Here is a 109,334-nt window from a genome sequence, read left to right as displayed (position 1 = left end):
TCAATTTATGCTCTGTGGTTTAGATTTGGTTCTTTCCCAAGGATCACTTTCACATTAAATCAACCACTCTACCTGGACTAAATGATTTCTGGGGTGGCTTGCTTATTTATTTATTTGTTTATTTATTTATCACTATATGGTACCTAACATCCTGCCAGACTGTAATTGGCAACGTTTACTTGCTCTGACAGGACAAAGGTCTCAATAGGAGTTTGTCAGAGCAAGCTTGATTGCATGTAATGTTAAGTGGAAATCTCTATCATTTCCATGTTTCAGGAGGTGGCTTAACAAAATGTGTTATGTTGCCATGATGGAACAGATTAATTATAGCAATTTCCCACAACTATTTCCAGAGGGTGGGGAAGTCATGCTTTACATTGGCTTATGAAACACAATTATATAAGCAGTTTTACTACTATGTTGTATTATTATTTTGTGTAAATGCTGCCTTATCCTGTATACTGGATATTTTGTGTACTCTTTTAACCTCTGAGGGTCAGCTCCCTATTTTGACTAATAATTTTTGAATGTACACTACAGTTTAGAAGTTTGGGGTCACTTAGAAATGTCCTTATTGTTGAAAGGAAAGCATTTTTTTGTGACTGAAGATAACATTAAATTAATCAAAAATACAGTCTAAACATTGTTAATGTGGTAAATTATTATTTTAGCTGGAAATGGCTGATTTTTAATGGAATATCTACATAGAGGTACAGAGGAACATTTCTAGCAACCATCACTCCTGTGTTCTAATGCTACATTGTGTTAGCTAATGGTGTTGAAAGGCTAACTGATGATTAGAAAACCCTTGTGCAATTATGTTAGCACATGAATAAAAATACGAGTTTTCATGGAAAACATGAAATTACCTGGGTGACCCCAAACTTTTCAATGATAGTATAACTGTAGTGTTTCTGTATATAAGTGCCTATCTGGTATACATAATAGTAGTGGATACTCTCTGTTTGATTCTACAACAGTTGAAAATATACATATGTTTTTGTAAAAGTAATTGCCACAGCATTCGCTATACATATTTGCTCCTTTTAGAGTGTTATATCAGGATGCAAATAAGGTTGTTATTCTTGGTAGTATTAGTGTTTTCTAAAAGTAGCACATAAAAATACTCATGTTCCTCATATCTGCCATTTAGTTTACAACACTGTATTTCAGAGGTAATTATTTGACTTTTCAAATGACAGGTTGACATATAAAACAAAGTGTGATCAAAGTATAACCTAATGTCAACAGGATTTTTAGATACCTCCAATTCCATCATTATTTTGATAAAAATGTTAAAGGACTCTGATCAAGAGACCTATCTAGTATAACACAAATGTTCATCAAGGCCTGCAATACAAAACTGTCCAGAAATATTATTTGAGTTATACAGGTACATAGTTGAATTAAGAGGCCACTCAACAAATTATGTAAAGGCAAAATGGGACAAAGAATTGGGGATTGTAATCGCCCCTGAAAAATGGACAAACATAATTAACACACAAATCACAACTACTGCTTCACATACATGGAGGGATTTCTCATGGAAGAACTGTATTAGATATTTTATAACTCCAAAACAAAAGTCCAAACAGACTGGGGCACAGCCTAAATGCTGGAGAGAACATGGCTATTGTGAAGCAGACCACACACACACATTCTGGGGATGCTCTCTCTTCTTGAACCCTTCTGGGACAGTGTTCAGAGAAGTCCTGTGTTACGATGCTGAATTCACTTGCATGTCATTTTATTTGGGGGATATGGACCCGAGCTTACCTAAAGGTCCCCGATATCTCATAAAAATCTTTATGGCAGCGAGTAAAAAGGCCTTAACAAGGCGATGGCTCTGTGGGGAACCTCCTACTATAGACCGATGGGCAGCAATAATCACAAATATCCACTGTATGGAACACATGACTCCAAAAGGATAAATACGATGCTCTCCGGGAAAAATTAACACGTACCTCACAACAAGAGGTGTGACAATATTATCTTACAGACTCCAGTACTGTGCTCAAATCCTCTCAACCGTTGCTGTTCTCAATACGGTTATACACTTGTTAATGTATTTGTATTTGTTTAGCTACTGCCTGTTAAAAAAAAAAAAAAAAAAAGTTATTTGAAAAAATGGAAAAATAAAGTTTTAAAAAAAATAAGTAGAACCTAATGTTACACATTCAACTGCCTAACAGTATACAAAGTAGTGGACACTGGCTCCAACTGCATTGGGTACACAATAAAAATGAGTAAAATGCTACTTATATGTTAGTGCAGCCAACAAAACAACACTTGATGTACTTTCTGTTCATAGAACCTAATGCACCTTCATCTGAGTAAAATTCCTCATTCCAAACTGTGGTATTGCTATTTACCAACTAATAAAATACTGAACTAAATGTAAATCTTTCACTGTGTTTTCCTGCTATATCACTGGTGCACCATCAAGTTTCAGCTTTTAGTTCAGGCACATCATCTAGTTCCTCCAACGATGGCCGCTATTGTCGGTTGGAGTGACACGACAACCTCCCGTGGACTCAAAATGTAATTTTATTACAGCAAATCCATTCGAATCTCCACAACTTTCAAATAGCAGGTTAAACATACAAAAGCTCACTTAACATGTTTGTTTTTTATTAAATATGTAAAAAGCAGGTCAAGTTATTCACAAATAAAATGCATACATGCAACACGTTTTTTGGGGAATGCATAATGAGTGGGACATGAAAAAAACATTTACCATTCATTAAGTATTGACAGTACATGTTTACATTCCTTTTCATTTACACAATATATGACTAAAGCATTGTGGTGCACTGCCCAGTTCAATATTAGTAAATGCAATATTAAGAAAGGGTATACGATGTACTTACTGGAATATAGTGTGGTAGATTGCTCAGTGAACTGACTCCCTAAGACCTGTGGTTTAAAAAAGAAAAAACTCTGAACAGACCACGAGTTCCAGCTGAGGTTTAAAACATAAAATGCTGCTTCATAATAAGACTAGTCCACAATAATGTTCGTTCCTTCCCTATGTTTATGGCATACCAAGTTAACCTCTACCACTAAACCACCTTGTATGGTGTCAATAACACATTGTTGAGCACACAGATTATCTGAAATTATGTAATTTGTGAGGACAGCTGTCAAACAGTCATGACTTGGCATTTTTCTACATTTTATTCACAATTCATTGACTGCAATGCAGATTCTTGCACTATTCCTAAGGCTTAATAATAAATACGGTAAGTGTCTATGGACAGATTGTCCAATACAGAGTCAAATGTCAGTGCAACGTATGGAAGGAGGTTAAATAAGAGCTACTACGAGCCCTTCCAGGGCTTTGCTTATTGCATTCTTGTGATTAATATTCTTGATATGCAAAATAAAAACAAAATAAAAAGGAAAAGAACAAAAGCTGGGAAGATAACACTTGCACTGACAGGTACTGGTTACCTGTCTAAACTTCAGCATTTGATCACATCTACTGTGAGATTTGAATTGATTTTCCACCCACACAGTCCTCGGAAACTTCTGTGATGGTCTGAGCTTGTCTGCTGGTGGAGGTCATCACCACAAACCTGCCACAGCAGTTCACCAAAAGTCACAAAAAACATCGAACAGTGAGCAGAGGGATACAAAAAATAAAAACTGTGATGGTGCTTCTATTCAGGAGGTTGCTTCATGTGCTCAGTCTTGGAGAGAACAAAAATAAACCATGAGGAAAAATCAAAATCCTTTAACAGTTCTCACATATTAAAAAGAGGGATGTAACCGCGTTGAGGGACGATGGCAGTCAGTATTCATCCTGTTCCTCCTGCTGATCATCTGGTGCCTCCTCATGGGCTTGCTGGTCCTCTTCTTGTCCGTCACCCTCAGCCAGCTCTGCTCGGTCCTACAAAGAAGAGACACTGACACTGAGTATAGTTTGAGGCAAGCTCATGTGATTACACACCAAGACTGAATTCTTATCTCTTTCAACCACACAATAACTTCCACATGATTTATCCCCTAGGAAAAATTACAACAGGAACAAGCAGAATCTGTCCTGAATCCTGTTGAGATCAATCCCACCGACTGACCTGTTCATCTGCAGCATAAAGGACCTCCATTAGTCGATCGACAAACAGGGCATTTTCTTCTCCCTGTTCCTGGCACAGCAGCTCCACCTCTCGCAGCTTGCTGAAGTAGTAGTCCCTCTCCTTCTCCACACCTTCCAGTGCCAACTTTAATGTGTTCACCTGCAACAAAATGTTCAGAGGACTGAAAGCCTCAGTATCAAATACACAAAACTATTTCAACTTTGACTGCAGTCACAAAGTGAATGCTGGAAGTCACAAGATCAACTAGACAACTGATAGAAAGCAATAGCTAAATAACGGACTTTAAGCAAATTGTTTTACTGATACAAACTGAAGCGTACAAATCAGATGTAACTCAACTGTTCTGTCATCATTATAATTATATTCTATTGATCAATTGAATCCACTTTTTTTTTAAAAAACTGCCCTTTTTTTTTGCCATTTCCTGTTTCACAATTGTTGTAATCATAAATTCACTTGCTGGCAGGCATTTTTTTCTGCTGTGTGGTCTCACTACATAAGCAAGCTCCAGCCTGCTTCATCTTAGTCTGTCCTTGGCTTGAATTTTAAGGGTACTCTACCAAACTAATGCAGCCAGCACGACTGGCCGCATTTGCAGAAATGTGTTGGATCTCAGAACTGAACAACTACATGATATTCAAATGGCTTCTAATTTAACTGGACTATGTGTATACATTATTAAATCTACCCAGGCGTGCAGTGTGCTTTTAAAACGTATCTGCCTGCTGTTGCATTTTTTGAATGTCTTTTTGTTTTTAACCAAGTTGAAATCACAGAGGATGTTTGACTGGAACATTTTACTTCAACAATGCATTGTTAAAGTAAAAGCAAATCTCTCCAAGCAAATGAACTGTAAATATAGAATACACAATAAATAACAACATTACGTGCCCCCATCAAGACACATTTGGAAAGAAGCTATGGACTAAAATCCTTGCAAATCTGCTCAAACAAAGGAGTCACAAAATCAGAACTGGATTGAGGTCGTGACTCTGATTTGGCCTAATTTTTTAAAAATCCATTAACAAGAAAATATCATGGAGCAAAGACATTGCCAGTGCACCCTTATTGAGGAGCAGACAGATATATTAAAAAGTACAAAAGTCACATAGACAGTTTAACAATTAGCTCAAACTTTTGGTGTGTTGTAGTGCTTTTAAAGTTGGAAGCAGTTCAGAAAGGTTGCCTAATCTAATTTAAAAAAAAATTTTTTTTTTAAAAATTGGATTATTTAGACGAAGATCAGACAATACATCATCATACCTGTGAGAAAAGTCAAGTTTGCTGTTACTTTTGAGACCAATTATCTCTGTATATGACGTGAAAAGCATGTGGTATAAGACTATACATGTAGTTACATTTCCTGTGCACTGAAAACCAGCTGTGTGAACTCAATTCTTAAATAAGGAGATGATGTGTCTACGAAGTCACATAGGCCTTTACTGTAGTAAAACAGTGACCACAAACAGTGCTCGGAGGAAACATGTGAGCCATGTGGAGAAAAATATTATAAAGACTAAAACTGATAGCTGAGACTTCTTTCTAAGTGACTATTACAATCAAGCTTTTAATACCTGCTCAGTAAGATGTGTGACCTGTGCTTCCAGTTCTTTTTCTCCCTTAGCAGGGGTTGCTGCAGTTGCAGGGGTCTTTTTGGCCGATGAGGGTCTGGATGTTGGTGTTGAAGACTTGGGAGTGACAGAACTTGACCTGGATGCTCCTACAGCAGATAACAAGGTTCAATATAATCTTGAAAAGTTAACAAAACTTACACCTAATAATCACAGGAGTTGATGATATGACTGTAAATGTTAACAATCTAACCACAGAGCCGTGTACATTAGTGAAAGAAGCCCATACTATGCACATCTACAGGTGTATTATTACATTTTTGGGGTGTACTAGAATATATTTACTAGCTTTAAGGTTGAAAAAAATATATATTATTTTTCTCAGACTGTGCATCGCTGCAGCAGCTCATCTCACCCTCTGTCTGAAACACTCTGTTTTATATTTTGCATCTTTAACCCTTAGATGTGTCAGCGGGTCAAAAATTATGAGGTGAGGTTGTTTTTTTGCAATATCTTTATAATGAAAAGTTATCATTTCATATTCCAAGTATTGCTCAAAAAACATGCTATTGATTGATTGATATCATTCCATTTAATTTTTTAAGCTACCTTTTATGCTTTTTAAGAAATTATAACATTTGTATTACTACCCCAGCTTCCATAAGTGGGTCAAAACTGACCCACACGCATTTCTCATAGAATTTCATGGAAACCTGTGATTTTTATCAATTGCAGCTGTCAGGAATATATCTGCTATGCACCACACACACTATGTCAGAAGTGTCATCGATCAGGAAGCTTATGATATACGGAGAGTAGCAACAGCTGGAGAAAAAGAGTGGAAAAATGTCAACAAAATGGATGTTGACATTGTTCTATTGCTGTTCTGTATAATATTCTTCTTTTTCAATCATCAAAATGTTCAAAATCTTTGATAAAGGGAAAAATAAACATATTTCAAACATGAAATCATTTCCTGTGGACAAAAATAAAATAAAAACAGTAATACAAATGATTATCCTTAACTAAAATGTTAAAAATGGCACAAAAACACTGATTCTTATACGGGTCATGTTTGACCCACTTATGTAAGAGTGTAGGGTCCAATCATTTGTGCATCTAAGGATTAATGACCCCCTCCCAAAAACCTCAGTCTGCTCAGTCTGGGTGAGCTGGTACAATGAAAGAAAGTTAACGATGGTTATTTACCATGACACCACAGGTACGTACCAATATCCAAACTACTATACTACATAGTATTCCAAAAAAAGATTTAATATGTCTCAGTACATAGAATTTCAAATGCAGTACGCCAAAAATACCCAGATATCCTATTACATCTGGTCCACTTTCACGGTATTTAAGCCAACACAGTTTTCTGACCCACAATCCTCTGCGCCGCTACGTCACCCATGTCACTTACGTCATGCGAGTACAAACAAGCTTTAGCCACAGTGAGCACACAGACAGCTGACAGCTCATTTCGCAGTATAGACTGTGACATTTAGGGTGACGTCCTAGTCGTGTGCCTACTGAATGAAACAGGACGTTTGCAAGGGCAGCTGTACTTGAATTGATTTAGAATGTAGCCCACATTACTGAGTATAGGTATGTAGCTCTGGCACAAGTTTCTCTAGTGAGGAAATAATGGCAAATTGTGACACAGCTGCTCATTCTTTATTTGATGTCAAACTAGCCATGAGGCAGGTGCTGTCCAAATGTGTTGCATGGTGACGTAAACAAGTACAAGAAGAGAAGCCTGAACTTCAAATGAGGCATTTCATGAAGGGAAGCAAAACTGTCTTCAGTGGAAGAATATAACTCCCTTTGGAGAGGTGTTTGCAGACCTTTCACATGTACAATAAAGTGATATAGCACATGAAAGGAAATGGGAAAAACCCATGACGCATTTACGGGCTCTCGAAAATATGTCAAAAGCCAATAAAAAAATAAATAAATCATCTAACTCAACATGCAACATTTGACATCTTAACTTTCTTTCATGAAAAGCAGAAGCTTACCTGCAGTAGGGGAGCTGGCTGCATGGTGAGACTTCTTTGGCAGGTTGAAGATTTGCTCACCAGGGTCAGGTGGAGGGATGGCATCCTGACCCTGTCTGGCTGCAACCGGATCGTACTCTTTACCATCGTAATTGGCATCAAAGAATTTCTTAAACCATTGGATAAAATCGAGATTGTCCTGAAATCTGCCTTTCACCAATTTCTCCACAGGAATAATCTGGAAGAAGGAGCAAAACAAAAAGAGCAACATAAGCAAGAAGCGAGCAGGAATTCAGATTAAAGAAGTGTTTAGAAAACCCACCTTGTCCACATTCATTCGTTTGAAGGATGCCTGCAACAATTTGAAATTGTGAATGTATTCGTGCTCCAATTTAGCTTGAAATTTGACCTTCTTAAGACTGATGCAGCCAGGGAAGAGGAGATCCATGAACTGACAATAGGCAGCTCCTAGAGAAGGAAATTGTAAAAAAGTTAGCCGAGTGCAACAAAAATACAGAAAACTGAGTCCAGATAGGATTTATCATGGCTGTCTCAGCACAGCACAAATCCCCAGAAATAACAAAAAGCCTCAGAGCCTTTCCATGTCCAGACCACCTGACCTTGTTTCCATAAAAAGAAAAAAACATTAATGAACATTCTTGGTAACATGGCTAATATTAACCGACGCCTAGTTAGATCTTTATCCATCTGAAATGAGGGCACCAGCTCAACCTAAGATAAATCTCACGTAAATCCAACTAGGGAGCATTTGAGAAGTAATCTAGATAAAACAAGTAGCCTACAGCATGAGAAGAGTGTACATGTGTGTGTTTGTGTGGGCAGAGAGTGATTGAAATTGGATTACTTGGTCACAGCAGGAGAACACGGCAGGCTACAAGTTTATTTATAGACAACTCTCTGCCAGGGAGAGGTGAGCATGTTTCCACAGGTTGTTTTAACTGCCAGCTTAAACAGAAAATGACTTGAACCCCTAACATGCTTTACAGGCAAAGATGTCATCTCTAAAACATGCTTCCCATCTCAAACAGCCACGGTGGGGCATTTGCAGTAGAACAGGAAGGAAGAAAGGCAGAGAGAGAGTGAATGCGGTTTTTTAAGGGTCAGTTTGTTCTCACCTGAGGAGAGCTGCTCCACTTTCGTATAGTTTAGGCAGAGAATATCGTTAACCCAGGCAGTAATGTCATGCCTGCTCATAGTCTCCTGGGTTATTGAGGTAGAATATACGTTGACCGCCATCCCCCAACTGCAAAAGAAGAAAAATAATTACGCTCAAAACAAAAGCAATGCACTGATAACATGGATTTCTCATGTTTCAAGTTAGTTTCTTTACCACAAAACTCATAAATTAACTATTGAAAATATATCAGCCATTCCTAGCACACAAAAGACACAAGGGAGTTGAAAAAACAAAAAACGTACATAGTATACGCACTTAAAGAGCCCATTAATAACAATTTTAAGCAGGCAACACAACTTCAGCACTTTAACTGCTTTACAGTGCTGATATTAAATCCAAACAATTCACAAATGAAATCATGTTAAATGTAGTAAGTTGCTTAAATAAAATGCTCAGTCTGAAAGCCACACGGGAAGACTGTATCACGATGAGATTTATGCACATGCCCAGACTGACCTACAAAGAGCCCAGAGGCAGAAATGTCCTCAGAGCTCCTAACAAACACCCGACCTCTTGCTGCTGCACGTGGCCAGTACTGGTCACTCTTGTATGCCACCAGTATATACACATTATACCTCATCCTATGGAGAGTACTGAGCGCTCCCTGTCATAGACTGTTCAGCAAATTATAACGCAAAGTAATCAAGGCACATTTTTATTCTATTAATATAAATTTGGCCTTGTAGACTGCAGTAATCTAAGCTGATCTAGGACAAATTACAGCAGTATACGGCATTATCTTTATTACAAGTTAGGTTATATTAAAATACACCCCAGCATTAACACATACTAGTAAACTAATGCATTAACGTAATAACCATGTAGTCCATGAGGGTGAAAATTTTGCAATTTGTGGGGCCAAATTCAGCTCCAGACTGAAAGCATACACAGATGTAATGAATGCACCTGCAGGAAGTCGTTTGGGAAACTGTCATATCTAATGATTAGTTTTGTTCATGGACAGAGTCTAACCATTATTGCGTTTGTGACCTTTGTATTTTAATATTGTGGTTGCAGCAGGGCCAGAAGGTTTCTGAAAATGTAGCCTGGGATTACATTTTTCCTGCACAGTGAATAGAGGTAGTTGCAAAGTATCATTAGGAAAAATGCTTCAGTTTCATTTGGTTGCAAAACTGGGGCTTTTGGTGCCTCGGATCCAGGCCTACATACTGACACACATACAATGTGCCACAAATATATCAAGAAACTTTGATCCTTAAGCTACAGATTAGGCAGTTACACAAATGTCCACAAAACACCAAATCAATGCTTGCAGTTTCACTTGTTAACTCTTAGTATCACGTACTAGTGTTCATATGTCAAACTTCAAATTTAATTAGTCATTCCAAGGGAAGTGAACTATTTTTCAGTTCTACAAACACAACATTTTACTTCCAGTGTGCCTGTCAACATGTGCGTGCCTTCATTTTAACAGAATAGAGGGGCAAGCAGTGTATTCATGGAAATCAGTCCTTTTAAGCCCCATCAACAATTCTTTACACAGTACGGGCTCTAATATTAGACATTAAAATGAAAATAGAAACAAGGCTTGCTTATATGGCATTCTTTGATGTTGTTGGGTTGTCATGTACATTTTTTGGGGTCGTGATCTTACTTTTTAATCTGGTCTCCATAATTATTATTACTGCAGAGTCTTAGCCTTTAAATTAGCTAGGTTACCTTCCATAATTAACAATACCATGGGGTCTTAGGCCTAATAATTATTACAGTCAGGTAAAGCTACATAATCTTTTGACAAGTTCTATTTCTATTTTTTGTAATTCTTCATGTAAACTCACTCCATAGATACCACAACATGAGCCTTATTTTAAGCCCCTCGTAGCATTGACTGTCTATATACACAACAGTAACTTCACTTGACTACATTAACATGTAAGATTGAATAGTGATCAGCAACATGCACGAGACACATTCACGAAGGGTGCAATTTTCCAAAATTCCTCTGCAAAAAGACCTGCAGTGTAACCACCACAGCTAACCTCAGTGATGGATACCAGCAGGACAGCTGCATTAAAACACCCCTCTGATCGCTTTACAGCAGCGACTAATATGGTATTAAATCATGCTAAATCATCATCATCATCCACCAGCAGAGACCAGGATAAGGCAGCATAATAATAACCCTGAAAGTTGGGCTATCACAGCTCTGCAGGAGCCCAGCCTCGCTTGACTGGTTCTCTGGGAAGGAAGGAAGGAAGGAAACTGGGCCAGCCCATCTCATGTCAACAAAGCGGATGTATGAGCTGCTGCTAGCATGCTTTGTTAGCCTGGCAGGGATAGCCGGCCGACTCCAGGGCTGGGCTGATGCCCGAATTCAGACAGGGGGAATCGGGCTTGCGCAGCAGGTCGTGTCGGGGGGGTTCACACGTGAAAACATCACCCAAACGCACAATCACAGTGACATCGGGGGGGATAATGGAGTAGCTGCGGAGTGTCATGTCATGATAGGAATATTGTAGCAGCAGCAGCAGGGACGGCTGTGACCCACTCCTCCTTCAACGATCCGGTGCCACTGCGCACCGAAACGCTTGACGACACTATTCCGGTGGCAGCGGTCGGTGATTTGCTACGAAGCAGCAGGAGAGGGTTTAAGCTAACTTAGCAGCGATTTACGCCATAGTCGGGCTCAGTCAGGGAGCTAACATGACAGGAGACTGTGAGACAACAGGGCACAACATAGCGGATGGGTGCAAAGCAAAAACGGATAGACGTCGAGGAGGAGGCCAGAATGCAGGTTTGTGTCTGCAGCAGTGTGTGTCTTTTTTGTGAGCTTTTTTTTTTTCCTTACATCAAATCAAATGCGGAATTACACTGGTTTACCTGTAGGCGCGCTCTCCCCGCACTGTATTTTTCCTGTAAGGAATGATGTTGGTTCCGTTGTCCGGGACGATGTCGTTGTTATTCTCTCCATTTGGGGACAGGGCTTGGGTGGGACCGGGCATTTGGGTCTCTATAATGTTGAACAGATACTCTGTTCTCTGTCTGGCCGGGAAAAAAAGACAAGAGGAACGATGCAAACGCTAAGAAAGTGCCGCACCTCCGGGGCTCTTTCCTTCTGTCTGCTTATTCCTCACAAATCTCTGCCCTAATGACGTTGCTGCACCCCGTACCACGTGACTGATGGGGCTGGCTGCCTGTTCCTTATGGTGGGCTATTTCAGTAGCACCAAATCACATTGATCACCAGTGTGCTAATAAAGCATCGTCACCGATCATACATCAGTGCGTGACGCCTTTAAAAATTTATTTATTTCACATGCAGATCAACTTTGTGACAGCGAGGCCATTTATCAAATCACACAGTAACCAATCGTGAAAAGTGTGGATTAGATCAGAAGGAAAATGCAGCCCACCCTGTTTCACCTTCAGATCATCACATAGCTGCTAGGCATTACAAGAGATGTGGCTAAAAATAATTATAAAAAAAGAGCAGATGGCAGATGAAAAGGTAGTTGATGATGATCATGACTACACATGGTGTGTAATAAAATACTGATTTGATTACTAACCATATGAATCAATAAAGTCAAATGTCATCATAAAAATAATTCCATTCATGGTAAACACCAATTCACAGTTTTAAGCTTTTTAATTGTAACAGATGACTGTATGACTGGGTTTTGGACTTTTTAAAATAAAAAAGAAACTGCAAACGTTTGATTGGAATTTGTCACTGTTTGTTGACATTTTATACACCTAACTGTTAATAAGTTAACCCAGAAAATAACCAGTAAAATAATGGACAATAACAATAAACTATTTTTCATTTTCAATTGATCTGCCATTTCTTTTTCAATCCCAAAATGTCAGGAATTAGTTTTAAAAATGGCCCTAACTGACAACTTCAAGCAACACAAACAGACTAAAGCCACGAGTAATCAATTATTAAATTAAACTAACTAAATTCTATTATTCCAGCTCACTAAATTAGAATATCTGCTGTTTTCTTACCTCTTCTATGACAATAAACTGAATATCTTTTGATTGTGGCCAAAACAGACGTGTTCTCTTGGTCTACAAGAAACACTGCTTGGCATTTTTCACCATTTTCTTACATGTTATCAATCAAGCAAGTAATTGATTTACTGAGAAAATAATCAACTGATCAATTACCAGAATTGTTAAGTCGCAGCCTTGATATTCACATATGTGAAAAGGAACCAGATATTTTTTAGGTTATTTAGCTTTAAAAAAAATAGATAAACGATCATCTAAATGTTTGCCAATAAATTTTTTGTTGACTAAAAAAACGTATTAATCGCCTAATCATTCAACTATAAAGCATCTAAAATGTATATGTTAGGGGCATAATAATATGCTGTCTGACATGGTGTTGTGTTCCAAATTCAAACGTTGCGCTTTGGTTGCTAAGCTATCGTCCGTTTGTGTTGCCACATCTGCTGTTTTTACGCTTCTTTTGTTTCATGTTGCTTTTGTCATTGCTGAGCAACCACTGTGAATGACACATAAAATCTTTTATCAAAGGTGAACATTATAATTTAAAACAGGCTTGTAAGGCGCATAACTCGACACATCTAATCTGGGCTGAAATTACTTTTAAAACTCAAATATAAAGATTAAAGATGTGTCCAAATGACCAAGGTGATAATATCTCTGCCAGTCCAACCCTGTATCCACATGGTAAGTAATCAAGAAACAGCATGCCCAAGGATTTAACAGGCATGATGGAAAACTGGTTTGATGTCACAGCTCTCTAACAGCAATGGGCTACACTACCTGCTAATACAACACAGCTATGATGATTAATGCAGGAATTTTATGCAAGAAGTATGTCAAGCCATTCAAATGGCCTCTACCACACGAATGTGACTTTAGGACAAAGGTACAACTTTTCCACTATTCTATTTCACTGCCTTGATTGGGTGATGCCTTTAAATGCAGCTACAGACCTGGGATCAATACAACAATCAATCTAGCACCACCGTCTATACAAAGATCAACTCACATTTTAGCCTGTAACATTTGGACCTTTTCACAAGTCAGCATGTTTGTTTCTGAGTTAAATGTGGGTCAAACAAGTAGCTTTGTTCACACCAGCTGTGTCACAAGGCAAAATTATCTGTTGTAGATACCTTTTCACCTTTCAGCTGAACAATCAAAGTTCTATCAGGCCGGAGAGGAAGCATTTCCTGGAAAGTTTAAGCAGGGCTTATCAAATCAACTTTGACTCTCAGGTCCACACTTCAAGACCCAGTTGCAATGCCAGCAATTTTTGTTCTTTGAAAATAAGCTATAATAATTGGAACTGTCTATTGATGCTTTGAAAATCAGCTAGAAGATGTCAAAAGTAACTCAACTCTTGGTTAGCAGTCTGTGTGCTCATTGAGAACTCCAACTAGAACTCTAGTGCCCCCATCAGGCCACAGCTGGGGTCACTTATTGGCCTACAAGTCACGAACATCAAGTCTATACACAGACCTTATACAACTAATGCCATCTAATGAGAAAGACAAATGATAAAGTTAACCTAAAACTAAAAATAAATATGACAAATTAGGTCAAATTTTACCCAATGTAATTGACTACAATTCTGACTTTTGTTTTCAAGAACAAGTTAATGGAATTTTCAGTGAAAGTGTAAGACAATGCCTTCTATTTGCTTTTTTTTCTTTGCCTATTATGGTTGTTCAGAAGGATTTTCACTCTCCATAAAAATGTCCACAGCTTCATGAAGTCAGCCTCTGTTGAATAATAAAGGATTTACAATGAGGTTTGCTTCAAAATTCTAGTGTTTTACTGTGAAAATGGCCATACTTAACATCATCAGTACTATTTAGTCAACTTTATCAAATACCGGAGATTTAAAAGTCATGGGTCAGCAAAGTGGATGCATGTGCTGCGGACTGCACCTTTGACCGAGGGTGAGATAATTCACCCTCATACTGGACAGTGCATTAAAGCTACTCTTTGAAGTTTTTCTTCATTTATTTAAGATAACAGTAATAAATCAAGGCAGTGCATGAGATGCGTAATATTCATCTCCAGGTTAGGAAGCTTGGTTATTCTGAGGGGACATATATTTTTCTGGTATTCCATCTTCCTCCCCAGGATCAAAAGTACTCTTTACACAAATTCCTGCAGAGCCAAACACAAGGCAAAACCAAGAACTAATCTCATTACATGACAGGCTGTGGGCACTAGAAATGTCTCCACTAAGAACCACAAGCATGCAGTGCTACGTTTCCACTAAAGTAATGCTTAAGGCCCTTTCAGACTGAAAAGCGACAGCCGTAGTGTATTGGTCACAACAAGCACAGAGGTCTGCATTGTATCTCGTGGCACAAAGCAAAATTAGGACATTGTCAAACTTCAGAGACAGCAGGAAAATGTGATTTTCTGTGCTGGTTCATGTGAGCAGCGACTGTATCCCCCATACTGTGTCATGCTTGGTGGGGGGCAACGTTATTATCAGGCTGTCATTGGACTGAACTGACCACTTCCCAATCTGAAGGGCCTGAAGTGTCACCACAGAGGTGCAGCATGCATGGCCTTTTGTAAAATGAATGATCAAACTGTGAGGCCTAAGAATGAAGTAACTACATATAAATGCAAGAATGACTGATGTCCTCTTAGCCTATTGCTGCTTACTTTTAACCGTAGAAGGACTGTCCTCCTTGGTGCACTTGACAAAAAGACAAGACTTGTATTCAAAAATGAAAAAAAAAGAAATTTTGTCAGTTATATTGAAACCAGAGCACTAAAAGTTTGAGTATCTTGTCACCAACATTTTGAAAAGGAATTGTTTAGATCGGAGGCAGACAGCCGGGAAGAGGGCTGATGACTGTCAGTGTGTTGACGTGATTTAAGACCAAACAGCACTGCATTGTTGGGAGCTCGTTGTTTCTAGAAGCAATAGATCCAATAATCTGATGGCTGGGTAGTTGCAAAACACTGCATAATGTCTTTTAAAAAACAGAGGAAGGATTTCATAACTGTGAAGAGTGAACTGTGAAATGCATATACCATTAAACTGGCCAAGGCGATGCAAGTTGACTCGGGTTTAACTGCTTTTTGTGTAATTTTTAATGTCGTACCAATATCTGTCTTAGTACAGCAGAACTTTTTTTTTAAGTTATTTTTTTGGCCTTTTGGCTTTATTAGATAGGTACAGTTGAGAGGCAGACAGGAAAGTAGGGAGAAGAGCGAGGGAAAGACATGCAGTAAAGGGCCCTGAGCGGGAATCGAATCGACGCAGCAGGCCTGGGAATCAAACCCAGAACCTTAGCATCAAGGCTGATGGTGACTACTGTTTTCAGTGTCAATTAATCTGTAGATTATTTTCACTATTAATTGATAATGAAAGAACAGAAAAGATTCAAGTTTGAGGAGCTGAATTCAGACCTTTTATGATTAAGAAATTACTTGAAAACATGAACTGATTATCAAAATACTAGTAACTCATTACTCTGTCAACAGATTTGAATTAAATTTTCAGGGAAGGTCAGAAATGACACAAGGACCAAGTGATTAGATTTTAGCAGTGATACGGCTTATACTCTGGATCCACAGATTTGTTAAAGATTTCTGTATCATTGCCAGATAGTGTCACTGTAACTATGAGTACAAGTGATCACTACATCAGCTGCCTGCTGACGATCACATGATTGCGATCCTACTACAAATCCACTGCTGCAGACTTATCAGGACTTATCCGTCAGAAATGATACAAGAACAGTTGATTAAATTGTGGGGGTGTTTCCGAGTCCCATCAATTCCTGCCGCCCGCTACATATTTACGTCACGCGATTCGGTATCTGTACATAACGTACACATGCATAACACACGCCTGTGCTCAGCGCAAGGTCATTTTATTTGTGGGTACATCTATGTTAAATGGCCACATTCTATAGTGCCGTGATTTTTGCCACAAATTTTTTTTCAAGATTTCAGCCGTCGGAAATGATACAACAACTGAGCAGACTTGGCAGAGCACTGTGCTCTCTGAGTGCTTTTCTTGTTTTACATTTTACAACTAATCAATTCATCATTGCAGCTCTAGTTAGCATTCAATAAATTAAGTCATAATAAAAGTCACTAACCAAATGACCAGTGGCATGAATAAGACACAAATCTATTTGTCACCCGTACAATATATCAGTTCTGAATGCCAACATCACTGCACATCTAACCTGTATTGCTTCTTGTCAATAAATGTTGGCACTGGTTGAAGAGCTCTTCTACTGGATGGGGGCCAGCTAACCTAGCAAAGAGCTGCACTGATTTTCTGTTAATGCTGTCTGCTATCAATTTTGTAAGGGTGGGGTAACATGTTGTTACTGCGCAGCTGGAGGATGATGCTTTTATTCTGTATGCTAGCACACAATGAATCCTCCTTGAGCTGTTGTGCATAAGTTCACTCCATCAGAGGAAAGGCAGAGCTGTGCTTTTTCTTACTCCAGTCATGTATCCTAAGTTTCCTCTTGCACTGCTGGTTGGGAAGGTAACAGCTCTACCCTGCAGAATCAAGCTCTCAGTTTTGAAGTATTTGCCTTCTGTTACCCTGAGTTACTATACTCAGATAGTGGTCTGATTTTCAGGGTGTGAACTAATCCTGACAAATATGAGTCAAAGTCTAGGTTGTGCTTCCAGGTGAAGCTCAGATCAAAGTCTGTGCAATAAAATGATAGCGATATTCATCAGGAATAGACACTTTATCAATAGCAATGACAAATTTGCTTGATATTTTCGCTTCAGTGCATTAGATGCTTGAAAACGCATAACGAAATCGCAAAGTCCAGTTGCACGATTAAACCCCAAGTGTGCTCCCTCCCTGGTTTATTCCTATTCCACGATAATGAAGCCCCTTGGTAATTTGTTTCACCGAGGCTTCTGTGCAGATCTCCCAAAACTAGCTAGTGTGGACCCACCTGGGCTTCTCATTACCCAAATTTGCACCACTGGGGATCAGTGGTTGCTCCTGTGAGATGGGCTTCACAACCTGAAAACACCCACAAACCTGTATTCCCCACCACCTCCACCTGAAGCTCCATACTCCTGGCGGCCTGCTCCAAGGGCTGATAGACTTGATCCTGGTGTGTGCTCTGACACCAGTGCAGGTCACCACTTGATAAAACTTGTCCCTGGCCAGATAGTTAGACCTTTAACCTCAGTGCAGAGCAGCAGCTTTGCCCTGGTTGCCATCTATACACCTCCGAGGTTTACTTGTTTTCTTTATGTAACGTCTATCAAGGTGAGATCATTTCTTTTAGCCTTATTCGTGAGTGCAAATGGATTTATTTGTGTGTGGTTTTCATTGCTGTGTTAAGAATTTTCTTTGCAAATAAAGTTTAATGTTATCCCATTACCTGTGCACCTTGATAAATAGGCAGAAGTGGTGAAATTGAATGTTAAAGGGGGGTTAAATGTAAATTAAACCTGGAAACCAATATGGATCGTTATTGACTAAAATGAAACATCTTATGATAGTACAATTTTACATCTTTATCACCCAGCCCTACTCAAGCCTGAGTCAAATAAAGGCAGGGAGGACCAGCACCAGAGAGGAGGGAGCCCTGATCTGCCACATCTTATCTGGAACATGTAATGCTGCTGCTTTACATACATCATGGCTGGAAAGGAAAGTTTTCATTTGCCATTTGAGAAGGCAAATTTTGCGCCCAAGATAAGAGAGCAGTCTGCTCCGTAGCTACCCCCTCTTCCCCTGCTCTGCCCCCCGGTGCACACCACTAATCAGAAATACGTTTAGCTGCCGGTACTGATAGAGAAAAAAAGCACAGTATGTTCCGGCTAATTAGTGGGATTTTTAGCTAGCTGCTGTAGGTCTCGTGAATGAAGCTAACTCAGCTACGTGTTGGAAATGAGACAAACAGTGATTTGAAAGCTAGCAAACAGCGAGAGAGCAGAAGAAAGAGTGTTTTATCAAGCTAAACGTTACTTACAATGGCGGCAGTACGTCTTGTTGAGCTACCCGCCAAGTTACAGAAGGCTAATTTTATTCCAGCCTACACTTTGTCAGAACAGTGACAGCCGACATATGCCCTGACCCGGGTACCATCACCGCTCCAACAGCGACGAACACGTCGATACGCTCCGGTTTCTGCATTTACTGATCATGCTGCAGGTTTAAAATGAATTTACATATTGAACATGTTTAACAAAGCAAATCTTACTCACCAGTGAACTCCGATCCGCAGGTTAGAAGGTGTTAAAAAAAATACGTTTTCCGGCTGAGTCACCCCACCCTCAAACGCCCATTCTCGCAAGACGATGAATCGGGGAGCCGTCATCTCATTGGACAATGTCTCATCGTTGTAGCAGCTGATTGGCCCATTGCTGACATCTGTCGGCAAACTGACCAATCACGTATTGGTGCGTTGATCATTCACAACATCTGACAGCTTTCCGTCTTGTCGCCCCGTGTCACTTCACTTTTCCTCCCCTATACCGCAAAAAGCCTTTATTCCGCAATCCACTCAGTTACAGTAAACACAAGAGTAAAGTCAGATCACTTATTATTGGGCACATTTAACACAAGAGACGCTTAGCCAAAGGGCTTTCCAATGGAGAAATAAGATTAACATTACAAATTTAGCTATCTATTCCTACAATATTTTTTGTTACATAAATTTACTAGGATTTGTTTTTATTATGGTTAAGACCATACAATATTTATCATATAGATTTTAATAACTAATTCACATACAAATATTAAGACCCTACTGTATAAATTATTAATTAATGTTAAGACCCTACAATGGTGTCCTATTTAATAAATTTAAAAAAAAACAAACAAAATAATAATGAAATGGCAAAACATTTCTGTATCTAAATATATAATAAAATTATTCAAATTCCTTAAAATGTGGTTTTATGCTTTTTAGGTATAATAGAGAAATCTGTATTGTGTTGTTGAAGTTGACATTTTGCTTTGAGTTCATTAGTGGAACTAATGAAACATTTAATTAATCAACAACTAATCAGCAACCATTTCAATGAATTGTTAACGAATGATTACAGTGGTTTAATCAAGCACAATTTGCACATATACCCTGGTTCCATCTTCTTGTGTCAAGATTTATCGCTTTATATTGATTTATCGCTGTGCTTTATATTATTTTAAAATATTAAAAATCTCTAGGTTTTCAATTGATGCTCAGATAAGCATTTTTAAGAGGTCACCTTGGATTCCTCTGAATATCTGCTGGACATTTTTCCACATTATCTATTTTATGACATTTCATAGATGAAGTGATTAATAAACAAAATAATTGTCATATTAATTGATAATAAAAGAATGATTACACTGTTGTTGTTTTATTTCTTTGTCTTATGTGCACGTTATGGGATCAAATTAAGTTAAATAGAATTTTATTTTGTCACAGAGCTACATGCAGAGCACAAACTTGATTAAATAAATCTGATATTCAGCCATTGACACGACTGCACTCCTCCTCTTTTAACACCAGAGAGCAGTAATGCACTTGATTTTAGAAGAAAGAGCTTTGGTGAAAAATTCATCAATATTATAGCTGCTTGCCAACAATGACAATACAGTAGACATAATATGGAGCAGATAATGAACATACTACAGGAAAAACATCATGCAGCCTTGTTGTGGTTATTTTTCAGGGAGTAGTGTTGGATGCTGTGGGTGTCTGAATAAATAATGTGTTTAAATGTTGAAAGAAATGGCCTGTGTTCACGCCTTTAAAAAGTTGTGGTAATAATAATCAGAAAGCCTAAAATCAGCTAATTCATATGCTTTTAATACTGTCAAAGCCCAGAGCCAAAAATCTCCTCCCTAATATGCACATGACTGTGAGATTCAGTGCCGGATGGCTGCTTTTATGTTACCTCAGATGGTGGGTCTCTGTGATGAATTATAGACAATAGGTTGAGGGCAGTCAACAGTGCATTTATGACAGATAATAAATGTGCACTGCCAAACCATGCCAATTGAAGTGTGCCGTTCTGGAATGGAAAAGGAAAGAGAAAGGAGTTCATAGGCGAAAATTGTGATATTGTGTCAACACTTTATTATGCATCACCACCATGCAAAATCACTGCTATGAACTTGCTCAAAAATCAAACTAGATATATTTCACACATTTATGATTTTAGATTGGCTTGCCACTTTTTCCCAAAGTGACTGGGTAAAATTTTGTGCACTCGGAAAATACATCAGGAGTGTGTGTGTGTATTGGTGTGCAAGTCACACAGAGATTTGTGTGAGAGCATTGGCGCTAACAAATGAAACGACGGCAAATGATCTATGATCAAACCTTAATTCACAAACCATTGATAGTAAACACAATTTGTTCAATGCCCTTGCCAGTGTAAACCTTTGAATTTAAGCACTATGGATGTCTCTGTCACTTCTTTTTTACTGTATTTAAAACACCTTCAAACATTAGAACCTCATATCTTATATTTAATTGACCATTTATATCTAGACAGTGTACATATTTGCAGACCAAACCTGCTCCTAGCATCAGTTTAAATCCATCCAGAGAAGACATCCAGCATTGCTGCAGGTGTGTTTTCTTGTAAGCTACATGCTGCATTCACAGGTTGAATGAACTCCAATGAGAGGTCATCCAATCAGCTAAGGCAGTGTGCGTTATTATTACTAATGTATGAAATAAAACAAATGCATCCGATCGTCCTCCTCCAAAGAAAAGAAAAAAACAGTACAAAAGCAACTCAACAGCAACAGAACAAATCATTGGAAAAGTGGTAAAATCTGTTCATAGTAACCCGGCCAGAGTCATACATTTACAAAAGATTTCAAATTTTGACATTTATAACTTCAGTTCCAAACATAATCTCAGGTGTATCATCACAAATCATGAAATTAAATGACAGCAAACATTGAAAATGGGTTCATTGTATTTAAAAACATGAGAAATTGAAAGAATCAGGTTTGTACTAACAGAATAGTTGTACATCTGATAGACAACTCATATAAAAAGAATAAAAATTAAGAAATAATTCCCCAAAATCATGTATTTTTATGGCACCGGTGGTTTAATAGACAGCTCAGTAATTAATCTCTTTACATCAGCTCACAGTATTACCTTAAATATGTGCTTGGTTAAAAAATAGATCTTCATAAATGTATTCTATGGTTGGATTAAGCGGAACTTAAGTTCTCCATGTCTTCAGTGCTCAGTACTGTCGGCCCAGTTTTGTCTCGTCCAGTGTCTTCTACTATTGTTGCTTTTCATATTGCTCACCTATGACGAATGAAGACCCTATTAGAATCAGCATGGTGATGGCAGTGCTCAGTATATACAACAAAGAAAGATTCAATGAGTGTGCTAACATAGACTCCAGCTGGGATAGACTCCAGCTATCCCAGCTGACTTAGGGTGAAGGCAGGGGACACCCTGGACAGGTCGCCAGTCTATAACAGGGCTACACATCACATTCACACCTACGGACAATTTAGAGTCACCAATTAACCTCAGCATGTTTTTGGACTGTGGGAGGAAGCTGCATGCACAGGGACAACATGCAAACTCCATGCAGAATGATCCTAGGCCCAGATAAGATAAAATTCATTTGATTGCTGTAATCTCAGATTACATGAGATGTATTTTAGCCTGGAAGGGTATATTTCTGGGCTCAGCTATTTCAGCCCCCAGGGTATAAATTGGGATAAGCTAAAGTATACTTTGGCCGGGGGTTTAATCTGGCCTGTTACACACAGATCAAGTCAGTCTTAGTTTAAACAGAAATCAAAGACAATACAAAGAGATATTATATTGAAATCTGTTTTACAGAAACTACTGAAAGCAACTCCAGCCAATGTGGAGGTTCTTTCATAATGTTTTGCTTAAATTTTTCATGGTTTTCAATTCAGTTTTTCCTTGGATTTGAACTTTTTAAACTGTAATTAATTAATTGGTTGATTTGCTTGCTGAGCATACCTCTGTAAAAAAAATAAATAAAATAAATAAATAAATACCTTAACAATTAAGAGTTTAACATGCTTAATCTTAATGTGTCAACAGGTATACGTTGCCCGGGGGGTTAATCTGGCCTGTTGCACCGGGTTTATTATCAGCTGCTGAGGTCACTTTGTAGGTATAGAAATGACTTAGAGGCTGACATGTAGAGAAATCTAGCATCAACGATTTTGTTCTAAATTAGATTAATTACTGCACAGATTGAGGTCGAAGAGAGAAGAAGACAGAAAACTGACAGTCAGCTCTGCAAGGCCAGACATAGACAGAGTGCATTTAGGTAATGTTAGCTAATAAAAGCAAGTAGACAGGCTCACAGTGACAGTGCAATTATGTGGGGGTAAATAGGAATATTTTCTACAATATTCACCATCTTAATTTAATTAAGTTTAAGCGCATTATCATATTTGCAAATTAGCATAAATAGAAAGAAATTACCAAATTTCACTGCAATCCATCCAGTAATTGTTGAAATGTTGCAATAACTGAAAATGTGAAGTTGCAGTTTACATCCATGTCTGTCCAGACTTGTCTAATAATTAACAGTAATGACTGAAGGAAGTGGGCACAAAAGATTAACATCATCAATGAATTTCCTGACCACATGTGAAATGCAGTCTCTCTCTCTCTTTCTGATCATGAGTTATAATGTTGCATAAAGTAAGAAAAGTGTCTTTGCAAAACATTCTGTCACTGTGAATTTGACATTTTTTAAACGAATAGTCATCACTTCTTAATTTTATCTTCAGATTTTATCATTATTAGCATATAAATGTTTAATTTAAGGCTAACAACATGTTTTGTAAGGTCACAGTAATATTTGACCACCAAAGTCTACTCAGTTCATTCTTGAATCTCAAAGCGAACGTTTGTGCCAAATCTGTAGAAAGACCTGGATACAGAGGGAATCGTTTCACATGGAAGTAATCAAAACTAGGAAATGACTCACAACCATGATATCAAAATGCATGTAAACATGATTGAAGGAAGAGTAAATGCAAAAGGCCAACATTCCTGCAGATGTTTCCGAACATTTGGGTAAATGATAAAATGATAAACTCTCCTGTTAAATGATTTGCAATTCAAAAAGGTCATGCAAAGTTACAGTTAACTTACCGGTCACCTGGACTGACAGTCACTGCTGCAGCGTCACCTGCAAACCACAACGCATACAGCAGGTGAGAACAAGCACTGATAATAACACCTGAACACACAATATGCCACCTTCTCTTTCCATTCATCTTCAAAAAAAATTCCACTCACCATGCAAGTTTTGTCCGTTTCCTGCCTGTGCTTCATCAGCTCCTCCAGCTTGAGCTCATCCTCCAGTTGCTGCTCCAGATCGTTCTCAAAGCTCTCCTCATCTGCAGTGCTAGCAGGCCTGACGTAAACACCAAGCAGTTGAAAACAAGACAGAAGAGGGGGCTGTGACTGAAGACGGCAACTAAAAGCTGATCAACTATTATTATTTCCAAATTACACAAGAAATAATAATAGCCCCCTTATGAATGTCAGCTGTTATTGACATGAGAACGATTTAATGGGGTTAGCTAATAGCTAACTAGCTGGCTAGTTCTTTGTTTACATTCGAATTCCTGTCCCAAAACACATTTCTTTGTGGGGTAATAAACACGTTGGTTGTAAATTAATTAATGTAGTAAATAAATGGTTGTTTATTACTATGCTTCATTCTACCTCGTAATTTTTTACACTATTGTTATTTAATATAGTTTGTTAAAGTTGCATTAGAAAATGGAATGACATTCTCGTTTTCTTGTCGGCCTATTTTGATTTCAAAGTGTTGCCGTTTTGGTTTTTTATGGTAAAATTGTTTTTTGTCTGTAAAATAAAATATTTTTCTAAAATTCTAAATTGTGAGTTGTTATTTTAGCTTCAAAAAGGCAGGAAATCACAAAAAGTTAGACTGAAAGATACTTTTTCCCCTCGGTTCTCAGGAGGTTATATACTATGTATTGGCTAATGTACTACGTACTGATTATTTTATGTTATGCTACTTAATGTACTTCACTACATTTCAGAGGTGAAGGTTGTACATTTTGCTCACCCACATTTATGAGGCAGGTATAGTTATGTTTATTGTAATACAAATACAATTAAATGGTCTAGATTAAACTAGTGGGCTCTCCTTTTTATTTGTGACCCCTTACAAAACAGCTGTGTCATGCTATTAATGAATTGAGTAATTTTAATATAAACATTTTTTTAAATGGTCTCATTTAAATAAGTATTTGAGGCAAAGCAAAGTTAAAACTCCAAATATATGAAGCGAAATCAGTCAAATGGACCATCTTGTATCTCCTTTACTTACGTATGTATTTGTAGCTGATAATATTTATGCACGTTTACTTACGTTTGATATAAAAAAGACTTGCTATGGCTTTTTTTAAAAATAATGTATTGGTACTTTTACTTGAGTATAAGATTTCAGTATGTTGTCTGTCACTTCACATATTGGATCAGTACCTTGGTTTATAAGTAAAGAAAGGATCTGAAGAGGTTGAGGCCAAAAGGTCACAACGTCCAAATTCTGAGTCCACAGTGCTCTCAGTCTCACTTCCACCCTCTGTGGAAAACAGAGTTATTTTAGAGCAGCTCGTGCATATTAATTTAAAGAGCAAAGCACAAGCTTTCCTTTATTCATTATTACCTGAATTGAGCTCCTTAACCAGTGATGACATGGTGTTGGTGATGGAGTCAGCAGCAATAAGTAAGTCGTTCCTCAAATTTCTCCTGGGACCTTTGAAAAAGAAGAACATTAAAGTTCATCATGTGATCATATACAGCTTTTAACTAGCTAAAAGTATGATATGTGCCACTGTGCTACCCTGAGCGAAGGCCTCCTGAACATCCCCTCCCACGCCCATGAGTGAGTCCTGAGGTGTGTGAGTCGGGGTGGTGCCGGCTGAGTCCGAGTGGATCGGTGTGGGGATCGGCCGGCTGATGGTGTGGCTGGGAGAAGAGCGTGGAGAGCCGGGACCCTGAGTCTGAACCACATACAGACAGGTTTAGAGTTAACTGTGCCACTGTGTTTACATCATGTGGAGAGAAAATCATGCTATATTGACAAAAAGGCAAAAAACAAACGTTTCACTCTTTGTTATTCTCAGGCGTTAAATCACAGCAAAGAAGCTTCCTTTGAACAACAATTCAGTTGAATCCACCGAAAGCCTAATTTCACAACAGCTTTGTGAGTAAAAAACTGTGACATATATGCTAGAAATGTACGCTATGCAAAGCAATAAAGCTGCATTTATTATTTTGTCAGTATTTCACAAATGCTCAACATGCTATTCAAATAGAACTCACTCCCTAAGAGCTATTCCAATTATTCCCACAGACCAAACCACAAGCTGTTTCTTGTCTGGTGAATGCCAAGTATCGCCAAACTGAAGAATTAAACCTCTTTTGGTCTTTAAAAAAAGCACTCTAGACACAAGGTTCACCCGACAACAGTGAGGTAATTATTCCAAACATGCATCCAAGTCTTTTATTTTTGTCTCTCTGTTTTCACACTTACAGCTTGTTTCCGTTCCTCCTCCAGCTGAAAAACAATATTTAATAGCTTGTGAAACAACAACCACATCTTTCGGTATTTCCGCAAAGACGAGGCAAGCATGTGGCCTCCTCATGCAAGTTTAATGGATTAGCATCGATCCTTTCAGACTAATTAGATTGATATCCTCCCTACTTAAGCCACTATAGTAAGCAGTTTATGTCGGCTTTGAGGGACTCCTGTCCTGTTGACTGCAGAAGATCTTCTCACATCAAAGGTTATCCTTCCTAGAGGGGGGTAGCCATGTGCTCTTGTAAGGTATGATGGAGCGTAATGCTGAGCTCAATATCCTAAATCCTAAAATGTCTGTTTGGATTCCTGTCTAGTATGAAATACCTGAAGATAACACAGTGCATAAGTGGCACATATAACCTGCAATAACAGACCTGTTTGTCAGGGAGGATAGAACAAACTATAACATCTTTGCTTCTGGAACATCACTAAAACTGCACAATATTACTGCTTTTTGACAAATTAAAAGAAAAATCTGAACCCTTGACCTCTACAGTGAGGTGATTCAGTCCCTCTGTCATGCTGCGTCACTGCAAATCAATACAAAGTCGTTCTGAAAGATGCCCTTTATCCTATGATGAAACATTTTTATCCTGATGGGAGTGACCTGCTCCCCGATGGCAATGCTCCCATCGATAGGACACAAGGGGCTACTGATTGGTTTAACGAGTATGAATGACATGAATCTAATGCTTGAACCTTTGCAGTCACCAGATCTCAATACAGTTGAACATCTACAGGAGATTTTGCACTGACAAGTCAGATAGCGCTCTCTACCAAGATTATCAAAACCCCAAGTAAGGGAATATAGTTTGGAAGAACAGCGTAGAGGTCAAAAGATTTGGAGAATCAGTGCCACAGAGCATTGAAGCTGTTCTGGCAGCATGTGGTGGCAAAACCCTTACTAAGATATTTTACACTGGTTTTTCCTTGAATTAGTCACCTGCATGCAGTACTACAGCAGTAACGATTGCCGACATCTTTTTTTGAGACACACAAGCTGCTGATTTCTTGTCTGTCACACCTTTCAGTTAAATATGTGAATCACATAGGACTGCACAGACAGGTCTGATTTTAATGATCAGTATCTGGACAGATCGAGACATTTTCTAACTGATTGGTATCCGCTTTATTGAGCATGAACCTAAGTCTGATCCTCTGTTTACGTCCTGAGGGCACAATTTGTTCCAAGACGCAGTTAAAATGTCTGCACTGTGGAAATATTTTAAATTGGAAAATGAAAGCAATCCGGTAGCCGCTTGTAATATCTGCAATGTGAGCATTTTGCACAGCGGGAGTAACTGAGCTGTTTTACTCTACCAGTTTTATGCAGCACCTAAAAGGTAAACACTGGATGGACCACAGTGAGTTTGCTCAAGTTACGTTTAGAAGGAAAGAAAAAGTGCCTTGATATGGTGAAAGGGGCAAAAGTATTGTGGAGAGGATGACTGAATTCAGTGTGCTGGATGAGCAGCCCAGGCTTTTGAAGCTTTTGTATGGAAAGCCAAAAAGGCCATAATTTGTTTGTTTGCAAAGTATGGTTTGCACGCAGTTCAAGTTAAAATGACGCATTTTATGCAGCACCCAAACTTTAAACAAGGTTTGTGACCACCTACTAAGGTCTGTAATCAGACATGACTGCTATTGAAGTGGAACTGAAATTTTTGTTGTACATTTTTTGCATACTAGATTTACTAGAATGCAGCACTCAGTGAAATTGTTGTTTCGTGTGAATGTTTAAATTATTCTATTCCACCACTTCAAGGTGGAATTGTGATCATGTTACTAATTTATTATTTTTTTTTAGTGTTTTATAATTATAATGCAGCACTAAATTAACTAATTACTCCGCCAAAGAATGCAGTGGAGTTATGTGATGATCGACGTACGTTTGTCCTTCTCTTAATCTGTCTGTGCGCAACATTACTCAAAAATGGACGAACGGATTTGAATGAACTTTTCAGGGAAGGTCAGAAATGACAGGATTTTGGCAGCGATGCGGCTTATAGTCTGGATCCACGGATTTGTTAAAAATTTCTGTATCGTTGAGTTAGCAGCACAGTGTCACTGTAACTATGACAACAAGCGAATACTTCATCAGCTGCCTGCTGATGATCACATGATTACGATCCTACTACAAATCGACCACTGTGGACTTATTGGGACCTATCCATCAGAAATGATACAACAACTGAGCAGCCTTGGTGGAGTGCTGCGCTCTCAGAGTTCTTTTCTTGTTTAGCATATTTACTTGTTTATTTGTTTAAAAATCAAAACAATGCTTTACTGAGTGCAGCAAGTGGAATTGTGATAAATTATTTAAATTTTTAAAACAAAAATGCCATTAAGGACCAGATTGGATGCAAAAATGTATTATTTAATGCGCTGAAGAGCTTTTCAGTTGTTGAGCATATATATCGGATGTATTATAATAAATTTAATGTACTTTAAGTGGTGGCTGTGCAACTGCAGTACCTTGGAAACTGGTATGGGTTTAGGATTTGGTATCAGCAGAGATTGAAAAAATGACACATTGGGCCTTTGACAGAACATAACTTTTAAAGTTGTACGCCCTCTAATGGGGGTGGTGTGTAATTTATCACGTTCCAACACTACAAAGTGCAGTGTTTGCTTTAATTCAGTGGGAGTGATCAGCCACAGCTGGAGGAAATTGTAATACAAGGAACATTCATTATCTGACCATATTGCTCACCACCTGCTTCATAATAAATTTAAAAAAAATACAAGCTATAGTGCACATGTCCATGAAAGCATTCACACTGCAGCACAACTGATTCTTTCCAAGAAGCAAAACTGAAACAAAATTAAAACATTATTGCTCCCCACAGGAAACATAAAAGTGTGTTCCTCCAGTGATCATGAAGAAATCTAAACTATGCTCCGTATTTGACTGCAGCGCACATAAAGAGATGAAAGGCACATCTGTAGTACCTTGAGAAGCATCATTAGTTGCTCCAGCTGCACCATGAGTTCCCTGCGACTCTCCTGCAGAGCAGACATTCTTTGTTCAAGCTCATCTTTGCGTTGCCTAACAAAAGAAACAAGATGTGATAAAACCAGACAGTCACGTCAATAGAAAAAAAAAGAGAAACAAAAAACCATCACGGGCATCTTAAGACCGTACCACGCATTTCTTTAGCAGTCTAAGCAAAACTGTCTACCATAACTCTGTTGTATGAGGTGAGTCAAAAGGTGGCAAAGTTACCTGAGAAGTCGGAGCTCAGCGAGCAGGGTGGGGTTCTGCTGACCTCTGTCAGGAGGCGGCTGGGATGCTTCTTCATGCTGAAGGCGCAGCCGCTGGATTTCCTGCAGGATTTCTCTATAATGAGGTGTGAGGCATATGCATATTCCATTAAACTGTATTCCTGCTATGTTTTTTGCACATGAACATCTATCAACCTAAAACACTAAGGATCTTCATTTTCTGCTCTTCCCAGACGAATTTGACAGTGTTTAAAGTTCAGCTTAAACCTACAGCAACTGACTTCTTTGGACACTTGGGGGCAGCAGAAACAAGCTGTTACCACCTCAGTTATTTACAGTGTCCAGCAGATACAGAACAGCACTACATTGTGTGGCTTTCTTTCAACTATTTGCTCTCTTCCCAGTCTTTAGAAGTTCTAAATTCTCCATTATGTTCACCAGCTACTTGCTTTGTATTCTGGTGCTGAACAGGTAGCCAGTTATAATTTTTAAATATTTTTTTGCTAAACCAGCATGTCTGCTCCAGCCACAAATGGCGCTTTGTAAGTGGTGAGCGCAGACCAAAACAGAAATGTTTCAGACCAAAAAAGCCACACAGTGAGCTGAAAGATGACATGTCGAGGCTTTTTGAGTTGTCACTGCAGAAAGAGCACATTAGTTACTAAATTACACTGATCCGTTCTATTCAAGCATCCCAGGAAGCCATGACAATGAGCCAGAATTCACCATTGCAAGACTCTGAAAATGAATTAGCTGAAATGAGTGGTCAGCTTTTCCTACTGTGACATGTCAAAATATGCCTGTCAAAACCTTCAAAGGGGTCCAGGGAGTTGGATCCATTGTTCATATAAAAACACTGATTATAGCTGCTTTACTAGCTCAGTTACTTTCAATTCAACTTTCGCCTGTTTTCACTACTTAGTATTTATTGTCCTCATTTTGACATTTACATTTGACATTCATTCATAACTTTGAAACTGATTTCATCTTTTTCCATGTTTTGTTTTTAATGCAATTTTGAAGCACCTTGGATTTGCCACTATGCATAAATATAGTCAGATATTTGCATGATAATTGTGCATTTTAGTAGAATAAATCCCAACTTGCTAATAATCACAATAATAATGTTAACTATGTATATGCTGCATATAATTCACACTGTTCATACTGCTTCTTTTTTAATCCCAACCTTTATATTTATATTTATTTAACTTTATATTGTTATCTACAGCTTATTCTCTTAATATACTGTACTTGGTGGGGTTGTACCATTCTTTTCATACTGTTCATTCTGTTTATACTGTAGAATACAGTACATACTAATAGCACATAAAAAACACATTTACTGCTTCTTCTACATTTCATTGTCTTGGTACTTGTACTCAAAGTGCAAACACAAAAAACTTGAATCTGATCTAATCTTTGAGGTTTGTTTTTTGTTCAGACTAAAAATCCCTTCATTCTAAAGGTGAATTTCTTGTTATAAAGTTGATAAAAGAAGCGAAGAATCAACGGAACAGAACCGAACAGTAGCACCAAAGCAGTCATCCCTAACCTGTTTTTGCTCTCGAGCTCAGCAATGAGCTGTCTCTGCTGTTTGTTGGCATCCAGAGAGCAGGGGAGGTCTGTGGGGACCCTCTCCTGCTGAGCCTGTTGGTGAAACCAAGCAGGAGACATCACGTGAACCGACTATATCTCCAGATGATGTCATCCACCGGTTTATCTCGTATCTCAAGAGGGAACAAAGCAGTTAAGTCACCAGCCATCCATCAAGTTCCGGTCAGAGCGTGAACAGACACACAAGTCTGGTTAGAAATGATCACCACCTTGGCAGTAAAAAGGACTGAAACCTCATGAAGTGGAGTAGCAGCATACGTTAAATCCCTTTCTCATCAAGGACAGATTTTTGGCACTGGACCATTATGAAAGATGTCATGATGTTGTGTGCAATAAATGTCTTATACATATATATATATCTCACCGCAGCATCAGCAGCCAGTCTAGCAGCATAGCGGGCGATGAGGCTGTGCTCTTCATCTTGATGGTTACTGCTCTCCAGCAAACTGATCAAGAGGAAAATCGAGATGGGAGTCACAACATGACACAATTAATAATGCACAGCTATGCAGATACCAAATATGCACAAGAAATCTATGCAAAAAAAGCAAAGGAAGTTTTATTTTTTCAAGAGTCAGAGTAGTTATTTGACAGAGCCTGTGTAATCATGCTAATCTATTCATAGAAAAACCACAGAAAGCATAAATGATGTTGGGTTATTGTGTAAAAGTGGAGGTGAAGCCATCAGTCGCTTTGTATTTAAAAGCCAATCTGATCACCAAAGCAGTAGAAAATATGGTTCTGCACTTGTACGCTCACATACAGTAAATGCATTCACACAGGGAGATATGAGGTGGCTGCTAATTTAATACAATACTATAGGTGGCATTCGACCACCATTAAAAATATACACACACACACTCACACCATCGTACTTTAGTCCACAAAGCTAAAAAGCTAAAGTAATAATGTTTTAAAGTGGAGAGAATACGTCATATTTCTAGTGATAAATAAAAAGAAACACAGGTTGCACATCTGTCTGACTTACAGCACCAAACTCATGTAAGAGAATACTATGTAAGGAAGTAATTGAAGTATTTTGTACCATTTAACTAAATCAACTAAGCCTCCCAAAGTATTTAAAGCTATAAGACAATTATTTGTCTCCTTTATTTAAAAAAAATCTGTCAAAACAATGCACATAGATTGCATAATTAAAAAAAAAAAAGTTCAGTTCAATATTATAGAACCATACCCTTACGTTCAAAAGTTTGGGGTCACCTAGAAATGTCCTTATTTTTGAAAGAAAAGCAGTCTTGTCAGTGAAGATAAAATTAAATTAATCAGAAATACATTCTAGACATTGTTAATGTGGTAAATGACTATTCTAGCTGGAAACGGCAGATTTTTAATGGAATTTCTACATAGAGGTACAGAGGAACATTTCCAGCAACCATCACTCCTGTGTTCTAATGATACATTGTGTTAGCTAATGGTGTTGAAAGGCTAATTGATGATTAGAAAACCCTTGTGCAATCATGTTGAATCAAAGTGTGAGTTTTCATGGGAAACATGAAATTGTCTGGGTGACCCCAAACTGTTGAATGATAGTGTATGTGCAGTTCTAAGGTCTTTCGAGGACTCAGAAAAAAAATAATAAAAATCTTTCCCCTCAGAATTAAATCTAATCTAGCCTACACTGTCCACTTGGCAGAAACAAACTCTAATTCCCATTTTGGACACAAATCAGTCAGAAACACTAATTGCTGCTGAATAACAACAATGCACTGAGAAAAGTGTCAAAGGTCGAGGATAATCGTCTGTACAACTGTCTGACAGCGTGCAGCGGTAGGACTGCGACACATTCACAGTTAGACTAGGTTAGGGGGAAAAAAGGCCACGAGGCGGCGGTTCAGCAGAGCACACAGTTTCCACCGATGTCCGGCAAACACAGCAGCAGCACACCAACTAACCATGTTTTGGGGTTGTTTTGGAGCATATTCACATAGAGGCCAATGAGAACATGTTCGTCGGCAAGTCTATCAGCAACATCGAGGTTGTAGTTCAACCTGGAACAGTGGATGGTTTCACAAAACATAGAATGTTACACAGGTGACAACAGACGGGAAGGAGAGTGAGGGAGAAGAGGAGGGGACGTAACAAAGGAGAAGAGGGGGAGAATGGCTGAAAAGCAGCCATTCATGGGTGACTAGAGAGAAACAAGGCCATATTATGCTTGGGAGAGACACCACTGATTAAGGCTAGGAGCGCGATTGAGGACATGCCTAGCAAAAAAAAAAAAAACAAAACATATATACATCAGCTACATAATGTTTACATTCTACAACCATCAATCACTCAGTGCTCTATTATTAAAATGACTGAAGGAACATTATTTATTGGTTAAACAATCTGCCCTCCAGATATGCCAAGCATGCACAGTCCCTTTTGATGTAGCTCCTACATTTATAGAAGCTTCCACCTGCATCACAAACCCCTATAACATAGCAACCATGCTGACTATCATTATGGAGAACCACAACATAAGTTGAGGAGAGTCAGTGCATTCAATACAGAAAAAAAATGAGTCTTGACAGCCCTGTTAGCAAATATTTTCAATACTATGCTCTTTGTGCCAGTACAGTCAACAAGAACTCCATACTTCTAATGGCTACTGTATGTGCGAATAACGAGCTGGTATGCTTTAAATACAGAAAGTTTCTGCAAAAGCAAAATGTTTGCAGCAAATTAGCACCAAATTTGTGGATCAATTCCAGCAAAGACTTGAGTTTGCCAAACAGTGTTGTCACAAATTTGCCAGTGTTGGCCATTAGTGACAAAGTTCAAGCAACATTACTGCAAAAAGGAGAAGTTTGACACCGCTGGCAAACATGTTCAGTGGCCACCACAGTGTGTCAGTAGTGCTAACTTTCAAGTAAAGTTCAGCTACCAAGACTGGCATTGGTGGCAAACATGTCAGCTTATGTTTTCAAAGAACCACTGCTTATTGTTGTGAGTCAACAATGCAAATCACTGTGCTGCCGTCAAACTACCAGCTTTAAAACTATATAAAGAAAGGTTTTTCATTGCATTTGTGTTTGCATTGCTAACAGTTAATCCCAACTGTTCTGCACATTCATAACAACCTTGTGAAGCCAGTATGCAGTTTTGGCCCGTGATGAATATTCTCAAAAAATATTCTTGCTATCTTGTCAAAATTCATTTTCAATCAAAAATTTAATTGTCACTCCATCAATTTCACATGCAAATTTACTATTTAAAGACAGTACTAGTCAGCTAGTTAAACTCACATCCTTTGGGACTCTTGCAACCCAAAAAGTACTGATAGGATGGCCTCCCAAAATGTAAAAAGGTAATTTTCTGTGGAGTTTTTATGTTGGTGAAATTTTCCTAAAGCATAGAAGAAATATAAAATCTATGGGTCAAATGGGGAAAGTATGGGAAAGACAAGCAGGGAAAAAAGTAATGCGCAAACCATGCAGATTAAAACCTTTGTGGTCTCATATGCCATGTGAGCAATATTCATTGAAGAGAGATCTCCATCATATATCCATGGTTACGCGGCATGCACTATAACAATTCAGCTACCAAACTAGGAACAATCTACAAGCTTTTGAAGCAGCATTAATGCATAGAGCATTTTCTACATGTACGTAGCTTCATTGCAATTTGGTGCTGAGCAGCATATAGCTGGCTTATTGGCACTTTTTTAATGACATTTATCTGGCTGGCTGGCTGTGGGAAGTTTTTTAAAATGGACTCAAAGATGTTAAAACCCTCTATGGGGGCCAATAAAGCAATATATGTAGTTCATTGGTAATATAAAAACACTGATCACTGTAGCTTTCACAGAGAACCTGTGTTTAACCTTGGATATGAGTTTGAAAAATATGTAAGTTTTCCACAAAGAGGAGTTAGTGAGATACCTTAAATGAAGTGTAAATGCAGGGTTTTTATCCTTGTTGTGGACTGAAGGTCAGGATATCTCAGCTTCTGCTGCATTGATGGATGGATGTGATTGAGGTGTAACACTAAATCTACTGGAGTGGCCCTTTAACTGCCCACGTTTCTAAAAGTCAAATCTTCAGTCCTGAGTTTAGGAATGATAATCAGATATTCTCTTCAGTGTTTGCAAAAGCTACCCTGTTAGTTTTCAAAGGACACATCTCCTGGAAGCTTCTCAGCCTGTACAAACAGCAACTGCAATGTCAAATAGTCTGACATGTTTATCAAGAATAACCTAAGGAACGCCACTCACTCATCACATCAGTATGTTTTCTATACGCCCGAGTTATGAAAGGGAATAGTGTTCCCTAAAGAAATGCATTCCTCTCTTGAGTGCAGGTGCAGAAGAGCTCAGATGCTTCTCAGTCAAAAAAATCAATAGTTTTATCTTTAACAGTAACAGCAACGGAAAAAGCAAGTTAATCCCACTTCATCTAAATATGTACATACATCATAAACCACAAAGCTGGGAATTTATATAATTTAACTGCTGGAACTCCAACACAGAGAAGACTGATGGTAACATTTAATGCAGCTCCTATTAGAATCTGGCAGTTGGTGTTTCCCATTTCCGTGTGTATGAAAACATCGTAATAGACACTCCAAACTAATGGCCAATGATCTTCATGATGCATGCGTCATCTCGCATCTTTGAAAAAGCCCCATGAGGATAAAAATGTAAACCCCTCTATAGGAAAACCGGTTTGTTAATAGTTTCCTCAAGACGATAAGCAGCTCTAGTTTATGACATGATTATTATCTATATTAGTTCACACATGCATTTGCACTAGAAAGGCGTTCTCATATGCACACCTGTGACACTTACCCTCTCCCTTTCAACAGATGTGGAGCAGCCCCAGTCAGGGGCTTTCTGTGCTCAACATCATTATTCTTGCTGTAAGGCAAGCCATTTACATTCAGCTCAAGAAAAGCACAAAAAAACGGTGATACACAAATATTTGCACGCACCCGCACGCACACTTGGGGAAAACAAAGGCAAGAAAATAAAGACAGTGTGGGTCACAGAGTCCACAGGGCACAAGGCCTTCAGGGAACATGGCAGACTGAAAAGATCTGTTGTATAATCCAGGGCAGCCATTGTTAGCACTGCTGTACTCACTTTTTGGTGGAGTAAGGGTTCCCTGATGTAGGCATGGAGTGGGAGAGTGAGTAGTCATTGGTGATATTCACTGGTCTTGGTGGCCTGGACAGGAAAGAAAAAGTTATATTTTATCTAAACTGACAGAGCAGCTGTTTTTTTCTGTTAATAAAGGCAGCAAATGCCTGTGCATATTTCTACTACATTTCATTCTTTCAGTCTTGTGGACTTCCTTCGACTGTATGTTCTTTGACTTTCCACTGGCAGATAAAACATGTATCAAAAAGTATGACATGTTTTGTTATGTATCATGTATGAAAACATGCAAGAATAAATGAAATGAATCAGTGAATTGACAAACACAGCAGGTGTTCAGAAAGAAGTTAAAAATAGTGACTGTAAGTGTAGGACTTCAAATCTACAGTTACAAAAATTTGTTAAATAATTAAAGCAAACTCACCACGTGTCTCTATTTTGTGGAAAGCAAAGAAAAGGAACAAATACTTTGTTACAATCAGCCAAGCAGTATAAGACGAGGCTAAACAACATGTCAAGGGTCAAGACATTCAGTTAAATCACTAAAATGTTCACTGATAAGGTAAAATGCCTAAATGATAAATGGGCAAGCAGATATTAATTTATAGTACATATATCAGTAGAGGCATATACACTACCATTCAAAAGTTTGGGGTCATCCAGACAATTCCATGTTTTCCATGAACACTCACACTTTTATTCATGTGCTAACATTATTGTACAAGAGTTTTCTAATCATCAGTTAGCCTTTCAACACCATTAGCTAACACAATGTAGCATTAGAACACAGGAGTGATGGTTGCTGGAAATGTTCCTCTGTACCTCTATGTAGATATTCCATTAAAAATCAGCTGTTTCCAGCTAGTATAGTCATTTACCACATTAACAATGTCTAGACTGTACTTCTGATTATTTTAATGCTATCTTCATTGAAAAAATGCTTTAACTCAAAAATAAAGACATTTCTAAGTGACCCACACATTTCTAAGTGTAGGTAGATGAATAACTAACAAGAAATTGCAGAAATAAAATGTAAAAGACATGTCTGACATTATGTTGATGATACATAATTTGTACAACAGAAAGTATTTTTAACAGCAAAATTCTTTTATACCCAAATATATGGAATTGTTTCCCCACATGATGCTTATTTAATATGTCATAAAAAATAACAGATGCATCATTATATGTATATTAACTCTAATTTAAGCACTTAGTATTAAAATCTAGAATCAAACTACCATCTGACCTTCTGTCAGAGAGATGATTACATTATTCTATACTTTTGGTGGTTTAAGTCTTTTAAAATACTGGGCTTATTAATAAAAAAAAAAATCATCTCTAAATTCACGTAAAATTTAAGAAAATGCATAGACAAAACCAGTAGTGGATTTCCCCACACCAGTAGTGACTTTATGTCCCATTAGTCTTTAACACAACACCAGTGCTTATATAGTGGGCCGAAAATTTGCAATATTCATAAGACAACACAAAACATTGCAAGACAAGGAAGAAGGCAGCAGCAGTGTTGCAGATTACAATCACTCCCAAGGCTATAATTAAGCCTCATTGATCAGTTGACCCAAGAGATTGGCTGGAATCGCTTCAGACATAGAGGCAGCTACAGGATCATTATCAGCTGAGGGATGAAATCAAGCATTTCAGAAAATAACACAACCCACCCACTTAACCGATCCCTCTGTTGCAAAGGGAAAGGAAGACAGTAGATGAACTTACACAATATGAGCTAGGTTGAGAGGTTTCTCTGGCAATTCGGAAAACATGGGGTAAGGAGGCTCTCTGCTGGATGCACAGCTCAGTGACTTACTGAGGGCATGGGATAACTTCTTAGCGGGGGATTTCTGGGGGGGAAATACACAAGAGAGGCGCAGATTGTGAGCACACTGAATTCACAACACGCGCCGTCAACACGGTAACGCTGTCACCTGCATCGTACATTCAGCATCCTTACGCTGTAGTGAAGCAGAACAAAAACAGCCACAGTGACTGGTCCAGTGCAGACACACCTCCTTTAGCCCACCCCTCTCCTCCTCCTCCTCCCCTCTCCATCCCTTACCCATGACGTATACTCCTTCATTTGGTGCTGGTTGCTATGGGAACCGCTGGCATGCCCCCTCCAGAAGCAGTCCTGACAGAGCTGGTAATTATGACATTGCTGGCAGCGGTAGCGGAAGCCCATCATACTCTCAGTATGGCAGTAGGAGCACTCGACCGGGTGAAAGACTGCAGGGAGGAGAGGAGGGGCCAGACACACACACACACACACACACACACACACATGCACAGACACATGCACACAAACAGATGTGACTGTAAAACCAGATATTTTGCACATTATAGTGAGTAGAGGATTAATTTCCATTAATTTAAGGGCAGATGTGAGGGGGGTATTGAGTGTGACAACATTTTAAACACACAGCGCCGCACATGTACACGTCTCAGTGCTTTTTCACACGGAGGTAGCTTGTGATGATGAGTGAATCACTGATACGCACATACATGCACACTCAGCCCCTATGGGTCATCTTCACTGGAGGTGTCTTCATGGTGTGTGTGTTTGCTTGACTGATTGTGAAGATTATGATGCAAAGCTGAACTTTACATCCTCCCAGCCCTGCTAGCTTTGCCGTTAAATATTCCGTGTGGTGTCCTTACCGTTCTCCACGTTGGCGAGCCGATGCATGAGCGGTAACCACACCAGACACTGAGGGGGCGGGTCTGACATCAACGTATCGAGGAATGTGTTGAGGGAGACCTTTTTCTATTGACGTACGATGCAGAGGAGAGTGAGATTCACACACACCGTCAATGCTAAAACAATCTCAGGCTCACTGGTATCATAGAGCGCGGTTGGCGAAGCCTCACCTGCTGTGTAAAGCATGTTCTTACAGCTTGTTCAGTGTAACCGAAAGAAGGCCCCTCGAAAACCGCCATGGGCAATTTGAGAACCTCCCTCAGAAACTGGTCAAACTGTGAGTACACCATTATTCCAGCGGAATCTGATATATGTGAAAAAATATCTGGAAACAATGCGATGGGAGACATTATACAAATTAATCAAACTAATTGTCAGTTGCCACCACAGTCGGCTAATTACAGCATTACACAATACAATTATCCCACTTATTTGGGAAAACAAATCAAAGTGAAGCAGCTATTCAGATCAGTTGTAACTGTACACCAGCTCAGCTTACAGGCTGCTGTTCCAACAGATCTTGCATATTATGTAATAAACCCTAACCTTCACATAATGAATAGTGACTTCTCTTGGCCTTGAAGAGGCCTGTGCTGCTACTTTGTTTAATAAACAATGACGAAGCAGACAGATATATAGAAAATAAAGACTGTAATAAATTTGAATTTGAAATCTCAAAGCAAGACATTTTTAATAAATTACAAATTGCAGCTTTGCAAAGGCAATTTGCTGATTTATTACAGGTAAAATAGGTGATTCTAATTTCATTTTTCACTATTAAAATTAACAAAGACTTGCTGTGTTTCTTACATCTTAATTTATCCAGAATTTTCCCTCCACAGATGGTTGCCAGGGCCAACTTCACAACAAAGACAGATATCTTGCCATGTCCCTCCCTACAAGAGGCAAAAAGAAACATTATACTCACAGATTCTTTTTAAACAGAGCTGCAAAAACACATGTAGTGTTCCTTGTAGAATGAACTTTTTTTTGTAAGCGGCACAAATGATTCTACCTTTAAAGGCAAGTTTGCAAAAGAATGACGCTCGTCTTAAAGAATGTTTAACTTGGCATTTACCTTCACCAAAAATATTCATTCCACACCCGCATGTTGTGACATTATTAAGGTAAATATTTGGTATTTTCCCTCCACTTGGACGTCCACTTCACGGTGACATTTCACACCACATTAGCTCACGTCAAAACCTTGAAAGTACACAACCAGCCGCCAATTCTCATGTGACGCGTTACTCACGGGTCGTAGGCAGCCAGCAGGAAGTTGAGCAGCAGGCTGATGGACTGCTCCACGTTGATCTGGTGGGTGGTGGGCATGCGCTTGTTCAGCTGGTAAAAGACAGTGGACAGCACCACTTCCAGACGAGCCACTGAGAGCTCAGCGTTGAGGTCCATGGTGTTGAGGCCGTTCTCTCGGAAAGCCTCGATGATATTCCAAATATCAACCAAATGCACTGAAAGCAGGCAAACAATGCATGAACATTCTGATGTGGGACGATTACGAGCTACACGATGTAATTAAAAGTACGCAGCAGCATACTCACAATTGCATTTCTTCTGCACAAATCTGAGTTTGCAGGCTGTTCTGTACGTCGACAGCCGTATGGAATCCAAATCTTGCGCCCCTGAGGAAGATTTAATCATTAATTAACTTCGAAAGTGACAATACCAGTTGATAGGAAATCTGGAAGTCTAACTGGAGTGTATGGAGCCTAAAGCGTTTAATATTACATAAATAAATATACCAATATGAAATAAGTACTCACATGAATAAATGCAGAGGGAATATATCTAATATTATAAACATGATTTTATAAAACAACTTAATATATGCATGGTGTTCACCTTATTTTGTTTCTTATTGTTAATCATTTTTATTTTACTCCAGTAGTTTTTTCATTTTGTCGCTGATTCAACGCAAGTGTCATTCACAATGCTTTTTTCCCCGAGTAGCTGTCATTAACATTAATGATGCCATTTTTGTCACTACATGCAATACTTCAAATGTACACTACCGTTCAAAAGTTTATGGTCACTTAGAAATGCATTTATGAAAGAAAAGCATTTTTTTTCAATGAGGGTAACATTAAATTTTGCAGAAATACAGTCTAGACCAGGGGTGTCAAACTCATTTTAGTTCAGGGGCCTCATTCAGTCCAATTTGAACTCAAGTGGGCCGGACCAGTTAAATCACAGTGTAGTAACCTATAAATAACTCAAAAATTTTCCTTTGTTTTACTGCAAAAAAGCATGTTCTGAAAATGTTCACATTTAAGGAATCATCTTTTTACAAAACATCATGAACATCCTGGAATTTCTTAAGAAAAATAAATTCAGTTTCAACAATATTTAGCCTCAGTTTATCATTTACAAATTAAAACTTACAGATCACAATACATTCAGTCACAGGTATCCGGAATTGAATAATACAGTATTTTATTTTATGATCAAAATGACAAAAGCCAAAAAATAAAAATGAAAGAACAACAAAAACAAGACAAAATACTACAAAATCAGATATAAAATGACAAAAAATTAGACAAACGACACGAAACAAAACAAAAAAGAAACAAAAAAATTAGACAAAAAAGTTACAAAGCGACAAAAAAATGGACAAACGACAAAAACAATTTTCAAAACAATGAATAAAGCGAAATATAAAATTACAAAAATAAAATAAAAAACACAAGCGAGACAAAAAGGAAACACAAAACGACAAAAACGAGAAACAAAACCACAAAAATGAGACAAAAGTCAGACAAAAAAGACCAAAAACAACAAAAACAAGACAAAATATTACATAAATGGGACACAAAATGACAAAAGAACAATGAGCAATGCAGTATTTTACTTTATGATCAAAAAACTTGTCATGGTCTCGATATTATTTTAAATTTACAGTTTTACATAATTATAATTTGCAGTGTCTTCTCTTTAATTTTTACACTTTACAAAGTCATGGGCCGGCTTGGACCCTCTGGCGGGCTATATGTTTGACACCTAAGGTCTAGTCATTATTAATGTGGTAAATGACTATTCTAGCTGAAAACGGCTGATTTTTAATGGAATATCTACATAGGAGCACAGAGGAACATTTCCAGCAACCATCACTCCTGTGTTCTAATGCTACATTGTGTTAGCTAATCGTGCTGAAAGGCTAATTGATGATTAGAAAACCATTGTACAATTATGTTAGCACATGAATAAAAGTGTGAGTTTTCATGGAAAACATGAAATTGTCTGGGTGACCCCAAATTTTTGAACGGCAGTGTATGTGTAACCACTTTATTAAGTATACTTAATTTTGCAACTTTTCTAGAGTAAACACAATGTAAATCCAAAAATCTTCTGGAATTTTCTTCAAATTTGTGCATATAATGGACCTGGGACAATGACTTGTCAGCACAGTGTTGTTTAGCAAAGGTTTAGTGTTTGGTGATTTTCAGTCCTATGCAGTCCTCTGACATGAAGAGCAGGTTTAGCTAATATATGGATGGAACAACTTCAACAGAATAAAAATGAGCCGCAATAAATTCTGTGATTGTGAAAAGAAGAAGAGGCATAAAAGCATTTTACAATAATGAGCTGTAGGCGCATGTGTGCCTTCACGCTGTGTGACTGGCGACCAAGCATGATGTCATATTGCAGGTCTGCGTGTTCAAAATCAATCTGGCTGACACCAGTGGAGACACTTGGGCTTCGTGATATTTGCTTTACAAGAAACTTAGAGAGAAGAACGTGCCGTTTTTATGGTCAGTGAGTAAAACAGTCCAGCATAGATCACCAGAGCTGCGGCCCTGAGCACTTACTCATCTCGACAAACAGTTGCCTTCTATCTGCCATGTTGTCACCACTCTGCCCGCAGTCTTCAATCATTCTGATCAAGAGGAGAGAAAGTCATGTCAGAGCCTGTGAGCATCAGCATTTAGCACATACGCTTTCAATTATGGCATTGTCCAGTCACTGAATACACCCTTCATACGGCTTTATTATGGATAAATTAACCGCTAAGCTGAACTGTATCCCAAAGCACTTGTTAAAGTACTGTGTGTTTCAAATACTCACCACACTGTAGTAGCAATCTGTCAGTTTGGCACGATGCAACTCAGTGTGTGCACAATGTGTCATTTCACTGTAAATAATACCTTGCTACTGGCATTTAACAGACTCTACTGTGGCTCAGCATATATGTAATTTACAGATATAAAAGTAAAAATCATGAGTCAGCAGTAAACAAAGGCAGCTTCGTATTTCTAGTCATCTAATCTTAGCTCCATGAGTTGGCTGAAAGTGCTGCCTCTGACTGACTTTTTCTGACTTTTCCAGCCAATTTGTAAACAAAGAAAGTCTTGCACAAAGGTTTTAGAGATGCACTTGATGGCCACATGCATTATATTGTGCTGAAATTGAGGTTAAAGCTGCAGGTCCAGAGCTAACATCACCAGCAGCAAAACCCCACATGATGCAAGACACATACTAGTAAACAAACTGTATTGTTTTTCAGTGTAGATCCTAATTACTCTGCCAAGGAGGCAGAGCCTCTGCGATCGGTGTACGTTTGTCTGTTTGTCTGTCTGTGAGCAACATTACTCAAAAACAAATACACGGATCTTGATGAAATTTTCAGTGAAGGTCAGAAATGAGACAAAGATCAACTCATTAGATTTTGGCAGTGATGCGGCTTATAGTCTGGATCCATGGATTTGTTAAAGGTTTCTGAATCACTGCGACACGGCGTCACTGTAACTATGACTACAAGTGAACACTACATCAGCTGCCTGCTGAAGATCACATGATCGCGATCCTACTACAAATCAACAGCTGCAGACTTTTCTGGACTTATTTGTTGGAAATGATACAATGACTGAGCGGCCTTGGCAGAGTACTGCGCTCTCTGAGTGCTTTTCTTGTATTGCAAATATGATGACAAAAATTGTAAGATCAGAGCTTTATAGACCAATGACCCTAAACTCTGACAGCATCCAGGACCGGCTGTGACTCTGGAGAAATGCAACACTATGGATGTTTCTTGTACATAAACTGTAACCCAGAAAACGAATGTTGTTAGAAAATGATATGCTCTTTGGTTTTAGATATCAGCTTGTGTTTTTGTGGTTGAAAAGGCAATGAAAAGCTTCAAACTCTTTACAGAGTGTGGAGCAGATAAGCACAGTGCTACACATCTTGGGTAGAATCTCCTGGAGTTGCTGGAGTGTAGACGTCTCCAAAAAGGAGACTAAAAGGGGCCCACAGCTCATTTTGCCCAATGGCCTCACTGGAGGTTAATCCGGGCCTGGTGCGCACAATCTGACTGAACTATTTCAAAGGAATTTCTCTGCAACTTGAATGTAACACACTGCAGCGCTCATCAAAAATGTTTAAGAAAAACTTAAGTTAGACAAGGACAAGACTTTGAAAGGGAGAGCAGCAGAGAGAATGCTCACACCATGCCTCACTGCACACTGTCCGAGGCAATCTAATACACCTAGTCATGTGGTTTGTTGCCATGGCAGCAAAGATCCCAGCCGCTCCGTTCGTAAAAACACACACACACACTCCCTCACACACACATACAACAAACACCTCCCACTGCAGACAAGCAAAGTTTGTAGAGAAAAGTTTTTTCACTAGTAAATATCTTTTATGAGATAACGCTCTGTGGGCTGATAGTTGGGAGCACAGTGGCACGTCTTGGCCGAGTGGCTCGAAAACTCTTTTTCTGCAAGACAATCACTCAGGCATGCTATTTTCAAATTACTCTGACAGTAATTGGTAGACCCAAATATTATGCTGCAGAGACCCACAGTGCAGAAATTAGAATTCACCTGGTGTTAAAAAACAAACAGCAGCCCTTTTTTCTCTCTCTCTTTTGCTTGCCTTCCTCTGACTCTCGCCAGTACAAGGCAGTCAATTATGGAGCACCAGGAATCTTTGAAATCCAGTTTAAGAGGGAAGAGATTAAGCTAATAAGTTAACCTGCTATTACAGTATGAAGTGCAGTATTTTAGTAAATTACTTCACAGCATAGCAGTTAAGAGACGCAGCAGAAATAAATGAAACGTCAAATTAGTTTTAGAGTTTATATTATACAGACATGTAACCTGTGACAACTGTATAATAGCACAAATAATACAAGGCAATGATAAACACAGCCACAACAGTAAACAGCAGTTTTAGATACGGAGCAATGTCAGGTCACTGCCGGCAGCCAGTAGCCCAATGTCATCTTGAAAGTAATAGATATTCAGGCCCATTCATCACTTACAGAGCGATTGAATGTAAAAGTGTGCAAGTAGACAAAATTTTATAGACTAGCATTGATATTCTTTCCCACATCAGGAAAAAAAACACATCATGAGTGCCAGCTATGTGACCTTCTGCGGTCTGTTTACAGTCTCGGAAATAACTGAGAATTATACAATCTATTGCCAGAGCAGATACAAAACCAGCTGATACAAACTGTATGACGCTGATGGGAACAAGATGTTCAACGTACCTTTCGTAAAGCACCATGTTCTTCTCCTTATCACAAAGTCCTCTTTCTAGAAACAACTGTCCACAACTCCTTTCAAACAGTACAACAAAAACCTGCCCATGTGGACGAAGCCTAAGTGGCGATATCTGAAATTAGAAACTGTAAGCCGGGACACGGTGTGTGCTGCCTCTATCTTTAACTACAAATGAGAAGGCGCCACATTCTTCTACAGCTTTACTGGTTCTCTAGTTGCAGACCCCAAACCTCAGTCCTGGCATCTGCCCAGCAAACATTACTCTTTCTCTGTGGCACTGTCACACTGTCAGTCTTAAGGAAATAACTGCCCTTAAAAGAGCAAATCATGTCGAACCATTAACAGCGCAGAGGGACTGGTGGGGCAAAGCACTGCCAAGGGTCTCACAGGAATGACTCACACCATCTTTTTAATGCTGCACAGACTTCCACTGGACAAATATCAGAGCAGAAACTAAGAAAAAAAAGCCTTATTAGTCTGTTATTTACATTTTGATTCTATTCCTGTAGCAGCTCAGTGGAACACAGAGGACGGCGCTGTGAATTTATGTCCTCCTCCCTGTAGTTGGACCAGACTGTCATGCAACATTTCCAAACACAAGCACTTACTTGAGTTACAGTCCAATCTGTTTGGCTGGCTCGGGACAGTACATCGCAGCTGTTACCACTGATTGGCCTGAGTTATTTTTACATCACGAGACTGTAAACTACACTGGCATCCAAATCCCATCCCCTGACAGGAATAAAAAAGCTGCGCCATTGACTTAAGGCTAATCAGCTGTTGTTGCCTGAGTGCTGTAGCAGGTATAGTTTCCCTCTTCCTGCCTGGTACCAGCCAGTGATGTCTGCTGGAAGGGCCCTCCGCTCCCTGTCGCCTGCTGATCATCACCATGGTTTCGGCTGCAAAAAGGGAAAAACTTTGGGACCCCGATGTGAAATGAGAGCGCACAGATTTAAGGGTGCTGTGATTTTGTTTAAAGGCACTGTTATAGAAATCAAGCTGAATTCTGGGAAGTCAGAAAAACAGTAGTAACTCTGGATGAAGTAGATGAGGCATGTTTGCGCGTCCAACTATGTGATGGGATGTGATGTCATGCATCTGCAGAAAAAGAGATGCTCTCCAAAGGCAAGCACTGACTGGACACGAACTGCAACAGGCACCTTCCGTTCTGCTCATGCATCACCTAGAGACACCTGTGACGGAGACAAAAGGCACACAAACATCCCTCATGCATTTACAACCCGTTTTCTGCCCTTTTATCCCCACGGATCCTCGCTTTTACCGCCGAAACTTGACAAACTCCCTTCCACCCGGAGTGACAAAGTAGGTTAAGGTCGCTCCTCTGACTGCCTGCCAGCCTCCAGCAGCTGCAGCGAGCGCACTTGCACAAGACTTACCAGAATTTATTTCGAGGCATGCCTTGCAACATCGCCGCTTTCCGTCCAGGAATCCGTCGTGTCCCGCGGTGCGATCAGGGTTTCTTTGGTGTCGGGCGCCGCATCACTGCACGAAGCGGCCGCTGTTGTGCCGCTCTCCTGCAAAGCTTGTGTTGTGGAAATTTTCGGGCAGCGCACTGGCTGAGCAGAACAAGGCAGCGTCTGCCTCCAGTATGTGGCCTCCGCGGTGACGTAATGCGGAATCTCTTCACTTGCGTCAGTGTGGCCGCACGGTGTTAAAGTTTGATGCAAAAAAAGAGGGAAAAAATGGGGGGAAAGGAGCAGATTTGCGTGCGATTAGTGTCACAGATGTATCCATACAGGCTACAGACGCATGCGATAATGTGCAGGTTAAAGCTTTTTCTTTCCCAGGTTTTAATTTGGCTTCAGGAAGATGACGTCATGTGGATAAACAATTCTCATTTTAGTAAATAAAAAAGAATTATAATTGCATTAAAACAATTCTCATTTCAAAAATCTTTCTGAAATACAGATGGATAGATACATTAGCAATTTCCAACACATTAGGCAGATTTTTCACAAAATTACCATTTCATTGCAGTAGTTTTAAAACTAGGAATCAGACTCTAAAACTGATCAACCACAATCAACTTAAAGATCCCATATTACTCCTCTTCTCAGCAAATGAATCAATGCAAATATTGTCACAGCTGTATCCATATAGGCTATATGCACATGCAGCAATGTGCCAATTAAAGCTTTTCTTTTCCTAGTTTTAATTTTGCTTCAGGAAGATGATGTAGATAAACAATTCCCATTTTAGTAAATAATAATAATAATAATAAAATAATTCTAATTGCAATTGCATTAAAGCTATTTTTATTTCAAAATCTTGCACGAATACAGATTGATAAATAAATGATCAATTTCCAACACATTAAGCAAATTTTTCACAAAATTACAATTTGATTGCAGAAGTTTTAATTCGTTTTTTTTAAAATTTTGCTTCAGGAAGATGACGTCATGTAAATAAACAATTCTCATTTTAGCAAATAAATTTCAAAAAGAATTATAATTGCAATTGTATTAAACTATTTTTATTTCAAAATCTTTCATGAATACAGATTGATAAATAAATGATGATTTTTTTTTACAAAACTAACATTTGATTGCAGTAGCTTTAAAACTATGAATTAGATTCTATAACTGATCAATCACGATCAACTTAAAGTCCCACATTATACCTCTTTTCAGCAAATGAATCAGTGCAAATATTATCACAGATGTATCCATATATGCTACATGCACATGCAGCAATGTGGCATTTAAAGCTTTTCTTTTGTTCATGTTTTAATTTTGCTTCATGAAGATGATGTCATGTAGATGAATACGTCTCATTTTAGTTAGTAAAAAACAAAAGAATAATGGAATTATAACTGCAATTGCATTAAAATAATTCGTATTTTAAAATCTTTCATGAATATTGTGACAAATAAATGATCAGTTTCCAAGATATTAAACAGATTTTTCATAAAATCACCACTTAATTGGCATAGTTTTAAAACTATGAATTCAATTCTAAAACTGATCAACCACAATCAATTTAAAGGTCTCATATTATGCCTCTTTTCAGCAAATGAATCAGTGTCTCACATGTGTTTTTCCGTTTTTCAGCTCAAAATACTGCTAAGATTCCACCATGACTGTATAATTCCTTGTTTTAAAGCAGTTCTAAATGAGCTGTTTTGCTCTAAAAACCAATGAGCTGCTGTTTTTCCTGCCCTGGTCACATCTTTATATCTTAACAGCTTTTGTTTCACACCTCAGAGTTTATAACAACCATAAAACAAAATAAAAATGGATTTTCACCGTATGACACCTTTAAAATCAAGCTTAACCTGGCTACCTTAAAATCTTGAATTAGGCAAGCTGAGACATTTTATTTATTTGCACATATAGCTCAGTTCCTTAAACTCAGAATAAGTAGATGGTGTGACAAAAAGTCCAGACTACTTAGTGATAACAACATAACATGACAGGTTTAACTGAGAGACTTCTACTAATATCTCAGTTGTGAAAATATGAAAATAAAAGTTGTTTGAAACAATCATCTTGCTGAATTGATTCATAAAACAAAAATAATGTTAAAACTTGGCTGAATGTAGCATCTTACAGAATTAACATACACTTTTAGGGCAATAGGTTACTTTTTTTAGAGATACTTTATCATAGCTGAAATGTTAAGTTCATAAAAAATTGTGAATTGTGTAATTTGTTTGTAGAATTTGTGTTTCTATTTTTTTTTAACAGAGCTATATAAAAACGATCCCGCAACGCCAAAGAAGATTCAGAGTGCTTATATTTTAACATAAGAACCTACAGGGGCCTTTTGTATGAATCCACTTGGCATTAAATCACTACCACAAGGTAAAGCTGAATAAACATGTTTCTCCAGCTACTGACATTTCTTTTATAAAACTTTATGCAAAGTAGTCTCAGTCACATATTTGCCATGTGAGATTGAGTATAATGGAGTTTTAGAGTATAAACATTTGCATCAGTTGAGCAGACCAAATAAAACAGCAATAGCTGCCATTAACCTGGCCAGCTTACAAACAAGCACATGAAAACTTTTTGGACTTGCTTGACTACACTAAATGGAAAATTGGCTATATTTAGAGATTTTACATAGTTGAATAGTTTTGGTTTGGAAAAGGAAAAATGTCCACAGAAGTCCAAATAATACTTGTTATATAGACAAGTACCACAAGACACTGAAGGCCTATTGCCAAATAGTTATGTCTGCTCATCTGAATCGTCATTATGGTTGAAACTGAAATCTCAAGGCTAAATAAATGTTGGAAAATGTAACTTGTTAGTTGGAAAGTGTATCCAATTCCTCACACATGGCAGAAGGCCTAGATTACCGTAGAAACATCTAGATAAAAGCTTTTTGGTAATTTAATCCCACCTCAGCGATAAATTAGGTCTTTATCTCAGTCTTCTGTATTGCATTCTTGAATAAAATTAGCCTAACTTCACATGAAACACGTTGGAAACACCTCAGTGCTGCAAAAACTGCTGCTCTTGAACGCAGCTCGCTTTCTCCGAGCGCAGCCCCTTGTTGCTAAGCAACCTGCACAGAAGATTGACAGCGACTTCAGTTGATTAATGGGGACAAAACTTTAATAATGAGCAACTTTCTAGCGGGCAGGTGCAGCGCTGAAACACGGAGGGACGACGACTCACTCCAGGTCAACTAACAGAGAGGTGGCTGCCAAAAGTTTATTAATGCAAGTAAGTTGATAGCCAGCCCATTTTTTCGCTTTCACTTTCTGCCATGACAACGACCCCCCCTAGCTCATTAATTTGTCATTAGCTAAGTTAATTAAACGTTCAGTTAACGTTAGCTAAGAGAGCCACATCCGGAGATGAGTGAAGGTGTCCGTGCTGTAACTTTAGCTAACGTTTGCTAACTTTCTCCCAAAGTTTACCGACAGAAAACATTTTTTTTGAGTGTTAAACTACCTGAAATATTAAGTAATATTTTCATTTTTTTTCGAGCTTCTGGTTTAGCTTAGACGACGCAGGTAAACTAACGTAAGTACCTCTTTTTTTTTCTACAGGGCGGTGAAAATTAGCGTGACACTTACTGTTATTCCCGTTTGGAGAAATTTCAGCAATGCCAGACGTTGAACCCCTCAGATTCCCATCCAGGGAAGGACGACCGAGTCAGCAAGGTAAGAAGAGCAGCGTTAACTAGCTTAGTTAGTTAGCTGTTAGCCCTACACATGTACAAACAATAGTAGATAACATTTCGAGAGTTTTGGTGCTGTTTTTCAATAAATCATCCTTAACTGTACACTAATGAATTAATATTGGAAACTGAGCATTACATAAGTCTGAATCTTTGCAGTGCAACAAATAGACATTCTCAACTAAAAAAAAGTGTTTGTATGACTACACGAGCTCAGCATCCTGTATAATGTAGAGACATGCTAGGTGTACATATAGTCCATAAACCACAAGAGCACACAGAGCCATTAAAAGTAAGCCATAGATCTTATTATCATATTGATATTTAATGATGCTGAAGAAGAGTCACTATCTGATATCACTTGCAAAATGACACTGCAGGTGGTGATTGGCCGTCAGACTCCCATGGGCCTGCTCTGTGGCTGTAATACACCCTGCCAGTATGATTTAGAGCTAATTCAGCCCACCACTGACATATTGCCCTTAGCACCTTCCCACCCCACATGGTTCTTTCGCAGTGGATTATTCATCGGAGCTGTTTGGCAGCAGATGGTCTTCATTTTAGTTTTCCCTTCAGTTCCTCTGACTGTGTTCTTGGCCTGAGTCAACCCGGTCACTGGCCATTCTACCAATTAAGGGAGCATCATGGCAAGAAAAGTGTTCTCCGTCAGGTGGGGAAAGGTTCCAGATGTCGCTGTCTTTGCCTTTTTACTGAGACAAGTAGACAAACACCTTGAGGTCACACACCACCTTGTATAATATGTACAGATGTTACTCTGTTGGTCCATATGGACTTGGCCCCTTTATCTAGGGCCAGTGCTCACATGAAAAGAAATGGAAACATTTTGCCCATCTACAACTTGACCTTCCATTTCATCACAATACTCCTGTGCACTGAAGGCTAAGGTGAAAAGAAGATCTCACAGGGTCTCTCAAGTGAGGGAGGAAAAAAGTTGCAACTCAGAAGCTTCTTTGACCCTCTCAGACTTGTTTTGCAGACTGAGAGTGGTGCAAGTCAGTGGATTACAACAGCCAAACGATGCGTCTGCTGAGCACAGACCTAACCCAAAGGAGAGAGAAGATTTTTTTATTCCTCCTCAACAAGTTGGACCTCGTGACCATGTTCCTGAACAGTACTATTTGTCTAGCACGCACCAATTGTTAAATACAAAACAGAGTGAAAGAGCCTCACCCAGTCATTCAGTCTACCTCTGAACCAAAATGTTGGCAAATGCTGATGAGGTTTTTGAGTAGCCATTGAAGCTATCACCATTGCTGTTTAATACACAGTATTGTGCAAATAGAATATGCACTAGTAAACTAAGGATGCTTTAAAAAATAATATGATGAATAGATTTTGCTTCTCAATTCATCTCATACAAAGTGCAGTAAATAGAGAAAACTTCAACCAAGTCTATAGTAGGTGTGACAAATTCTTTCAAATTTCAGAACAGCACCAAATTTCCTACAATAAGGTTTTTCAAGGTACATGGCAAATCCATTGTTCTAAGAATCTTGGAGAATCTGCCACAGCACTTGTGTCCAGGCTATCTGCGTCTTTTTTTTTTGTATAATCCAGGACAGACATGATCATGTTGAAATCAGGTCTCTGTGGGGGTGCTGGACTAAAATTTTCTGTGATGTATAAAGTTCTTAATCATCTAATGTGATTAAAATACATGTATTGTATGTATTTTATAATCTTAGCTGTACTTGTGCGCACCATCAGTTTAGACAAATAAACCAAAAAAGTGGACCTAAATGAAATAATGGAAAATTGAATAAATTAAATTAAACCAATGTTATTCTCATGAGTAGACACTTCATAAAAATTATATCTAATTTTCTAAAATGTCAAATCGTTCCTCTTCTACTCGTAGTTGGTGTTTAGGGGATCACTGCTGTGTTATTACACGGACGCAGAAAAATTTAGGATTTAGTTTCACATATATGCAAATGATTTTACCTCTGTCACATTCAGTTTTGTTCCAACCCTCCCACATGACTATCAAGGCCACATATTGGAGTTCTGAGTAGGATCATAATACAGTAGATTTATGCAACATGATCCTTATTTGTATATTTTGTGACAAATACTAGATATTATACAGAGCCTGGGCTTATTAAGGTACTTTGTGACTGAATTCAAAGCAATATTTGTAGTAGAATTTGCTGTATGGTCAGAGGTTATTAGCGTTAGTTTATTGTTAATAGCATCACTTTGGTCTTTCTTAATATAAACCAGTTTCATCAAAATAGACAGTTTTTCTCAGACATTCATGTATATGTTTATGAATTGCGCCACTTGTGTCTTTTCCTTTTTCTGCAGCCAGATGGCGTCCTTTCACCACTCAGAATTGTGCCCTTGGGTTTGTCTTGAGACTCTCAAAAATTAGTTGTCTCTGTTCTCTCACTGATGCTTCCAGCATTTTGCAGTCTGTGCAACTAGAATCAAAGTGCAAGTAAAGAACCACAGAACATCTTTCACAGCCAAATAAATTTTAGTAATTACTTTTCAAAATATAATTAATGAAGTCGGGTTAGTGCTTGATACAACTAAACTCTGTTCTTTTGTGATATTTTTTTTCTATTAAGAGATGGTTCATCGTTATGTTATTAGGTTTTAAGGGCTGTTTTGTTGTAATGTAAAGAATATAGGTAGGTTGGTTTTTTATAGACTATGATATGTGATGCACATGAGGAAAAATAGATATAAGCACAGTTTCCATATCTTAATGTTTTGTCTGTCTCAAGATCAAGCAGATCTCGAAACCGTCTGCACTGGTAGACGTCGCACATGTGCTCTGCTCAACAGTCCCTCACCGTGTGTCAATAGTGCTATTACCCATATCCAAGAGATGAAGCTGACAGTGGAAAATTGGTATCAACAGGTAAACTAATGTCATTTATGGTCAAACTTGTAAGGGATTGCAACACAAATGGCCTCATAAATATTAAAAAAAAAACATTTAAAAACACGTTTCCCTCATTTATTATATACTAGTCTGGAAAATACCAATCACAGATCGATCAGGACAAGCACCAATACAACAAAACTTTAAGGTAAGGTCTTTCATTGCTTTTTTCTCCTATTTGTTTTTCTCATATTCAGTATGAAATATGACACAAGTTCAACTTATTTATGGCAGATTTCAGTCCAGAGACTCAGATCCTGAATCCGTGATGTCTACAGAGCTGTATGTTGAAGGCTTTGCAATTAGTGCAAGAGGTAAAGACATTTTATTCTCAAATAAAATGAAATTATTTCTAAAGTATCTTCTCTTAATTTCTGTAATGCCATAGAAAAGTGAACATTATCCCCGGTGCACATGCAGATAATAGAGCAGCAGTACAGAATGCCTTGGTGAAGTTCTTAGTTTAGATGTTTCTGGATCACATCTATTGTCTCCATAATAACTAATTACATACTATAAAATATGAACTCATGCTAATAAAATATAACAGATGAGCTTTGCCTATGCTCTACTGTTGGTCAGAGTATGTTAACAGCTTTGCAAAAAAATAGCATACCTAGGTTTTGTTTATTGAGTTGAATATGCAGTGCAATGCAATACAATGTGCTAATCTTTTGAAGTTGTCCATCCTTTAGAAAGCTGTCCATTATCGCCACTACTGAAGAAAATAAATGATGTCATTGGTGAGGTTGTGTATCTGATTGAGCGCTTGGAGGCTGACCGGCAATATGCAGAGGAAGCTCTCCACAAGGAGAAGAGAAGAAAAAGATTTCTGGAGAACAAAGTTTACAGTATTTCACTGTGGAAGCAAAAAGAGCACGCTTTAGTTGTCCAAAAAGGTCAGTGCCTGCGAGGTGTCACATCTTATATCTGTTAGTTTCCTGTGAAATAGTAAGATTCTGTTTGTCCTTTAATCCTGTGAAGAAACGTGTTAATTCTTTTTTTGACTTTTGTCTTTCCCTAGAGCATGAGGCTTGCATTAGAGACATCACTGAATTAAAGTGGCAGCTTAAACTGGAAAGAGAGAAACTTGACCAAGTCCAGGAGAAACTGATACACACTGAGGTGTTGAACCAGCACTTACATGAGGAAATCAACTTTGCCAAAAAACAAATTCCTTTTGTGAGCGAAAACCTGGATCTACAGAAAGACATAATAAATCAGATCAGCACTGCACAAGCAGAGGTACACTCTATAATTTGAATTATTGTATTACTATGAGTATAGTTTCAAACTCACAAAATTGGTCTATTTTAAAAACATGGTTAAAAGGTGAAGAATTGTTGAGCATTTTTCCAAGAATTTTCCTGCTGACATGTAACAGTCCAGTTACAAAATGCAGTGATTTAGTTAAATCTAGTTTTAACCAAAGTTTAAGTTTTAACATGCTTGTTTTACTTTATATTTGAAAGTGATGAAGAACTTTCCATTGCAGCTTTTGAGGATTTTGATAAGCTGCAGTCACTGGAACTTGGGTTTGCAACAGTAGTTCTATACATATAGGTGCTAAACCAAAGCTTTTCGGTGAATTCTCTATTTACATTTTTATGAAACCAAGCTAGAATTATCACTAGATAGGGTTTATTTTTTCCAAGTGTCACTCTCAAACACTTGCTCAATCTCAGTCACCCACTCACTCTTGTTTAGCTCTGTTTGTAACTCACAAGTGGCATGACACTCGGGATTACATTATTTGTTGATGTATTAGTCCACTGTTCCGTCAGCTCTTTGTTCAGGTCTGTTTTAACAATTGACTGGATTTCCATTAAATGTGGTGCAAATGTTCATGGTCCCCAGAGGATGAATCCTAATAACTTCAATAATTTTCATTTAGCTTTTCTTAATCTCTTTAGTTTATGACAGGGCATATTAAAAAGACCAAATTCAGTCTTCGCTGTGCTTTCAGCTTAATGTTTACATGCGAATATGGTATGAACATGTGTAACAGCAGATTGAAGAGTGATTGCTGAGAGACATAAGGGTCAATATGCAACAGGTCAACTTTGACTCACCATCAGTGCAGCTGTATGTTTGCTAAAAGGAACACTAGACTGACTCAAGTGAAAGAGAAACAAACGAAATGTTGGTTTTTAATCACATTTCAACAAGTCATTGGTTGTTCCGAGGATGTTACCCCTGAGTAAACCCTGATTTTCAAGTGTTTGGAAACTTTAATACCAGGCTTACTGAAAGCACAGGGTTAATACGTAGCCTTGGGCTTTCTGCATTTTCTAAGATTTGTCTATAGCTTGGAAAATAAAAGCCCTTGTAGTGTGAAGTCACTGTGCGAGTAGTGGGTCACTGTGGGTATAAGATTCAGAATATTTAGTGTCAATGGAGTATGGTTTAAGAACAGGCTAATGTGTCTTCTTTTATATTAATAGTTGCATAATAATACAACAGTACTACAAAAAAAAGCAGTAAGCCTGTGACACCTGCTCTTTTTTTAATAGGCTGATGAAGTTTGCTCAGAGACACAAAGCGATCTCATACTGGTTGAGAAGGAGTTAAAAAATATGGAGCTTGATGCCAACAATAAAAAGATATCTTTGGACCATGTACTGTTGGCGATGAGGAATCAGCTGGCAGAGAGATTGTGAGTATCTGTCGAAATGTTGTGAAAACAAATGGTTTCACCATCAAAGAAGTACAACTGAAACACTAGGCGACATCTTTCATAAACAGCTTGAACAGCTTTCATCAGTTCCTCGTAAAATGACTAGTTAAATTAGTAGTTAGTTGTAAGCCAGGTTTTATTCTTGCAGTTTTCCAAATGCATTTTCACAGATTTTTTTCAGGTCCTAACCACAGAGCTCACACAGCATAGTACACAAGTTTACAGGAGCCTTAGATTGTTGCATAAAACAAAAAGTCAAATGTGCATATTTTCCCTGTGCCCATATGCTGTAGATGTGTGTATGTAAGTACACTATCAGTAAAAAGTTTGGACACACCTTCTCATTCAATGCTTTTTATTTAATTATTTTATACATTGTAGATTAATACTGAAGACATCAAAACTATAAAAGAATACATATGGAATTATGTTGTAAACAAAAAAGTGGTAATCTCCATAATCTACAATGTAGAAAATAATACAAATAAATAAAAAGCATTGAATGAGAAGGTGTGTCCAAACTTTTGACTGGTAGTGTATGTGTGTAGTAAACATTGCATCATATGTAATTCTCGTGTTCGCATTTAAACTTAGGCCGTGTCAATGTAAAACATTTTTAGCACTGCCTGTAAAATCATATAACAGGATAATTTCACACAGGTTCTATTTCAGTGCACAAGCCAAGGTATATTGAACTGTATGTAACCATAGCAACAATATTTCTGATTGATGCTGCATTACCAGCATTATCTCTCATTGTAACCATTTGTTAAAATGACCACAAAGAAACTTTGATAATGATTTGAATGCAGCAGCAATGAGACGTGGTACACAAAGAAAATAGATTCTGCATTATTTCAACATTAAGATTTTAGGTTAAATAAATTTAAGAAAGGGTCTTGATTCCTAAAACTAAAGGACAAAACTGTTTATTTTTCTTTAGGGAAGATTTGAACCAGCTGAAGATGCTTGAGAAAGGTCTATGTGCTGAAATACAGGATGCCGAAAAGACCATTGCTCTTACAGAAGAAAAGTGTGCACTTATAACTCAGCATGTCCCTGAAATGATGGAGCTTCAGAAAACTGAAAGAGACAGGGTAACTCATACTCTTCCTGTTTATTACAGTTTTGTGAAAGGTAGCTTTCATTAGTACAAAAGAACAATTCAATTCATGTTTTCCTCTCTTTTATTACAGATTTCCCAACTGAATCTTCAAATTGAGGATGAAATGCTAAAGAATAAGAAATTGAAGGAAAAAGTAATTGCACTGCAAGAAGACACTGAGAGAACTGTAAGATCACAACAGTGTTAAAATCACAACTACTCAGTTACTGGACATCTCTTGTGCTTTTGCTACTTATATGTGCCTTTATGGTTCACTGGGTAGAAAGTCTCAAACAACAGCTAGACTAGAATTTGACTCTTACTGGAGCTATATATGCTAATGATGTTTAAAGCCTTGACATATTGAGGTGTTCTGGACAGGTGTATCTACAGAATGACATGCTGTATATAATATTATCCACAGAAACTTAAAGGGGAAGCAGAGGTTTCCTGCTTAGAAGAGCAGCTCCGATCAAAACGTGCAACTTTTACAGCTCTCCGTAAAGAAAACATGGAGTATGAAGAGAACGTAGAAGACTACAAGACCAAAATCTGTGAGAGGTGCCGTGTCAAACCTAAACCAGTGGAGAAACATGAAGCATCTCCCTACTCAATGTCACTACTTTGTATAGTAGGCAATTTATGTCTGTTTACCATTTCTTTACTGTGTGATTTCTCTTAGCGAGAAAGCAGTGAAGCAGATGTGTGAGGAGAGGAAGCAGATGCTCCAGAAAATCACTGACAATGACGAGCAGTGGGAAAAGGCCAAGGAGGAAGTGACTCAAGTTGTAGCTGAGCACAGTGTCACTCTGACAAAGCTGGAAGAACAGAAGCAGCTTACCTTCATGGAAGAGAAGAGGGCCAGGGTCAGCGACAACATATGTACATTTTCTATGTATACTTCATGGGCTACAGTGTGCAAGTAAAATGTGAAATAACAAAAGCTTTCTCCACTGTTACTCTGTGTTCTTTCTATGCTCTACAGAAAGAGATTGAAAACTTGAGGAATGATCTGACAGGTCAGATGACTGCCCTGGAACTACTAAAGGTAATTTCATGATGCGCCTCAGATTTTTCCACTCTGATAGAGCATATTTTCTGCCGTCACACTGAAAAAATGTAGCTAGATCACTAAGGTTCAGTTAAATTTAAATTGTCAAAATATATTCTTGTTTTTTTTTTGCGAACTTGTTCAGTTTGTGTGGACCGCTGTGGCTGCAGGAACATAAAGTTGTGTTGCTAGGAAAAAAGTGATGCTCAACAAAGCACAGTCTAAATAAGAATCAAACATTATTGTTTCACATAACACACTGCTGTATTCAACTGCATCATTTTATGTATTCCCACTCTTGTTTCCTGTCTTTCTTTTTTTTTCTTTTCACCTTTTGTGCATATTTTAACATTTTGGGAAAATGGCATTCCTCTTTGTATTTTTTCCATTTTTATTAGGTTCAGTGTGAAAATGTCAATGTAGAATTGAAACAACAGCAAAGCAGTTCGCAGCAAACTAACCAACAACTTCAGAAAGAATTTGAAGATGCATTCGCAGCAACAAAAGCTCTGGAGACAAAAGTTGAGGTGCAAATCTGATAACTTGTTCTTGAAGATAAGTTCACATTGAAAAGACAGCAGTTTGTAAAATAATATTTTATAAAGTTCAAGTCACCTGCCTTTGTGATTGCTTTTTGTTTTGTCTAGAAAATCAGGAAATTGACAGAAAATTTGGAACAGATTCAGTGTGAACACAAGAAAACATTAGTTAACCTTGAGAAGGAGAAAAAACTCAAACGTGACCACCTGAAAGCTGCTCAGGTAAGAAGGAAAAAGCTGCATAAAGCAGAACAAGACGCTAAGTCACGTTACTCGGTGAAGCTCATTGAGCACAATGCTAGTCACAGCTAATTATCATGTCCTTTTGTTGGACAAAATAATCTTTATCCCTAAGCACTTTACATGAAATGTGTTTTACAGAGCATTTTTATTATATTAATACCACTCTTTGTTTACAGGATTTACACACTGCCACTCTAAAGAGATCTGACAACACTCTGGGTAGGATCAGCAACCTGATGAGTAAAAGTGAAGAATACCAGAAGGCTTCAGATAACATGGAAAAAAATCTTGAAAGCATGCCAGAAGTCATAGCAGAACTTCAGTAAGTTAGTTATCTACAGCAAACAATCTAGTAATTGTTACTCTGATTACACTAATTACTGGCATACAGTAAAGTAATATTGTTTGGGATGCCCGATATTGAATTTCTGCCTATATGCTGATATTTTTCTGCTCATTTTGGCTTACTGGTACTGATGGTTATATAAAAACATAAAATCCTTCCTGTAGTGGAATTAGCATATCACAGGGTTTTTCCTGGCTTAGAATGGGCTTTTGGGGGGTGACTATGCATGACAGTAAGCATGAGCGATCTGCGTACAGTAAAGGAAATGAGTCTGTGTTATCTTATTTGACAGAAATCTATGAATTTTCCTGTTATTTCTCACCATTTGATAAACAAAAAATTGTATTGCGCTTTAGTAAATTCTCACCCCAATTAATGAAACTTGTTCAAATATGAACTGCTACATTTGTTCTCAATTATTTCTGTGGGTTATATATAAAATGCAGCACTTTTCAAATGTGCATTCACAAGGTAAAATAAGAAAACTACTTCAGCTGACACGTAAAACACGGCATATTTGTTTTTATGTAACATTTTAACAGACAACACTAACGGAATTGCTAACTTTTAGCCTGCTACAGCCCATGTTTACTTTAGATTTCTGCTGATGTCATTTATCAACCGTTACCAATGATATTGCTGATAGCATCATGAATCGCTAAATATTATTATTGCACATTTTTCAACTTGCTTTATAAAAGGCTGACATTGCCAATTTGCTGGCACAAAGAGATACAATACCTGTTTGCTAATATTTAAATACACAACCCTTTTCATAAAGGAAAAAAAGCTACAAATATTTAGAAGCATAATATCGTTTATGTGTTTGTTTTCTCCTTGCAGATGTGTTTTTGATGTGTTGGAGTTCAAAAACAAATCAGCTGCCCTCATAATGAGCACCTTGCAGTCTGATATTAATAACTGCCAACAACGAACACAGCGTTCCATGCAGACGCACACTGCTCATGTTACAGCAAGGAAAAACCAAATGGAAGACACCAAGGTAAAAAAAAAAAAGAAAGAAAAAAAAGTGTTCACAATAACTCTCTGTAAATACACGACTTTTTGTGTCAAATACTGTGAAATCAGGAACAAGCTGTAAAAAAACATCTCATTGTTTATTTGTTTGTGGATTAGTGTCAGCACATTGCTTGTCACAATACTTCCCTTAAGATACAGAGAAAAGAGCTGTGTGCAATTAAAATTACAAGCCATGGTCAATCTCGTTTAAGTGCTTTTCCCACAAATGACAACTCACTGTTGTTATAGTCTTTTGTCTGGACGAATTTGATGATGCATGTCGTGGTGAGACGCTGTGCCTATTTTGTTACCTGTAGGCCAACATTTTCAATAGCAATTTTAATGTAAGTATGCAGTTCACTATATCAAATAAGCATATAACCTGCACTTCTTTATTTCTCTGTCATAAAATAGGCTCTGGTGAAAACATGAGTCTGCTGTGCACAGAACAGCATGCATTTGAACACTCCTTTGTAAGAGAAACCCCTATTTATTGTAAGGTTTTCATCTGCAGGATTATCAGCCCCTGCCAGAGCCTCTTTGCTGATGGGGGTTTCACATGGCTTATCTAATGTGAAATCGCCATGTGGTATATAGTTTCATTAAACGGTGATCAAGAATGCATTAGTTCAAAACAAGAAAAGGCAATGGAGCTTAAGCCGCCATGCATCCAAGTGCAGCAACTTTAAAGAAGTTGTTGGCGTGAGACAATTTAAGAATTAGAAGTCTTCCTCATAGACACAACTCCCATTAGCCAGATAAAAGTTAGTCATGCAAAAAAGGGTTTAGTCTTTTTCACTTGACAAAATAAGATGATATAACAACAATACTCCTCACCAAATAAAAATATCAGAGAGAGTCTGAACTTGTAGGGAAATTGGTCACTTTAATCACTGGGACCAATATCAAGTACACATAATGTCTACATTAGCATAACATTATAAGCAGAGTGTGCATTCAGAAATCACAGTGCATGAAGCAGAATGGTTAGACACCTTCAAGTATGAGATTTCTTATAAATATGCTGGCCCCAGCTCCTCTTTTCTGCATAATCTGTTATAGGTCAGTATAACTAATAGCTGTTGGAAGTTTATATGTGGCTATTATTCTGGATGTGACTTTTTATTAAAGATACCCAAATACAGGATATATTAAGGTGAAATGCTTTGATTTGTCAGGAATCTATGGTGATCTCTATTCATCCATACCTATCTGAGAGGATTTCAGCTTTCAAACATGCACCTATTTTTTGATTTGATCAGGGCTTGTCGTTTGGCGAGGACAAAGTAAACAATGCAAACTGCCGACGCTATCAGTTTCTTATGGGCAATGAAGTGTAATTTGTTCCATTTACACTTCACAACAGCATCAGATGGGCTTTGTCAGTGCTGCATGGAGTAATTAAACCTGAAATCAATAGCAGGCATTTGTCATGTTTACAGCCCCTCTTTCTGCTGGGTTAAACTCATCACTTTAGTGCTGTTCTGTTTTACTGCAGAGACACACTTCATTATGTCTGCAGGTAGAGTTGAGATATTCACACATCCCCTTATCCAGTACTCGAGGAACATTGTTCAAATGAAAAGGGGACATGCAGAGAGACACATACTCAGTGTGATTTATTTGCTTGATTTCCCAGAAAAGTGTCCTTTGTTGTATGCCTTCTATTTATATTGCCTTATTTAACAGAATGCTTTTATTGTGTCCTGTGCACACACAGCAGGTCAGTGGTACATTTGTATTTTTTAAATGGTCAGTGTGGTATTACTGTCTGGTATGTGCAGTGCTGTATATCAAATCTCCACTTCTATTTACTGTGTAAAATATTTTCCTGGTATCTGTATATAGCTAATTGTGGGTCATGAAAACAATGAAAAATGTGATCATTGATTATATATTGTACATCTGTAAAGACCATCATGCTGCCTCAACACACAGTTGAGCATTAGTCTCCTACATATAGTCTCCAACATTTCAGTAAAATGGTCATCATACTAAAGCAAGCACTGACTGAATTATTATTGCTCTAATTGTAACATTTTCATTTAACCGTGAGACGTCCCTGGTTGCAATCCTTCAATGTACTGGTGACAGTTGCGGGCGCAGCACTCAGACACACCAGATTGGTATCAGCGCTGATAGCAGTATTATTAATCAGATCAAGTATTGACTATGACATGACTAAGCCACGTTAAATCAGGTTTCTTTGTTGTTGTGATGGTGGAAATCAGGGTTTTCTTTTCTATCAGGTAGAAAATTCAGTTTTTAATGTAGCAACAATCCTTGGTCTCATGTTGCCTTGTATAAGAAATGATTGCTGCAATTTTAATGCAGTGAGGTTACTGATCAGTTCCCAAGACTGACAAATATTCTGAATTGATTTACCAGAATCAGTACTGGCAGGCTAAAAGTTAGATCAGTGCAGTAGTGCAGGGATGTCACACTTAGTTACCGTACTGGTCTGCAGCCAACTTTGCACTTGATCGTCTCTCAGTGGCTATTTAATAGCTAATGTAAGCCTAATATTTACCTTCACTGTCTAATCTAAACTTCTTTCTTTCACGTGTGTGTAGAAAGCGCTAAAAAATGCACTGGAGGAGAACAGACAGCTGGCAAGCAAACATGAACGTCTTAAGAAGATCCTCATGGAGGCCAAACAGGAGTCAGTGTCTGCACTGAGCAAGAAAAACCATGCACATAAATCTTTTCATTATTACACTCAGGTATGGTTTATATAACCTTTGGTTGAGTTTACCATCTCTTCCTCTCCCTCTCTTTTTAATTATGTCTCATGACTTAAAATCTTTGCTGTTGTCTCATGTTCCCTCCTGGTTCATTTTGTGGTATTCCTCTTTGCATGGGCTGTAATTCTAAGAAGGTTTTAGTTGGGCAACCAGTGAGGAGGTTACTGCAGCAGTCTAATAATGAGAAGATAACTTGAGTGGAGGAGGATGATGGATGTGACAGAATGTAATGATAGCTATGTAGTTTTGCCTCCAAGGGGAGTAAAGCAAGAGGTTGATGGTACATGTACTGTTAATACTATAACTTCTACATTTTCCTGATTATAGGTTTGTAAGGTGGTCAGAGTTGAAATGTTTTATTATCGTTGTGTTACAAATGTTCAATTGGTAAGAAATCAGCAGGAAATACAGGTTTGGATCACACAATGAATGTGCTTTCAGTGCTAAAATAGCACCTGAGATCTTGACTAGTTGAGGGAGACAACTCAGCCGCATTTTACTGTTTAATCTCTATAGTTTTTGACACTGTTTAACTGGAATAGAATTACACACGACAACCATAACACCGGGAGGAAGCCACAGTGCTCCTGCAATGAAAAATACATATTATTTGTTCCAAAAATGACTAATACCTTTACTTGAGCAATTCCTCATCTAACTGCATGAATGTTATCAAGTGAAAAATGCATGCAAAAATAAAATCCTGTGGACAGGATTTTCCACGCTCATGATCAAAGCCTGATTTTCTTTTACTCCGGATTCCGCCTTCACCATTTTTGTTTGTTTCAACTCTACACTTCTACAACAGCAGCCTCTCGGCTAGTGTTTTATGCTTAAATTCTTTTTTTTTTATAACAAGCTTATAATCAACAGTGTTTCTGAAATGTAGATGTCGGCCTATCACATTTAATCTGATTTATACAGGAACATTCGACTGCACTTCTTTCCTGTTTTAAATTTCCAATTATCCTTATAATGTTTGTATATTATGTCGCAGTTAGTACATATATTACACGATGTGATTGCCCTTAATTGATTTGTTTATAACTGGAGGCAACAAGGTAAATGCATTTAACATTGTCAGGATCATTTGAGAGATCAGAACATTAGTGCATGTGTGTGGGATGGCTTGCACCACTCATTTGTGCATTTGGAGAGCCCATAATCTCTTTTATTGTATTCAACTGAGGGGCACAATGAAACCCATCTCTTAGGTATCACTGAAATATAATCTTGACAGCAGGCACCCCTGACATAGAGTTCAAGTGACAAGCTTAAAACAACCTTCACTACCATTTCAAGACAGCTACTATACAACACACAGTGCCCTAAATATATACTGACATGTAGTACAAGCATACAAAAAAGATCTTTGTTATATATTCAGGTGTAAGATTACTTCTGTTATAAATATATTTCCTACCTTGTTTATCCAAAGCAATGCATGCAGACAGCATCTAAAACAAGGAAAGCTGAACAACTACAAAGGATTCTTGGAGGTTTAAATGAAAAAATTGTAAGTCAAACTTTTCTAAACCATTGCAGCTTTTATATAATATTCACATGTTAAAATGAAGGTTCATTAGCATCACTTCACACGTAAACAATATTTTAAGCTGAAATTAATAACTTCAAACTACAACTAAAATGTGGAGCATCTAGTGGCAGTCTTGTTTCTTTATGTGAGTGAAGTGTTACTGGCCATAAGCCTTGAATGGTATCAGTATGTAACTTAGTACCTGTAGCACTGCATTCAAGTACAAAATTGAGGTAACTGTGCTTTATGTTAGTATTTTTATATTATACTGGTTTGCTTTAGTTTCTTTACAGATGAATATTTTACGCACAAAGGATACGATTATTTCACAAAATATGTTCCACTGTTTTAGATACTATTAAGCACTGTAGTGTATAAAATTGTTAAAATTTGCTCCTTCTCCACTTACTGCAATGCTAAACTGTTACTTACACAGCCAGATAAATCTTGCAGGTTCATATATAATAGCTAGTCTCTCACAAGGCCTGCATGAGCGCTTTCACTTGAGGGACTTTATCAATGCAGAACTTTTACCTATACTGAGTTATCAATTTGTTTTTGTTTTACTACTTTTGCTTTTACTATTTGTCCAGCACTAATAGTATCATATTACTAATTTATATGTATATAAAATGAATAATATGAAAAAATAGATGAATAGATTAGTTGTATGTATTACCATTGTTACTCAGGATACATGCAACCTAACAATTATCAACAAAATGCTTAATAGCAAAAAATGTGGAGCATCATTAGGCACATAAACATGCTGTTTTTTGTGCTATGCCACACACCATGATAACAGGTGGGATAAAGGAACATGATGTACAGCATATTACCTAAGCACTAATACAGGCTGCAGCCTAATACACATGTATTTCAGATACAGATTATTTAACTTTACATAATAGCTCCATTCAGCATATCTAGTGGTATAAAAACGCAAATAAGTACATCCTATTAACGAATTGACCAGTCAAGATACACCTAAGGCAGTTTATCTAATATTAGTGTTAGTAATTTATCTTTTAAAGAGAGGGCTCAGTTATGTTAAATGTATTTGCATTAGAATATTCATCAAAAGTCAACAAGTATAAATACACTCAAATGTGCAAAATTCTCATTTGTAAGGGGGAAATATACATGATTAATTAGCATCTGATATCATTTGCCAGTTCTACCAAAATCCTTTTGAATCTACTGTACATGTAAGCATTGCTTTGTTTATATGGAGGCTTTCAGCTCCTGGGTTTTAACAGGGCACACCATAAAGAGCATTCTTGTTATTGTCTTTCCTTCAGGAGCTGATGACTGAGCTAATTCGCTTTAGTTTTCAATGCACTGGGGAACACATTGCCAAGCAATGATAAGCTTTGTAGGAAGAGTAGAGAGATGGAGGGGGAAGAAAAGCAATGGCATCTATCAGAATTTAAACCTCTTTGCTTGAAACTGTGTTCAAATAATAAAGCAAGCAGCATGTCTTTCCAAGAGACTAGGAATAATTTCTGGTTTCAGTGGGGGGTTCATGACTCTGTGTGTATGTGTAAAATATGTCTTGAGGGGATTGGTATAAAGTTAAACTGGGTGAAGTAGAAATATTTTACTCATCAGCTTTGCAGTCACAGAGTTTGCCTCGGCTAGAACAAAACTGCTGAAGCATTTAGAGAAAATTAACCCCCCATCCTGGCAGCCAGATGTGACTGGATTCTGATGAGTGCACACGAGTGGGCAGAGAAACCAAGAGACTGTGAAATTCCTGTCAGGCCCGTGTACTGCAGAATGGGCTATTGACTGCTTTCTCTATTCCCCTCCATCATTCTTCTTGAACACTGCCATTAATTTCCTCTCCTGCCTTACCAATTCCTTTTCTCTGCCTTCTCTCCCCCTAGCTCTCTTTGTTGCAGAAGAGGATGCACAAAGCTTTGGTGAAATACTTCAAACAACGCAGCCTCTACAGCCAGGCTGAACTGGACCGGTGCCAGGCTCTTTCTCAAGAGACCGACCAGAAAATAAAAACAGCCCAGGTATTTGTACATATACATGTAAAACAGGCTGGAAAACTGCACAGACTGTCACCATTCATTTAAATGGCAAATCCCTTTATTAAACTTTCATCCCAGTCTAGGTATTCTACTGGATGGCAGCATATTCTTTTGCATACTACAGTAACTCCATGTTATGCTTGGCATTGTTTGAGCCTCATCCGGCTAGTCGGTTGCCTTGTGTCTTCTTTGCCAAGCAAGAGCAGCCAGGCAAGCACCCACCAAGGCTTTGTGCCTCACTGCTATGGCAGAGTTAAAGACGCCAGTCTTACATTACAGTCTATACATTCACTCATCAGATCACAGACTGATGCGATGGATGATGTGTGTGCTGCAGTGCCTATTGAGTGGCCCTCTGTCTGAGGCTAGCTCTGCATCTATAGATAGCTCTGTATATGCACTTTGTGTCTGGTCACATTACAATAACATTAGGGCCCGTTTTGTGCTTAGTAGGGTTGTTTTTGACTTTACAGCTAATTTAGAGTTCATTATACCACATGGAAGATATCTATGTGTTACAGCTTCTTTTTTTTTGAGAATAGGATAACCTTCTATCTGTCTTGCAGAAGAGTAGGAGCATATTCTGCAAGGTTGAAAACTAAGGATCTTCAATTAGAGGATAATCGGTGTCTAATCTGTGCTGTGATGTGCGATGAGGTCAAAGCGGACAGAGGGACAGTGATGAATCTTTATGAAATGTCCTGTCCAGCATTACTGCAGAGCCAGGTGGCATGCAACCATACTATGAACTGCTTCCACTTTTTACTTTCTCTTTACCTCAACAGTTGAACATTCCAAATCAATAAGTAGCCATATTTGTTGGTTGCAATTTGTTCATTCGGTCTGAAATTCCTGTTTTGATTTGTTTCTCAATTTGATCCAAATTCAACTTTATTAGATATGCTGGAGGCAAAATATGCCTAAATTTGATTAGAGGTTTTCCAGGGGAGTACCTAGTGAAAATACTATTAAGTGGTTTCCTTCTCAGTTCCTCCTCCTCTTGACTGCTGACATGTTTTTTTGATGGGTCTGGTCCAGACATTACAGGGAGCAGCCATGTCTCAGCGGCCCAGCCTCAAAAGGCCCCAGTAGATCACAGCTCAAGGCAGGGAGGAGTGGGGCACAGGGGGAGGAGCTATCAGAGAGCTGCAGAGTGTGAAGGACAAAAGAGCTGGAGTATTCAAGCGCACCACACCGTCACCCGTCACAGCTCAGCACAGGGTCCATCAGAGCAGGCAGTACTCACTTTAAACAGGCTCCTGATGAAGAGTCCAGCTCAGGTTCTATCCTCCAAAAAGTACACATGGAGAAAAACCTTTATGATTTAAAGAAAGAAACTTAATGTGTCTATGAACAGGCATAAACACACAGTCTGCATGATTACTTAAATATTCAACCCTTGACTGAGAGCTTAAGATCCACAAAGACATGCACAGGCAGTATAGACGTAGTGATAATGCAGTGTCAGAGCTAAATACAAAGACTCCAAGAACTATTACATGATACACAGATTATCAATATCAGTTGCAAATTTAGAAGAATGAAATGAATAAATCAATAGAACTGATACCAGTTGTAACTGGAGTTAAACCAGGCTGAATTCTTATGAGGCCTGTACTAATCCATCATGTCCACTTAACCCCACAAGCAGAACATAAGAGAGGTCAGGTAAGCGCTTTCACAGCTAAAGTGCTTGAAACGGAAGCCAAATGGCAGTTTGCTCAAAAGTAGCTTGAGGGAAGTAAGGCCGGGGGAACCCTAGGGTGGGTGGGTGGGTGGGGGTAGGAGTTGGGGGGAGGCGGCAGGCTGTCATCCTGTTACACTCCTGCCAGAACTGGCAGTTCAGCTTTGTGTTCTGCGAGTTTACACTAGGGATGGCATAATTGACAATGGCTAACAGCGGAGAGCAGTGCAGAGCCTTGTTGAATGGCCAGTAATGATTGGAGCAGACGCCCACTGCCCCAGTCCCAGGGGACAGTAATCCAAGATCCTGTTTCTGATATAATTGTTAGTCAGAGAATTTCTGCATGGCTAGGCTGGTTCAGATTCCCAAGCTGGTTGACAGTGCCAGGCAGTTTAATAGAAAAACTGGATGCTGAGGTTTTTAAAACATAAGAGCACTGAACCTGGACGTGGTTCACCAGGAGCGTCTTGTTCTCCTTCCCCACAAAAATAAGAACAAGAGGGTAACTTTACTCTCACAGTTGTAGACTCATCAGTTGTGAGATGCACATAAAGCGAGGATTTAGTTCTAGTGCCTTATGTAAAAACAGCATTCTCTTAATTGGCCTGTTTTCATTTCTGCTGTTTGTCTCTTATTCCAACAGGAGGGGTTGTCAGAAGATATTCAGCTCATCTCAGCGCTCCTACAATCCTTGACAGATGACTCTACTACTACCAATGATGCTGGGTTGAACAAACAAGCCAGTCCAGATGCTGCTGGATCGAATGAGTAGATGCCTGCAGTTCAAATAGCAGTGTAATTGGACATTCACCTGTACCAGACAACTTACTTACCCTAGCACGCTTCAGTATTCCCCCCCTCTTTACTTGCAGCAAATCCATAACAATGAAACAGGTGACTTTCATGCTGCTGTCAGGACTGATCTAATTTTAGCTGGGTGAATGATTGCAATTGGCTTTGCCTCATCAGATAATTAATCTATGTCACCATTAATTGGAAAAGAGAATAATTACAGGCAGTGTTGACAGAAATTCTACGCTTCTCCAGATTCCAAGATCTAATTACAACTAGTGAAACCCCATGACCTTAACTAGCACTTAGTACACCTTGGCCACCTTGACCATGCCCATGTGAAGACCACTGTCTCTTGAAAGACCCTGTTTTTGTTATCGCACCCCGCTCTCCTCCACTCTCTTCACTCACTGAAAGCTGTCTCCCTCAATCACTTTTCAATATTCAATCTTAATTTTGTGGAAGTTTAGCATTTTCAATGAGCTGGAGATGAATGATTAATGAATAAATTTAAATGCTTCATTTTGTCCATGGATCATTAGTTAAGTCCTTTGTGGGAAGGACCTGAGAAAGGAGTGAAAATTATTGAGACATTAGCCTGGAGCAATCCAGGGGTAAATAGTGTGCACAAAAGGATGTTGTGTGCGCACTATCCACTGACTTTCTAAAAAACCCTGGGGAAACACTGTTTTCAATTTGGAATCTTAACTGAATCACATTTAGTACTTGTAGAAAATTGATTTTTGTTTCATCATGTTTAAACAATGTCATACTAATGGTACACAACACAATGTCTGCTCCATATAGACTTTCAAACTTGTATAAATGTTTTTAGATTTCTAAAAAGATGCCCTATATATGATCACATCTGATAAACATAATAATTCCCATAAAAATGGAAAATAGGGGAAAAAAATGGACTCCTTTTCCTTGAAAGTGTGTAACTGCTGTTGTTAATCTTTGCAGTTTTAGTGATGTCAAGGCCAGTTCTTTGAGTTTGCTACTTGGAAATATTTTACTGGTGTACTTCTGTCTGTGTTGATAGAGGTGCTGTTGTTTTGTTGATACAGCAGATGCCTCCCCTACTAGTGGCGACAGAAGGGGGCAGTATGGACACAACAACCTTGGAAAGATCACTGACTGCAACATGGACTGGTTTTGTATCTTAACATACCCATTACTAAAGCGTTTCATGTCACACTAAGCACCAATGCCTATCAGACAAGTGGAATATTAATTCATTTAATATGACAAAAATTATTTAAAAGCTTTATCGGGTCTTATATCTGCAAAAAAGTGTACTTTGGCAAAGTTTTCTTATGTAGATTTTGGACTTATGTTGTTGCAGTCACAAACATACAAAACATTCACCATAATGAGACTAATGTGATGGGCTGCATGCAAAGCAGTGACAGCACTAGCTCCCCAAAAGCACCTTGAAGAGAAAAATGTTCAGTCCATCTCATATTCTTTACTGACTGTACGGCAATATCTCAAATGAAAATGCCTCTCAAACACATTTATCTACTCTGCTTGCATCTAATCAATCCCCTAAATAAATGAAAGTGAGCCCCAACTAGATGTCATCACATTTATCTGCAGGCGTGCCTCAAAGTGCACACACCTAAATGCTGCTACTCTAAAGAGGGTGGACGGAGGAAATACTAATGGGAGTAGTTGACAGCTTAGACGCATCTTCTTCATGTTTGATGCTTGTTTCAGTATGATGAGGATAAAATATACAGCCCACACCTCGCTGTATATCCTGTGATATGTCAAAGCTGGTTCAGAAGGGGTTTTTTTTGTAGTTTTGTATAAAGGCATATTTTGCCGGAGACATGTTGGGAAAATCTGATTTACAGGCAGCATGATTCTCAATTTCAGCCTGGCGCCACCATGCAGACGATGGGTCCGTTTCATTTGGATTCACCTCAGTAATCACTTCTGATCACTGAAGTGAAGCCGAGTGAATCAGAGCAACGTTCTGTCTTCTCAAGCTAACCACAATTCTGCTTTGAGATCTTTTTAAAATCCAGGAAAACGGAGGTGTCCTCTCAAACCGTCCTGTCTTTGTCCATGAGAAAGTGGAGAGTTGAGCCATGGAGCTGATGGAGTCAAGGAAAGAATGTGAGTTGAGAGAGGTGCTACTGTGTCTAAAATATCAATGAGGGACATGCTGCCAAGTTTTGGAGCACACAAGAGGAAATGGGTTTTCGGTTAACATAGACACGACTCAGGCAGTTTTGGACTGCTTTATATAGTTACTGCTGATATCTTGTATTCCATGGATTTTATTTTATTTTGACAAAATAAATCTAAATGCACTCTACTGCTTTTTCAGTCCACTATTTATGTAGCATAGTCTGTTATTAGGGAGTGTGTTGTTTAAAGTTGAGGTAACTGCAGGCTCTGTCATTCAGTCATACTGTGCGGCTGAACAATACACTGGAACTGTGTGCTTGCCCAGGTGAATCTTTAATGTGGAGCTCAGCAGAAAACATGACAAACAAATTCATCAGTATAACAATACATGTTCCTTGTGTTTCCACACTCATTTGATTTCAAAGATATTTATCTTAAGAGGATAATAATTTGTGAAAGTCTCTGACATTTGTGGCTAGCTAGCATGATAATAAATCCATGGCTTGGAACATTTTTTAGTTAATTAGAGTCAATCAATCCAAACTTTGCTCACTTACCGGTGTGAAACCGGAGTATAATGAGCAGAAATCAGCATGGTGATTGGAAAACACAAATTACAGCTGTTAAAGAGAAACTCATCCACTTTTCTTCTGTTGATGCCAATGCCTGCTGCGAGGATTTAAAATTAGCATGGCATTCCTTTAATGGATGTTGGGGGAATGTGCTCCTCTATAATTAAAAAACCTGTTAATATCCTCGAAGGCTAAAATAAGAGGGGTTAGTATGATTACACGACAGCTCTTGAAAAGGACATATTGGTCAGTTGACTGTTGAACAAAGAGGTGTCCTGTATTAATTTAATTTTCTTTTACCATGGAACTAGTTTGTTTCTATTACAGAAACATAAACCTAAATTATGTACAGTGCGTGCTGCTTATATATTAGTGATATTTTTTCCATGTTTATCCATATTATGAGCAAATGAAGTAACACTACATAATGGTGTGTGACCATACCAGTGAGGTGGTCAGCACCGCTGCTTCAGGAAGATCATGTGGCATGTTAATGAACTGCCCTGATATATGGTGCAGTCTTTGCTGTTAAAGGCTGTGTATATCTCTATGGTCAGGGTTACATTCATATATTCTTGACATATTCCATGCACCTAATATTCATTGTGTAATGGTGTGAATAATGTCGCGATGATGTTAACAGCACGCAACAATAGGATCTTTATCTGATCTAGGTGCCCAGACACTAGTGTGACATGACCTGGCTGCCGGTGACCACAATGTATATGACCTCACCGCTGGATGTAATTTCCTCTCAAGAGCTCTTGGAAAGGGAGAGCTTATGTTGTTGAGCTCATGTCGTCAAGGCTGGTAACAGCAGCTTGCCATTGTATTAATTATTGTCAGGGAATCCAAGGGGTGTAGATAATACAGAATGCACTGGTTGGTCCCATTTGTTTCACTTGTCAGTGGAGTGAATAATTGGGAGTGCTGACCATATTAGACACAGAGAATTTCTAAAAGATACGACTCAAACAGTTGCAACACAAAAGTATGGCTTGGAAATTAAAAAGCTTAATGTCTGAGAATTTCAAATCAGTATGGAATAATTTGCTGGTTTCTCATTGCCAAAGGAATTTACTGAAGTTTAACTCTGACAACAGTGACTCTGATTCACAAGGAAACACGCAGTTCAGTATAATATGTTAAATTAGGGAAGCTGTGTTTATTATATTTAATTTGTCTAATAAAGATTACACACAGTGTCTCCACAGAATATTTCTTTTGGTAAGCATTAGCACTGATTAGTGTTTGATATTTTACACCCTGACTTTATTCTTTAAAGGCTTGAGAACATTGATACAGTTTTAGGAGAAGGGGGTTGATAATACAATGGGGCTCATCTTGCAATTCTCCCAAGGAATAACTATCAGTCCTGCTACAGCGGCTTCAGCGTCCCTAGGTGACCGCGCCACTGAGCCCGTGTTCGCTCCATCGCACCCCACTCCACGCCTGCTGCCACCCTGAAGGTAGATGCATCACGCTGGGGAGACTGCGCAACAGCAGCCCCCTCTCCCTCCAGCCCCCGAAACCTTCTCCACAGCACAGTGGCCTCCTGCGGCCCCTACACCACTTCGGGTCTCCACTACAGTCCCGGTCCCAACAGCCCAGAGTCTCCCTCAGGTGAGTCTCCATACCACCTCCATGTGTCCTCCCACCTGAACTGCACAACTGGTATCCTTTTGTCATTTGAGAATGCCACACACACATGCATACTGTACACACACACACACACACACACACACACACACACACAAACACACACACACATACACTCCTGTGCTCACTCTGGAGGGGACACCGCCTGTTCCTTTCTGCTCACCTCCCGGCTGCCGACTGACTCTCTGAGCCGTGTCTGTGGTGGCTGCGCCATGTGTGGGGATCTAGGGGTTTAAAACAGCAGGCCTCCCGTACTCCCTGAATGGCAAATATAAGTGTTTCCAATTTATTACACAGTGGACGTTTTAGGAATCATCTCTAAGTAACTTTGATCTGAAATGACAAGCACGTGCTAATCAGTCCCAATATCAAAATAAATGTAAAATAATAAGGGAACTGCATCTGTTCGTTATCAAATTCATCATGATCAACTAAATCTACTAGGAATATTACACTTTTATTGACCCTTCCACCTATTTTTCTCACATATAATTAAACTGGTGCTTCAAATAAACCCATTTGTTATGTCCATGTTTCCTTTTTTATGATTAACTGTTGCCATTTAAGTTAGAGTTGCTGGGACTGAAACAGGAATCCCCAATCAAAAACTCTTTTAATACTCTATAGTAATTGTTTCTAGATCCAAATGAGTCACATCACAGAATAATATTCACACATAACTGTAAGCTCTTCAAAGCAGATAAAATGCATAGAGACAGATGTTGACTGAAAAGACCCCAGCTTGTGTTTAGACATACAGTTAACTAGAATAGAGGGGAGGAGCCTTTAATTTAAATGTAACTGCTAAAAGCCTTATAATTAGTATTTACTGTAACATGCAGTTTGCATTAATTTTGTCTCACTAAGGTCTCTCTGAAGAGGCTCCTTGCAGCATTTCCCCCCCTTTTAATATATATTTTTTCAATAAAAAATCCTTTAAGCTATAACACTTTTACTGAAACACAAATTACAACTTTCACTTTATAGGTTGCCATACCACACCACACTTAGTTAACAAAATATTTTACAAACAAGATGATATCACCCTCTCCATGATATTAATATGATATGTTCTCTGATCTGTAAACAGCTGGTTATCTTGCTTTTCCACGATAAGAGAAAGTGCTGAGGATTTACGCTTGGTGAGCACATTTGGGCTGAATCTTTCACACGTCACAAATTGCAGATGGGAAGCAGTGATCTTGAACAGCCGATCACATTTCCGTGACCATCTGACACCTTCCATTTAGGAAAATAATACTTTCTATCTTAGCATACCCCTCTGCAACAGCCAGCAAAAGGAATTATGCCTGGTAGACTTTGCTATTCACAACTTTGGAGCTTCTCCTTTTGTTTCATTGCTCTGATTAGATTAAATGTTCACTCTTTAATCAGCTACTCAAGGCTGCAGTAATGTTGACAGTTTGTGTTTGGTTTTATTTTACTGTGTTGTTATGGGCTAAAAATTGTGTCCTTTTAAACAATGAGAACACATATAAGTAATATATAGAAAGTTGTGTAGTATATGGGTAAAATAAGGAGTATACTATATATTTCAGTGTACATAGTAGATGGTCAGTGTCTAGGATCTTTGTGTACCCTTGAAATCTCACATTATGACTGCAACTACAGTACTGAAATATAAAGTAACTGCTGTTATTTATTCTAACATCCCCCCTTGTTTCCATAATGTTGAAGACAAAAAAAGAGTTTTTACCCATAGAGGTAGATATGGTATCTGAGTAATATGACAGATAAAAATGAGTCGGGTTAACTGGTACAGAGAGTTGTAAATCACTGTAGTGTGATTCTTTGTCTCAAAGGGTTTAATTAGTCTAGAAATTCTTCTCTTATCTGATGACCCCCCTCCCTCTGCACACTGCAACAACTTACAACCATGAACGCCCTGCAATCTGAAGACCAGTGGCCTCAGGAGACTGAGTTGCTACAAAGAGCTGAAAGAGTTGGAAATGGTCATTTTATTGCGTTAGAATAGCTCGCTCGAGACTTGGGTAATGTAGTGCTAACTGAGAGCTAGTAAAGATAACAGTATGTGACTCCAAAGTGAAATACAGTGAATTACTGTAGTGCTCTGTAGTGACAAGCCCTCTGAAAATGAGCTAACATAATAATAGTAGTAAACAACGATACAAACTGCTTTCGTAGCGGTTTCAAGCCACTAATTAATATTACAGTACTATAGTTTTACTTCAGTGGTGATGATTATTTGAGATGCAGTGCACAATCTAATCAGTCATCTCACAAGGCTCATGCAGAATGAATTTTCTCAGTATAACTACAAGTGGGGGATAGGCAGGCTGTGTGCTTGTCAAGCACTCAAACATCAAACAATGTTATGGTTACATCTATTATAAATGCTACCTATATGTGGCCTGTTATTGCTTGACGGTAGCATGGTGTTGCTCTATTTCATAGTACATGAACAAACCCATTTATCCCTATCTGTCATTTCATAACTTGTGAGCTATCTGTCACTTGTGGTCCCATGGGAGTCCGGTATGTAAGTTTATTTACTCTAATTGAGCTCTTTATGTAATTGACAGTTTATTCTGTCCTAATAAGTCATTTCTAACGCTTTTTGTTAATTGGATTCACAAGGCTTTTATTTTGGTGTTTTGGGAGGGTTATATTACCTGATATTTGTGTAAACGGTTATATGAAGGAATATTAATATAGACAGTAAAATATTAACACTTTTTCTAAGTTTTTAAATATTAAAGATCAAGACTTTAAGCTGGAGGAAGCTTATATAATGTGTCTGGAGTGTATGGCGTCATAGTGAAGTAATTTGACAGATTTTATAGTATAGCACTGTATTTAGTGCTTCATAGATGTTGGTTTGCTGTGGTGGTGACAGAGTGTTCGGTGCAATTCAGAAGTTTAAGTGAACAACCAGGAGTCTTATTCTTACTGTGTAATTCTTCAAGCAACTTATTGTAGTGAATTCAGAGACTTGGTGAATTTGTGGAGGTGAAAACATACAGGTATATGGAATCTAAATAAACAGCACACCACTGTGCACTGATGGATGCTGTCTTAGGTTTCAACCCTTTGTGTTTTAGGGCCTGAAGGTAGGCCTCAGGTTGTTATACAGTGAACCCATCAGACAAGATAATAAGTCATGACACACTGCATGTTATGTTGGACTTATTATCTCCTTGTTGTTTTGTAACTTCACATCACTTTGGGAATGCGGAGGTTTCATGGTGTATTGGCTTTGATGCTTTTGTCACATTCAAATAGAAAAGGGGGGATTTTTATATGCTTTAATTCAACATTATAAACACTGTGTGTGCATTGTGGTGCATATGGTATTAATGATACAGATGCAAAAAAAAAAAAACCTTGAGTTTGTGTAGAGCACCTTCTTTTGAAGGACTAGCAGAAGCAGAATGAGATGAGGGGTTATTTTGGCGATGGAGATTAAGGCAGGGGCTTTTTGTCATTTGTGCGAGACAAGCCATTCATCCATCCAGTTCACAGCCAAAAAAAGGCTGGTCCCAGAAATTAGCAGTTTCAGCTCAGCAGCAAAGTCGTCGGGCTGTGAAGGCAGAGAGAAATTGACTAATTAGCAATGCGCACTAAAACTTGACGGTTCTCTCTATAACAGCGAGGGAAAGACTCGGTTTTTCTCCCCCTTTCTCTTTTCTTTCTTCCATAGATGTTTGAAATCGCAGTCATTTACGCTCGACAGTTTTTACAATAGCCTTGAGCCATAATTTTGCGAGTCTCTCCAGCATCCATACCCCTGCATGGTCTCTCTCCACCGGCCATGCACGACCGTTTCTCTCCCCAACCGTGGATTTCCTATTACTCTCGTTACGACTCACTGAGCCCCAGGCCCAAGGATAATGATGTGTTGTTTCTTGGTAGCATAATTTGTCACACGTATATTTCTTCTTCTTCTTCTCTTGCAGAAAGCACAGCTCCCTCTCACACACTCACACACTTCTTGTTAATTCAGAAGAACAAATGATCAACGTCAACAAATAACCTGAAATAGTGACTTTATGAGTTGGAATCAATGGTTATTTTGAGTCACCACCGACCGTAGACTTTAAAGGAAAAGGACATTTCTTAAAAGGAGAACAAAGGAAAATTCAAGTGAGATTATTGGGAACCTGAAGCTTACTTTCTTTTTTTTTGTGAAGAGCTGAAGTCAGGTAAGTTTGGCTCCTTCTCAGGCAAGCTGCTCACATCATTTAGTTGTGACAGGCGCTTTTAGTGAATCTGGCGACAACGTTACTGCACGCTTGTGTCAAGTTTACACACATTACGCACATAGAAATCGCTTTTTCGTGCAGCACGAGAAACAACACATGTGCATATTGCTTTTAACTTTACCGAAAGCTGCATTTTCAGTGAATATTTTTCGATACTCACGTCCGCGGAACTCAGGTTGGCTAAAAGCGAAACGCACCCGTACTGCTGCTGACGGCTCGGAGACAAACTAATTGCTTTTGTATGACTCCGTAAATCTGTGCGGTGTGTAATGTCCTCGTTGTGGGGGTGTGCAGCAACACGGGAGAAAGGAGAAGTGTCGGCTGAATGCTGCATGTTCTCCGTCCACCGTAGCGGTTCGTCTCTTTTTCCTTATCCGACAACTTCAGCCGCGTTACCGAAAGGGGGGAGACGCGCTGCAGCATCTCCGTATCCTCGTTTTGTTTTGACAGCGCCCTTCAGAACCTCAGCCTCCATTTAAACCACCTCGTTCTTGAGTTAAGAATGAATACGAGTGGCACGCTGTGGGAACTACTGCGTTTTTGTTTGTTGCTTTACGACCAGAGCTCAAAGTTGAAAGCGACTGAAGCCGTATTGGATGTAGATTCTCGCCGGCTGCTTTGGCATGACGGTTATTCCCCGCTGGACGGACGGCCGATCTGTTCATTAACTTATTCGACAAATCGTTCTCTGTTGTAATAGTTTGACTGATAGCTTCTGTAGGCTACCTGTGTCGTGCAAATAAATGACCTGAGGTAAATGGCTTGCATGGTTTATTTGTTGCCTAGGTGGCGTTCACAGTCAGGAAGTCATGTCCAGATCGGGTGATAGAACATCCACCTTTGACCCAACACACAGTGACACCCTGCTGCATGGGCTCAACCTCTTATGGAGAAAACAGCTTTTCTGTGATGTGACTCTCACTGCCCAGGGACAGCAGTTCCACTGCCACAAAGCTGTGTTGGCATCCTGCTCCCAGTATTTCAGATCTCTCTTCTCCTCCCATAATGTAATCAACAATGAGGGAAGCAAAGGGGACCAGGGCAGTAGTGGGACCCCTTCATCCTCTCCTGATGACAAGCTGGTGACCCCCAGTGCCAGGCCTATCAATAACCTGGTACTCCAGGGCTGCTCCTCCATTGGACTACGATTAGTGCTGGAGTACCTGTATACTGCCAATGTTACTCTTTCCCTGGACACAGTGGAAGAGGTGCTGTCAGTCAGCAAGATCCTCAACATCCCCCAGATTACCAAGCTTAGTGTGCAGTTCCTCAATGACCAGATCTCTGTGCAGAACTACAAGCAGATCTGCAAGATTGCTGCACTCCATGGACTGGATGAGACCAAGAAACTGGCCAACAAGTACCTGGTGGAGGACGTGCTGCTGCTGAACTTTGAGGAGATGTGTGCCATGCTAGATGCTCTGCCACCCCCGGTGGAGTCAGAGCTGGCTCTCTTCCAGATGTCAGTCCTCTGGCTGGAGCATGACCGGGAGACTCGCATGCACTATGCACCGGACCTTATGAAGAGGCTGCGCTTTGCCCTTATACCTGCCCCAGAGCTGGTGGAGAGGGTGCAGTCTGTTGACTTCATGAGGAGTGACCCTGTGTGCCAGAAACTACTCCTGGATGCCATGAACTACCACCTAATGCCCTTCAGGCAGCACTGCAGGCAGACCATGGCCAGCAGGTGAGGAAGACACAGATAGACAGAGATGCAAACAGACAAGCACACAGACATGAATTCATGCAAACACAACACAATGAGCTTATTCAGAGTGGATGGAAGGTGATTAAATGCCTCCCACTTGTTAAATTTGAACAAATTAGGGAGTCAAGCATTGCGCAGTTGCTTTTATATTGGTCCCACCGCCTGTGTAGTGTAGAGCATATACGTGGTCAGTTAGAGGTGCGAGTGTGGATGCCCAGTTTATGAGGGTTGTGGGGCTATTCCTGTAAGACAATGACAGCTTTCAGGCTCTTGATACACTCTATGCCACACTGTATCCATAATTAGAATGTTACCTTGTGTTTTCCTGAAGAAAACAACTCTTTTATTTCCTCACACATCTGTGTAATTGCTCTCTAATCAGTGTAGACAAGATGCAGCAATCTAGATAAAGGTTATGCATTTGATTTGTAGCAACTCTCATGAATACAATTTGAAATGCTGCAATTAAATTGTTACCAGAATTACATGGTAACTGCATAACACTTATGATGCAAGTACAAGTGAACACCATTATTGATATACATAATTAGGGAAATGTAATATGAGTATATAGAGTTTAGTGTGTTTGAGTGTGTAGTATATTTGAGAAAAATATTACTTTTGACTGAGAGACAATTGGACACTACTGAGATATTCAGGTTAGATGCACATGTCTCATTCACAAAAAAATAGACCAAGTTGCATTGCTTACTTCCATGTTTGTCCTGATCAGCACTTTAAGAAGCTGGCAAGTAGATGGGCATTGCCAATAAGTTGCATGATTGACAGTGCTATTGTGAGGTTGCGTTCACAGAGCTGATTGGCAGTAAAGGGTGGCATTTTTTTTTACGTGCAGATAGCATCAGTATTCAGTTTTTTAAATCACTGCATAAATTTGTAAGAAGAGGGAGAACAATAAAGAGTCTAAACATGACAATGACATTTAGCTGAAATAATCTGAACACTGAATCATTCTGAACGTACCTACTTGTACATCATCCCAATAATATATCTATTTCCACATATGGACCTAAATGAGCAAGGAATCAGGAATCCTCATAATTAGTTTCACATGCTACTGTTTCTCTCCTCTCAATTAATCACCATTATCTATGTCCAGGGGCTCATTTGCATATGAATAACCCCAAAACACTTCCGAGTGGGCCAGTATCAGGGAGAATATAGCGAGACGACGGCGACTTAACCAAGCATAAAAAAGTAAAATATGAGAAAGGGAGTAAGGTGAATGTGTCTGAATATAAAGGCCAGCTACTATTAATGTTTTTACTGCATATTGTGATAAATTAGTAGATTTGTGTTCAAATCCATTAGGAGCCAGATAATGGTCATTAATGTACAGTAAAGTGTGTGGCTTTCAGGTTATATTTCATATACGAACAGCAGGAAATATCTTACAATTGGCTCAGGGATGTCACATGAATCACTATAGCCAATGAAATGGAGACATTGTATAGGCAGGTTTATGTTCTCAATTGTGCTTTTAGCCTCCAGCATGGCACCCTGCAGGACTGTCCTCGCTTCACAGCTAATTGAAAAGATATCTTTAGTGTACAATAACCATTCAATAACACATCAAAATGATACATACACTGCTGAGCAATTTTTGTTAATCATTATAAATGTGGCCACATATCGCCTGATTAGTAGTTTCGAGTTCAGTAATAGTACTTGGACAAGGAGCAGTTATTCATTTAACCATGCATTTATTTATTTCATTGGCTGATTAATTCATTCATACATTGTGAATTTGCAAAGTGAAAAATCTGAATACTCCAGGAGGGAGCTGTTAATACTATCAAAGTAATTATGTAAATTAAGGAATTAAAGGTGTCGAGGTTGAGGTTGTGCTTATTTTGGCTTTTAGATGTTTTATTTCAGGGCTTAATACCTGTTTTGTTCTATGTTCTCTAACACTTGTTCCCACACCCACACTTTTTGACATTACAGAATCCGTTCCAATAAGAGGATGCTGTTACTGGTGGGTGGTTTGCCTCCTGGACCTGATCGTCTCCCCAGCAATTTGGTCCAGTACTATGATGACGATAAAAAGACATGGAAGATCCTCACAAGTGAGTAGCAAAGGCTTGGGGTTTTTCTTTTTTTTTTACCTGAGGCATCTTGTGTTAGTGGCTTTTATGATGATGAGAAATAGTTGTTCCTATGGATGACTTTAACACAGGTTAATTTCCACGGAAAATGAGGGGAAGGAGTTCCCTAAATCCTTCAGGTAATAATGTATCACTATCACTTTTAATATAAGTTTTTAATCAGAGCGTGACTTCACAGCACTGTGGAGCGTCATGCCCGGTTTCCCTTGTTTTTGCTGAAATATGCTGGCAGGATGCATGATGAGATTTTCTTGAATCTAATGATCTATTGTGGCAGAGTTTGAACAATAAGGAGTGATATCTTTCCTCAATAGCTTTTAAGTGCTGCTTCAATCATAGTAATCAATACATAAGATTAAATTATCCCATACATGCTAATACATGGCATGGCAGTTAGCCTGCTGACCTGGTGTCACTATTGATATTGGGTTTATATGAGGTGAGCTAAATACCAAAGAGAGGTTAGTGGGACACGGGAGCTGTAATATTGACTGAATTACAACAACAACAAAAAGAAAATAAAGATGCATCTAATAGACGGTATAGTTTTATACTATTGTATGTTGTATTATATTGATTTTATGATAGCATATTAAAAGTAAGTTGTCATCATTTCCCAGGAAATGACTTCTATTGAAAAAATTTAGAGTGTATAAAGAACATATTTGTGAATTTACAAACACAACCCTACAGCATTCACCTCTACAAAGTGTACTGTGCCCTTCTGTCTCTCTGTCTTCCCTGACCTTTAAGGCTCACCACTATATTGCTGCCATATTGCAAAGGTCAAAAAAGAGCTAATGGGAAACCACATTTTTCCTTTGCATCATCTTCACTGGACATATTGAATTTTTGTCCTTTGTTTTGGATGGAGTCGTATCTCAGCAGCACCTCTCCATTCGTACATATTAGCCATCGGGCTGTTTTCTGTCAGCTGGGCCCTGTGCAGTTTATATTCTCACTTTGTGTCTTGATAAATATGGTTTCATGTTTTGTTGTTGTGTCTTCAATTCACCGGCGGTCTTGACATGTTTTTTTTTTTTCTCTCTGCTCAAATCATAGCAGCTCTTGGCAGCAGTCTGCTGTTTTAGCTCATGTTTGTCCAGAACTATCAGGGTTCGTTTTTACTGAAGGAGGCATGCATGCATACACAACAGCCTGAAGCTCACTGGTGTTTATATTGTCATTTTCTCATTAAACTCACACTCATGGGTATAAACTGCAACAAGCAAAAGGTCAATAGGGATTTCCATCACTCAAAAACTAAAAAGTTAACACTCAAATGGTCCGTGGCCAAGTGGAAGGACAAAACTGCAAAATCATCCCCTTAACACATCAGTGACTATCTGATGTAGCCTCCTCACAATGGATGTGGAATAGAAGATTATTAACATTCAATCATAACTTTTCAATGAGGCGAAACCTGAGAGGGACAGTCTTTGATTAAGACATTCATCAACACAATTTGGGGAGAATCTGATCCCTCTCGTTGTGTCAGATATATCCCCTGCCCGGTTATTCCAGTGTAAAGTTTGCCATCTAGTGTACCCACAGCAGCGTGGACGAACACAAGACAAAGACAGGCACAGATTCGACCACTATTCTTTTTTCTGTTCTTTACACAAACCTGATATTAAAATCTCAGATTTAGGTATGGCCCTCATCCATGCAGCACGGTTCAGAACAAAGGAATTCAGCTCAGCGGGAAAATTGTGATGGTGTTAAAGGCACATCAGAGCTCGAGCAGCAGTGGTGCATTAGCTGTGGAGTCATTCAACCGACCCTGACTGTGCCTCTATGCAGAGGTTTCTGACTCCCTCTAGTGAGCCCTAGAGCTCACTGTAGACTAGAGTGATGGCGTCCATCTCATAGAGGACGTGCTCATCCGGCCCTCCCACGGCTGTTCACCCCGAGGTTAGTGGAAGATTTAGGGGAGAAGAGACAAATAGCTAGATTAATTTGATACACTTTTTCAGGTAATAATTCCCAGAAAAGTTCCACACATTGTAGACATAAAAATAACTGATGTCTTTTTTCTCTGCACAAGACTATTACAGTGGTCTCAGTTATTATATCCTGCTAATTATTCCACTGTTTACCTGTATCCCAAATGCCCCACATCCACCCACAGCACTCCAGACACTGTAGCCTGTGACGTACTGTAAAGCAGTAATCTTCTTTTCACGTGGGTACAAGATGATTTTAAGTATGAGTAAAATTCACTAGACATCAAATAAAAAGCCGCCCATCCATGTCCTATATACTGCTGACTGAATGATAATGTAAATAGCATGTAAGGGAATTTGGCAGTCGTATGGCACTCGTCTTTGAGGTGCACTGGAGGCAGGCAACCTAATCCCCTCGTTTGAGATAAAGCTGTGTTTAGTGTATGTAGTATTAGTTCCTATCTGAGACTTCTCTCCCATAGAGGACCGGCACATGTCAGCCAGCTAGAGTGAGATTGCAGGGAGAGGCCAATTGGAAAGAAATGAGATTCAAGGCTGTCTAATTTTGCAGCAACTGTGATCCATCAGGCGGTGGGGAGGTGACAGTGGAAATGACTGATGGAGACAGACAGGTGGGCTTTAACATTTCACTGATTTGTGCTCAAAAAGCACCGGGCCTGAGATTTATTGAGTGAACACGATCATGTTCATTATGACTGTCACCTAAGACCATTTCTCTACATCTCAATGGGGTCACTTCAGCAAAAGAAGATGGAGGAGAGGAGGGGAGTACAAATACATACACAAGGGAAAATCCTATGTTAGGGGTCCTGCTGCAGCTATGGACTGTTATAATGTGCTGACATGCGATCATCAGGAGCATCATACACTGAAGTTAATATTTATTGGACATAGTCGATATATTACTTGAAGAATCATTGCTGTGGAATATTGAAATCGAAAAAGAAAAAAGTATGCTGTTGTGTTGTGGGATTCAGACTTTGCAATATTTAATAACAGTTAAGTCCCCAAAATAAAAACTTTCTCACCTTATTAGATAGTGAGATAACTACTTAAACCGGTACAATGCTGCAACTAACAGTTGTTTTATTTTATATTAATTTTAGTATTTTATCTGGCAGCTACTTTTGTGATTAATTGGAAAATCTTTCACAGTAGACAAGTTTTTTTCTCCTTTGTAGAGCTGGAGCTTTTTAAAGCCCTTTCTACTTTAAGAAACACTAAAATAAATCAATAATTGAAATAGCAGCGAAGAAACATTTTCTTGATCGACTACACAATCAACCAATTTTGTCAGCGATAGATAGATGGATAGATAGATAGATGGATGGATGGATGGATGGATGGATGGATGGATGGATGGATGGATGGATGGATGGATGGATGGATGGATAGATGGATGGATAGATAGATAGATAGATAGATAGATAGATAGATAGATAGATAGATAGATAGATAGATAGATAGATAGATAGATAAATAGATAGATAGATAGATAAAAGCGTTGCAGCAGCCAGTACATCGTTTACACTGCCTTATATTTTAATTTGTTCCAGTTTAAGAGTTAACAGGCTTGATTGCCTGGATGGTTAAAAGGTTGCAAAACAAGAGCAGTGAGGAGAAAAAAGAATAATCCTGTAACATTGACTCACACTGAGGATTATGAAATAGTCGTATATATTTAGCCTGTTGTGAAGAGGACAGTGCAAATCAAATCAGTCTTGATATGAATATTTACTATGAACACCTCTGCAACAATACAGAACATCAGCGTGACGCGTCAGTCACTATGAGACTGACGCGAGAAGCACAGCCAGGAGAAATATTGCTTATTAAAAGGTTCACATAATATGTTGGAGATGTTCAATGAGTAAGAACCTCGGGTCATTATGACAAACATTTAGCGTCCTCAACAGTAACGAGGATTAACAACTGGGTTAAAGCAGGGGACAACATTTTATCGTTGTGTTCAGTGCCAGACCGACGTAGTTCTGCAGGTGCAGTGGAGACACAGATGTTATGTTTTCAACATATTTTGTTATTATCATCCATTTAAGAATACATTTTATTTGTGTAGGTTCAGAGTTGTATCTGAGAACAGGTGTAAGTTTGCTCTTTTAACACACGTTAACGGGTACATTAGTTTATGCTGATATTATACACTACCAGTCAGAAGTTTGGACACACCTTGTCTTTCACTGGTTTTTATTTAACTATTTCACACATTGTAGATTAATACAGAAGACATCAAAACTAAAAAAGAATACATATGGAATCATGTTGCAAACAAAAAAGTGTTAATCATCAGTATTAATCTACGATGTAGAAAATAATACAATTAAATAAAAAGCATTGAATGAGCAGGTGTGTCCAAACTTCTGACCGGTAGCGTATGTACATTAAAGTGTCTTCTTGGTAACACTGTGAGGAGAGGCTTGTTATGCAACTGACAAGCTATCAACACAAGATAAAGAGTGGATCTTTCATATTTATGGATGAATCCAAAGTGTTGTTGCATTACAAAAACAAATGTTATTGGCATAATATTTCTTTTATGGTATGTTTTGGAGGATGATTCTATTGAGTTCATTCAAACTGGGTTAGCAGGGTTCTTATTTAATTTCAACTAAGTATTAATTACCTGATGCATTGATTATGTGGGTTAGGCATAGGACTGTACATCCTGTAATGCTGCCTAAAAAAAACAAGTTTACAGTCCTCTTTTTAGTGTTCATATCTCATGTTTGCATTGATTTATATTAACCTTTTATTTCTATTGTTGATTACAGTAGATTTAAGAAAAATCTAATTAACCTTTGATACCAGGCCCAATGTTGATAATTGATGTACCATTTACCTACTACTGACCTTTATCATTCATGTGTTTTAGTGACTGACAATAATTTGATTTCTGTTTGTCATGTAGTAATGCCTTACAACAGCGCACATCACTGCGTGGTGGAGGTGGAGAACTTCCTGCTGCTGCTGGGCGGAGAGGACCAGTGGAACCCCAACGGTACAGTACTACCACAAAGCGCTTTTGCAGTCTTGTTTTCCAGTGGTTTCACACATCGAATTTTTCATTGTTTGCTTAATTTAGAGAATGCTCTTAGCCAGAGTTGATGTAAGTTCAAATCCATCAGAGTTAATGTAACACTTTCAGATAGTTTCAAACACTCAGGCTAGAGCCAGATCAGCTCTGAGTGGACAAACAACACTCCAATCAACACTTGTCAATAATTGGCTCAGAACAATAACTGTTGTTAGCACTGAAATATTTGTGGTGTAGAAGTGTTAAGAGTACTTGTTGTAAAACGGTGGTACACGGTGCTATAGTAAGAGACAAAAACTGTAAATGATCAAAGAATAAAACAGATACTGTCTTTTTGTTCTCCTACCAAGTATCGCAATATTACAGTAGAAGTGCATTGTGTGTAGTGAAATTAAATGTGTTTATTTAGCACCGAGAGTAAAAATCAACTGAATACAAACACACATCATCAGGGGCAATTTAAGTTGTTTTGACCTGAATATTATCCTCCAAAACAAGATCGCTCTGTGATTGGAAAAATAAGCCTTCAGTCAGCACGAGTTCACTCTAATGGCAGTGAAAGGCATCACATATTGTAGTAACACTTAAAATCATCATGTGTGGGTGGTGACTGATGAAGACTTGGCAGTGTCACAGTTGTGAATTTTATTGGTATGCAGCAAAGACTTTAGATTAAAAGTGAGCACTGCCTTCATATGCCTAAACTGCACATTACTGTAGAGACATTACTCACACAGCTAAATCATTTGAGTTGTGTTATTTATGTTGATTTCTATCTGTGTTGCAGGAAAGCACAGCACTAATTTTGTCAGCCGCTATGATCCCAGATTCAACAGCTGGATACAGCTGCCTCCTATGCAGGAGAGGTGAGCTTTTTTTTGTTATTTGAATTGTCAGGGATTTTGGAAAAAAAATGTTGGAGTCAGGTCAGTATCTCCTTCAGCATTTCTGTCTGAGAAAAAATTAGGGTGATCCCAGGGATAAATTTCCATATTTTACAACAAATTGCAACCCAATACAACACATGCAAAAAAAAAAACAAAAACAAACTGTTTAATTTTAATTAAGTAAAAAACTATTGTAGGGAACTACAGCTTGTATAAATACAGTACATCTCTGGCTACATAGGTATTTACACCATCAGAAGTGGTATCCATATGCTTAAAACTCAAAACTCTCTTTTGTCGTGCTTTCAACTCTCTAGTTGTAATCTAACTTCAAACATTTTTGCTCCTCTTTCCTGCTGTCCTCTGAGTTTGCTGTGATGTTTAACCCTTGAACACCAAGCTTATGGGAAATGGTGTTAGGTAAAGAAAAAACAAATATTGAACCAACAACATTAGGCTATTTTTTGAAATCCTTATCTAGTTATCGAAAGCTTTTCATGGGGCTATATACCGACTTGTACAGTGATTTCTTTTACTCTTCATCTGCTGTAATTAGAAATGAATAAATTACTACCTCCAAAAGTAAGTACGTCAATTACACTCGCATAAAAACAGAGACATCACAGCTTGTAAATATGGAGGTAGTTAATTTATTTCTTGTCATGGAACCTTTTTCCTGAATGGCTACTTTACAGAAACTGGGGGAAAACCTAATGCGACTCACCAGCTGTAGATTGCAGGTATAAACCTGCCACTGGTTGCTCATTTTAGTCGGCTTTGTACTCCCCTTGCCGCTCAAAATCCGCTGTGCTACAGGGTATCATACAGAAAATGTTAAGTTTTTCTGAGGATTAAGATCATCTAGTAATGTAGCCCTGCTAGTTTTTTCAGGGGATTATCTGTGCACAAGTGTTTCATCGAACAATTCCACTTGTCACTATTTTGAAGAAACACCGAACCTGCATCCTTTGCTTAGCTCTGACGATTGTGACTAGTTTAAAGAAATACAAACAAGCCAAAGCGTTTTTTTTTTTCTCAATAGCAGAATGATGATGAAGTGCAGCCAGACCACTATGTACGACAGAATGGGCTGGCTAGGCGAGACAAGGGAAAAGCCAACAATGAATCTTGTCATTTCTAGTTTAATAATGTTGTCTGGGTGACACTTCTTCCTCAGGAGAGCCAGTTTCTTTGCCTGCCGCCTGGATAAGCACCTGTACGTGATTGGAGGTAGGAACGAGACGGGCTACCTGTCCAGTGTGGAGTCCTACAACCTGGAGACGAATGAGTGGAACTATGTGTCGTCTCTGCCGCAGCCTCTGGCCGCCCATGCAGGAGCTGTACACAACGGCAAGATCTACATATCAGGTCAGGACACAAGCTATCGCTCCGACACACTGTCTTTATTCTGCCGTTTTTATTTACCTGCCTGTGCATTAGTCAGGTCATTTCTAAAAAAAAAATGTGCTACATACAGTATACAATAGACTTCTGAAAAAGATAAAAGATGATGATGCTTCTTTTTACCACTGCAACAAGTAGCTTTCATATCATAAAGATAAAGATGCAAAATCCTAGCACAGGTGACATCTAATGTCAAACATTAACACTGGTGTAAGCAAAAGTAATAAAGGTTGTAGGATGCAGACATTGATCATGATAAACAGTTTTAAAAGAATCAAAATCAGTACATCAGAATAGTATATACACTACCGTTCAAAAGTTTGGGGTCACCCAGACAATTTCATGTTTTCCATGAAAACTCACACTTTTATTCATGTGCTAACATAATTGCACAAGGGTTTTCTAATCATCAATTAGTCTTTCAACACCATTAGCTAACACAATGTAGCATAAGAACACAGGAGTGATGGTTGCTGGAAATGTTCCTCTGTACCTCTATGGAGATATTCCATTAAAAATCAGCCATTTCCAGCTAGAATAATCATTTACCACATTAACAATGTCTAGACTGTATTTCTGATTCATTTAATGTTATCTTCATTGAAAAAACTGCTTTTCTGACCCCAAACCTTTGAACGGTAGTGTAGATTCCTCTTCTTTGTCAAAACTTGCTGCGACTAGACTGCCAGCAGTTCATTTGGACATTCACATGTGTTATGGTATCTGTGGATAAAGTAGCCTTGAGCTGCTAGCCCTAAAAAAATCAATTCCTTCTTTCTAACAGTACATTCTGAGATCTTTTTCATTTTTAAATGTGTAGTTTTCAGCCCCAACCAATCAAAGGCTATATAAAATATTTCTGTTTTCTATATGCAGCAGTTCTCCTCATGACCTGTTAACAGACTTTAATGTGTAAAGTCAGTCAAATTTCCCTGGTCCCTAAGTAAATTACTTGCAGTAGGCCCAACTAAGTGCTACATTTCAGACCAAATATTGAGGTTCAAATTTAAAACACTCTTTTCAGTGGATGGACTGGAACAATTGCACTTGACTTCTAAATGACAAGAAGAAACGGTTGGTATACCTTTTTGATTTGATTGTCACCAGGCAGGATTTTCATGCTTGTAAAGTACTGTCGGGGTAATGGTGCTGTGACATGTTTAAAACCAACTCAATTTAACTAACTCACTATAATGTATGACTAATGTACAGTCTATACAATACTTTTAACTGCTTGTCTTGAAATCTGAAATCGTATCTTTTGTTTTAGTCACATTCAAACCAGTCAGCCACTATCACATCAGTGCAGAACATAAGAAACTGAAGCTTCCCAAAGCTGACTATCACTTAATCATCTGTACCCCAGTCTTTACAATATGAACATAAAAGATGGGAACAAAGGTACCAGCCTTGAGCCAAACCTGTGTTTGAAAAGAGCTGGCTGGAAAAGCTGCCATTAATTCTGACGCATCGTCATCTATTAGTCAAAAAACAAGGTCATTTTTAAAATATTAGAGCCAACAAGTTGGACAAAGCTGGTGGATAGTATTAAAAACAGGAGAACAATTAATGAATTGAGGGATTTACATTTTAAAAATGCTCTACCTTAATTGATAGCTTCACCAGATATACATTGTGTCTTGCAGACTGTACTGGTCAAGTATCCAGTGTGTCAGTCTGTGCTGTGTGCTTTTTTGGTATTAATGTTATACTGCTGTTTACCTGTTGCAGGAGGAGTGCACAATGGCGAGTATGTGTCCTGGCTCTACTGTTATGACCCTATAATGGATGTGTGGGCTAGGAAACAGGATATGAACACAAAGCGTGCCATTCATGCCCTGGCTGGAATGAATGATCGCCTATATGCTATTGGTGGAAACCATTTGAAAGGTAAGCACTCAAGCATTTCAGAAAATGAAGAGAAAACAGGTCAAGATTGTTACCTATTTTCAAAACAGTGTGGAAATCATGTTGCCATTATGAGCAGGCGGTGGCCTTCATTACCCTGTGAAACCTAAAGTTCCTGTTCTCTTTCAAGTCTTCAGCATTCATGGTGAAAAATGCAAAAAAACAAACAACGTGTGTTGTGTATTTGTATTTGATCAGCAACACTGAATGCCAGCATTTGAATGGGAAGCATGAAAAGCGGAGCTTCTAGTGTTTTCTTTGAAATACGGTCCTTTCCTACTCGGTTTCATTTAAAAGGACTGCTAAATGTACAGTTAGCTCTTCACAGCTTCAGATTCACTTCATTAATACTTTCCAAAGGTGGCCTGAGATCTGTCAGTGTGACTGTCCACGTTCAAACTTCTGTTTTCTCACGCTGATTACTTACTGTGGGCGTGTATCTGAGCATGACATCTGTGGTTTGGGTGTGTGAGGTGGGTGTGGGTTATTGATGAAAGCACAAGCTTTCAGATATAATGAATCAGGCTTCAAAAACCCTGAGAGAGAACAAAGCATAACAAAGATTCCTTGGACTGATCCAGATGTCAATATTTCATTTGTTTTATCCTCTGTTTACCTATATATGGAGGTGGTTATGCTGCCAGCAAGCAAGTTTCAAATAAAACACACACCTGATTAAAATGGACCTACAGTGACGAGGCTTATTGGGTATATGTGAAACACTACATTCAAAACTGGCATCACATCTTAAGAACTTCTCTTTAACTTTAAGCATTTATGGCTACTTGTACAACAATCAAACATATCAAATCAAGCAAATCAAAAAATTTCACTTAGCTTAAAAGCTCTGAATCATCAGAACTGTGCGGTGGTTTGATTATTTTATCTCCAGTGGCCTGGCGGCGCACGCAAATGACTCACCGATTGTCTTTAGATTTTGATTCAAATGTTTCTAAATCCTGATTGGTGCACAGATGCACACGGCATCACCTTTTACCAACCCTCCCACTTAAAAACCACTAAAAAGAGAACAGAGAAAACAGCACATGCATAAACAAAGATGTTCAGTGTTGGCAGGGTTTTTTTCTTTTTGTTCATGTAGGAACCCATTTCACAGAACTGACAAATAGCTCAACAAAGAGCTCATTACAGTAATATGGACCTACAATGACAAGGCATTTTAACTGAAGAAGATATTTTTCCTCTTCTTTCTCATGTAGGCTTCTCCCATCTAGACGTAATGCTGGTTGAGTGTTACGACCCAAAAGCTGACCAGTGGAACATCCTGCAGACGCCCATCCTGGAGGGTCGCAGTGGTCCAGGCTGTGCCGTTTTGGATGACAGTATCTTCCTTGTGGGGGGCTACAGCTGGAGCATGGTACTGAATATAGTATATATGCTCCATTTTTGTTAATATCAACGAAAATAATCTTTATAATAGTTTGTCACTTCCCTGTCTATGGCACAGGACATCAGGACGTTATTTTCTTAAGCATCTGGACGCTGTAGTTTACTTAAACAGGAAAAAATAGTAGATTTGTTCAATCCAGCTTCAGATTAATACGTATTTGGCACTCAACCAAGTATTTACTTTACTGTGCTTGCTGTTTTGGACTACATCATTTCTATAAAGCTGAGTCTCTCCACAGCACAGCAGGAAATCCAAACAGCACTAAGAGAATGAAGAGAATGACTTAATTTTCTTTTTTCCTCAGGGGGCCTATAAGTCTTCGACCATCTGCTACAGCCCAGAAAAAGGAACATGGACAGAGTTGGAGGGAGAGGTGGCAGAGCCTTTGGCGGGCCCAGCCTGTTCCACCGTCATACTGCCCGCCTGCCTTCCTTTTAACAAATGACAACTAATCCAACTGATGGGTGGTGAGGGTGAGGAGCAGCAGAGTGACTGGGGGGAGGACCACCAATAAGCAAAACAGTCGTCGACGATTTTGTGACAAACCCTGCAGTCGTACGTTGGGGGTGTGTATAAATTATTTTTTTACAGGTTTGACCAGAGCACTTTCGTTATTCTCTACTGAAGAATTGAGAAAAAAAAATAATTGTGTAACTCATGTATTTAAACTCATCTGTGTTCTGAGAAATGGTCAGTTCCATATTTGATTTAATTTAAACGGATAGTAAATGTTTTTGGCTTCTCTTCTATAGCACGCATAGTGTTGAGCTGAATTATAGCTTTCAAATCCATTGTATCTTGTATTCAGTAGCGGCATAATTCCAGCAAAATGCAGTGTTGTTTCATCAGCCGACTTTGGGAGATTAAGTTACACCAGGGCTGGGTGAGTTGCATTAACTGTGATGATCAAAGTGTATAAATATTCTTCATCACTTACGTTACTACTCATCGTTCTTTGACTGGATTGCTCACCTATCCCGGAGTATTACCTGGTTCGATAATTATTAACAGTTTTGTTGTCTTTTTCTGAAAATGAACACAAAAAGGGACATTTCTGGAACACTTTTCCTAACAGCTGTCATTATTTATCTGATGTGATGTGAACAGAAGTGCATACCTGGAAGCAGGTATAAAGGGGTCCAAGCACTCAGCAAGCAACCAGGACACTGTAAAAAAGACATATTTATACAGTGACCTTTATGTGGATGTGTCCAGATCACCCAGCCCTAATTTTTAAACTATTGTCTTAATAATGTACACCCAGACTGAGGTTTCTGTGCAACTTGCCGAACAAAGAGTTCTGTACAAGTTATCTGCTTGACACAAAAATCTTGCCTAATGTTTGTGGCAACTATTCTTCACGCTACAGACAAGACAATTTAAAGATTACCATTAATTCTTAATATTCCTATGAGGCACTAATGGTAATTACACAATGATAGTACAATCAAATTCTAATTGCTAGCCAGTATATTTCAGGGTAGCATGTTTGGGTAAACGGATGAACTCATGTAGAGGACATTTGTTTAATTTGTCCTTCTGTACAAGCTAATGTTAAGCAGCCTATTTATGAGGCCACAACGCATTACCTTGGTGAGATTTTAATCTTTAATGTATGAAAAACAAACAAGCAAACAGTGGTCTTTAATGCACTAATAGTGAACTTTTAATTCAGCAAACGAAGTTCACTGAAATGTAAATGAATTAATGTGCTGTGTTTAAAAAAAAAAGAGATATCTTCAGTACAAATGAATCTAAGTCCAGTCTTGTCTACGTTATTAGGTTCAAAACCCTAACTCTAAGTATTAATGCAGTACCTGTTGAATTCTGTAAAAAAAAAAATCTTGATTTCATTCTTGTACATAATCGCCTGCAGTGAAACATTTTTGTGCACTCAACCTTGGATTTATTCTCAAATCCTGTTATGTCCTTTGCATTTTAGAATATGAAAATAAAATGACTCTTGATGATTAAAATATCTGTTTCAGTTTGTGGCATTAAAGGCTAAAAAGTTGCTTCATTACAATTATTTATGCAGGAGACTCATCGCAGTTGCTGCCCTTCAGCTGTACTAATCTTCTCGCAGCCATATGCAACATGAGACTCATAAAACTGAAATACATAACACATTTAATAAACACAATAAAATTTGAAAGACTACTGACAGGAAAACATACAGAACTCCTGTTATGTTTTTAAAATTATTCTCAAATGCTCTTTATATTTTGAGCATACACAACAGTTCAAAAGTTTGGGGTCACTTAGAAATGTTCTTATTTTTGAATTAAAAGCAGTTTTTTTTCATTGAATATAACATTAATTAATCACAAATACAGTCTAGACATTGTCAATGAGGTAAATGACTATTCTAGCTGGAAACAGCTGATTTTTAATGGAATATCTCCATAGGGGTACAGAGGAACATTTCCAGCAACCATCACTCCTGTGTTCTAATGCTACATTGTGTTAGCTAATGGTGTTGAAAGGCTAATTGATAATTAGAAAACCCTTGTGGAATTATGTTAGCACATGATTAAACGTGTGAGTTTTCATGGTAAACATGAAATTGCCTGGGTGACCCCAAACTTTTGAACAGTAGTGTACCTCTACAGTCTTTCTTTGGTTCAACTGTTCTCCGCACAAGTAGGGAAAAAGCAGTTTGAGAGAATGCAAAGCAACATTGAGATCTCTCTGAATTACTGAAACACAACTTCATCAAAGCTCAGACACATAATTAATGCCAAGTGTTCACAGCTCATAAGGACATTAAAAATATTTTTGGAACAACTTTCATTTCTGTTCACTTAGCGCTTTACTTCTAGTTGTGTGTCAGACTCTAACCAGCCTTTGATACTTATCTGAGGACTCCACGCTCGTTGCCTTGGTTATTTCACATGAAATAATGCCGCTGTGATCTCACGACAAACCCATTAACTTGCGGATCACCTCTTCAGCCATTAACACCTCACAGATCGACTGTCCTAGATAATAAAGACATGACTCCTGAGCCTACAAAAGGTAGAATGATTAATAAATCTAGTACTGAAACACAACAGCACACCACGTAGGAGTTTGTAAAATGTGAAGCAGCAAGCATACAAAGCAAACCTGATGTTTACCCTCAGGGCGGCCTCTCATGCCAGACCAGATTTGATTTTCCAACCATTTACTACCAACTGTCTCATGCACCGAACAGCATCTCCCTGCACATCCACCTGATGTTTGTTCTTTCAGTGGAGGCAGTTTGTCTGCTTGGCGTCTCCATTTCATGCATCCTGTTGGCCTTGTGCCTAGAGGATAAGACAGCAATTATTTCCTCACAGAGATGATTCTGCTAGATTACATAAATCCAAGTCTAATTCTCACAATATGGTATCAAGACATTAGAAAACAGTAAATCGTTGAGGACATGTCTGACAACAACCACAGTCCAGCAGTCCGGAGCTATTTGAACACTTCCTCTGGTCAGTGCTGACTGGATGTGGAGGATGAAAGAATGACACCGCCTTGATGAAGACAAAGATATAAAAGCTCATCCGAGGAGAAAAATTAAGAGGTTTAGACAGAGAAACGCGGCTTTAATCTGAGCGTGTAGCGTGTGTGAATTTGAAGTCTTCATTTACCCTTCAGTGTTGGTGGTGGCAGATGGTTTCTGCACTGCTCTCAGTCCCACTGCTAACACCTCTTCCTCAGCTTAGGGAATAGCAGGATTGGTTGAAATGAGCACGACTGACCTTTTAATTAACTACATGGACCATCACGGCTCTGTTTTAATCACAGAAAAAGTGTTCTCCATCCTTGCCTCTAGTTTCATAATTGTACATGATTAGGAGAAACATCTGTGGCAGGAAAAAGCTTCTGATTCCATGACGATTTAGGAAGAAAATCCTTTTCCCTCATCCTGTTTTCACAATACAAATACAGCATATCCATCTGATAACATTCGGTTGTTGCTGACATAAAGATTTCAGGGATGGAATGAATAACATGATTCAGACAGTTTTCAGGCTCCTTCACTTTTTGTACGTTATTGTGTTGTTGTTTTTTTAATTGGATAAAATTTGAATTTTTGCCCATCAGTCTACATTCATGACTAATGAAAAAGTATTTTTTTTGCATATTTATTAATAATAAATTATTCAGACCCTTTGCGGTGCTCCAGACTGCGGTCAGGTGCTATCTGTTTGCTTTAATTAACCTTGAGATGTGTCTAGGACTTGACTGGAGTAACAAATTGGATTAGACAGTTTCGAAAGGCACACACCTGTGTATATAAAGTCTCACAATTCACAGTGCATGCCAGTCCAACAAACTCTCTATAGACTTGGATAAAAGTGAGGGATAGATCAGTGTACGGGTATAAAACCATTTCTGAAGCTTTGAGTGTTCCCAGGAAGACAGTGACCTCAAAAAGTGTAAAAACTTTGAGACCACCAGGGTTCTTTATAGAGTTCACTGTTTGGAAAAACTGACTTATTGAACAAACAGTACTGCCAGCATAGCCAAAGAACTATTTGGGGGGCATATCAAACATGCTGGACGGATGATCTTCTCAAGCAGCTCTTGATCAGGAGGGCAATGATGGTAGGTTAGCTAAAGCAAGGGTGTCAAATATCAGGCCTGCAGGCCAAAACCGGCTCACCAGAGCATCCAGTCCGGCCCATGGGATGATTTTGCAAAGTGTGAAAATTACAGACAAGACAAAAACTGCAAATTTTGACAAGTTGTTTTCATCATGAAGTAAAATACTATATTGTTCAGTTCCACATTGTTAAAAAAGATAATTCATTAACCCTTTGATGCACAACATGGGTTAAGAGATACCCTTTTTCCAGTCATTACGGGTCACTTTTGACCCATGTTGTGCAAGGGTTAAATGTGAACATTTTCAGATTCAGAGACATTTTCACTTTTTCTGCACTAAAGCAAAGGGAAATTTGGAGTTGTGGTTAATAATAGGTTATTATGCTGTGATTTTACTGGTCCAGCCCACTTAAGATCAAATTAAGCTGTATGTGGCCCCTGAACTAAAATGAGTTTGACACTCCTGAGCTAAAGGGAAGCCACTCTGACTAAAAGACACATGACACCCTGCATGCAGTTTGTCAACCAGGATTTAAAGGACTGAGAGCACAAAGAAAATGTGCTGATCTGATGAGTTCAAAACTATTTGGGCAAAACTCCCAGCACGAAGTCTGGTGAACACCAGGCACTGCTCACCACCTGCTAAGACCATCAGTGGAACACGGTAGTGGTAGCATCATGCTGTGGAGGCGCAGGCAGTGGGAGATTGGTCCGAACTGAAGAGAAGGAAAACGCAGCACAATACAGAGAAGTCAGTGAAGAAAACCTGTAACATTCTGAGACTGGGAAGATGGTTCACTTTACAGGCAACAGTGAACCAAAGCATGTTGGGAAGGTGATGCTGGACTGTTTTTTGGTCAAATCAAATCTCATACTTCCTACATCCGTGGAGAGACTTGAATTTGGAATTTCATTGATGCTTCCCTGAGTTTGAGAGAATTTGCGAGTAAGAATCAAATAAACGACTCATGTCCAGGTGTACAAAACCTGCAGAGACTTGCCCAATAAGATCTGAGGGTAATGGCTTCCAAAGGAGCTTCTACAAAATACAGAATTAATGGTTTGAATATGTTTGTAAATGAAATAAATAAATCCAGTTTTTGATTTTAAATAAACATATTTAAACAAATATTCCTAAAAATGTATTTAGGCCTGTTTCTGGAGTGTTCTGTCGAAACAGAGTTGAGTCCCATCATTTGTAAATATTATATCTTTGCACATGTAAGTACTTATTTAAATGCAGCACTATGATCATATTCTATGTTGCTCATTGAGATAACTTTTGAACCAGAAGTATTTCTTTCATTGGTGATTATTGTAGTTTATTGTTATGGATGACATAATATCTGAATCATTTTTGGGGGAGTTTCATAAGGAGAAGGATGTAATTGTCTGCTGCATGCACACAAATGTGCTGTTTGTCTACAAGCAAGCATTCAGTTAAACATATATGAAAAAATAACACATACTATAATATATGAAGGATGAATTGATTGATCCTTGATCTTAACTTGTATGACAGTAAAAATATCACACCATTACATGTTCCGCATTTAAATGTTACTTAAGTGAATGTGTGTAAGTGTCAGAAAATTGTGTTGCATTAAGTAAGGCAGAAAAACGACTCTGATGGCTACTGTTCTATTCTATTATATATTACATAATGGCCACACACTATTATTAGTCATGCATTCATGTAAAGGAACATCTTGTCTGCTCCAGAGCAGGTTATGCTTAAGATAATAGGACAACGTGTATTAAAACATCCTTTACAGATCAATCAGCTTTCTTGGAAAACAGCATCAGTATTCCTGGAAATGTTCTTTTTATGACTTATTTTTTCGTCACATAACTTGCCTTTTTTGTGAGTAGCATAAAGATCCTACATCTGGAATTTTGTTATACAATCCTGTAATGCATGGGGATAATTAAACTGCACTATTTTACCTGCTCTGTGCCATATATTCTAACCAACCCAGTTATTTGTACAGTTGACGTATACTACCGTTCAAAAGTTTGGGGTCACTTAGAAATGTCCTTATTTTTGGAAGAAAAGCAGTTTTTTTTTAATGACGATAACATTAAATGAATCAGAAATACAGTCTAGACATTGTTAATGTGGTAAATAACTATTCTAGCTGGAAACCATCACTCCTGTGTTCTAATGCTACATTGTGTTAGCTAATTGTGTTAAAAGGCTAATTGATGATTAGAAAAGCCTTTTGCAATTATGTTAGCACATGAATAAAAGTGTGAGTTTTCATGGAAAACATGAAATTGCCTTAGTGACCCCAAACTTTTGAATGGCACTGTATCTTTAAAAGACCATTTAAACTTCTGCAATGCATTTTTAAGCCTGCAAAAAGTGATTTCAGCCTCTACATTGTGATTGAAATGTTAAGAGTGCTTCAGAATGATTTGATTCCATTCATGAGGGTTCTGTTTGAAAGATTATAGCCCACATAATTGTAAAATAGATAATTTATTTCATTAATATATAAAACATATATATAAATCAAGTTACAATCTAGCTTCTAAATATTAACAACAATTGTAGACGTAAAAAATGCAATAAATGTCATCCCTAATTAAGGTACAAACAGAAAACGTTTCTATTTTTTCTTATTCTGTCACAAGAAACGTTAAAGTTTCACAAAGACATACTGACATAATGATGTGTGTATTTGCACATTATGATGGTTTGATCTGGATAAAATCAGCTGTGTATGTATATAAACTGAGCTTTAACAAGCAGTCAGTTTTTGGCACAACACCTGTACAAAGAGCAGGAAATACCAGTTACACATCTCCATATCAGAGCTCTTGAGCTGGAAAGAGGGTTGCCTGCCGCTTCCACTCCTGTGTCACTTTGCCAAAGCCCTCATGTCCCTGCCTCCACTGGATTTGATATAAGTAAGCGTATCATACCAGTCCCGCTGTTTGGTGAGTCAGAATAAGCTCTATTTCAGCACTTTTGAATGCATAGAAGCTGCATTACATTGGTCTAAGGAGTTTTGGTCTCGTTACAGTAAAATCTTGTAGGGAAAGCCTGGGAAGTCTGTTCTAGTTTCTTGACTGAGCAGAGCTTAGATTGTGATACAACAGGGAAAAAACTGTAAAAAACCGAAAGAGTGATAAAACTACCAACCCGACATTTGTGGAGTTTGTATGGTAGAAGAGCATGATGGTGTCAGGCCTGCAAAGTTACATTTCAAGAAATGAGAGGAGTAAAATACTAAAAAGTGACACGAAATGAGAACAATTTGTACAAAAATTCTAAAATTAATTCAAATAAAAATGTATTATGACCTGTAAGGGCAAACAATAACCAATGAAAACATGTATGTCTTGAGATTCAGTTCAATTGTCAACAGAGGAACATTTGATTGAAAGAAGATGGCTATTCCAAAGCGTTGGAGCTGCCGCTACAAATGTCCAATTGTGGAACAGTTACCAGCAGTTCTTCTGAGGATCTAAGAGGCTTCGATTGAGGTAGAGTTAAGACAGAGAAGTTCTGAAACCCAGAATCCAACCCATGCATGGCTTTATGCATGTAACATTTGTATATTGATGTAGTAGCCTCTTTCCAAGGTTCCAGGCAACCACAGACAACAGATTTGATGATTTGGTCATCACTGTAGGAGTGTAGGAGTGAATTTAGCTTCAGAGTGGACCTCGGCCAAAAGAACAAACAAATCTTTCTCGCAAAATTCAACTGGGATGACTGCACCAGAACCAGCAAACCGAAACAATACTTCCCTTTCTCATATAAAAGGACTGAAGAAAGGGCAGCCCAACCTACAAACCAGCAAAGCCATCTGCGTCACAAAAGCTACAGGTGTACACATTGTATTTAAGTGTGTCTGGTGAATAGGAGCAGAAACTACAGCGCTCATCTTGGCCTTTATACTGTGGGCTGTCATCGACTTGGAGCTAATCATCTGCAGCCCAACAGTCATTCCACAAATCACCTCCTTCCATCTGCGCACTCCAAATAACATACACGTGTTCACTCCTGATGCACATCATTCATACAGTCCATATGGGTACAAAAAAAACAAACACAAAACAGACTCATTAACTCATTCACTAGAAGTCTGATTTCCTACTCATCAACTCCAGAAAGGTTTCTCCTCCTCTACTTTCACTTTTTTTTTTAAAAATCCCATTGAACCTCCAGTGTACTGTGACATACAGACATTTACCTGGTGCTGACAGGCTTCATCAGCATGACTTCAATGTACATGTACTGCAATTGTTAAGCCACTGCACTCATGCTCCTCTCTCATAACTTCCTATTGCAGCCCTATTCAATTAGCGGCCCGCGGGCCACATGCGGCCCGAAAGCAACCCTCGAGTGGCCCTAAAGCAACTGCCGAGTGATTGGGACTTGGGTCCGAGAAAAACAGAAAAACATCTTTCAGTAACACTGACAAGTTCTTACAAAAATTCCAACATTATTGCAGACATTGAATGCAACACATACCGTAACCTAGCAACTAACCCACAATGCATTGTGTTGAGGAGACGCGTTTGAAAAGTTAACATTAGCAGTTCTATGCAGGCGAAAATAGCAGCATGTCTTTTTCTATCCTGAAACGACAAATCGGCGAGGAAAACCGTCGTTTTAATCCTGGGTGGACTGACAAGTATTTATTTATTTACCACCAAGTCCGAACGCCAAACCAATGCATTTACTCTGCAACGAGTGCGTTGCAGCGCTGAAAGATTATAATGTCCGAAGACACCACGTTGGAAAAACATGCCGCGTTTCGGACAAACTTTCCCGAGGAATGTCATGAGAGAGCGGCTATAATTCAGAGTTTGACTGCATCTTACAACCGGAGCTGTACTACAATGAAGCGGACCTGCACAGCTCAGGAAAGGGCCACGAAAAAGAGGCCGTTCACAGACTCAGAAACTGTGAAGGACTGCATGTTAGCTGTCGTGGATGAAGTTTTAACGGACGATAAAGTTAAGACGAGTGTGACATCTGCTATCAAACAGGTCTGACACGTGAAACATTCTCGCCACAGATGTCTTCTAGACATGGTAAGTGCAACAAAGCAGCGTGCTGTAGCAGACACTAAAGGTAGTTTTATGTATTTATGTGACTATTTTCTGTTCACTTATAAGTTTAATATTTAAGAAAGACATTTTGTTTTGACAGTTATTTCACTTAGTTGCACTTTATTATGCACTTTGATGTCAGCTTTATTTCATTTCAAAGGGATAGTAACTATCACTGTGCCTACTGTTTATTTTTTTGATTATATGCACTAAAGATGCGACTGTCTCAGATGAGACCAAATATGGACAGGGACAAACTCTGTTTTTTGTTATTTCAAAAGAAGAAAAATGTCTCAAGTTCTGAAAAGTTACTGTTAAGCAAGTTACTTTTTAATGCACTTTCAGATGTAACCAAAACAAAAGATGGTGTTTCTAATCTGCACTTAGTTTTTATGTTCTTATGCACCTAACGCATAACCTGTGCTTATATTTACCTATCAAAACGTGTTGAAGTTGTGTGTTTGAAATGTAAAATTTAAAGAAGCAGTATTTCAGCACAGGTTTAGTTTAAGTACTGCTCTTCTATTGTGTTTATGTCCTTTTGGATGTGGCAATACGTTTATAAACATCCAGTGTGTTTGTTATCGTATCTGTTTGTGTTTATTTTAAATGGTTAACTTTGCTCACTGTCTGCTAAAAACGTCCGGCCCAGCTCATGTTCTTAGTCTGAAAATCCGGCCCGAGTCAATTTTTAATTGAATAGCCCTGTCCTGTTGTATCCAACCTGCCCTCATCGTCCCGCCTATCCCATTTCTGACAGCTGATTGGATGAGATCTGACTTCTGGCCTCCAATCAAGCGCCACACTTGATTTCAAAAGAACTGTCACCCGGTGTTAGGCCAGAAAGTGATTATCTGCCAAGAACTGACTATAGAAATTATCCTTATGTCTCTTCATTGTTTTACCTGCTGTGTATCCTGGATTATAAGCAATTTAACTGTTGTTTAAAATTTGCACATTTCTACTTGCCAAAGAGTCCCCACATTGACTGAAACGTGTATTAATGCATGCAAATGACCTGATTTCATTCACGTGAATTTCATTTTGAAGTTTGTACCCCATAGAGTAACTGCAAAAGAGATTAGTTCTTTATTTTATACATACAACCGATCTGAAAATTACAGTCTGAACAGAGATATTACACATACTATAGAATAGAAATACTTTATTAATCCCCAAGGGGAAGTTTGTTGCTATAGCAGAAAGAGTGCAGCTCCCACCAGCATAAATGCAGATAAATAAGTAAAAATGTGCAATAAATAAAAATAAACAGTCAGAATAAAATAAATGATCATGATTATGATTGAAATGATTATGCTATAAACTGAAAACATTTATTTGGTCACAATTACTTGGCTAAAGAAAACATTGCAGGTTTTCACAAAGACGGAGTTTTGCTGTTACCAAGGACATAAAGTTCACTGTATTTGCATGTTATGACTGTTAAATTCTGATAAAAGCAGCTGTATATGTATGTAATCTGGGCCATATACCTTTATCAACATATCAAGAAGCACACAATCATTTTTTGGCAGATAATCAGTTTAGATATAATTTATAATTTAATAGATATATCTTCTTTTGGTTGCATGTATTTATTTTTGTTTAAGTAGCACTCTTGCCCTTTTTTTTGCTCGTTTTTGTGTTCTGTTAAAATATCTGCAACAAGAAATTACCTTGGCTAAACAGCATTAATTGGCTGTTTTTGCTACTTTTCTAGCTCACCCTAGACAGCTGGGTCAGCCGTGTCCATTTACAGAAATTATTACAAATCTTCAAAGCATTGCAGCTTTCACTCTGCTCCAAATTTCTGCCATGTTGTAAAGCATTCTAGTACACTGTGACCTGCAAAGCACAAGCATGTGAACTGAAAACAGGGTTTTTATTTCACCCAAAAATGACAGTTACAAAACAACAACACACAATTAAGGCCCATATATATATATATATATATATATATATATATATATATATATATATATATATATATATATATATATATATATATATATATATATATATATATATACTGGCTGGCCAGTACACACAATAGGGGAAACCTAAAACATCTACACCTAAACTAACAACAAAAAGCACAAAACAGTACCACTAGTCTACTTTATCCAAAGAATTATAAGAAACACAATCAAAGTATATCTAATTACCCAATAAAGTAATATTAAAGAGAAATAAACCCATCCAACCCTTGAAGTGGCAGACACTTGGTATGGTCTGATTGGCAGCTCTTCTATAAAAGCTTGGTGCTCTCCTGAAGACATATTTTGCGTGAAGCCAGACAGATGACCACAGCTGCTGAAGCCTGGATCCGTCTGCACCGGTAAGACAAAGAAAAGATTAGTCCAATTTAAACAATGCTGAACATACAAAAATTAACTAAATGTGCACCCTACAAATAGAACTTAAGTAGTTCAACAAAGGCTAAATAAATTATGAGTGTGTTCTTTGAAATGATAAACTATGTGAATCAGTTACTGGTCATTTGCAAGTCATGGCTCCAATCAAAGAGCTTAGTGAGCTAGCTATTAGGGTCCATCAGTGTCACGTAGACTCAAGAAAGTACAAGGATTTTCACAGTCTGAAAAATGTCAGTGTCTAGAAATCCAAAAGTGACCCCAGCAGTGGCAAGAACTATAATGAGAGCCCACCAAGGCCATCCCAAAGACTTCTGGTACCAACATCTTAACAAAGCACTCTGCACAAGGCCGGTTTGCATTGATGCAACCAACTCCACTGCTCCGACATAGACCTACAAACCTTACCTGCAAGAGGAAATGGAGTTGTGTGAAAACTCTTGCAAAGAGAGAGGAGATGTTTTGAACATCAAGAGCATCATCCCCACAGTCAAGTATAGTGGTGGGAATGTAATTCCTTGCTTTGGTGGTGTTTTTCCAGCTGAGAGACCAGGCAGCCGTGTTGAAGTTGGACATCAGACGACAGTCTGCAGAAAAACTTGACTGTGAGCAGCAATGGAACTTCCAATAAGACAAGGATCTTAAACAGACAGCCAACTTGGTTAAGAAATGGTTAACAGAAAACAGCATCGACGTGTTCAAGTTGAGTCCATAGAGAATCTGTAAAGTGATGGCAAAGAAGCACTCCAACCTCAAAGAGACACAGATCGTAGCAAAAGAGGAGTGGTCCAAAACCCCAATGGTGACATACAGAAAGCTTGACAGAAGATATAAGAACTGTTTGATTCGTGTGGTGGCAAATGATTACTGTGATTTGATTACCATTGATTACTGAGACAGGGTATAATTTTAAACATGATGTTTTTAGTAATGTAAAAAAAAAAAGAAGGAAAAACAGATGTGTTAATGATTAATTGTAACTTTTTTCTAACCCGGTGTCTTATTATCTTCTGTCACTTGTCATTTCCAGCCCGAGGAACCACTTTCCTCTAATAGAAGTTTATAGAATTCAGAATCTATCTAAATTTGGTGTGGGTGGAAATAATTTTAAGCATAACTGTGTGTGTAAAATTGTAGTGACTTTAATAATACTAATGTTTTTTCAATGTAAAAGTAATAAAATGTGTGTGCGTCTAAAAATTTTTCAAAAATGCTGGGGCTGGTGAAGGTAAAACCAGTGGGATAAACTGGGGTAAGAAGTCCAGCACTATAATTTCTAGTCGGCTTTAATCAGCTTTGATGCGAGGTCTTTTCTTGGACAACAGTGACCATGAAAATTTGTGTTTATAATTATGGCAATTGGGTACATAATACTGAAAAATCCTTTAAATAATGCGGGGAAAAAAAATACTTGGAATAAGTTAATTTTATGAGTAGCCACTTAAAAGCTTGTATCTATTCTTCCATCATTAAGTAACTGTCCTAACTCAAAAAAGCTGATACAAACGATATATATATATATATATATATATATATATATATATATATATATATATATATATATATATATATATATATATATATATATATATATATATATATATATATAAATAAAAAAATAAATTAGGTATGCCATGATACAAATACAATTTTACCCTGGTTTTCCCTGCTGACTACCTGTTTTCTCAGCCTTTGATATCTTTGTACTATGACTACTTTCTGAACCTGCTGTGTGCCAGGTGTGGCTTTAGTCCACCATCTAGTGGTAAATATATCTAAGCAGTTTCACTCACAGCGCCAGACGACAATTCAAAGATAGACCTGTTGCGTTTATTTCTTCCACAGACCCCCGGTTTGGTCTCTGGGCACGTAAATAAGACCCACCATGGACGAAGTGGGAGCGCACAATATCCCCCAACTCAGTAAGAGAAGTTTGAAGACACAGCCATTCATTGTGAACCACATGGTGACTCATATCACGGCAGCCAGCTAGTGAAGATGACTGGGATTATTTCCATGCCTCCCTCTTGTCCCCATGCCTGTTTACGCTCATCTGTGCTACGCTCCTCTGGCTCCCAGCCACCCCGCAGTATTTATAGCCATACAGCGGTAATCATCACTCAAGGAATCCTCGCGAAATCATCCTCAAACCACTAAACTTGGACTGAGTGAGAGGCTGAATTTAGGATCCACCTGATCGGAGCTCTCTGACGATGAAGGAGCGCTCGCCACCTCAAGGTAAAGCTGTCAAATTCATCCATCATTCATTAGTTAATTGATGTGTTTTTTTTTAATCTCCTGTCGCGGGTGCTCATGAATCCTCTTCCTCCGGTGTAACGTTTTTAGCCTCCTGTCCGTCTCTTTCCACTTGTTACGACCGCTGCTTTGCTCTTTCTTTTCTCCACTTGCTTGTGCGTCAAACACTTAACTCCACGAGAAAAAAGAAACAGCAGCCTAATTAGCAATACCTGTTAACAGGCTAGTTAATGTATTTCTAAAGCGACTGCCGACCTGCAGCTGACGTGCACAAATTAGATGAGGGGGGCCGCCTGTTGTTCCAGTAGGCTCTGCACTAATTAAAGCGTAGGAGATCACAGCCAGGAGCTGAAATCTGAATTTAAAATAGTCCAGCATTTCCACACAAGTGTTTTAACTTTATTAAATTACAAGGTGGACGCCTGCAGCAGTAATTATTGTCTGTATGCACATTGCGGTAGGTTTTCTGGGGCTCTTATCTACAACCTCTTTATTCTTGTTTGTGAATTCCCCAGATGTCACGGACCCACCCTACATATCATCCTAGTTTGTTGCCCCAGTTGTTTTTTTTCTTCAAGGTGTGCCTGTTGATATAAGTGCATCGACATTTAATCCCCCCTCAGCTCTGGCTGCAAAACTGACTGATAATACTACCTATCACATTTGTTTTGAACTTGAATGGCTGTGCTAAAATCAGAGACGACCCACCCATGAGCAGCATAAAGCTGCGACCAAGCCACCCGTGTAAATGTGTGCGCTGACCTTGTAGCCTCAGCCGGCTTTCAGACGAGCACTGTGCTGTGTACCAAGGGCAGAGCTCAACTCAGACTGTGTCCAGTTCATGTCTGAGGAGCCCTGCTGCTGATGAGTGAGTCACTGTGCCTTTGCTTCAGCTCCTCCACACTCAGTCATCTTCCTTTCAGCTCCGGCTCACTGGAAACAGCCTTGTTTCGTCTGTCTCTGACTGGCTCGCTGCAGACTTGCTGTTTTCCAGCCTTGCCACTTCATCTCCCCCATATTTCTCTGTTTCACACTCACACGCCTAACTGGACAACGGCAGTTGTGGTCAGTAAACAAACATGACCAAATTGAGGCTGAAAAAGACAACGATCCCTCTCCCTACATGTCTCATTACTTTTACCAGACACACTTTCTGTACAGACTTATTCCGCCCACCACTGGTACTATTTGTGTGTAGCTGCTGGTCCAAAGCTTTTGTTCTTCCAATCATATGCACTACTGATATCAAAGATCTTAGTGACAGATGATTTAGACAACGCACAGCATCCACTCTGAATTTAATTTGCACCATTCAAAGAATTGAGACACTCTGTCTCCTACATGTCTCTCCTCTGTGTTTTGTCTGTTCCATCGACATGTTTTCATGAATTTAGATTTTAGCTATTATTCCTGCAGTGCAGTAATTCAAGTATGGTATTTAAATAGAGGCTATTGGGAATGATATTACTTTTTGCAGATATTTGTTCCGTGTAAAATCTAGATTATTGGACATTACAATTTTTTAGGAACCAGTGTCTGGGAGCCATAAATGTCTTTACAACACGATCTGCTAGTCCATTTAAAAGATGTTGAGCTCATTCACTGGCAGTGTGTGATAACTCTGACCTAATGGTGATAATCATTCATCCCGTGGCCACCAAGAATGTCTGAACAAACTCCAGCGTAATCCATTTGATAGGTGTTGAGATATTTCTGTGTGAACCAAAATAATGGACTAACTGAAAGACATTGTCAGATAAACAGAGGGGACAGGCAAGATGTTATGTTTTATGAGCAATGTTTTATGATTTTCTACTTTCCTGCCTTTCACTCATCTCCTTCTTTCCTCTTTTTGTAGCATTATGGTGAAACTGCCAACTCCAGGCTTCTGTAGAGATGCTCACCAGTTCAGACCAGTCCCTCTCCCTCTCCCTTTCACCCAACCTCCACTCTCCCTCCAGCTGTGGTCGGCGGGGGGAGACACACATCCAGTCCTCCCTGTCTCTCCCTGAACCTGAGCCCTGGCGGAAATCCAGCTCTGCCTCCCGTCCTGGCCTGGCACAGGGAGCTCGCTCCTCCTCCCTGCAGGTCCCTCATGCCGTCCCTGAATGCCTGGGGTTGCCCCCTCGAGCAGCCAGCTTTGATGTGCCTTGTGGTCGGGAAGAGGGCTCGTCCGACCAGGGCTCGGGGTCTCTGAGCCCCCACGGCATGCTGCGACGGCGCGGGGGGCTCGTGGAACAAAAGGACATCATCATGGCCCACCAGGCTCACAAAATACAGAGCACGCCGCAAGCCCGCCGGAAGGAGTGGGAGTGAGTATAAAAGATATTCAGAGTCAAAGGATTCCTTTTTGAATTGGCCATGTAAAGATGATAAATCTCCATGGGGAAGGATGAAAGTACCCCTGTTAAAAAAAGAAACAAGCATGCATTCTGGGTATGTAGTCTGTAGACCTGAAGGCTTACAAATCTGCAGATGAGGGTATAGATTTGATTAGAATGTCAGTAAATCTCT

At 38.7% G+C, this 109,334-nt stretch overlaps 5 protein-coding genes across 20 annotated transcripts in view; 3 read left to right on the top strand and 2 right to left on the bottom strand.

Moving 5' to 3' along the window:
- Window positions 1–2,529: 2,529 nt before the first annotated feature.
- Window positions 2,530–19,171, bottom strand: mapre2 (microtubule-associated protein, RP/EB family, member 2). Of its 2 annotated transcripts, XM_023283674.3 has the most exons (8): window positions 15,499–15,549; window positions 11,711–11,872; window positions 8,808–8,935; window positions 7,994–8,139; window positions 7,693–7,909; window positions 5,675–5,820; window positions 4,080–4,238; window positions 2,530–3,892 (listed from the first exon to the last, which is right to left on the bottom strand). In XM_023283674.3, exons 2-8 carry the CDS (start codon window positions 11,830–11,832, stop codon window positions 3,794–3,796), a joined length of 1,017 nt encoding a protein of 338 aa, XP_023139442.1. In that variant the 5' UTR covers window positions 11,833–11,872; window positions 15,499–15,549; the 3' UTR covers window positions 2,530–3,793. The 2 variants fall into 2 exon arrangements, with proteins under 2 accessions (XP_023139442.1, XP_023139443.2); XM_023283675.3 differs by lacking the exons at window positions 11,711–11,872; window positions 15,499–15,549 and adding an exon at window positions 19,045–19,171.
- Window positions 19,172–20,883: 1,712 nt separating this feature from the next.
- Window positions 20,884–47,216, bottom strand: dtna (dystrobrevin, alpha). Of its 10 annotated transcripts, XR_008602917.1 has the most exons (24): window positions 45,595–45,817; window positions 42,908–42,975; window positions 40,643–40,723; window positions 40,339–40,552; window positions 39,894–39,979; window positions 39,254–39,408; window positions 39,044–39,149; window positions 38,445–38,611; window positions 38,105–38,229; window positions 36,353–36,436; window positions 36,059–36,127; window positions 33,180–33,275; window positions 31,631–31,712; window positions 31,205–31,299; window positions 29,651–29,764; window positions 29,377–29,473; window positions 26,377–26,400; window positions 25,684–25,843; window positions 25,507–25,596; window positions 25,323–25,422; window positions 24,102–24,219; window positions 23,955–23,991; window positions 23,277–23,323; window positions 20,884–22,106 (listed from the first exon to the last, which is right to left on the bottom strand). XR_008602917.1 is itself a non-coding variant. In XM_055014206.1 (23 exons), the coding sequence occupies exons 2-22, from the start codon at window positions 42,972–42,974 to the stop codon at window positions 23,974–23,976; spliced, it is 2,148 nt and encodes a 715-aa protein (XP_054870181.1). In that variant the 5' UTR covers window position 42,975; window positions 47,005–47,216; the 3' UTR covers window positions 20,884–22,106; window positions 23,955–23,973. The 10 variants fall into 10 exon arrangements, 9 of the variants coding, with proteins under 9 accessions (XP_054870181.1, XP_054870182.1, XP_023139456.2 ...); XM_055014206.1 differs by lacking the exons at window positions 23,277–23,323; window positions 45,595–45,817 and adding an exon at window positions 47,005–47,216; XM_055014207.1 differs by lacking the exons at window positions 23,277–23,323; window positions 45,595–45,817 and adding an exon at window positions 46,890–46,909.
- A 2,865-nt stretch (window positions 47,217–50,081) lies between these two features.
- Window positions 50,082–71,634, top strand: LOC111577419 (coiled-coil domain-containing protein 178). The gene is made up of 20 exons (XM_023283684.3): window positions 50,082–50,301; window positions 50,631–50,744; window positions 53,515–53,651; window positions 53,765–53,823; window positions 53,910–53,989; window positions 54,371–54,574; window positions 54,700–54,920; window positions 56,189–56,331; window positions 57,296–57,449; window positions 57,549–57,644; window positions 57,882–58,018; window positions 58,140–58,323; window positions 58,443–58,505; window positions 58,907–59,035; window positions 59,156–59,269; window positions 59,467–59,612; window positions 60,480–60,639; window positions 63,230–63,379; window positions 66,827–66,961; window positions 69,307–71,634. Exons 2-20 carry the CDS (start codon window positions 50,687–50,689, stop codon window positions 69,433–69,435), a joined length of 2,499 nt encoding a protein of 832 aa, XP_023139452.2. The 5' UTR covers window positions 50,082–50,301; window positions 50,631–50,686; the 3' UTR covers window positions 69,436–71,634.
- Window positions 71,635–77,443: 5,809 nt separating this feature from the next.
- Window positions 77,444–94,508, top strand: klhl14 (kelch-like family member 14). 2 transcript variants are annotated; one of them, XM_023283682.3, is made up of 9 exons: window positions 77,444–78,012; window positions 78,859–79,759; window positions 81,749–81,870; window positions 86,803–86,892; window positions 87,716–87,794; window positions 88,993–89,183; window positions 90,951–91,109; window positions 92,348–92,505; window positions 92,843–94,508. In XM_023283682.3, the coding sequence occupies exons 2-9, from the start codon at window positions 78,882–78,884 to the stop codon at window positions 92,981–92,983; spliced, it is 1,818 nt and encodes a 605-aa protein (XP_023139450.1). In that variant the 5' UTR covers window positions 77,444–78,012; window positions 78,859–78,881; the 3' UTR covers window positions 92,984–94,508. The 2 variants fall into 2 exon arrangements, with proteins under 2 accessions (XP_023139450.1, XP_035810283.1); XM_035954390.2 differs by lacking the exon at window positions 77,444–78,012 and having other exon boundaries at window positions 78,149–79,759.
- Window positions 94,509–106,470: 11,962 nt separating this feature from the next.
- LOC111577408 (voltage-dependent R-type calcium channel subunit alpha-1E-like) overlaps window positions 106,471–109,334 on the top strand; it is a 61,758-nt gene continuing 58,894 nt past the window's right edge. For 3 of the 5 annotated variants that reach the window (XM_055014137.1, XM_055014136.1, XM_055014135.1), the window contains exons 1-2: window positions 106,478–106,802; window positions 108,679–109,132. In XM_055014137.1, coding sequence (XP_054870112.1) covers window positions 108,717–109,132 — 416 coding nt within the window. In that variant the 5' untranslated portion in view covers window positions 106,478–106,802; window positions 108,679–108,716. Of the gene's footprint in view, window positions 106,803–108,678; window positions 109,133–109,334 lie in introns of all 5 variants that reach the window. The other 2 variants (XM_055014140.1, XM_055014138.1) reach the window with 2 other exon arrangements.

Source organism: Amphiprion ocellaris, chromosome 10, assembly GCF_022539595.1.
Source record: "Amphiprion ocellaris isolate individual 3 ecotype Okinawa chromosome 10, ASM2253959v1, whole genome shotgun sequence".
Classification (NCBI taxonomy): Eukaryota; Metazoa; Chordata; class Actinopteri; family Pomacentridae; genus Amphiprion; species Amphiprion ocellaris.
This window is presented reverse-complemented; position numbering and strand designations above follow the sequence as displayed.

Coding starts and splice junctions, on each gene's coding strand:
- dtna (XM_023283688.3), bottom strand. Junction 38,612..39,043: donor GCTCGCCAACGTGGAGAACG/GTAAGGACACCA, acceptor TCCTCCCTGCAG/TCTTTCACCCGGTCGAGTGC. Junction 29,474..29,650: donor GCTGAGCTCCGACTTCTCAG/GTAACTTTGCCA, acceptor TTCTTTTGTTAG/GCAACGCAAAGATGAGCTTG.
- klhl14 (XM_023283682.3), top strand. CDS start 78,882: ATGTCCAGATCGGGTGATAGAACATCCACCTTTGACCCAACACACAGT. Junction 81,871..86,802: donor GACATGGAAGATCCTCACAA/GTGAGTAGCAAA, acceptor TTTGTCATGTAG/TAATGCCTTACAACAGCGCA. Junction 91,110..92,347: donor TGGTGGAAACCATTTGAAAG/GTAAGCACTCAA, acceptor TTTCTCATGTAG/GCTTCTCCCATCTAGACGTA.
- LOC111577419 (XM_023283684.3), top strand. CDS start 50,687: ATGCCAGACGTTGAACCCCTCAGATTCCCATCCAGGGAAGGACGACCG. Junction 59,036..59,155: donor CTCTGGAGACAAAAGTTGAG/GTGCAAATCTGA, acceptor TGTTTTGTCTAG/AAAATCAGGAAATTGACAGA. Junction 59,613..60,479: donor GAAGTCATAGCAGAACTTCA/GTAAGTTAGTTA, acceptor TTCTCCTTGCAG/ATGTGTTTTTGATGTGTTGG.
- mapre2 (XM_023283674.3), bottom strand. CDS start 11,832: ATGCCCGGTCCCACCCAAGCCCTGTCCCCAAATGGAGAGAATAACAAC. Junction 8,936..11,710: donor CGGGGAGAGCGCGCCTACAG/GTAAACCAGTGT, acceptor CTTCTTTTGCAG/TTGGGGGATGGCGGTCAACG. Junction 7,910..7,993: donor AACGAATGAATGTGGACAAG/GTGGGTTTTCTA, acceptor TCCTTCTTCCAG/ATTATTCCTGTGGAGAAATT.